We start from the raw sequence: 121,274 nt of genomic DNA on the forward strand, positions 1-121,274 counted from the left end.
TGGTGCAAACGAACACTGTCTACCATGGCCTTATGTTACTTTCACTTTTTAGTTGAGAAATATTGGAATCATATAACCCCAAGCACTGCTGGCAGCCATGTCAGCACCATGAAAGAAGTCCGCCCTCAGATGCAGCTCACATAGTGGAAGACGAGCAGAGAGAGGAAGAGAAACGAGACCTTGACATCATCAAGCCGTATCTATAGCCGAAACCATCTCTGTCTGGTCTTTTTAGGTGAAATGAGGAATTCCCTTGAGTGTTTAAGGCAGTGTAAGTTGGGTTTCCTGTTGATTTCAACAAAGACTCCTAATTCACAATATCAACACACTGATCCAGCCACCTTGAGTCACTGTTGGTTCTCTAAAATACATTTATTTTTTATTTCAAAACTAGAGGCCCGATGCATGAAATTCGTGCAAGAGTAGGCCTTCCTTCCCCCGGCTGCCGGCACCAGCTTCCCTCTGGCACCCAAGACCCGGGCTTCCCTCACAGCCCTGGCTTCGTCCAGAAGGTCGCCCGGAAGGATGTCTGGTCTAATTAGCATATTATGCTTTTATTATTGTAGATAAGCCCAAAATGAATTGAGCATAATCACCATAAAAAGCAAGATCTGGGCCCTTCTTGTTATTGCTGAAGAGCAAAATGACCATCGGTGACATCTAGGAAAGCTTTTAACAACTGAGAACATGGCAGCTGTGGAGGAGTGCCATTCCTTAAGTGTTAACTTGCAGATATATCAGTCATTTTAGGGCATCTGCCTGGATAAAGGACCGTGGGCTGCTCTCTGAGGTCCAAGCTTCTCTCAAAACTAGCTGCTGAGCAATCAGGTTGGACGCTACTGAGGAGAAACCTGGGCACCGTGTAAAGACCCTCCTCTGAGGCCTGCCGACTCCTGTATGAAAAGCACGCGGGTAGAAAAACGCCTGTTGAGTCAAAGTTGTGCTTCTAACTTCCTGATGTGGTCACATGAATGGGGAAGTGTGTGTCCGCTCGGTGTGTGCTCCGCAGCTCCAGCCAGCGTGGCTGAGTCAAGTGGAAAGCGCTTCAAGCTCACATCAAAAGGGGGAAATGGAGAAGCATCTTCAATCAGGGGAGACAGACTCCCCCCGCCCTTCGTATTATAATTCCCCCACTCTCTCGCCACATTTAAACCGCCAGAGAAGCCCCCAAGCAAAGTGATAGAACAACATTTGAAAGTTGCCAAGGGAGACCTTCCAGAAAGAGTGTGGTGAATAAAACACTTGGTCTTCTCAGTCCTACCACTTCATCTTGTCTTTGGTCACTAGATTTTTTTTTTTTTCCTCTCTCTCTCTCCTTCAGCCCTCTTGGTGTTGACAGAAACTGAGGTAGGTGTTTAAGCTTCGTAGTAATGATGGATGAAGTAGATCTATTAAACATTAACAAAAAAAATTGAAGAGTTGGCAATTTGGCAAGATGGGCCCACAATTTGATGAGCCCTTCCAATGCAAGGCTAACTTGACATACACTTTTACTTGTTGCACATCTCAGAAGAGCATTTATATTAGTTTATTTGTCACATCAGGTGTAAGTGGAAGCACTCGTGTCAGTTTTATAAATCTCCATGAAATATTAATGAAAACCATGTGCCTTTTGGGTTGTTGATGCTGCCTTGATCTCACTGAAAAAGAAAAGAAGAAAAACAGAGGGCAAGGTAAGAACATAACTATCACTTGTGTACACTGAATGAAAGAATGCAATTATAGAACAGTGGTAGAAAATAAAGTCAGCAAGTGACTCATAAGTACAAGCCCTGAAATAGCTCAGCTTTGCATATGTGCGATAGATCTGCTAACGACTAATGAAATAGAACAATGAATCACTTGGGACTAGATTTAAAAGCTCCAATGAAGTCCACCTACATTTGTAGAACCAGAAATGCCACTGACTTTCAGCAAGCCTGGCTCTCAGCATCCTGTGGAACAGGAAAGAAGGCCAGCTACTGGTGAGTTGCCGGGGTCCGACCCCAGCGGGTCCAGGGGTCCCCAAAGGTGTAGACGGAGTCAGCGAAGAAAGAATGACACGGAGACAGTGTTCAGTTGATCAGCAGCCTAGCCAGGATCTCTAGCCCGGGTCTCCAGCCAAGTTCTGGTCTGGATCTCCAGAGAGGTTCTGCTTCGGATCTCCAGCGAGGTTCTGTAGCCATGTTCCCTCGCTAGGTTCTCCAGCCAGGTTCTGTCCAGGCTCTCCAGTCAGGTTCAGTGTCCAGGTCCTGGTCAGGTTCTCTTGCCAACCTCCGCAGTCAGGTTCAGTCCAGGATCCCTGCCATGCTCTCTCGCCAGGCTCCGCCTCCAGGCTCCGAGGCCAGTCCCTGTCCAGGATCCTCCGGCATGCTCTCGCCAGCGAAGTTCTTCTGTCTCTAGAGAACGTTCTGTGTAGGTTCTGTGCCTAGGCTCTGTCTCTCTTGGTCCTGTCTTCCAAGCCCTGTGTCCTTAGTTCTGTCTTATAAGTTCTGTGTGTTTCTGTCTTGTTACAACTGTATTTATACCAGTTGATTCAATCCTATCAATCTCTATTACAAAGGTTAGGGCGTTTCTTATCTCCATTCCAGGGAGAAAAGATTATGTAGTTTAAGCATGATTGTTCGTAGTTAAAGGGATTAATTACCCACCTGGCACTTAGTTGAGGGTTTTATTCCCTCCCTAACTTCAGGGGAAAATCCCTACCTGGGGATTCAACCTTTCTCGGAGAGGTGACCTTGGTTAAAACACAGCGCCAAGAAGGTGAGCAAACATATTAAGAACCATATGCCATATATGCCAGGTCCCTTGAAACAGCAAGGATGGACCGGCTCCCGGCAGTGAGTGCCATGGCACCAGCCCCCTTCCTTTCTTCTCCCCCTGCCTGTCTGGGGAGCACAGGTGTTCAGTGGTTAAGCCTCAGGGGCCACGCCTCTGCTGAGGTAGGTCTCTCTGGTTCCTCTTCTTCTCTTCTGCTGGCCTCAGGCTGCTGAAGGCTCGTCCCTCTTTCAAGGGGACACCACCCTTTCCTCTGTGGCTTCACTTCTCCCTCCCCCGCCTAGAGATGCAGGTGTGCTTGCCTCACCTGGTCTCTGCTCCCACCTCACCTACGTACCTGTCCTCTCCACCCTGAGACCTCACTGCAGATCAGTTCCGGCAAGCAGGCAGGGAGAGAACAGCTAGTGTGGGGGAGCCTTGGGGCTCAGGAAATCTCACCAGCTTCTCACCTCCTGGGCCCTGGCTATGAGACAGGCTGGTAAGCGAGGACAGCGGAATAGGGCAACTGAGACAGGGAGCTAAACAGCAGTTTGCAGCCACCTAGTAAATCCTATCTTCCCTAAACCAGGGACGCTCAGAGTAAACGGTTTGCACTTCTCCTCCCCAACCAGAGGGTGAACAGCTTAAATCTCCCTACTCAGGGAGACAGATAGAGAAATCCAACTAGTGCCATTTGCCAACCACGCCCAAGGACGAGGAAGTGAAGAGAAAAAACCTCATTTTGGCCCATCAGCATAAAGCTGACGAATATTCTGTTGTGATCCTCCCCTAAGACCTCTCTGTCCAGCCTTTAAAACCCCTCAAAACAAAGGTCCAGTGTGCCCTCTCCCTCCCAGGAGCACACTCCTGCTTCCCCCGCTTTTCCCCACCCCCCACAGGCATGCACCTCCTAAATTCTGAGGGACCCCATGAGGCTTGCAACCAGGGCAGCCATGGGCAGTGGCAGGTCATCCCAGGCAACCCCCCCGAGCCTGTCCCCAAGGCCCCCTTTTCTCTGACTTCTTAGCCGAAGCAGCCCGGCCTGGGCTCACTTCCCAGCCCTTCCTTGTTTCACGCCCCCAGATTTAACACACGTCCTCTAAACTCACCTGGACTCCTGCTGTGAACTTTTTCCTGCACGAAGTCAAGAACCCACACACCACTGCTGGCCCTAGGCAGACCCGCTCAGGGCCGGGTCCTCTTTCCAGAAACAGCTAAAACCCCTGCCTCCCGGAAGTCCCTGGGCCTCTCTGCACACTCTGAGTTCTCTGTCCTGGATTGTCTCGTGAGCACGGAGCTCGCCTCTCCCTGGCACTTGCTTGACCACCTGTGCGGCCTTGGGCACCTCACTGAACCCCTTTGCGCCTCAGTTTTCTCAGCCCTCAGGTTGTAGTGAGGTTTCAGGAAGCTAGTCCCCTGAGCACAGTGCCGGTACATCGTGGGAATTACCATTAGGGCTCTGGCCCAAATCTGGTAGCCATGACCCAGCACCCGAAGAGGTAACGCCTGGCATGGCGGGGCCTCCTGGACTTTGCTCCATCCCTGCAGCCAGCGTCCATTCTGATTGCTCAGCACCCGTGCCTTCCTGGTTGCTAAGCATTTTTTCAACTTAATGCTGGTTGTACTATGCGCACGAGAGCAAAGTCAGAGAAGTGTGTGCCGCTGGGTCATTAAAGCACAGAAGGGGTGAGACGAGAATCCCAGCAGCAGCATGGAGGGATGGGAGGGCGGAGGATGGCAAGGTGTCGTCTGTTTGCAACATGATAGGCAAACAGGGTCTTAATGGCTTTCACCATAACAGACACTGTAAGGAAGATCGCTGTGTTGGTCTTCGGTGGTGCCATGACAATGCCACAAACGGGGCTTAAAAACAAAAGGAATTTATTTTCTCCCAATTTCAGCCCTCCCTCGGAAGGTGCTGTCAGGGCCGCGCTCCCTCTGTAAACTCTAGGAGAGAATCCCTCCTTTCCTCTTGTCTGGTGGCCCCGGGTGTTCAAGGGCTTTGGCAGCACAGCTTCAGTCCCTACCTCCCTCTTCACAAGGCCTTGCCCCTGTGGGTCTTTGTGCCTCACATTGCCCTCTGCCTTTCTCTTCCAAGAACATCTGTCGTTGGAGTTAGGGTCCATTCTAAGTTCAAGATTATATCATCTTGAGACCTTTAATTACATCTGCAAACATTTTTTTTTTTATAAAATAAGATCACATTCACAAGTTCTGGGGTTAAGACTTGCACATAGCTTTTGGGGGAACCACTCGTTTGTACTATCAGCCCAATACAATGATGTGCAAAAGCAGTGGCTGATACACAGCTTCCTAGATTTTCAGAAGGCTAATTCCACATCGAAGAGTAGAATGTAGTAGCCTTGGTTTTTACCCAAAATGCTCCTCAGCACCCTTCAGCGGCTCTTTCTCCAGGGGAGAACCTGTCTTTTCCAGCTTCTAAAACCCACTTGCATTCCTTGGGTCATGGCCTCACCTTCCTCCTATCTCTACTTCTATCATCTACTTGTAGATGATAGATGATATAATCTTGAACTTAGGAGGGACTTCTCTGACTCTGGCCTTCCTGCCTCCCTCTTATAAGGACTCTTATGATTACACGAGGCCCACCCAGATACTCCAGAATAATCTTCCCATATCAAGGCCCTTATTTTAATCACCTCTACAAAGTCTCTTTCGCTGTGTACGGCAACATAATCAGGGTCCAGGGATGAAGATGTGGACGTCTTGGGGGCTCTTACTCTGTTGACCACAGTTGGAAACTTAGGTTTTATTCTAAGAGCAAGGAAGTGAAACCAGCAGAATAAGAATCACAAATCCAAGGAAGAATCATACTGGACAGCAGAGACCCAAGGGTTAGTCATGGCCAGAGGATGTAAAAGTTAACATAGAAGACCCCTATGCAATATTTTGAAACTGATGGAATATCTGGTCATGTGTAGGGCAACTAGTATAGAATCTATTTTTTCATAGTCTGTTTTTGTTTGGTCTTTCTCAATTAATCCTTTGAGGTTTCTATGAAGCCCCAAGTCCCAGGACACCTTTGGTTATTGTTACAGGTGAAAACCTGGACGAGGTGGACCAAGGATGACTATTTTGGTCAAGATCCCATGCCCACAATGAGCAGGCCAGGGGGATTGTCATTTTAGCAGGTACAGTCCTACAACACCTTATCAAAGCATTGCCCAGAAGGGACAGATCCTAGAACCAATTCAAGAATAAGGAAATGGCCAATTGGCAATAGAAAGAAATGTCACAAAACTACCAGAAATTAAAGAATATAGACTATGTTGATTTCTGGAAAGCCTCTATTTACAACACTAAGAAGAAAGAATGTGCAGAATTGTTCATACTGATTACATTTCTGTAAGGCATAATAAGTTAGTAAAGGGGATAAGGACACATATGTAATACCTTAATCAATAAAGAAAAAATAAATAAGTTAGTAAAGATTTGAATAGCGTTTTAAGTTTTCTCTACAGTTTGTGACGTTTATTCAAACATGCTTGTGCTTCTGCCAACACCTTCCCCTCTCTGATGTAGCAGAGTTGCTCAAAACTACCCACAATGCCCTTCAGCGGCTGTCTTTGGGTTGCCTCTCCTTCTCCTGTCTTCACTGGGTTTCTAATCCCATTCCACCTGGCTTCAGCTCTCTTTACCTACCTCATTGCTCTCTTGTTTCGTTGACCCGTTATAATAAACTTCCCGAGTTCACTGGCTGCCCTACGCCGTCTGGGAGTCTTGGTTCCCCTTTCAGAGCTGTGGGTAAGAACCTCAGTGTCCCCGGCAGGCCACTCAGGGTCAGACAAGCCAGGCCAGCCCAGCAGGCCTCACCTCCAAGGAGAGGAGCAGAGAGATCCCATGATAATTCCTTTCCAGAAACACATTGCTTGAAGAAGTTACAGGTTCTTTACCAATCCGCAGGAACACTGTATTCAGTCAGAAAATTTGCACAGCAACCCAAATCTTAGAGCTGACCCTGACTCTTGGGATCCAGAAAAGTTGACACCTTAAAAGGGAAAAACAAGCTAACAAACATGCCCTTCAGGAGACTGGGAGAAAGACAGCTCGGTTCCGATGTGTAATAATCCCCTATATCAAACTATACAGTAAGGGTGAGGAAGAGGGCAGAATAGCGTAACAATTTGAAAACACAGATTCTGGACCCAGATTTTCTGGGCTCAACTCTGCCATTGATGGGCTGCTGCTTTTGGATGTGAGACCTCACAGCTCTTTATGCTCATTTCAACATCTGCTCAGTCAGGACAACAGCAGTACTTACCTTGCTGAGTCGTTTTGAATAGTGCCTGGGATGCAGCAAGCACTCAGTGTGTGTTAACTGCTAGTGTTTTCATGGAATGTTTCCAACTACATCACCAGTATTGGAAACTGCTGACATAGCCCATCTGGCTTTGTAAGCAACTGGCACCCGTGCACGGAACCTCACAGAGCAGTTAAATTGTGTCTGTTAACACAAAGCCCCACAAAAGCATCTTGGTGGTTGCTGGGTAGGAGGCTGAAGCATGTTCTCTCTGGTGCTTGGTTTGTGGGTGAGGCAAGATGCTAATGAGACCACCACTGCAGAGTTAAATCCATCATTCAATCTGTTCTATGACCCAAACTGAAGTCTTTGCTTCTCCAACTATCCCTCAGGCATGTGCCATTGGCTCTAAAAACGCGTGGCAACCATTATTGGCTATTTTTGGACTAAGGTCACTATTATTAATTGCCACAGTTCCATAGGCAACCTATGATGGGTTATTAGGATCCCCTTCCTGAATGAATAAGGATATATTTGGCCATCAACAGAATTGGATAAAGGTAAGTCAAAGAAGACAAAGAGGAGAATTCCTATAAGGACATACTAATACACAACTTCAAAGTGTACTTCCAAACAAATTACCCCATAAAAGAGGCAGAAAGAGACCTGCTTGCATAATCTTGGATAGTTGGATAAGTCTGTTTCACTTCACCAACTGAAGTTTCTGTTTCCTTATCAGAGGCGGGCGGAGGGGAGGGAAGGAGATAGTGGCCTAGATCAGCCTTATTAGAAAGCAAATCCTTTTCCACAAGGAACGCCCGGATCTCACAGTTATTAGAAGCACTGTCCTAGAGGATCTATAATGAGGCCTGGCGCATTTACGGTGCCCCCAGGGCACCAGCAGCCCACCTGGCTCGGACAAAGGCTTCCTCCTCCAGGCTCACACAGCACGGCCTCCCCTCAGCCCTTCTCTATGCCCTTGGGTCTAGAGCAGTGGTTCTCAACCTTCCTCATGCCGCGACCCTTTCATACAGTTCCTCATGTTGTGGTGACCCCCAACCAGAAAATTATTTTCGTTGCTACTTCATAACTGTAATTTTGCTACTGTTATGAATGTAAATATCTGATATGCAGGAAGTATTTTCATTGTTACACATTGAACGTAATTAAAGCATAGTGATTAATCACAAAAACAATATGTAATTATATGTGTTTTCCGATGGTCTTAGGCGACCCCTGTGAAAGGGTTGTTCGACCCCCAAAGGGGTCGCGACCCACAGGTTGAGAACCGCTGGTCTAGAGGGTATGTCCACTTATACCATTCCAATTTACAGACTCCAAGTACATATAAGAGTATGGATGTGTATGCATAAGCTTGGGGACTGAGAGAGGAGAGCCCCTCCGTGTTCCATTCAATTCTTCTGGGTTCTTTATCTTGATACAACCTGGGTGATGGTCTCTGGTGTCATTTCATGCCCCTTGTAGGTAATCTCACTGTATTCCATCTCAGGCATTTTCTTCTCTATAGAACACAGTGTGGAGGCCCCTCTACAGCGGCTGCACCATTCACCTTCCCACCAGCAATGTACAAGTGTTCCGATTTCTTCACACCCACATAAACATTTATTATTTTCTTCTTCTTCTTCTTCTTCTTTTTTTTTTTTTTTAATAATAGCCATCTTAATGAATACAAAATGCCAGCAGACGTTTTTAAGATCATTTGGGTGGGAGGGCTTGCCAACACAACCTAGTCAGACACCTGCCATTCAAGCTATTTATACTATAATCAGGGGGCATCCTGGTACTACCCCTCTACCCTCACCCCAGATATCCACCATTTATTTCTGGGACTATCGAAGCTCCTAGGCCACACATCCCAATCACCCCAGGCCACTCGGTTATCCCTCCCAAGCTCCTTCTGCTCCTGAAAGGCAGGCTCCGGCTGACTCACACATTAGTCTTTAATCACCTCTCTGATACCTTGAGAAAATGCATACACTCACTTTTTTAAAGAACATTTTTAATATCAGCTTTACTGAGGTACAATTTATACACCATAAAATTTGTCCTTTTGCCCTAACCAGTTTGGCTCAATGAGTAGAGTGTCAGCCTGCAGACTGAAGGGTTCCAGGTTCGATTCAGGTCAAGGGCATGTACCTGGGTTGCAGGCACATCCCCAGTAGCGAGTGTGCAGGAGGCAGCTGATTGATGTTTCTCTTTCATTGATGTTCCTAACTCTCTATCCCTCTCCCTTCCTCTCTGTAAAAAATCAATAAGATACATATATTTTAAAATTGTCCTTTTAAAATAACATTTTTAAGATGTATTTTTATTAATTTCAGAGAGGAAGGGAGAGGGAGAGCTAGAAACATCAATGATGAGAGAGAATCATTGATCGGCTGCCTCCTGCACACCCCACACTGGGGAATGGAGCCCGCAACCCGGGCATGTGCCCTGACTGGGAATCAAACCGTGACCTTCTGGTTCATAGGTCGATGCTCAACCACTGAGCCACACCAGCTGGGCACACATCATTTCTTTCTTCGCCATCATGATGTTATGCTTGTCAGTAGAGAGCACTGGAGAAAGATGGCACAAGACAAGGGTTTTGCTTCCTGGTTCCAGCATGTTCAATGGCAATGCGGGCCACTCCTCCAGTGTCTGGCTCTTGCAACATTGGTGCCTTCTCTAGCATCTGGGTCCTTCAGCAGCACCTAGCAGCCCGCACTTTATCAGGGCACCTCCCTCAGGTAAGCATTCTCATATACAGCTTTCCCCAGCATCCTAGAGAACGAATTCCCAGCAAGTTCCACTGGAATGGTGTGGCCGTGACTTGTCTGTCCATCAGTAAGACACAGCTGTGCCCTCTCCAACAAGGTCTGGATCTCAAATGGGGGTGGGATATGGGAGTGCCTGGCTCTCTACATCTGCTATTCCTGCTTCTTTGGAACTCTTTTTACGTCTTGCTAGCCAATCCCTTATTATTCCAATTGCCTGTTACAGTTAATAATTCTTTAGGTTAAACTTTGATCTAATGTTCAAATGACCAAGTGGCTCGCTCCTCTCTTCCTGATGAGCTCTGCAGGACACAGATGGCAAGTGAGACCAGGCTCTGATGGCATTGGGCCAGAAGCCACCTCTTCCTCTGGGCTCTTCAGTTACATAAGTCAACACTACTTTTTCTTTATTTGAGCCATTTTGAGTTGGGTTTCTACCTCTAGCAGAATCTCAATTACATAAACCACAAAAGGAGAAGGAACAATGAAGGTCTACCCATCAAAATGTCATCTACTTAGTCCTGGCCGGTTTGGCTCAGTGGAGAGCGTTGGCCTGCAGACTGAAGGGTCCTGAGTTCGATTCCGGTCAAGGGCACATGCCAGGGTTCCCAGTGGGGGGCCTGCAGGAGGCAGTGATCGGTGATTCTCTCTCATTATTGATGTTTCTGTTTCTCTCCCTCTCTGAAATCAATAAAAATACATTTTAAAAAATGTCATCTACTTTGGGGGCAGTATGAGAACTATTTACATTTCCACTGTGTGAAGGAAAAATTTGAATGTTAAGGTCAGTTTGAATCGTAGGACCATACTCTATCAAATGGAACCAATGGATGAGAAACATGATCTCAGTTCATTGTGAAAGCATGAGGAAGGACTTGCCAGCAATTCAGTGGAATGAACTGCCTTGTCCATGGCGAGGGCCCTGTCCCTAGTGGTGTTGGGGGACAAGGGGGGACAGTCACACTCAGGTATGCTATGGAAGAGATTATTGCACTGGGTGGGAAATGCAACTAAATGACCTATGAAGTTCCTCCCAGATCTAAATTCTGCTATTAGGTTTGTGAAAATTCCTTAGCCCAAACCCCATTAGAAAGTCCCAGACAAGGACTACATTGTGTATCATGTGAATCTCTCGGGACCAGAACTTTGGGTACTGCCGGATGTTATCATTCGATGCAAAGAAAAAGGACTAAGTCACCAGACAGGCGTGTTTAAATAAGACTTCTTGGCCCTGCTAAGAACACAATGTATGGCATGAAAAACAGGAAAGCAATTACTGTAAATAAAATCATTCTGAAAGTAAGTGTATTTATTATTATTATTGTTATTATTTTGGATTACAACAGCCCTCTATTTTACCCTTAGGACACCTATCCGTCCATCCCAAAGCTTTCTCAGTGTCTCTCCCTCTTCTTCCCCCTCCTACAAGTCCCCTCAGTGTTTTTACCCCTGTCCTCCCTGCAGGTCTTCTTCATCGGAGTAGAACACCCTGCTACCATCGCCCTTCACCCTTGCAGGCAGGGTCTTGGGCAAAAATAAGCATATTTAAACACTTAATTTTAATTTGGCTTAAGCATATTTACCTGACTCAGAATTAGATTGCTTAAATGGGTAGGTAAATATAAAGGGTTCCAAGATCCCAGCTTCACACAAGGTATGGAACATTAAGCTGGACGGCAGCCAACATTGATTCTGTTCCTGCTTTTAATAGTGACCTTGGGACAAGGGGGTGGGGCGAGGCGAAGAAGAAAAAGAACTTGATTTTGCTGAGCTTTGGCTTATCCCAGTACAAGAATAAAAAAAATAAAAAACAATAGTCACACCCACATCACAGAGTTTGTGAAAGTTAAACAGGAAATGCCTACAAAAATAGAAAACAATGTCTTCATTATGAACATAATAGGTATTTTTAGTCAGAATCTTTTAATGCAAAGGTTTTGGGGCATAAGTTATACTGAAAGCTGTATTATTTAGTCAGTTATTTCCCAACACCCTCTGAATTAATATAACTTTTAAAGATATCCAATCAAAAACTAGCTAGTTCTAACACATAAGTTGGTTTAACATATACCAAAAACCCCCCAAAAACATAGCAAGTGAAACTGAAACCTATAGAAAATCAGTAACAGTGGACTCAAAGGCATAATGTACTCAGGAAGTCAGAGGCAACTTTATATGGAGTAGTCCTAGACCAAACATGTCAGCAAATCAGATCATTCTTTTTCACTATCAATAATTTTTTCCTTGTCTGTCAGGGGAAAATATCCAACCACAGCTTCATCACAGGTTTTGTGGAGCAAAACTTGCTTTCAAGTTTAATCACTTGCTTTGTCCTTCTATTTGCTCTTGTTCTATTTAATTTTTTTGTATGCAGACCGCATCCTGAAGGGAAAATCATTTTCAAACCTAATTCTTACGGATATCCTCACCCCGGGAATGTTTTGTGATTGCTTATTTACTCCTTACACAGCGGGAGGAAAGGCAGGAACTGGTTAGAGGCAAGAAGGGTCCGGACGGCCCCAGAATTAAACCTTCAGTGTCTGGTCCGTTAAAATCAGTTTCTAGAGCACGTAGATCTATCCATGTTCAAGTCACTCCAAAGCCTCATGTATGATTTAGGGATCATCATCCACTGCCCAGACCATCACAGAAGAGCCTCAACACTCTGCAGCTGAAGGGAAGGGGCTTGGGAAACCACATTTGCGATATTCTCCTAAAGCCTGGAGCTGTGAAAGGAGACCAAAGATAGCATCGGTGATCACTTGCAGATGCTTTATTAGAGGAAACTAGAGGCCTGGTGCACAGATTCATACACATTGAAAGTAAATTAATTAGAAGGTGGCCGGCGGGGCAGGACTGGGAGAGATGGGCTGGACACACCCTGGAGTCAACCTCCTGCAGGCCCTCCCTGGCCGGCCGCACCTGGGAGACACCGGTACTCAAAGGGCATCTGCTGAGTGGGGTCCCTTGGCCTGGCCTGTGGGGATCAGGCCAAAACCCGCAGTCCGACATCCCCCGAGGGGTCCCAGAGTGCGAGAGGGCACTCTGCAAAGTTGCTTTTGCTTGGCAGCTCTTGCGTTGAGGGTCTGCCCCCTGGTGGTCATTGTGTGTCATAGCTACTGGTCGGACAGTCAGCTTTTATATACACACACACACACATACACACACACACACACTTTGGAGATGAGACAGAAGTGGGGTGGTTAGGCATGAGTAGAACTCAACTCCAAAGGTGGGTGCGTGCCTCCTGCAAGCCCCAGTGTGAAGGCTTGGGCCCTGTAACCTGGAGTGAAAAGATGGGAAAGGTGGAACACTCAAGAGGCAGATCTCCAGAGACCATTGCTAGAGGAGCTCTCCTCTCTGTTTAGAATAGGGAAGGTAGCAGGAACTCAGCACAGCTAACCTCTTGCACGAACCATAGAAATGTTGGCCAGTCAGGGGCATCGAGGGAGTGGAATGTGGAGGCTGACACGTTGAGCACAGCCATTTTTGTTGGCTAGCAACTCAGGAGAGTGGTGGCTGGGGGTGGTCCATAGAACATACCCTGAGAGGGAAGCCGGCATTCAAGGAAACCAAATCTCTCTGGATTGGGGTGGTGCCCCCATGGCGTTGGCAACGTGGTGGCACTGACATATGAAGAAAGGCCTCAATTATACTAAAGACTTTGAGGTCTCCATGTTGGAGGGTGGATCTGACTGAAACCTACCATTCCTTGTGCGGACCCTGGTGGCTAACTGGGCTCAAATTTTTAAAAACAGAGCCTAGCATGTATTTCTACACAGAGTCCGGTCACCCACCTTGCACTTCAGAGAAGCCTATGAACTCCCTGCCTGCACGGTGTTTCTGTCATCTGAGCCAGCCCTTATAAAACAGTTCCTGGAATCCTATTTCAACTAATAAGACTGAGGCTTTCCCCACCCAATGGGAGCTGCCCAGCTATAGGGTCCTTCAACATCTTCACCAAACAGAGCAGCTCCACTCTGACCAATCAGAAATTACCCTTTCAACCAATCAACTGCATGTATTTGGAGTCCTCATTTGCATGAGAACTGGCCAATCAGGGACCAGAGGCAGGACCTTCTGTCCATATAGGCTCCCTCCACTCTGGCTATGGGAGCACACTTTTCCTTTCCAGCGAAGGCAGAAGACTGCATTTTCCTAGCTGTGCTAACACACACCTGAGCTGTCTTCCCAGAGCGGAGCAGAGTAGACCAGCACAGTGCAAAGTGATGGGCCTGCAGTGGAGCAGAGCTGCCTAGCTGGAGAGGGGCCTGGCCCCAAAAGCATGGCTACACTTTACTACAGAAAAAGTTACATGTTTAATAATTTATTGTGCCAAATGCCATTCCTTTTGTTTTTGAACAAATTCTTTTATCTGGTACATACAGATATGATAAGAAAATTCATGTCCATTGAAGGTTCCTAATTTTTAAGAAATAACTTTCCAGTTGCCCAAGAAGTATATGTTCATTACAAGAAAAAGGTAGAGTGGTGTCCAAGTTACTTAACATATTCTCAGTCACTCACCCAACTCCTCTCCCATTCTTCCAACTCACTTCCAATATCCCTCCCAGTTCTGGGTGCATGTGTTTTTGTGTCTGGTCCTCCTTATAGGCACAAACAGTAGGATGCTTTGTTTTCAATACCTGTCTGCATGTTTACAACTCTGTAGACCTTTCTGGACAAGATAATCGATTAGGTCAAGCATCTGCAGAGATGTCCTACTTATGAGCTAAACAAATCTAAGGGCACCTAGAGATTTGCTGACACAGGCAAAATATCAACTCCCAAGTCTTTTATCTTAATTCCAAATGTTTCACTAGACCAGGAGATGTGGCTACTTTATATTCACAAACTTATTTACTAAGAACTCTGAACATTATTACATTGTTTTCACTTTAGAGCCAAAAATTAAGTCTTGACACAGGCTATCCATTCTGCCTTTGCTGGTACTGCTCCCTCAGCCAGGCCTTCCCATCTACACCCAGTCCCCAAACCCTGGCTCCTACCCAACTTTCTTGACACTTCCCACATGCCATCTCCTTTGGGAAACCTTTTTCCTCCAAAGTGGTGCTGTGCCCTCCATGCATACACCACCCAGTGACCAGCACTTCATATCTATTTCCTTTGCCTAGTTCCCTCCCACCTAATTTGTAGTTGGAATTTATGTAGCAACCATACCCTTTTAAACCTAATTTGTACCTAAAATTTATGTAGTAAATTTTTCTGAAAAAAGTTGTCCCTTGAACTCTTCAACTTGGCAATTTATTTTACCATCTCAAGAATGGTAAAGATACACGGGTTGGGCTTTGGCATTAATTAAAGTCATGTAGGTTTGACATCCAGCTCTAGTACTAATGGCTGTGTGACCTTGAACTTAACATCTCTTGAGGCAGTTTTATCATTTCAAAAATAAAGACCTACTTCTCTGTGAAGATTAATGCATAAGAGTGCAGAGCACACTACCTGTCCAACTCATGCTTGGTGTTAGCTGCTGTTGAAGTTCTCAAGAGTAATTTAATTTCATCAAAAGGAGAGATTTAACTAAAAGGAGGTAAAGAATGCTGTCAGTTGATTGGGAACTACCCAAAATATATTTTATAATAATATGCAACTTGACCTACATTGAGATTAACCTGTAATTTGTACTTAACATTTGTAATTTATTACACTCCACAGAATCAGTATCAAAATACATCTTAAATGGTTTGAAAATGTATCTGACTCCTTTAAAATGCTCTAATAAAAAAACCCAGAGATGTGAAAAATGGAAAAGAATGTTGGCACCATCTAAGTATCTTTTATGCCAGGAAATGAATAGAAGAGTAAGTGTCTCTGAATAAGATCCCATCTTAATCTCTAGGAGACTGGAAACTTCAGTTCATTCAAATCTCTACGCATCGAGTCGGATCGCGCCGCCCAGGGAGCGAGCTCGGAGCGTGTGCGCGGCGGCCACTCCCGGGCCCGGAGCCGAGAGCCAGACCCGAGCAGCGCCCGCCATGACCCACTTCAACAAGGGCCCGTCCTACGGGCTCTCGGCCGAGGTCAAGAACAAGGTGCGCGGGCCGGCGGGTGGGGTCCAAAAAGAAAAAAAAAAAAAAAATCTCTACGCATCAAATTTAAAATGGCTTAGAAAGTATTTTGAAATTATTTACTTAGTAGTAAACAGACTTCTGAGCCAGTGAAAAAATCCAGCAATCCAACAGAGTTTAAACCCTTCTTTGTAAGAACCTTAGATAAGAACCAAGATGCTTAGCAGCTGATTGCTGCCACACTGAACCTAGGAAGACCCAGACAATGCTAACAAAGGCTATCCCTAATCAACTCTTCAACCCTGGATCACTCAGAATCCCCAGGGGAAATGTGTCCCATTTCCTTGTACTTGCCTTTTGCAGATAAGCTAAAAGGTCTATAAAGCCACACATTTAAACCCAAGAATATTCTTTCAGCATCAGGATCAACGAAGAGTATACTTAGCACATATAATCACATTTCACACTCATTCAATTATACATTTATTAACCTCTACTTGCTCTAAATCAGAAGCCATTCTAGGTGCTGGGGATCCCAAGATGAACAAAACAACGTATTCTTACCCACAAGCAGCTCTCAGTTTAAGTTTTATTTGCAAAAAAAAGAAGTATTTTTAAAAAATATATTTTTATTGATTTCAGAGAAGGGAGAGGGAGATAGAAAAATCAACGAGAGAGAATCATTGATCGGCTGCCTCCTGCATGCCCCACACTGGGGTTAGAGCCCACAACCTGGGCATGTGATCTCCTGGTTCACAGTCTGATGCTCAACCACTGAGCCACACTGGCTGGGCCAAAGAAACAATAATATTTTAAGCCACAGTTGTAGTAGGCACTAAGCCATAGCTGAAACTAAAGGCTCAAGAGAGATGGGATATGGAACAGTACATGGGAGGTGTGAATGAACAGGAGACAAGACCACTGGAGACAGGAAAAGGAAACTGGGGCATAATCCTGGCCTTGGGAGTCAGGGACTCACTCAGAGTCTAGATCTGCCATTACCAGCAATGCAAACAATTTTGTTTTTGCAACTAGTGTATATTTTATATTTTAAATTTTTTCACTACCAAAAAATTCTTTATTTCATAGAGTTTTAAAGATCAAATGAGACCACTGATGAAAGTATGTAGCCCAGAGCTTATCAGTGGGAAGATCAACTAGTATACCCGTTTTTAAAAATGCAGTATTCCCTAATGAATGTTCAATATAATTGTGCTAATATACATCACATTAATACACTTTATGAATACAACTTTGTTCACGATAACACAGAATGAGAGAGAGTGAAGCAGTAGGGTTACCAAAAAAGTAAAAGCTTTCAAATCAGCCAGACCTAAAGTCGAAATAGGGTTCCAGCTCTTGACAGCCAACTGTCTTACCTTACAGAAGTCATTTCACAGGGTTGTAAAGATGAAATGTTAGGGATAAAAACCCTCAACGTAGTGACTGACACTCCCCAAGTATTAACTTCACTCTCTGGGACCCCTAAATAAATTCATTTCACACCTGTACTGACACTGAGTTCTGGCTCTCCAAATGCAAAGCCAGCACCACCTAGTCCCGCCCCCTCCCCCCAGGGTGAGGGAGGGAGGGAGGAGACATTCTTCTCTCTGCCCCCTGGTGGTGCAGCACGGCTCCACCTGACAGGGAAGGGACAGCAGACACTGTCTGGGCTGGTGGAGACAATGGCAGTGTCTGAGGCAGAATCTCAATGTTTTGGCCCCCAAGCCCCACAGTAATTTCTCATTGATTCTATAAGCTATTCACACCCATCCAATAAATTCATTTTTGCCTTAAGTAAACAGTCAGTACCTGCTGTTTATAAACAAGAACCCTGACTAGTATACTTTTGTAAAACTAATAAAAATAAATTAATATCAGTGCCATGAGATTATTTTTAGTATCTTCTTCTCCATGACTGAATATACAAAGACAATGGAAGTAATGTATTCTTCTGTTGTAAAGATGGGTGAAATATATCAAAATTTACTTGTTGAATTTTCTTTAAATATTCCTCCAGAGCAACCTGGAAAAAGAGAAAAATGGTCACTAGATCATGGGATGATTAAGTCTTTAAAATAAACTAAAGAAACAGTATCAGTATTAAAGCTATTTTTGTTTCCCTGAGGTGGTCTTTAATATACTAAGAATTTAAATGAGAATTATAAAAGGGAGAGAGAAAATAAAGACATCTTCTAAGAAGTTTCTATTAGGCCGGTGAAACAGGATCATAGAACTAGTACTGGAAATATCAAGTCAATTCTGATCATAATTTATACTGTTCTGGTCAAAATGTAAAAGATCAGAGAAATGACAGTTTACCAGGTTTTTTTACTAGACTGCAGAATATAAAAGGGATGTTTCAATCAAGGAGAATGAACACCACGCCAAAAAAAATGCATTGTATCATGAGGAAGAACTCAAGCTGTTTGTTTAAAAGATTATATTGTTAAAAAGTTGCCCTGGCCGGTTTGGCTCAATGGATAGAGTGTCAGCCTGCGGACTCAAGGGTCCCAGGTTCGATTCCGGTCAAGGGCATGTACCTCGGTTGCGGGCACATCCCCAGTGGGGAGTGTGCAGGAGGCAGCTGATCGATGTTTCTCTCTCATCGATGTTTCTAACTCTCTATCCCGCTCCCTTCCTCTCTGTAAAAAATCAATAAAATATATTAAAAAAAAAAAAGTTTAGTGGGTCTGCATGCTCTTGCAAGAAAATGATTTGCACCTAAGGAGAACACTCACAGGTCCCTACAAATGTCACCCAGGCTCCCCCATCACAGAAAACCTGACAAAACTTTCTTTGTGATGGGGGAGCAAGGTTGGAAAACACTGACAATGGCAATGTTTGTTATTTTACGGTTCTCACTTATTTCTACTAATTTATAAATTATTTACTCAGGAACTTTCTTATACAGAGAAGCCACTGGTTTTGCACTGACACTTCCAAAGGCACCACTCCCTTCTCAGCCCCGTGCGCAGCTCCCCTGGGGTTCCTCAGCACAGCCTGTGTGATCCAGAGACGATGCTTGGAGTCTCTAGTGCAGTGGTTCTCAACCTTCCTCATGCCGCGACCCTTTAACATAGCTCTTCATGTTGTGGTGACCCCCAATTTCATTGTGACAAATCAAACATAATTAAAGCAGAGTGATGAATCACAAAAACAATATGTAATTATATATGTGTTTTCCGATGGTCTTAGGTGACCCCTGTGAAAGGGTCATTCGACCCCCAAAGGGGTCGCGACCCACAGGTTGAGAACTGCTGCTCTAGAGTATACAGATGAGAAAAAGAAAACAAAAAGAATTGGATTTTCTCCTATACACTTTTATACAGATGAGTGTACATATAAATAAATTCAATATCTACTTTTAAACCCTAAACTTATACATATATGCATAACAGGAGATATGTGCATGAATGTGAACAGCTGCCTTGTGTTATATAAGCAAAACACCCAGAAATTCTTTGACAAAAAAAGATAAACTTCACACAATGAAATATTATGTTGCAGTAAAATAAATGTGCAATAGCTATATGCAATATGAGCAAATTTTAGAAACGTGTGTGTGTAACCTAGAAGACAAACAGAAATGCCCCATTTTTATAAGACTTGAAAAAAAAAGTAAGCAACATCCTGTTTAGGATTACATAAAATGGGAAAAGTTTTTTGGAAATAAAAGCAAAACCATAATAAATACAAAATTCAGAATAGCTTTTTGGAGGAAGAAGGCAGAGGCAGTGTACTTTAATGTTAACGTTCTAGTTCCTGGGTTGAGTGGTGAATTTGTGGGTGTTCATTATGTTATACGTTATCATACATACATACATACATATACAGGTATGTCATATTCATTTGTAAATATCAAATATTAAACATTTCAAAAGAGAAAGTGAACATATTTTAGTGCAGTTTCTTTTTTTTTTAAATATATTTTATTGATTTTTTACAGAGAGGAAGGGAGCGAGATAGAGAGTTAGAAACATCGATGAGAGAGAAACATCGATCAGCTGCCTTCTGCACATCTCCTACTGGGGATGTGCCCGCAACCCAGGTACATGCCCTTGACCGGAATCAAACCTGGGACCTTTCAGTCTGCAAGCCGACGCTCTATCCACTGAGCCAAACGGGTTTCGGCAGTGCAGTTTCTTTTACATTTAAAAACAGAGCTCATGTTACGCATAATGTTCTATAATCTGCTTTTTTAAATCACTTAATTAGAGGCCCAGTGCATGAAATTCGTGCACGGGTGGGGTTCCTAAGGCCTGGCCGGCGACGGGGCCTGCTGGCCAGGGGAGGAAGAGGAGGAGGGACAGTGGGAGGTTTGCCAGCCGGGAAAGGGACCAGGGAAGGTTGGCTGGCTGTGGGAGGTTGGGTATGGGAGCACACTGACCACCATGGGGCAGTTCCTGCATTGAGTGTCTGCCCCCAGGTGGTCAGTGTGCATCATAGCGACAGGTCGACTGGTCGTAAAGGTTGCTTAGGCTTTTATATATACAGATATATTGCAATCAACTTTCCATCTCTAAGAATTCTATTATGCTCATTTTAATAGTTTTTCAATACCTAACTACAAGAAATAGTTGATGAAATTAAGGTACAGGCATATAATAGGATATTATACAGCCATTAAATACTATATTTATAAATATTTTAATGATGTGGTTAAATGCTTGATAAGTAAGGTACTGAAATATAAAGTGTGATTTCAACTATACACAAAAATTCATTACAAAAAAAGAACAGAATAAACAGTGGTTTGTCTCTGTGTCCTAGAATTATAGGTGAAAGTTATTTTCTTCTAATATTATTTTTATGTTGTCCAAATCTCTAAGAATGCTATTTCTTTTATAATTAAAAAATTCTATTAAAATACAGATAAAATGTGACCTCAACTGGGCATTCACAAATTAGGATTTGGTTCAAAGGAAAGTTTGGCTAATAGTCAATAAATTGTTTGATATAACAATTTACTGGAAACTCTCAAAGACATTACAGTTTCTGAATATGGCATATTAAAGCTTTACCTATGAAGAAGAGTATATCCTATAGCCTCAGATAGTTTTTAAACAGCAAAACCTTTTCTTTGAACAAAATAATTCACAGATGCCCCACTTATAAAACAATAAGAGGAGATGTGTCCCAGCGGGAATGAGGACACAGGACATTAGCAGTCCTTCAGGAATTGCCATGTGGTCCCTCCGGTTTCTGCTGGCACAGATGAAGACAGAGCTGGGCGCCAGCCCCAGGTCTGCCGCGGGGCCCACCATCTGTATTTCAAACAAGTTCCCAGATGAGACAAATACCGCTGGTCCAGGGCCACACCGTGAGAATCACTGGTCGAAGGTAGTGGTTCTCAGGCTAGTTGCACTTCACAATTACCGGGGCAGTTTTAAAAAGTATCAGTGTCAGGATCCAAACTCTTAGATATTGTGTTTTAATTGGTTTGGGGAGGGGCCCAACATTGCTTTGGTTTTTTGGGTTGTTTTTTTACAGTTCCCCCAGTGATTCTAAAGGGCATCCAGGGTTAAGAACATTATTCACAGAAGTGAACAAAACAGACAAAGTCCTTGGCCTTCATGGGAGCTTAACTTAAAGAGTAAGTTAAAAACAGATGATGGTGCATCATCAAATATCATTAAGACCCGATAACCAAATAACCATTAAAAATGGTGACACAGAACAGTATATGTTGACAAAGAAGGAAATGCTTAACACCCCATTTATACAAAAAATACATACGTAATTATATGATCATAAAAAGTCCAGAAAGATAAACAGACTCTCTCTGGAAATGATGGAATTGTGAGAGGATTCTTATTTCTTCCTTTGCCTCCTCTAATACGATGTGAACATCTAAACTATGAATGCATTACGTTGTAATAAGCAAACCTAGTAAAGAAATAAAATGATTGGGAACACTCAGATCTGAGACCTAGAAGATCTGAAAGGGTAAAAATGAATCTTTAAGTATATTTTTGGGGAAAAGGTAGAAGATATGTTTGGTATTGTAGAAAATGCATGAGTTTTCAATTTTTAAAGATCACAAATCTTTGAACTTTGGTTTTTTCCTATAAAATGAAGTAAATCATGCATAAGGATGATTAGGAATAATGTATGAAATGACCTAATTCAGAGCCTGTCCTGTAATAGGTGCTAAATAATTGGAAGCTATTCTCATTTCTTTATATATTTTTCAACAATAATTCCCTAACTTGGCTACACATCAGAAGCATCTGGGGAACTTATTAAAATCACAGTTTCTCTCCTAGGAATTCCCCCCCTCAATCCCAAGTGTTATTTAGTAAGAACACCCCAGGAATCTGTTTGTTTTCAAAGCTTTCCCAGGTATGTGATGCGGCAGCTCAGCACTGGCCCATGAGCCACACTGCTCAGGAGCCAGTGCTACAATGTGGTCCCAGTGGAGAAAATATTGCTGGAATAATAAGTAATACTCATAGAGTGATAAGCAGCTTAACAACCCTACGAGACAGTGTCCCACATGATTCCCATTTTACCTGCGAGTGCACCGAGGGACATGGCGGTTAGGGACCTTAAACCCCCACGGCTAGTAAAAGGCAAAGCAGATTCAAACTGCTGCTCTCCTCACTGGCCTCTGGGAAATACAGGCATGGCCACTGCCTAAAGCGGAAGGCACCTAAGAAACCCACCACAAGGAAGAGAAACAAAAATAAAGCCTCCAAACTAAAGACGTGCATTTGAACCTCATAAAACAGAAAAAGCTCATATACACCTGCTTCATTCATTAAGCAGCCTTCCCTGTTAATCTACTTACCGTCTGAAGAAAGGCAGGAAATGCCTTCACAGGAACACTTTTGTGGAGGGACCTAGCCTAAGAAGGAAGACAAAAGGAAACCGGTTTGAAATATAAATATTTCTGGAAGTAAACACTCTCCCTCAGAAAGTGAACACAGAGCAACTGGTCATTTAACAACACAGCTAGGGCCTCTTTCAAAAGCAAGAAAATAGCTCTCACTCCTGCAGATTACAACTAATTTCTTAATCTTAAAGGACTCAGGAAAAAGAACTATATTAAGAATTCCATTCTCCCTTACCAGTTGGCTTTGGCATTTTCCGGCTGCCTTATAACATCCTGTAACTTTGACCCTCCAGCTCTGTGGTTAGGGGTAAAGGAAGAAAGACTTGTGTTTACAAGTCCCAGCACCTCCCAGCTTAGACGGTCATTATCTCCTGTTTAGATGAATAGAAGATCCTCCTAGCTGATCGTTCTGCCTCTGTGTTCCCAACCTTTAAATCATTCCACACAGCCAGCCAAGTGAATGTTCCTAAGTCACTGTTTTCTGTTTATTTTCTTTAACATATGTCCCTCATTGAGCAAGTCTCAACTATGCATCTTGGGATTCAGAGGCCTCCACACCTTGACTAACCTCATCTAACTCACCTCCCTACTTCTCTGGACTAGGAATCCCCGAAGCTCTCAGGCTGATGCCCACCTGCTCTCACCAAGCCCACCCGTTTCCAGGCCTTTGTGTACACTGTCAGATACCACCTCTGCTTCCCGACTCACATCTTCACCCCTCCCCTCTGTTTCACCCATCTACTAAAATTGCTCTCTTCAAAATCATCCACGCCCTACTGTTCGCCCTACCTCTTTTCTCTTCATCTCCCTGTAGCATGCACATTTTTATCACTCCCCCTTCTTGGAATTTGTTCCTGCCTTGCTTTCTAACACACTGACTCTCAGGTTCCTACTTCTTTGATCATTCTTTCCTTCTTCTTCCTAAGAAATGGCCCTTTCTCCTTCCACCTGAGGAATGGAGATGGGCCCTAGGCCCTCTTATCCAGATGTACATTCTCCTTGGGCAACGACATCCAAACTCAGAGCTTTAACCATTTCCTTCCATGTGGATGGCTCCCAAATCTCTCTCCAGTTCTCATCTCCTTTCAAAGTCACAATCCTGCATTCGTTAACAGTCCATCTCCCTAAATGTCTTCTAATCCCCTTCTATTCAATGATGTCCAGCAGCTAGTCTGTCTACTGGTCCTAGTGTACCACTGCTTTTTTACTACTATAGTCTTTGAATGGCCCCATCATCATCGCTACTTGAACTCTGTGCAGCCTTCAACTTCCCCTCTTCCTGATCCTGCCACAATCCAATGAGTTATCAAGTCTAGTTGATTCTAGCTCTGGGTTTTGTGTGTGTGTGTGTGTGTGTGTGTGTGTGTGTGTACACGTACATAAACATCCACCTTCTCTAAATCAGACACTCTTAAATGTGGCAAAAGGAGATTATTCACTAGTGATTATTATTAGAGTAGCAGGATGAAAGCCAAATTACAGCATGAACAGTGTCAGGGCGGCGAGGGCCTTGAGGTAACAATGAATGCAGACCACTTATTCAAAAAAGGTTAATTGTGAGGGAAAATAAGAAACAGGAGGGCCCACAGGATGCCGATAACCTCAGAAGGCAGCAGCAACAGCCAGAAGATAAGAGACAAGTCATCGGAGAGGCCAACTGAAAACCCCAGCGGGGACCGCTGAGCATGCAAGGTCCTGGGAAGGGAGGAGAGGCATCAGCCCTGCAAGGCATGAGGCATGAGGCACGCCGCCTGAGAGACAGAAATGGTGAGTGATGATCAGAGTGGAGCCTAATGAGGAAGCCCAGTAAAGGGGCACACATTTGCTGAAAGGGAGGAAGCGGTATTTTTGAAAAGTGGAGAAAGTTTACAATAGTCCCTGAGATATAGCCACTGGGATTTCAATGAAAGTTGGAATACAGTCTGCCAAGTAGGGAACAGTATGATCTAGGAACAGCCACACCTAGAAAGGATAGTTTCCTAAATGATTTGGGTGGGGGGGGGGGGGGGCTACTTACATGCTTCAAGTGCAAGTGCGCCTGGCTGGCAATGTCATATATCACATCTCTTACATTTTTATCTTGGTTCTTCCGTAGAAAATCCTCTTGTGAAACACCATGCTGTGTTGAAAAATATTATATTAGCAATTAAAAAGTGTACTTAAAACTAACTTAGCTCAAGAAAACAGGTGAGAGAACAGTAAGTACAATATAATGTCTATTTTGTTTTTAAAAATATATGGATGTGTACATATGTGTACGTGTGGCTGTGCATATATACACAGTCTCTCTCTCTCTCTCTCTCTCTCGGAAGAATATGCAACAGGATGATAATTAACAACAGTTGTAGTAGTAGAACAAAAATACACAAGCAAGAGCCCTAGCTGGTTTTGCTCAGTGGATAGAGCGTTAGTCCTGGGTTCGATTCCAGTCAAGGGCACATGTCCAAGTAGCAGGCTTGATCCCCAGTAGGGGGCGAGCATGAGAGAGCCAATCAATGATTCTCATCATTGATGTTTCTACCTCTCTCTCCCTCTCCCTTCCTCTCTGAAATCAATAAAAATATATCTTAAAAAAATACACAAGCAAGAAAACAAACATATAAGATGTTTTAAAAGCACAGACAATAATGACTCTCATACAGAAAATAAAAGTTCTCATAAACAATATTCTTGTCTTAAGGATGATTTCCTCCTCTAAAATAAACAACAGGCTGGTTCTGGCCAGGTAGCTCAGTAGGTTGGAGCCTCATTCCAATATGCCAAGGTTGTGGGTTTGATCCCAGGTCAGGGCACATACAAGAATCAACCAATGAATGCGTAAGTATGTGGAACAACAAACCAATGTTACTCTTTCTCTCTCTCTTCTCTCCTCAATTAAATAATAAAATAAAATAAAAAAGAACAGGCCAAGCTAACAGCAGGAATAATTACTGTCATTGCTTGGAAGGGAGTAAGCATCCACATGAAGCTACACCAAGTGAGGTTCTCCAGATTTCCTTACTCATAGCTCCACCAGAGACCGAAAATGCCTGACTGACAAAAATTCTCACTTGATAACCAAGGAGCCGAAAAGAAATATGCATTCATTTCAAAGCAGTTACTTGAATAGACAAAGCAAAGAGCCAAGAAATAACATCCTTCCCATCTTCCTGAGGTAAGTACAAGTAACAGCCTTACCAGCATACAAATGTCCATGGGAAGGAACACCCTTCTTCTGCTAGTGTGATAGGGCGTGGCTCTCAAGCAAGTGACAATGCCGTGCGCCTTTCCAATGTGACTTGCAGCGTGATCTGCATGAAGATCCTTTACACCTATGGTTTTGAAAGCAATCAACAGGACTGCTCTTTAAATGCATAAGTCAACAGAAGTACAAAGAGAAATTACCTACACATGTGAAACTAATTGTTTATCCTAATGCATTCACATCTGAAAAACAGGATTTATGAGTAAAATGGGCACAAAAACAAGCTGACTACTAAGCAGGTTTCTGAACTTGAACTTCTAAATAAGTTGTCCTCAGACTATATCCCACTAAGAGCACATTTGGAATTGTAATCAGCTATCATGGAAAAACAACACGAGTGTTTCATTTCTTCTCAGTGCAACGTCCATACGACCTCACTTTAAGTATATTCTGCTCTTTGCTCCCTCCTTTCATTGTGTTGGCAAACATGTCACCGAATGCGCAGGCAGAACAGGCCTGGGAAATTCAATATGCACAGGATAAAATAACATTTATTCCTTTAGGGTGACATAAAAATATATTACCTTCTCCAAATGGATGTTACTGTCCTTGTGCCAAGTAATTTCCTCATTACAATCCTCATTACTATAAGTCCTTCCCAGCTTAGAGGCTTAAAAAATCATCAGCCCTGGCCTGTTTGGCTCAGAGGTTGGAACGTCAGCCTGCGACCGAAAGATCTCGGGTTCGATTCCCGGTTGGGACGTGTGCAGGAGGCAACCAATTGATGCGCCTCTCTCACGTCGATTTTTTTTTTCTTTCTCTCTCTGTCTCTCCCCTTCCTTTTCCACTCTCTCTAAAAAAATCAATGGAAAAAATATTTTCGGGTGAGGATTAACTAACATAAAAAAATAAAATAAACATCAGCAATTACCAGATTATTAACTATGACATTCCCATGAAGTAGATAAAGTATTTTTTTAAAATATATTTTTATTGATTTCAGAGAGGAAGAGAGATAGAAACATTAATGATTTGAGAGAATCACTGATTGGCTGCTTCCTGCACACCCCCCACTGGGGACCGAGCCCACAACCTGGGCATGTGCCTTTGACCAGAATCAAATCCGGGACCCTTTAGTCCGCAGGCTGATGCTCTATCCACTGAGCCATACCCGACACAGCTAAAGTATTTTTATTGGAGCCTAAGTATTGTGATTAGTCTGCACTCCAAAGACAAACATATATTCCTCTTCTTGCTCAAAAAAAATACATATATAGCTGTTCCTTTACAAAAGATGCAAAGAAAAACTTCAGTGTTAAAGTGGTTAGATTGTCAAATTATGAAAGAATGAAGTCTAAAACGTGTTTTATTCAGAAAAAGAGAAGTTATGAAATTAAAAAACACACAACTTACCCAATATTTCTAGTGTTAAATAAAGAAGAGAACTCTGTGTGTTTTCGGCATAATTTTCCAGTTCCTGGATATTACGATATGCTTTGTCATCCAAATTTTTTTCCTATAATCAAACAAAGGCAAATCAAGTTGCTGAATTATCCAAATTTATAAAGACATGATTTTTTGCCTAACAGAGCTGAATAATAAAAATATTAAGTATATACTGTTTATACAAAGTAAAAGATTAAAATGAAATTAAGATATGAAAGTTCTACACAATCTTACAAATCACCCCTCAAAATAAATACCTAGGATTAATCTCAATGCACAAATCACCATGAACATAGGTTGGCTTAATTTTTAATTCCTTCGAAAGCCCAAGTTATCACGAAAAACTGACTTTACTGAGCTCTTACTTCAGCACTACACATTATCTTTTTAATCTTAGCATCCCCCCAAAGATAACAAAATAATACTTTTCCCATTTTGCAGATGAAGAAACTGAGTCATGGACACATTAAGTAATATTTCTAAGGTCACATTCTATATAATAAAACCCTAATATGCAAATCGACAACACGGTGGAATGACCGGTTGCTCTGATGCACATTGACCAGCAGGGGGCAGATGCTCAACACAGGAGCTGCCCCCTGGTGGTCAACACACTCCCACAAGGGGAGCACCACTCAGCCAGAAGCCAGGCTCGCTGTTCCTTAGTGCTGCCATGGAGGCGGGAGAGGCTCCCGCCACTACCACTGCGCCTGCCAGCCATGAGCACAGAGCGGGCGTAAGCTGGCAGGCGGACATCCCCTGAGGGGTCCTGGACTGCGAGAGGATGCAGGCCAGGCTGAGGAACACTCCTCAGTGCACGGGCCTCTAGTAGCTAATAAATGGTGGAGATAGGATTCAAGCCACACATTTTGACTGTCAAGTCCATGCTCTCAATAAGGAAAAGGTGCCTAGGAAAAGAAAGGACTTCCCATTTATTTGCTGCTATAGTCTTTACAATGATATGAGCAGTTATATGCACAGGATAAAATAACATTGGACCACTGTCAATTGAGATGGAGTAACCATTTCATCTCTTCTGCATGCATAGCTTAGACAAATGTAAAAAAAAAAAAAAAAAAAAGAAAGGAGACTCATAACTCAGTCTCTCCACCCCAAAAATAAGTCTTCTATAATAATAAGAGTGTAATATGTTAATTAGACCGAACAACCTTCTGGACGACCACGTTATGACATCCACTGGCGCCAGGCCAGCCAAGGCAGGTGAGATGCAATTGGTCGGGGGCTCGGCCATCACCTCATGATCGCCCCATAGAGGGAGGCCCAGGCTACTGACTGTCGGGCTGTGGTGGGTGGGTGGGGCCTCCCTCTGTGAAGAAAGCCCGGGTCCCGGGTGCCAGAAGGACCCAGTGCCAGCAGCTGGGGGAAGGAAGGCCTACTCTTGCACAAATTTCGTGCACTGGGCCTTTAGTGGTCAATAAAGTAACAGGATTGATGAACTGAGCACAACTCTATTCACTCTATTCAAGAAACAAAAAAATGTAAATCCTAGTAAAAGCTAGCCACTTTTATAATAATACATTAACAAAGACTCTGTTTTCAAGGTGATACACCCTTCCTCTTCTTTTTAATCAGAAAAAATTGATACCAGCAATGATTCCAGGGGAAAAGAAATATGTCCAAATCTTTTATATTTAAAAAAATGACATAACTCATATACCATAAAATTTATCTTTTTAAAATATATTAGGTCAATGGTTTTTAGTATATTGACCAAGTTACACAACTATCACCACTACCTAATTTTGGAATTTCTTTTTTGTTGTTGTTTGTTTTTTTTTCTGTAATCCTCACCTGAGGATATTTTTCCACTGATTTTTATAGAGAGACAGAGAGCGACACATCGACTGGTTGTCCCCTGCACAGGCCCCAACCAGGGCTGGGGATTGAGCCTGCAGCCAAAGTACGTGCCTTTGACTAGAATTGAACCTGGGACCCTTCAGTCTGTGGGCCGAGGTTCTATCCACTGAGCCAAACCAGCTACAGTGAATCCCGGAATGTTTTCATCACCAAAAAGAACTCCATATCCAGGAAGCAGTCACTTCCCATTTCCCTTCCCCCCATCTCCTGACAAGCCACGAATCTACCTTCTGTTCCCATGGATTTGTCTGTTCTGGACATTTTATAAAAACACAATGATACAATATGTGGCTTTTTGTATCTGGCTTCTTTTAATTAGCAGGTTACTAAGGTTCATACAAGTCTAAGCTTCTATCAGTACTTCATTCTTTTTAATTGAAGAAATTATAAACAATATTCCATTGTATGGATATACCATATTTTGTTTATTCATTCATTGATAGACTATGAGTTGTTCCCGTTTTTGGACTATGCTGCTATAAACATTGTATACAAGTTTTGTGTGGACATATATTTTCATTTCTCTTGGTATATAACCTAGGAGTAAAATGCTGGGTCTATAGTAAACTCTGTTTAATTTTTGAAAAACTGTTTTTCCAAAGCAGCTTTACCATTTTACATTCCATGAGGAATGTACGAAGGATTCCAATTTCTCCACATTCTCACCAATATCTTTTTTATTATAATCTACATAATCTACATATGAAGCAGTATCTCATTGTGTTTTTTATTTACGTTTCCCTAATGATGAACATATCTTCAGGTGCTTATTGGTCATTGGTATATCTTCTTAAAGAATGTTTACTCAGATTCTTTGCCTATTTTTTAATTGGATTATCTGTCTTTTTTAAGTGTTTAGCTCTAAGAATTCTTTACATAGTCCAGATACTAGTCTCTTATCAAATATATAACTGGCAAATACTTTTTCCCATTCTATGAGCTGTCTTTTAACTTCCTTAAATTTTTTAATTTTGATAAAGTCCAATTACCATGTATATATTTTATTTCTTGTGCTTTTGTTATCATATCTAAGAAATCACTGCCCATCCTAAAGTCACAAAAACTTATGCCTATGTTTTCTCCTAAGAGTTTTACAATTGTCTTACATTTAGGTTTTTGATCCATTTTGAGTAAGTTTTTGTATACGGTGTGAGGTAGGAGTCCAAATTCATTCTTTTGCATGTGGCTATCCAGTTTTCCCAACATTTGTTGAAACAAATATTTTCCCCACTGAATTATCTTCACACTCTTGTCAAAAATCAACTGACTATAAATATATGGGTTTATTGTTGGACTCTCAATTCTATTCTATTGATCTGTATGTCTATTCTATATCAATACCATAGTTTGATTCCTGTAATTTTGTAGTTAAGTTTCGAAATCAAGAAATATGAGTCCTCGAACTTTGTTCTCCTTTTTCAACATTGTTTTGGTGATTCTGGGTCCCTTGCATTTGCTTAAGAATTTTAGGATCAGCTTGTCAATTTCTGTAAAAAAGGCAGCTGGAATTTTTATAGGCACTGCATTGAATCTATGAGGGAGATTGAGCACAGTCCTTTACTTTTAAATATTTCTCCCTACAAATGCTAAGTGTTATTATTCCATTAAATAGGAAAGCAATCTCTGCCTTAAGTTTTCCAATTTTCTTAATGTCATAAAACCAGGACATCTGAAAAAATGATTTTCTTAGTGCTAATTAACTCTATAGGTCAACTGAGCAATTTTTTTTAATGTTGAAGCCACCATCTCATTTTGGCTAATATTATTACTAGAGGCCTGGTGCACTAATTCGTGCACAGGTGGGGTCCCTCTGGGTGGCCTGTAGGGATCAGGCCGAAACCCACAATCCAACGCCGCCTGCAGATCCTACTTGCCGCTCCCACTTATCCCAGCCCCACTGTGCCTGCCGCAGGTTTGTGCCCAATCAGTCCCGATAGGGAGAGGCTCGCAGCGCTCGCCAGCCATGAGCCCTGCGTCTGGCGTCCTCCCAAGGAGAGTGGCCTGCAGATCGGGCTGAAACCGGCTCTCCAACACTCCCTGAGGGGTCTCAGATTGCAAGAGGGCGCAGCCCAGGCTAAGGGGCCCTACCAGTGCATGAACGGGCCAGGGAAGGACAGTGGGAGGCCTCCAGGGCATGTCCGGCCCATCTCGCTTAGTCCCAATCGGCTGGACCCCAGCAGTAAGCTAACCTACCAGTTGGAGCATCTGCCGCCTGGTGGTCAGTGCACATCATAGCAACTGGTCGACCAGTTGACTGTCTGCCCCCTGGTGGTCAGTGCACGTCATAGCGACGGTCAACCAGTTGACTGTCTGCCACTTGGCGGTCAGTTCATGTCATAGTGAGTGGTTGAGTAGCCTTAGCATATCATTAGCATATTTCGCTTTGATTGGTTGTTCAGTTGTTTTGCTGTTCAGTCTATTTGCATATTACCCTTTTATTATATAGGATTACTATAGTTATGGTTATTCATAGATTATATCCACATAAAGTTAAGTAAACTTGCATTTCCATGGCAACAGTGCATTATAAACATCAGGCCAATGAGGACATTGAGCCAACAATGTATCAGAAAGATTGCACAAGTTAGCCCAGGTCATTGAGCAATTTGTGGGAACTATAATAGAACTCAGTTCTAAGAACTTAGCATAGGATTCTATTCACTAGAACCATCAAACTTTCCTTATTTCCTCTACTCTTTGGACAGAGATCCAAGAACTGGGTTGACTACTCAAATTTTGATGAAAAATTAATTTAAAGATTAAAAAGGAAGAAAAATGTAAGACTTGAGCAATTTCAACTTACTCTTTCATCAATGATTTTCATAAGCCATCTTTTAGTCAGATTATGTCTTTTGACAGCCTAAAAAAAAGAAGAGTATTATAAATTTTTAGAAAGCACTAGAAATGACTTCTGCAGACCTGAATAAAAATAAATAAACCAAATACAAAACTAGGAAAGGGAACATTTGTAATAACTCACCACCAAATAAACAGCTGTGTTAAAGCAATACCAGGAAAAAAGAAAATGTCCCTAGAAAATATTTCCAAGTCAAGATAATACAGTGGGGCCTTGACTTACAAGTGTCCCGACTAACGAGTTTTTTTGAGATACGAGCCGTCTCTCGGCCGATTTTTTGCTTTGAGTTGAAAGCTCAAAAAAATTCGGGTTACAAGCCAGCTTCAGATACCCCACCGCTAGTTGGCGCAGCAAACATCACAGTGATTTGACATATGAGTAATTTGAGCTCCATCACGGAACGAATTAAACTCGTAAGTCAAGGTCCCACTGTATATCTAAAACTTTTCCACTAGTCTGTATTTTTTAATATACTATTAGTAGTTTAATGATTCTACTTTCAAACAAACACAAGAATTAAATACCCAAGCTTCTGTTATTGATGCACCCTGATGTCTATGCTTGCTTATTACATGCAAACTTCTTTCCATAGGATAAAGATTCTAATGAATAAAAATAACCACTTATCCAAAAGGAAAAGAGTAACTAAAACTCCAAAGGGAATAATCTGCAAGGCACAGTATTACTTAAGCAAGTAAAAACACTCTAGTAGAAAAGACCATACCCTATGCCCACATCTCAGTCTCTAAAAGCATTTCTCCCAAAGAAACAGGGATCCAAAGAAATGAGCAATTTCCAGAGTTGGGCAAGGGAGAGTTAATATGATCCCTAGAGTATCGTATTGTTCCAGAAAATAGAAAATGCTCAAAAAAATTATGGGAGGCAGTTTGAAAGGGCTTCCCACTGTCCAAATCTGGGACTATTTGAACACCAAAATAAATTAAGTTTAGTAATGTACTATAAACTACTGGAAAAAAATAGAATTTCATGAGTTTATAACAATAATTAATAGACAAATAAATAAATATAGGAGAGTGAGAGATAAAAAATTGGTTACTGCCAACTGGTAAATGTGCTCAGAGTATTAGAATTGGAAAATGAGCATTTTGCAATCATAATAGTAAAGACTGAATCAGACACGAACCATCAATGAATGCTATGTTTCAGGGGAAATGAATGAGGAATAGAGTTTTTGCACTGTCTTGTAGTTGCCAGGAGAATTATAATTATACAGTGGGAAAACCAGGCAACATCCTGACTGGATGATGAGCATTAACAATGCCAACAAGGTGCAGATGTACAAAATATGCCTTCAGATGTGACACCCGAAGAAGACATCCTCTATGCAGTATTATGGCCAAGAATGCACAACATGAGAAAACATCAGATGAATCCAAAATGAGTAATGTTCTATTAAAATTGGAGGGGCTATCCTCTTTGAAAAGGTAATGTCATAGAAAAGAAAGGAAGGCTGTGGAAATGTTACAGATTAAAATAGGCTTAAGAGATAAGACAAATATTACCTGACCTTAGACTGAATCCTATACTGGAGGGAAAAAACACTACAGTGGACATTATTGGGTCAACTGACAAAACTGGAATATAAATGGAAAATTAGATAAAAAGTGTTATATCAAAGTTAAATTTACAAGTCGTAACTGTTTTGGTTATATAATAGAATGTCCCTATTCTTAGGAAATACTCACTAAAGCATTTAAGTTCTTCTATCTCATTCTGAGGGGAATCGAGATCAAGGTAAACAACAAATTATTTGTAGGAAGTTGAAAACCAGCTGAATAAAGCATTAAAACTTTGAAAACAGAAGTCGAACAGAATAAAGACCTTGGCTATAAACATAAATTTAAACTACAGAGAAATGGAGAAACACATATGAAATGTCTGAGAAATTAGATATTCAACTACTTTGTACTCTAAAAGCACCAATGAAAGAGTGCAGCAGGAACGTGCCCTCAGACAACAGTCACTGTTTCTCTACTTATCTCTTAAGGAGCCTGAGACTCTTCGAAGAACCAATGGGAGGTTTTACTGGACAGTGGTAATATAAGCATATGCTCCTGCAGAATGAGGAGGATAAAGAACATACAAGGAGGGCAAATGCTCTGAACACTACCTGCTCCTTTCAAATATTCGTATTAACCTTCAGCACTGGTCATATAAAAGAGCTGGCCAGCCCTGGCTGGTTTGGCTCAGTAGATGAAGCGTCGGCCTGCAGACCGGGGGTCCCGGGTTCGATTCCGGTCAAGGGCATGTGCCTTGGTTGCGGGCACATCCCCAGTGGGAGGTGTGCAGGGGGCAGTTGATCGATGTTTCTCTCTCATCGATGTTTCTGACTCTCTATCCCGCTCCCTTCCTCTCAGTAAAAAACCAATAAAATATATTTTTTAAAAAAAGAGCTGGCCAACATTAATCATTAAAATTTAAGCTGTTATTATAAAATTGGACAAATTGGCACAGATTTAAACATTCTGTAATTCAGATATGTCTTCTGTTTAAGAAAAGCCAAAGCAAGATAAATTTGTGTTAAAGGAATTTTGACTCTTCATGATATTTCCTGACTAAGGCCATAACTTTCAATGCAAGTCTTAGTATAAACCTCTACTGCAGTGAGGTTTGTGTATAAAATAATAAACAGCACCAGCCGGTTTGCCTGTAGATTCTGGTCAAGGGCTCATGCCCGAGTTGCTGGCTCGATCCCCAGTAGGGGGTGTGCAGGGGGCAGCCAATCAATGATTCTCTCTCATCATTGATGTTTCTATCTCTCTCTCCCTCTCCCTTCCTCTCTGAAATCAATAAATATGTATTTAAATAATAATAATAATCAACAGAAAGTTTCTGGATTTTAGAGACACTTTTCTCTAAACTGAGTCACCTAGGTTGAAGTTACTGAAGTGGGATGAATAGAGGTCAACAACTAATCTAATACTCACAGCTTCCCATCCACTTTTTCTTCTCAGTCCCTGCTGGAGGGGCCTGGCTTTCCATCCTTACTGGGGCTCTGTGAAGTCACACAATCTGGGGCCCAGAAACGGGGTCTGCCTCTGCTGGCGCACAGACCTGAGAAGAGGTGTACCACTGTCAGGTCTGTGAGTGGCTGCTGGCACAGAAACTGTCTTTCGGCACTCATCATATTACAGTGGGGACACAGATCAGTGACAAAAGCACCTAATTCCCTTCCTCTGTTCTCAATTTAGCATATTTCTAAACTGTGCATAGCTGTGTATGAATGAGGGTTCCATACAGCTGCTTTAATGTAAAACTATTATATACATCTATCTATACAAATAATACTCTAGCCCTTCGGTTTCCATTCTCTAATACCAAAAATTCATCAACAAATAGGCAATCCTATCAAACTAGAAAGGCAGTTTTAGATTTGTGTCTAGACAATACTGAGAGCACGTCTCCCTTCAGAGGTAGAACAGAAAATTTACCTGCCATTGCTTCAAATGTGTAGGGTTTAAATTCTGCAACCAAATATGTGGAAAATAACTGATAACAAAAAGTGACCAGATGCCTCTTTTTTCCTTTAATAAAGAAATACATCAAAAATCTGTGCAAATTATTCGTGTATAATTTTAAATTCTTCTCTCCAAACTAACATATATCAGAACATTACATGAGCCTAACAATCGTTTTAGGACAGACTGCCCATCACTATTATCCAAATTGTATGCATCAAAAATATGCTCAAATAAAATTCTTACAATTTTTTCTTTTTTACCTTCCACAGTTCAACGGCCACAGGCTGATGTGGTGGATTGTCACTGTATATGTCATCCACGGTTTTCTTCCAAAACTGCATTCGCATCAGTCCAATTGTCTTCTCCGAAACTGAATCCTTAATCTATAAATAGGGTTTTAAAACTTTAATAAATGCACTGTTGACAGCCTAAACAATCAATATTTATGACTGCATAATCACATAATTCAGCCAAAAACTATATGCATTTGTTTTAATTTTTCCTTAAAGTTAAACTGTTGTCATTATGAGTTTTCTAAGTAAAAGCTACAAATTACTTGGTGCTTATTCAAAAATATTTTCGAAAATAGAAGAGATTCTAGAAAACAACTGCAAGAAAAAACAAAGAGGAGGAGGAGTTTAGTTTAAAAGAAATTTAAGAACTAGATCAACCAGTCTTTACATGTAAACCTTATTGAATCCTGATTTGAAGAGAGAGAGAAATTGGAAAATCTGAACACCAGATGTTTAATGATATTAAGAAGTTACTATTAAGTTTTTAATGTATGATGATGGCATTATGGTTATTTCTAAGTGAGTTATCTTTTAGAGATACATCCTGAAATGTTGACAGATAGAAAAGTTTATCTGAAACGTACTTCAAAATAACCTGGAAGCAGAAGGATCTGCAAAACAGTATGGGTGAGGGGTGAGGTTGACTATAAAGGGAATGTTTTGGTTGCGGGGATTGTTCTCTCATGACTATGGTGGTGAGTACATGACTATGCATTTTTCAAAACCTATAGAACTGTATACCACAAAAAGTATTACTGTATGGACATTTTAAATAAACTCATTCATTCACTAAGTAATTATTTTACAGTCTCCTTCACCCACTACTAATTAAGAATGGCCTTGTGAGATTCAGGCAAGAAGCACCAATGCATGCTAAATCTAGGGGGTAAATATTTAAAACCTGAGATATAACTGATATGTAACAGTACATTAGTTTCAGGTATACAACGTGATTTGATATATGTATATATTGTGAAGTAATCACCACAATAAGTGTAGTTAACATCCATCAGTACACAGTTATAAACCTTCTTTTTCTTGTGATTAGAATGTTTAAGATCTACTCTTAGTAACTTTCAACATACAATACAGTATTACTAGCTATAGTCATCATGCTGTGCATTACATCCCCAGGACTTACTCATTTATAACAAAGCTTGTACCTTTTGACCACCCATTTCACCCATATCCCAGCCCTGTCGCTGGCAACCATCAACCTGGTCTCTGTATCTATGAGTTTGGGGGCTTTGTTTTCTTTGTCCTGCTTTAGATTCCGTATATGAGACCATACGATATTTGACTTTCTTTGTCTGACTTATTTCACTTATATTTCTTTATTGTTCAGCATTAAACACGTTATATCAACATTTTTGCAAATAATTTTAAAGGAATTTTAATACCAGCCTGAGCCAGTTCCACATTGAAGGCTCTCAGTGCAAAAGCAGAGCTTCTGGATTCTGTAGGAAGCAGCAGGGAGCATAAATAGCCTTCATAATCTCGTTTCCTGTAACAGGCAAAAAGAAAAAGACAGTTACTTTTGACTTCCAAACTGCACACAAAAAAATACTAACCAGAATTATCTGAAAATAATGAGGCTTCAATTCAAAAAAGGCCTGAAATTTCTTATATTCTACTAGGGGCCCGGTGCACGAAATTCGTGCACTGGGTGTGTGTGTGTGGGGGGGGAGTGTCCCTCAGCCCAGCCTGCCCACTCTCACATACTGGGAGCCCTCAGGCGTTGACCCCCATCACCCTCCAATCGCAGGATCGGCCCCTTGCCCAGGCCTGACGCCTCTGGCCTAGGCGTCCGGCCCAGGCAGCGGGGACCTGCAGTGGCAGCGGGGGGCGCCGCGATCGCGTGGGCTCCGCCCCTGCCCCTGCAGGATACCTCTGGCTGAGGCGTCCGGCCCAGGCAGCGGGGACCCACAGCTGCAGCGGCCCCGCGATCGTGGGCTTCGCTTTAGGCCCAGGCAAGGGACCCCTAGCTCCTGGGACTGCCAGCTTCGACCGTGTCCAGCTCCCATCGCTGGCTCCACCCCTACTTCCTGCTATCACTGGCCAGGGCGGAAAAGGCACCTGATTCTCCGATCATGGCTGGGGGGCAGGGCAAAGGCGGCCCCAGGGCCGCCTTTGCCCTGCCCCCCAGCTCTTAGCTCCCCCCTGGGTTTCCAATCACTGTCAGTGGCAGGGGGCTTCTTCCTGCTTTCCCTTTCGCCTCCCTGCATTGTGCCTACATATGCAAATTAACCACCATCTTGTTGACAGTTAACTGCCAATCTTGGCAGTTAATTTGCATACAGCCCTGATTAGCCAATGAAAAGGGTATCGTCGTATGCCAATTACCATTTTTCTCTTTTATTAGTGTTGATACCTTTTTTTCTACAGTTACTAAAAATGTATCTGCCTACAATCCCAGACCAGTTTAAAATAAGAAATAATTAATCTCCATTAATTTATTTTGCCTTATATAGTACTTATAATTTTAGTGGTTTCAGAGTCACTTTGTAAGAATTCAAATGAGCTACCAAAGTAGTTCCAGCAAGTCCTGGTATGAACTCGCAGTTTTTAATACATAGATAAATAAACAGATAAGACATAAAGACAGAAAACAATAGAGGGGTGTGGGGGTGCTCGCATGTATGCACACCCACTAGCACATGCTGTACTTGTTTCCTAGCGATATCTGCTGAGTGCGCCTAGAAGCAATGCTACTCCTCCCACCTTGGCCGCAGTATCAGCAAACACCCGACACCTAGATCTTGGTTTCTAAATACCTTTCTCCACTGAACAAACAAACAAACAAACAAACGCTAGGAATCCTTGGAGGAAAGACTGACTCCGGGACTGGGGCGGGGAAAATGCAAGATAAGCCTGAAACACCTTCTTGAGCAGAAAGAAATGTTCAAAGAATGAAGGGGTTTGTCAAAAGGACAAAGAAATGGACATGATCAAGTTCCCTTTGGCCACATCTGGGACAATCTGAATATCAAGAAATAATGACAGTTAACAGACTGTAACAGGACCCAAGAGCCTATATCAACATAAATGAAGGACTAAATAGCCCTGGCTGGTGTGGCTCAGCGGTTATGAGCATCAGCCTAGGCACAGGAGGGTTGTGGGCTCAATTCCAGGTCAAGGGCATGTACCTGGGTTGCAGGTTCCATCCCCGGTCCCAGTCAGGGCACGTGCAGGAGGCAACCAATCGATCTCTCTCCCTCTCTCTTTCTCTCTCTCTCCTCCCTCTCCCCTCCTTCCCTCCCTTTCACTCTCTCTAGAAATCAATGGAAAAAGTATCGTAGGTGAGGGTTAACAGCAACAACAAAAAAAGAAGAAATAGGAAGAGAAGGAAATACTTCACCACCAGCACAACATCAACTGATAAACCTAGAAAACATGGTATTTTTTAAAATTTTCATTTGATAACTATCAAAGTAACAACTGACTCAAGCAAAAGAAAATCAATCTAGAAATGATAAACAGATGAAAGCTGGATAGAAATGGGATACTTACACAGTACCGAACTCCTCACAAAATAGGCACTACTTACTAATTAGCATTCTTTTTAATATATATTTTATTGATTTTTTTTTTTTACAGAGAGGAAGGGAGAGGAATAGAGAGTTAGAAACATCGATGAGAGAGAAACATCGACCAGCTGCCTCCTGCACATCCCCTACTGGGGATGTGCCTGCAACCCAGGTACATGCCCTTGACCGGAATTGAACCCGGGACCTTTCAGTCCGCAGGCCGGACACTCTATCCACTGAGCCAAACCGGTTAGGGCCTAATTAGCACTTATTCATTAAACTTATAGGGGAGAAACCTGCAAGACACCTTCTCAACCAAAGAATAAAAAGTTCACATCCCAGGAATAAGATAAATCAATGTCCTGTGCTTCTTGACAGGATGCCGAGAAAAGCACAGCAGGACTCGTCTAACACACCGGCCGGAAATGCATGAATCACGAGGAAGCAGTAAGTGAACCCAAATGAGGGGTTCTATGAAGTGGCCGGCCTATGCGCTTTTAAAAACGCCAAGATCAGAGAGAAAGCCGGGAGCGGGCGGGGTGAGAGGTCACCCAAAGGCCTCGTGTGCGTGCACATCAGCATCACCCACGGACACGGGGCGGTGAGGGCTTGTCCTGGGTGCGGGAGGGGCGTCAATCGCGGTAAAAGGAGACACATGTCATACTTAAAAACAATAAAAAACAAAAATAAAATTGACAGGAACCTAAAAACAAAAACAAAGGTCAAGCTCATGAAACATAAGCAAAGGCTGAGAACCGGTCCCAGGTTGGAGAAAACGAAAGACATGTAACAACGAAAGGTAGCACATGATCCCAATGTAACGAAGGACATAATAAGAATCACCAGCAAAATCCACACCGATTCTATGGGTTAGAATCAGTGGTTCTCAACCTTCTGGCCCTTTAAATGCAGTTCCTCATGTTGACCCCCAACCATAAAATCATTTTCGCTGCTACTTCATAACTGTCATGTTGCTACTGTGATGAATCGCCATGTAAATATCTGATATGCAGGGTGGTCTTAGGCGACCCCTGTGAAAGGGTCGTTCGACCGCCAAAGGGGTCGCGACCCACAGGTTGAGAACCGCTGGTTCGATGGTCACATCGGGTCCATTGCGATGTCCTAACTTTGACAGCTGTACGGTGACCACATGGGAGAGAACCCTGTGCCGCGTAAAAGCTCCCGGTGCCTCACACCCCACGCCCCCTCCCCCCGGAGCCCCCGCGCCGCGGGACACGGGAAGGAGCGGGTCCGCCCGCCCGCCCCCCGCGGCCCGAGTGCGGCCGCCCCCGCCCGAGCGCCGCCCCGCTGCTCCCCGACCTCCCGCGGGGCAGGCCGCGCCCGCTCACCGGAGCAGCTCGAGACAGTAGCGGTCAGCGCCCGCGCCGCCGGCTCCGCTGGCTGCAGCCACGCTCCGCCCCGAGCCCGCGGGCCCCAGGGGCCGCCGCCCGCGCGCCCACACGCCGGGCCCGCCCGGCCGCAGGGGGCCCCAGGCCCAGCCCAGCATGGAGGCCGCCATGACACCGACGCCGCGTGCCCTTCGACCCCGCGCCGTCGGCCCGCGGCCACGCCAGGCCACGCCCCCTGCGACCCCGCGCGCTCCCGGCGGCGGCGGGAAGCGGCGCCGGGACGCCGTGGCTCGGAGGAGCGGCAGGGGGCGCTGTGGTTCTCTGCTCCGCGCCGCCGCCGCGCTCACTGCTGCTGCTCGGCTCCAGGAAAGCCCTGCGTCAATGCAACCGCTCCCGCCAGCTCCTTCGAAAGATGTACGTACCCAGGTAGGAGACTGGAGAATACTTGGACAGATTGCTAGCTGGATGTATAACTTTTAAACGTGCATCTCCATAGTAGGTGAGCCTCCTTAGGTACTCGCTTATCCTCAGGCCCCTCGATATTAGAGTTGGGTCTAGTTGCGGCGACCTGGCCTGGTGCAAGCCAGCAGCTGCCTGCATCTGGGTCCCCGCTGGCACCTCCTGCCTCCCGAGTTGCCTTAACTGCTCATGCTGCAGCCAGCCCGGTTCTTTCTGAAATGTGCATCCATCTGATCGTGACCCTTCCCTGTTGGACCACCATTTTCCTGCGCGTTGGATAGAGCCCCTCCATGATATACCCTCTTTAGCTTTCACTCTCAACTCTGGCTATGTATTTGCAGTTGTGCCTCCAGCGTAACGTTTCTCCTAAACTCTGTGGTCGGGGGCCCAAGAACTCTCTCCAGCCCCGGCTGGTTTGGCTCAGTGGATAGAGCGTTGGCCTGCGGACCGAAGGGTCCCAAGGTTCGAACCCGGTCAAGGACACATGCCCACTGGAGGGCGTGCAGGAGGCAGCCAATCAATAATTCTCTCTCATCATTTATGTTTCTATCTCTCTCTCCCTCTCTGAAATCAATATCTATATCAATAGATAGATAGATAGATAGATAGATAGATAGATAGATAGATCCTCTCTCCAATTCATCCTGCTTTGGTTTTGCCTCTCTTCAGCCCACGCAGGGCCTCAGTCCTTCCTGCACCATGTCCTCTTTTCCCTCTGGGCTCCTGTTCCTTAGCTCTGGCAGGCACACACTAGTGTTCTCACACCAGTTTAAACCTGCTCCTTTTAAAAAGAAAAATCACTCACCTTCATCTCCAATTCTGATCTCCCGCCTGCCTCGCTGGCCTTTTCCATCTGGACACCTTGCCATTACTTCACAGGTCACATGTCTAAAAACCAAATCAAACGGCCTCCTCTCCTGACTCTCTTTACTCATCTGGACCGTGTCCCCCTTCTCGCAACCAAGCGAAACACTTTGGAGTCGACATTACCTCTTCCTCACCTGCATGTCCAAGACGACCTACTGCGAGTTCCACATGACTGACAAAAGGGCCAGGGGCAAGACAGGAAGGAGTCCTTTGCCACTTTTGCGCCCTGACACATAGCAGTACGTGTGCTGCTGTAAGCATTAAATAATAAGGTCTAGTCTTGAGTCTAATGTCAGATTTCATAGTGGTGATGACTGTAAACAACATATTGGGTATCTGTAAAACCGTTATGTGCTGCTAGAGGCCCGGTGCACGAATTTGTGCACGGGTGGGGTCCCTCGGGGTGGCCTGCGGAGATCGGGCCCCAGCTCGCACCCACAGCCTCGCAGCTCCACAGCCCGGCCTGGCACCCTGCCTCGGCCTGGCGCCGACCCCTCACCTGCTCCACCATCCGGCCCTGCTCTTGTCCTCTTGTTGAGGCCCATCAGGGCTGGCAGTGCCTCCACTGCTGCGCACTGCCAGAACCGCATCGCCAATGCCCGCCATGTTCCACACTGCCCCCTGGTGGTCCGCACACATCAAAGCAAGCAGTTGAACTCCTGGATGAAGGGCCGCCCAAGGGGACAATTTGCATATTCGGCCTTTATTATATAGGATGAAAATGTCTGTGATTTCATTTGGTGACAAGATCACAGTTACTGCTAATACTTTATGCTTGGTTCCCTATATTCATAGTTGAAGCAAATGCTGAATTTTATTATTTTTATTTTTATTTTATATATATATATTTTATTGATTTTTTACAGAGAGGAAGGGAGAGAGATAGAGAGTCAGAAACATCGATGAGAGAGAAACATCGATCAGCTGCCTCCTGCACATCTCCCACTGGGGATGTGCCCACAACCCAGGTACATGCCCTTGACCGGAATCGAACCTGGGACCTTTCAGTCCGCAGGCCGACGCTTTATCCACTGAGCCAAACCGGTTTCGGCCAAATGCTGAATTTTAGTTAGCAGTCAGTGAAAATACAGATGTCAATTTTTCCCCTGCCGCTTGAAGGGTACAACCCAGAATTTACACATATCGCATTGGCTCATAGCCCATTGTTCAAAACTTACTCTTCTACCAAGGAAGCTGGGAAATAGTCTTTATTCCAGGCAGCCATGTGCCCAGTTAGAAATCAGGGGTCCTATTGTTATTGAAAATAAGGAGAATGGATTTTGGGAAACCACTGACCAAAAAAAAAAAGAACCAGATGCTATGAAAGAACTTAACAAGGAGTCCTGGCTGGCATGGCTCAGGTGGCGGAGCCTCAACCCATGTACCAAAAGTTGGCAGGTTCAATGCCAGGTCAGGGCACATTCCCAGGTTTCAGGCTGGATTCCCAGCAGGGGGCATGCAGGAGGCAGCCAGTTGATGTTTCTCTCTTCTTTCTCTAAAATCAATAAAAACATTTTTTTTTAAATAAAAAAGAATCTAACAAGGAGTCCTAATCCAGATTATGGGGTCAGGGAAAGTATCTCTTTCCCTGAAAGTATTTCAGATTTAACAGTTAATCTAAATCTGAAATATATTTAATAGTAACTATACCTGTTACTTAGCGTGTTTACCATGTACTAGGAATCCTTCATTCAGTTTCACAGCAACCATGTTCAGTGTGACTCGTCAGATTTTAGCACAAAAAGTCCTGCATCCCAGAAGACCCCTCAGACTGGGGCAGACCAGATGACTGTCACTCTATTGGTACTATTGCTATCACCCCCATTTTATAGAAAAAGGGTAAATAATTTGCCCAACGTTACACAGCTAGGAATTGACAGCAGCAGGTTTTACAACTAGGAAGACTGCTTCAGAATTCAGCTGCGTAACTACTGTACAGTTTGCTAGAGCAGCCATGACTTCTTTTCTCACAATTCTGAAGGCCAGATATCTGACGTAGATATTAGCAGAATTGATTTCTCCTGAGGCCTCTTGCCTGGGCTTGTAGATTGCCTTCTCCCTGTGTCCTCACATGCTCTTCCCTCGATGTGTGTTTGTGTCGTAGTGGATAAGCGCCTACCCGAATAACCTCATTTTACCTTAATTGCGTCTTTAAAGGCCCTATTTCTAAATAACAGTCATATTCTAAGGTACTGAAGGTTAGGATTTCAACATAAGAAAGGGGGTGGGGGGGAGCACAATTTAGTCCTCAACAACTACTATGTTCTGCTGCCAGGCAAAGAGTAGGATTAGTGTTCCACCAGAGGGAATGGCATGTGCAAAAGCCCTGCATCCATAAAGGGTTCAGCACATTCAAAGAACACACACACACACACACACACACACACACACCACACGCAGATCCGTTTCCTCCAGTAGCACCCAGAGAGAGAGAGATTGATCAGTTCCCTCCAGTACGCACCCTGACTGGGGATCAAACCTGCAACATAGGTATGTGCCCTGACTGGAAATCGAACCTGCAGCCTTTTGATGTATTGGACGATGCTCCAATCAACTAAGCCACCCAGTCACGGCCAGCTATAAACATTTTTGTTTAATATTTTCGAATAGGTAATATATTCCTGTGGTAGATGAAATGTGGCCACAGATAATTCTTTGCAGCCACTCTTATCAAGAGGTGGACTGTATTTCCCACTGGCCAGGAGCCGTCTTTGACATTTGCTTGGACCAATCGAAGATAACTGAAGCGACACTGAGCAAGTTCCGGAGCCTGGGCCTCAGAAACCTTGCCGCTTCCGCTTTCCCCTTTTCCATACCTCTGTGAGGCTGCCATGTAAGAAAATTGGCCTAACCACTAGAGCAGCGGTTCTCAACCTGTGGGTCGCGACCCCTTTGGGGGTCGAACGACCCTTTCACAGGGGTCGCCTAAGACCATCGGAAAACACATACATAATTACATATTGTTTTTGTGATGAATCACTATGCTTTAATGATGTTCAACTTGTAACAATGAAATTGGGGGTCACCATAACATGAGGAACTGTATTAAAGGGTCGCGGCATGAGGAAGGTTGAGAACCACTGCTCTAGAGGCTAAGAGGCCACATGGAGGAGAACCAGGCAAGAGCCAAGTCCAGCTGCTAGACATGTGAATGAAGCAATGTGGACCCGTGGGCCCACCAGGTCTCCCAACTGAATGCCACTGTGGACAGAGGCAGGTAAACAAGTGAAAGAACCAGCTAGCCAACTCACAGAACCAGGAGATGGCTTATCCTTGCTGTGATAAGCCATCAACTTTTAGGGCGGTTTATTATGCAGCAATTGATCACTTACGCAATTTCCATGGCACAAAAAAGTTTTAGATATAAAAATATGTACGTGAGGACTCAAAGAGATATTTGTACGCCCATGTTCACGGCAGCATTGTTCACAATAGCCAAGGGATAGAAGCACCAACCTACATGTTCACTGACTGATGAATGGGTCAGCAATGTGGTACATACACAAATGGATATTATTCAGCCTTAGAAAGAAAGGAAATTCTGATACATGCTACAAAATGGATGAAACTTGAGGACGTTATGTTAAGTGATATAAACCAGTCACTAAAAGACACATACTGTATGATTCCTCTTATATAAGGTAGACCTGGAGTAATCAAATTCACAGATACACAGAAATTAGAATGGTGGTTGCCGGGGTCTGAGAGGAGGGAGGAATGGGGAGTTATTGTTTAATCGGTAGAGTTTAAGTTTTGCAAAATGAAAAGAGTTCTGGTGGTGATGGTTGCACAACAATGTGAATGTACTTAATGCCACAGAACTTGTCTGACCGTGGGGCAAAGGTGTAATGGCCGTTGTAACCAAAGGGTGTCTTCAGACCAAAGACCAATACAAGCAACTCCATAGAATATAACAGAATTTTATTATAGGGTAATTTACGTGGGGGACGATTATTCTGTGCTACAGACCTGTGTTACTGTAAATTGTTAATAGTATAACAAATAGTATATGGCCAAAAGTAACTAATGATTGACAAGAGAAAGTGACAAAGAATGCAGTAGCACCAGGGGCCATACGTACCTTCTGGTGGTCTTGTGATAGATGCTTGTTTATAATCGACACGATCATCAGTTTGATACTTACCTCCATTGTCATGCTATTACTAACAAAAATAATTATGGCCACATTTTAGGGTAGACAGATAATCATCAACTAGAAGGCTTTGACATGCTTGCTAAGGATAGTAAAGTTGGTCAGAGGTCACAGCATGAAACTTAAAAATGAAATTAAACCGGGGACATGGATCTGGAGTTGATTTTGGTAACGGAACTGCACACTTAGAAATAGTTAAGATGGTAAATTTTATGTACCATTTTAGAGATACAAGTGAAAAGTTTTCTTCTACCCATTCCTCATTTGCCGATCCCTTCATTGCCCTACAAACCCTAGATAACCATCATTAGTTAGTGTGTATCTGTAGTGGTTTAAAAAATATGTTTACAAATTCTGTGATACTTCTTCCTTCAAGAGATTGGTTTTAATTCCCTTCCCCATGAGCATGAACTGGATTTGCTTCTAACAAATGGAATCTAGCAAAAGTGATGATATTCTACTTCTGAGATTAGGTTATAAAAGGTCTGCATCCCCATCTTGGTCTATCTATCTAGCAGCCGTGGGCAAACTACGGCCCGTGGGCCGGATCCGGCCCGTTTGAAATGAATAAAACTATTGAAAAAAAAGACCGTACCCTTTTATGTAATGATGTTTACTTTGAATTTATATTAGTTCACACAAACACTCCATCCATGCTTTTGTTCCGGCCCTCCGGTCCAGTTTAAGAACCCATTGTGGCCCTCGAGTCAAAAAGTTTGCCCACCCCTGACTCTATCCACCCATATCTTTCTATCTCTCTATCCCCCTGCCCCCATCACTTGCTCTGGGGAAGCCAGGGGCCATGTCATGTGAGCAGCTCTATGGAGAGGCCCACATGACAAGGAACTGAAGCCTCCTGCCACTAGTTATGTGGGTGAGATTAGAAGTGGATGTTCAAGCCCCTTAGGATGACTGCAGCCCCAGCTGATAACTTCACTGCAACTTCATGAGGAACCCTTCGCCAGAGCCACCCAGCAAACCACTTTCAGATTCCTGACCCTCAAAACCTGTATGAGATAATAAGTATAGGTGGTGTTAATCCATTAAGGTTTGGGATAATTTGTGATTTGGCCATAACTAACTAATACAGTGTCCTTTTCTTTATTTATGCATGTATACATGCAAATATAAATATAGATTCTATTCTCTCCCCCACCTTTTTACATAAAAGATAGTATATTCCAACCGGTTTGGCTCAGTGGATAGAGTGTCGGCCTGCGGACTGAAGGGTCCCAGGTTCGATTCCGGTCAAGGGCATGTACCTTGGTTACGGGCACATCCCCAGTAGGGGGTGTGCAGGAGGCAACTGATAGATGTTTCTCTCTCATCGATGTTTCTAACTCTCTATCCCTCTCCCTTCCTCTCTGTAAAAAAAAAAAAAAGTTAATAAAATATATATATATTTTTTGAAAGATAGTTTATTGTTCACATTATCCTGCACTTCGGTTTTCCTTCCTGATAATTTCCCTTATAAATATTTCCATATAAATTCATAGTGAGTTTCACCATTCTTTCTATTTTTTAGACATATATTATTTTTTAAAATACGTTTTTATTGATTTTATTTATTTTAAAATGTATTTTGTTGATTTTTTTACAGAGAGGAAGGGAGAGGGATAGAGAGTTAGAAACATCGATGAGAGAGAAACATCGATCAGCTGCCTCCTGCACACCCCCTACTGGGGATGTGCCCGAAACCAAGGTACATGCCCTTGACTGGAATCAAACCTGGAACCTTTCAGTCCACAGGCCGACCCTCTATCCACTGAGGCAAACCAAAACTAGTTAGGGCTGTTTTTATTGATTTTAGAGAGAGGAAGGGAGAGGGAGAGAGAAATAGAAACATCAATGAGAGGGAAACATCAACATGGATTGGCTGCCTCTGTATGCCCCTACGGAGGATTGAGCCAACAACCCAGCTAACCAGGATTTGAACCAGTGACCTCTTGGTTCATGGGTTGACGCTCAACCACTGAGCCACACCAGCCTGGCTCACCATTCGTTTTTTGTTTTTGTTTTTTACTAATTAATTTAACCAGTCTTCTATTGGTAGACATTGGGTTTTATTCAGTCATTTGCTCTGATAACCAGTGCTTCAGTTATCAGCTTTGTACATCATTTTTGCATGCAAATGCATAAATTCCCAGAAGAATTTCTAGGTCATAGGGCATATAAAATTATAATTTTGATAAATGCCACTAAGTTCTCTTTATATTGTTTGTGGTACTTTGCACTCCTACTTGTTATTTTGAGAGAACTTAGTTCTGCACAGTCTTGCCAAAAGGATGTGTTACCAAGTTTTGGGATTTTTGCTAATTGGATAAATAAAAATTGTATTTCCATTGTAGTTTTAATTTGTATTTCTCTTATTAAGAGTGAAGATGAGCATCTTTTCATAATTTTAGAATCATCTATGTCCTTTCCTATAAACTGTCATTTCATCAGCTTTGCCTATTTTTCTATAGGTTACAGGTCTTCCATATTCATTTCTAGAGGGAGATTAGACCTTTGTGTTATAGGTTAAAAGTTTTTCCCAGTCTGTTTTTGCTTTGACTTGTCTTGTGGAATCTTGCCATGAAGAAATTTTGTAATATATGTTTATATAGTCAAACATCAGTACTTACACTTACAGCTTCTTGGAATTTGAGTCATCATTAGAAAGGCAATCTCATTAAAAAAAATTTTTTTTTAATTTTGGTTTTCTTCTAGTACTTCTGTTTTCTTCTAGAGTACTTCTATAGTTTCAATTTTTACTTTCTTTTTTTTGAGGAGATAAATGTTACAACAAAGGCATGGATCCAACTCTTTTCTTTATATCTACCTAGTTGTCTTACCACCCTTTATTCATTAGTCTATCTTTACCCTTTTGATTTGAGATTCTTCCTTTTTCATCAAATAAATTCATATATGTATTTCGTTCTATACTGTTCTGTCTCTCAATGTTCTAGTGCTATACGCTTTTTTTATGGTTTAAAATATATTTTCATACATATATCTGGTAGTATTAGGCCTTTCTAGTTGTTTTTTCCCTCCCAGAATTTTCCTGGCCATTCTTGTTTATTTTTCCATTTGACTGTTAGGATCACTTTTTCTATTAAAAATTTTCTGACAGTATTTTCATTGGAATTATGTTAAATTATAAACTTATGGAAAATATATTTTTCTTACATTGAGCCTTCATAATATCATTTTATGATATTATAATTCATTTTATTGACAGATATGACACCATAAATTTAACTGGGCCCTAGTTATTCATCCTTATATTTTCTCCAACTTTTGATTTTATAAATAATTCTTAGATGAACCATTATAGTTGAATCTTTGTGCATAATTGATTATTGCCTGTGATGAATTCCTAAAAATAAAATCATTAGTCAAAAGCTGTGAACTTTTGAAATATCTGACATTGCCAAAATTCTTATGTACTCCCACAAACTGTGGATAAAAAAATAATAGATTTTTTTATAAAGTCTTGCTACTTTCACAGGCAAAAAGTGATTATCTCACTGTTAATTTTTATTTATTTGATTATTAGTGAGATCTCTTTGTTTGAAAATATGTTAAGACATATGTTAAAAACATATAATATAAAAAAGTAAAAGTTGTTACGCCCCCACCCCCCACCCCCAACTATCTCACTTGCTAAGGAATATTTTTACATTTAAATTTTGAAGTTTTTTATGCTGTCAAATCTATAGAACTTTTTCTTTGATAATTTTTTCCATATATTTATGCTTCGAAAGGCCTCCCCTATACAGAAATCAGAGGTGGAGGGGAGCCAGAGAAGAGTATGTAGAAACCAGCAGGTGGGCTATTGAGGTTGCCTGGGCAAGAGTTATTGTGGCTTGGACTGGGATGGTGGCATTAGAGATTAAAAAAAAAAGGATAGGTCAATATATAATTTGGAGGTTTACTTGCTGATGGATTGATGGTGTGGTGGGAAGAGGGTAATGAAAAAAGAGAGAAGTAAGTGATGGTTCCTAGATTATGGCATAAGCAACTGGTGGAATGAGGCTATCTTTTTCACATTCCTGAGCTGAGGAATGTCAAGTCTTTATAGGGCGACTGAGGATACTTTCCCAGTGATTGACATGTAATTCCCCTTTGGCAGGATCCTTCAGGACAGGCTGACACATCCCTTGCCTCTCTGTGGCTGCCCTCGGTCTTTCTTCTTTGACCTGACATGTTTCAATGTGCTTGCCGACTTCGTATGAATGTTCTTTTCATGTTGACAAAGTGTTCTTGTGTTTATCTCACGTTCACCTTGATGACTTCTTTCTGGGTACTAATGTGGGCAAGCCCCAGTCCCTGGGAGCTGAGAAGGGGTGTTTCACAAACAAGGGCAGGGAAGGGAGCTGCTCCTCGGAGCTCTCTGTGGTTATCAGATTGTTGCAATGAGGGCCCTTAGGCAGTTTCTGAGGGCTGGTGCTGCATAACTCACCACCACCTTTTATTTCAACATAGGGGTCATCAAAGGAGAACCTGGTTTACGAGTGTGTGGCCTGGAATAGCTAGTTTGGAACTAATCAGCAAAAACACAGTCAGCTGGTTCCTTGTTGATGTTGTTACTGTGCAGAACAATGCTCAGTGAAGCTTCTAGTCCTCCTGGAACTCCATTAACAGCTTCCGAGGACACCAGCTACAGCACCCTCCCTACCTACTTATAGGGAAAGAAAGAAAAGCCATTACCTCCAACCCCCACCCCCACCCCCACCATCAGTCTGATGCCTGAGTATGACAATTCTCCCTCTCTGATTTCCTGCTGAAAGGACACCCACAGAGCTGTTTTTTTCTGAGAGTTATGGTGGCTTGTGTGGCGCTATGCTATGTGCATGCTCCCCTCTGCTTTTGGCAACCAGTAGCACATGCCAACAAGGGAAAAGGTTCACTTGCGTTAGGAATGTAGTCTGTGGTCTTGGAACAGCTTTTCTGGGCAAAACTAACTGATCCTTCCAGGGAAATAAGCAGTGTAGGTCTCTCAAAAAGTACACTCTGAGTCACAATCGTATTGCATAACCCAAAGTCACACCTACAGCAAATTAAACATGTTTGTCACTAAGGGTATTTTCATTGGGCAAACAAAATACTGTAGGATTATGCCGCTCTCACTTCCTGGAATGTCCTGTGTGCTGTATCTTCAAGGAGACCATTGGGCAACACTCCCCAATCCCTGGCCTTTGACCAGCCACCTACGGCCTCCACAGACTCCCAGGAGAGCTATGTCGGGGGACAGTGCTGGCAAGTGAACACTGTTTATGATACTGTTTATACAAACCCCAGTGCTGAGCCTGTCTGGATGACCTCAAAAGCAAAGAGACAAAGAAAGACAAACCCAGTAAAAACGGTGGAACCCAAGACTAGATCAAAGTGGTGAAGCTTCAACCCAAGGCTTTCCTATGGTTGGGGGTATGGGAAGAGGCCCTGGAGCTTGTCCTGATCACCAAACGTCTTAATGCCCTGTCCCACTTCGTTAATCTTTAGGCATCTTGTGAACCCCAATTCAAATCCCTCCCCCTTTCTGAATTTTCCTTGACCACAGCCCCATGCAAGAAAAATGAATAATTCCTTCATTTGTGATCCTATAGCAATTTGTGTGTTTCTCTTTGATCGCTTTATTAGGTCTTACGGTGATAATCTGTTTATATGGCCCTCTTCCCAGACTCCAAAGGTAGACTCTGTATTGCTGCTCTTGTTATTTATTGCCAGTGCCTGGCCGAGTGCCCAACATTGGAAAGTGTTTGGTGTATTGTTCTGAAAGCCATGTTTTTTGGCACTACATACAAGGCACCTGGTTGTACAGTTTATGCTTGCACAAATGTGCCTGGCCAGGGGGAGAAGTGGGACTGGTGCGGGCTGGTTTGGGGCTGTCTCTGAGGAAGGGGAGCCTCTCTTTTCACAAAGAAGCATGAACTTGCAAGGCTGCATGAGCCAGAAGGGGCACCTCCTAATTAGCAACAAGATGCTATATAGGTTTTCAGTCTTCCTGATTGGAAGAGCAAACCAGACCCAGCAAAATGCGAAGAACTTCAAGCTCGAAAGGAATAGTTATCCTTGTGAAAAGTTTTCAGTATTCATCCAAGAGTTGTCCTTCATGTTTGTCACGAAGGGTATTTTCATTGGGCAAACAAAATACTGTAGGATTATGCCGCTCTCACTTCCTGGAATGTCCTGTGTGCTGTATCTTCAAGGAGACCATTGGGCAACACTCCCCGATCCCTGGCCTTTGACCAGCCACCTACGGCCTCCACAGAGAGAACTTATTGTTAATTATGAGTAAGAGGAACGTGAATGCATAATGCTTTTCAATATAGTGTACTTATCCCCAATTACTATTTTTTTTTTTAACATTTTTTATTGATTTTAGAGAGAGGAAGGGAGAGAAACATGGATGTGGGAGAGAAATATGGTTGTGAGAAACATCAATTGGTTGCCTCCCGCACACACCCCAACCGGATCAAACCCGCAGCCTGGGTATGTGCCCTGACTAGGAATTGAACCCACCACCTTCTGGTGTCCAAGATGATGCTCCAACCAACTAAGCCACACCAGCAAGGGCTACTATTCTTTTTTTTAAATACACACAATTATATATTTTTAGACCTAAAGGTTATCTATTGATTTTTTGAGCATTTAATACTGTGCTTGTATGGACTGGGCACTAGAAACTGTAATAAAATTGGCCAGTGTCAAATACCTAGGAAGTGGCAGGTTTTTCATTTGTTAAAAGGGTGCCCACCATGCAGTTCTGTGAGGAACAAGAAGAGGCAAATGGTCTCTATAGTTAGTGCCATTTCAGCTTTGTCCATTTCACTCTTTTGCTTCCACTGTGATCTTATATTGCCAATTTTTCAGTGCCGAAGCTATCATTTCTTTAGTTTTTTTTCTTCATATGTTCCCACTCACCTACTGAAAATAGACCATCAACCGTTCTCGGGGATATCACTACTAAATGTTCCATAGACTGGCACAAAATCATATGTGTGAGGAAGGAAGATTGATGGTGGCTCCTACACAAGACACAGCAAGACCTATCATAGTTGTCATGTGGTTATGATGGGCTGCCTCTGCATAGATTGTTTTGGATCAGAATTAAAGAACCAAAATTTGAAAATAGTTTTATATATATATACTAGAGGCCTGGTGCATGGATTCATGCACATTGAAAGTAAATAACTTAGAAGGTGGCTGGTGGGACTGGGCAAGACGGGCCGGACACGCCCTGGAGCCAACTTCCCGTGGTCCCTCCCCTCCCTGGCTGGCCTGGGGCAGCGCCAGGGCTCAAAGGGTGTCTGAGGAGTGAGCAGGGTCCCTCCAGCAGGTGGGGTCCCTCGGCCTGGCCTATGGAGATCTGGCCGAAATCGGCAGTCCAGCATCCCCTGAGGGGTCCCAGGGCGCCAGAGGGCACTCTGCAAAGTTGCTGTTGCTCGGCAGCTCCTGCGTTGAGCGTCTGCCCCCTGGTGGTCAGTGTCATAGCTATCAGCCAGTCGGCCAGTCACTTAGGCTTTTATATAGAGAGATCAGAGATGATTCCAGGTTATCCTTATGATAATGCATGGGACAAAAAGAGGTGGCATTGTAGTATTGTTCCAGAAGCTGCAAATACCTTATCTAAGCCACAGCCCCTAGTTCAAGTGCCCAGGGAGGGCATAGCATATCTGTGAACAACACCCTTTCACCCACAGTGTGTGTGATGTAGGAGGAAATGGTTAGGACCCATTGGCTTATGATGTAATTTTTTCCTCTCTCTCTCTCTCTCTCTCTCTCTCTCTCTCTCTCTCTCTCTCTCTCTTTCATCTCCTCCTGATCCTTCTCTTCGTTCCTGTTTTGGTACCTGCATTGGGATGCCACCCACAGCTGTTGGAAAATCAGTTCAATACAATTTGTATTAATGAGCATCTTTACACATGTGTTTTTTATCCCAGTGTCTGGAATGCACGCTCCTTTTTTTTGCTCCTAGCTGTCCCATTGCCAGGTGTTTCCTTATCTCTCCCCACACAATTAGACTGGGAGTGCCTCAAGGAAAAGAAACAAGTCTCAGTCGTACTTGTTATTACCCCCTGGCTTTATAATGTAGTAAGTTGGTGCTCAATACATCTTTCTTAAATGAAAATTAATGAATTAATGCATGAAAAAATCGGTTAATGAGAGGTGAAAAGAGACCTTCAACACTATCTGTGATATTCTATTTAAAAATTCTGAAACCAACATGTCAAAGATGAACATTTTCTAAGTCAGGATATATATAAGTATACATTATCCTATCCTCCATACTATGTTTCATGTCTGAAAATTTTTGCAATATTTAAAAGTCAAGATGAGTGATAGCAATATGAAAAAAAAAATCCTTCTTCAAGGATCTCATCATTTATTTAGGGAATTATTCCAAGCACACAAGATTACAGAAGTCTCTTGGACTATACATTCTCAGGAGTTGACTAGCTAGGTAAAGAAAGCAAAGAACTCTGAAACTTAGAAAAGCATGTCTAGTTTGCAGAGTGCCCTAGGAATCAGCAGGTAAGCACTTTGGGTATTTTAAATACATATCCAATCTCTATGAAATATGGTCAGGAAGAACTGGATGGGTCAAGGCAGCATGATATTGGCTAGCTAAATTCCTGGGGGTTGGTAGAAAGCCTCTAGAGAACCGTGGCAAAATATCTCTGTTTGTCCCTTCAGGTCAGATCTGCTCTTCTCCATCCTACTCTCCTGGGAGAGTGGTCTGTATGGACCACACCAGTGGATACTCATGACTTCTGGCTTCTAGTTGGTTTCAGCTAGAAGTCAAAGGGAAGGAAGAGGGAGAGCACTGTCAGATTGCTTAAGCCCCTTGTTCCTTTCTGGTCAAGCTGCACATCTACATAACTCTGTATGACTGTGTGTGTGTGTGTGTGTGTGTGTGTGTGTGTGTGTGTGTGTGTGTCTTGGGTCTAATAACCATCTCTTCTCCTCATCTCCTTGGGCATGGATATTAAGAAAGTTCATTGAAGGAGGTAAAATACCTGCACTCAGAAAACTATAAGACACTGAAGAAAGAAACTGGCCCTGGCCAGGTGGCTCAGTTGGTAGAATGTTGTCCCTTACACCAAAAGGTTCCCAGTCAGCGCATATGCCTAGGTGGCAGGTTGGGTTCCATCACTGGTTGGGGCACGTATGAGAGGCAACCCATCAGTGTTTCTTTCTTACATCCATCTCTCTCTCTCTCTCTCTCTCTCTCTCTCTCTCTCTCTCTCTCTCTCTCTCTCTGTCTCTATCTCCCCCTCTCTCCCTCGCTCCCTCCTTCCCCACTTTTCTCTCTCCCTTCCTTGCCCTCTAAAATCAATAAACATAACCTTGGCTGAGAATTTTTTTAAAAGAGAAAGAAACTGAAGAAGATACAAGTAAATGGGAAGCTGTACCATGCTTATCTGGTGTCCAGCTTTTTTTTTTTTAAGTCCCTTTCTCCTTTCCTGCCATAAAGTTATAGAAACAGAAAGGTTAAACAACTTCAAAATACTTGAAAACACATTGTCAGCACGGAATTATTACATTCATCCTTTAATAAAGCCCACATTTTGACCACTTGTGGTTACTTTGTGATCTTCATATATTAATATGTTAATATATAAAAATTTTAATTAGAGGAGGAAGAGCTAAACAGTCAATCTACCATATTATGATGAGATGGAATGTGTGTGATTTAGTTAGTTTGAAATACTGTGGAAAGCAACAATGGGAATGGTAAGTGGGACCATGTTCCTGGGCCAGGCCAGGGATGTCTGGTGATACCCAAAACACTTTCCACATACCATTCCCTCTCCTGGAATACTCCTCCTCCCTCTCCGCTCTTCATCTGGTTAATCTTCTGCTTTGATGTCACAACCTTAGATAAGTCACTGATTCCAATCTAAATTAACCCCCCACCTCCTTTCCATTTTCCCTGATAGAGCTCCATTACTTTCCTTCTTTGTAATTATCACAGTATAAAGTGTATATTTATTTGTGTGTTCATTGTCCCATGTCCATCGTACTCATGAGGGCAGTAACCAAATTTGTTTGCAATATGCAACCCCTAACACAGTGCCTGCCAACATGAGGGGCCCAATCCATAGTCATGAACTAAATGAATGCACAAAGGTCTTAGAAAGGAAGACCACTGCATTTATGAATTGCAATTTCACTTATACTACTGTTACCAAAGGTGAATTATGTGCTTGCCTTAAGTTCTTTTTTTTTTTTTTTTGACTAAAGTTTTACATATGTCTCCTTTTTCCCCGATTGACCGCCCACCCCCGCCATTTCCACCCCCAAGGGCAAGCCCCCACTGCCCCAAGTGTCTGTGTCCATTGGTTACGCTAATATGCATGCATACAAGTCCTTTTGCTTGCCTTAAGTTTAGGAGTATGCCTAAATCAGGGATATTAGATATTATTCCCTAAGTAAATGTATTACTATATATACTATAGATTTATATTTTATGAATTATATTTTATTCCAGGAAGCCGAAAGCTCAGCCAATACCTTGCCATAAATAATCTTAAAAAATAAGTGCTTTCTAAAAGTTATAAGTGATTAAACTAGCTTTGTAATTAGAGATACTAGGGGATGCCTACTGTTTTTGCCTGTACACTCCTTTCTGCCTTCCTTGGGCTACTGAGCCAATGACTATCATGTACGGCCTCTCAAGGGTTGTGTGGTGCACAACTTCAGGAGCCCCATTCACATAGACTATGACATGAATTAGAGTTCCAGAGCTGTACAACGTGTTGGCCCTGACATACGTAGTTCTTGGTAAATTTTCTTCATCCACCTCCATAATCCAACATGTGCTTTAGGTCTGCTCCCTTGCCACAGAAGTGGACATCTGATCTAAGCCAGTCAATCAGACAATTATCTCTAGAAATCACCATTGATTATTGTAGGTATAGGCACGTGACCTGAGGAAACCAACCAGCACCACTTATGGGACCTATGTGGATGGCAGGAGAAAAAGAATCTCTCCTGAGATTTCTAATACTAAGAAGCATGAAAGCCTAAAGCTACTAGGGGTCCTTTTGCTACACAACAATAAAAGCCTACCTGCAAGTAAAGTCAACATAGAGGAAAGCAAAACTAAAAGAAGCAGAAAAAGGGACAGATTCTTTTTTTTTTTCTTAAGGAAACATTTATTTATTTTTTTATTGATTTCAGAGAGGAAGGGAGAAGGAGAGAGAAATAGAGACATCAATGATGAGAGAGGATCATTGATAGGCTGCCTTCTGTACGCCCCCTCCTGGGGATGGAGCCTGCAACCCAGGCATGTGCCCTTGACCGGAATCGAACTGGGACCCTTTGCTCTATCCACTGAGCCAAACCGGCCAGGGCAGGGACAGATTCTTAATTATATGGTTGATCCCCTGCTCTGCCTAAACTACCTTGAGGATTTGGGTTACATGAGCTAACAGGTTCCCTCCCTTATTTAGGAGAGTTTCAATTGGATCTCTGTCACTTCAACCCCGAGAGTTGGCTAATAAGGATGCATGAACAAAACCATAAATCAGGAACTCAGAACTTGTTTTCCACTTAACAGATTACAACAATGGTGATGTCATTTCTCTGCCCACAGCTCTCCAGTGGCTTCTCATCTTATCCAGAGAAAAAGCTAACTGTCCACATATGGCCAGTAGGTAGGTCCCTACATTATCTGGCTTTCTCTCCTCCCACGTCCCCCCATTTGCTGACTATGTATCTGGAACCCTGACCTTGGTGATCCTTACACTTGCCATGCATACTTGCTGTTTCCTCCGCCGACTTTGTTCTCTGTCCGTAAGTCAACTTCCTCATTAACCCATCTAAGACCTTCCCTTCCCTCTCTGTACTGTTTCCTAGGGCTGCCTTAACAAAGTACCACAATATGGGTGGCTTCCACAACAGAAATGTATTGCCTCACAGTTCTAGAGGCTAGAAAAGTCTGCGATCAAGGTGTTGGCAGAGTTGGCTTGCTCTCACGGCTGTGAGGGAGAGTCTCTTCCATGCCTCTCAACAGCTTCTGGTTAGTTTTCTGGCCATTTTTGGTGTTCCTTGGCTTGTAGAGGCATCACCCAGATCTGCCTTTATCCTCACATGGTGTTGTGTGTGTGTGTGTGTGTGTGTGTGTGTGTGTGTCCAAATTTCCTCTTTTTTATAAAGACACCAGTCGTATTGGATTAGGACCCACCCCTAATGACCTCATCTTGACTTGATCACCTTCAAAGATCCTATTTTCAAGTAAGGTGACAGTCACAGGACTTCCAACATCTTTTGGGGGACACATTTAACCCATAACACTTCTCTTACGCTATTTTTCTTTGCAGTGTGTATCACCATCTGACATATAAGCTTACGTTTTTACCAACCTAATGTCTCTCCCCCAGTTAGGATGTAAGTTCCATGAACATGTGGATATAATGTTCAAATATGTGTTAAATGAGTTGAATGCTAAACAGAAAACGAGGCTCTCCTATTTTTAAATAGTAAAGTCTGAAACTTCTTTTTGCATAATCAACTATTTGAAGAAACTAAGGTTTCTCAGATGCCTATATTCAGAGTCTCAAGGCTCACTGGAGATCTATCCAGACGCTCTGTAACTCCATTCCTTTGAAAATAGAAACACCCTGAAGAAGAATGGAATTTGGGAGTGGTAGGTGGAGAAGGGGGCATGTGAGAAGTGGTGAAAGTTGAGTGAGGTTAAGAGTGGTCAAACTCTGGCAAAACCTATAAGTAGTTGTCTTGATTTCAGAGAGGAAGGGAGAGGGGGAGAGAGAGAGAAACATGCCGGTGGCCTTCAATGGAGTTACACTGTTCTCATTACCCATTAAAAAGTATTTTTAATGTGAAAACAAATTTTGCCTGCTGCAGGTATTAGAACTTACCCCTCTGGCATTTATTGAGATGTATTATCTATGTAAACTTGATCAAGTTGTATTATCATTATCTGTCTTTCATCTGATGCCCCCGTTAGAATATGAGCTGAGGGACAGGGGGGTTGTGTCTTTGCTCACCCACAGGCAGTCAAAAGACAAGCAGTAAATTAAAATATTTGGCTCTACCTGGTTTGGCTCAGTGGATAGAGCATCGGCCTGCAGACAGAAGGGTCCCGGGTTCGATTCCTAGTCAGGGCACATGCCCGGGTTTCGGGCTCGATCCCCAGTGTGGGGCATGCAGGAGGTAGTCAATCAATGATTCTTTCTCATAATTGATGTTTCTCTCTCTCTCCCTCTCCCCTCCTTTCTAAAATCAATAAAAATATTTTTTTAATTTTTTAATTAAATCTTTATTGTTCAGATTATTACATTTGTTCCTCTTCCCCCTCCCCCCACCATAACTCCTCTCCTTCCAGTTCCCACCCCACCCTCCGCCCTCACTCCCCACCCACTGTCCTCATCCATAGGTGCATGATTTTTGTCCAGTCTCTTCCCGCATCTCCCACACCTCGTTCCCCCCCAAGAATAGTCAGTCCATTCCCTTTCTATGTCCCTGATTCTATTATAATCACCAGTTCATTCTGTTCATCAGATTATTTATTCACTTGATTCTTAGATTCACTTGTTGATAGATGCATATTTGTTGTTCATAATTTGTATCTTTACCTTTTTCTTCTTCTTCCTCTTCTTAAAGGATACCTTTCAGCATTTCATATAATACTGGTTTGGTGGTGATGAACTCCTTTAGCTTTTCCTTATCTGTGAAGCTCTTTATCTGACCTTCAGTTCTGAATGATAGCTTTGCTGGATAAAGTAATCTTGGTTGTAGGTTCTTGGCATTCATCACTTTGAATATTTCTTGCCACTCCCTTCTGGCCTGCAAAGTTTCTGTTGAGAAATCAGCTGACAGTCGTATGCATACTCCCTTGTAGGTAACTGAGTTTCTTTCTCTTGCTGCTTTTAAGATTCTCTCTTTGTCTTTTGCTCTTGGCATTTTAATTATGATGTGTCTTGGTGTGGTCCTCTTTGGATTCCTTTTGTTTGGGGTTCTCTGCGCTTCCTGGAGTTGTAAGTCTATTTCTTTCACCAGGTGGGGGAAGTTTTCTGTCATTATTTCTTCAAATAGGTTTTCAATATCTTGGTCTCTCTCATCTTCTGGCACCCCTATAATTCTGATGTTGGTACACTTGAAGCTGTCCCAGAGGCTCCTTACACTATCTTCGTATTTTCGGATTCTTTTTTCATTTTGCTTTTCCGGTTGGGTGTTTTTGCTTCTTCGCATTTCAAATCTTTGACTTGATTCTTGCGCTCCTCTGGTCTGCTGTTGGGAGTCTGTATAATATTCTTTATTTCAGTCAGTGTATGCTTAATTTCTAGTTGGTTCTTTATCATAACATCGAGGGTCTCATTAGATTTCTTGTAGATCTCATTAAGTTTATCGGCAGCTTCTAGACAGTTCTTGAGAGACCTTAAAAGTGTGGTTCTGAACTCTATATCCTCCCTTGACAATTTTGTCCTGTTTCTTTGTCTCCGCATTTTTTATGCTTTCTTGGTGCACCCCCTAGTGGTCTTTGTGCGCAGTCTTGTTGTAGTTAAGCCTTGATTGTTGTAGTTAATACTGGGGGGATTTGACCTCCAGGCCAACTGGCTGTGAGAGTCAGCAGTGTCTGCAGTGGGAAAACTTCTGTCCTCTGGGGAGGTGCTAATCTAGCCTTTGCCTGAGGCTATCTGGCAAATGGCTCTGTGCAGGGCTTGGGCGGGGCGGGTCACAGGGGATCTACAGGGCAGGCAGAGGGAGCAGTTATGGCTGCTCTCAGTCCCGTCCCCAGAGGCTCTGCCTCTCAGAGTCCCAGCAACCACTGCAAACCTCGGAGAGAAAGCTGCCCTCACGTTCCGACCGATGCCAGACAGTCCCGCTTCTCCCGTCTGAGTCTGGGTCCCCAGAGACTTGCCCAGAACTGGAGCCCCGAGCCTGAGCCTCCCTCCCGACTGAAAACGACAACCATGCCCTCAGCCACCAGCCCGCTCTGCGAGCACCTCCACACCTTTGTTTACCTATGCCGCCATCTTGGTTTTCCGGTTGTCAATAAAAATATTTTTTTTTAAATTAAAATATTTGCAGCATACACACGTAAAAAAGTTAAGCTAAGGCTTTTATAAATCAACTAGAGGTCCGATGCATGAAATTCGTGCAAGAGTAGGCCTTCCTTCCCCTGGCTGCCGGCACCGGCTACCCACCAGCACCCAGTACCCGGGCTGGCTTCCCTTTGGCTCCGGCTTCATCTGGAAGGATGTCTGGTCTAATTAGCATATTATGCATATATTATTATAGATAAGATAAAGGACCCAGTGGATCAAAGGAAGTACAGATGCCATATAAACACATGAAAAGTTGATCAATCTTGGCAGTAGCCAGGGAAATGCAGATTAAAAAATAACAGAATTAAATTTTTGTTTGTCTGCTTGGCAAAAGTTGAAAAGATTGATAACTTCCAAGCTTGTGAGAGTAGAAATAATCAGACACTCTCATACTTTTGGGTGTGAGATAGTATATGGAACTATATGTTCACATTCAAAATATACTGACTTTTTGACCTAAAAGTCTCATATTTAGGAATCTATCCTACAAAAACAGGAGGGGGGGCAGCCCTCAAAATGATATATATCAATAGGGCTCCAGGATTACTATAGGAAAGACATGGGTACCCATTTGGTTTTAAACAAATCAAGAACATGGTTTTTGCCCTAACCGGTTTGGCTCAGTGGATAGAGCTTCGGCCTGCGGACTGAAGGGTCCCAGGTTCAATTCCGGTCAAGGGCATGTACCTTGGTTGCGGGAACATCCCCAGTAGAGGGTGTGCAGGAGGCAGCTGATCAATGTTTCTGACTCTCTATCCCTCTCCTTTCCTCTAAAAAAAAAAAAATCAATAAAATATATATTTTTTAAAAAAAACATGGTATTTTACAGAGTGAGAAGAACCTAGATTTTTCCTGGGGAAAGGGAGAAGTTGAAGGTCAGGGAAATACGTGAGATTTGAGGATTTCTAGGGTGAAAGGGGAGGCTCACCAAGAAATGTGATGAGTGTGAGGCTGGCATGGGGTACCTGGAGACTCTCTGCTGCTCCCCCACCATCTGCCGCCCAGCAGGAACAGCGTGGTTGGCTGGGCCTCTGCGAGCTCACAGTCCCACGCTTCCCCAGGCAGCCGCAGCCCTGACTGAGGCAGGCGGTGGGCAGGCCTAGACAGTTCCTCCAAGCTGTGCTTTGCCTTTTGTCAAGTCTGCCCGGGTTGGATGGCTCCCATGCCCAAACCTGCTTCCTTCCCCTTTGTCCTCACAGCTTTTACTCCCCCAGAAACCTTTCCCACTGCTTCCCTGCCTCAGCACCTGCTCCCCAGAGAGCCCCCCTGGCACAGCTAAAGACCCCTCACTTGCAACTACTGAAGTCTCACATGCTATAAAGTGGGACTTTCAAAAGACCCCGAAAGGAACTGTTTCTCATTTTAATTTCAAGTTCAGGAATTAAAGCCCAATAATTGCCAGTTTGTTCTCTGCCACACAGTCACAGCTTAACTTTAGCTGTTGAGTGGCTTTGTCTGGGTGGACAATCACAAATTCTCTCAGGAACATATTCTTTTCTTGTCATTACAGAGAAATGAAATAAGGGGGGGCTGCAAATATTGCTATAAGACTTCCTCATTTTTATGAGCAATCTTCATTTTAGAATAAGAAAGGATCTTGAAGTTTATTTTCATATGAGACCCTCATTTTGCATCGAGCCCTTATCCAAAGAGCCCTTGAAAATTGTCCTCTAGGTCTCCGGTTATAAAAGCAGACAAACAGAAAACGACTCTGCAGCTGTCTTAGTAAAAACAGTTAATTTTCAAGGAATTATAACTTGTATTTGACTTATTCAGAATTATTGTAGTACCCCCACTAGAGAAACTAGTATGTAAGTTATTAGGTAGAAGATAAAGTTTAATCTTTAAGATCTAATGTTGTTGTTTTTTCATTTGGATATATTTTTGTTTTCATTGTTTATTAAACTTAACCAATTGTAGTTCTTAAAAGGACAATTCAGTTTTCTTTTTCAGAAAAGCAACACAGAAGGCCACTTGGCGTTTCCGTCTATATATTGGGGAATTTGCAAGCATTTTAATTCAGTGTAGTGTTTTTGGAGGGGAAGGAGCATTCTGTGTTTTGTTAAGAAGAAACATGACTTTAAAATATATAACTTATTTTTTTAATGTATTTTTTTATTGATTTCAGAGAAGAAGGGAGAGCGAGAGAGATCAAAACAGTGATGATAGAGAATCATTGATTGGCTGCCTCCTACACCCCCCACACTGGGGATCCAGCCCACAACCCGGGCATGTGCTCTTGACCGGAATTGAACCCGGGACCCTTCAGTCTGCAGGCTGACACTCTATCCACTGAGCCAAACCAGCTAGGGCTAAAATGTATAACTTTTAAAAGAAATGTTAATAAATATTACTTGTTTAATAAGTTTTAAAATATATTAAAGTGACAGTTGACATTCAAAATTGTTTTTCTGTGTTTAGTAGGGAATAAAGTTGTCAATTCCTTTTATTCTCTAAACACTCCTTTCTCTGCCCTCTTTTTCGATCTCTGCTGAAATTACATCTGCACTTGGCTCTCTCTCCTTTATAAAAAGGAGAAGCTCAACTTCGGACCCAGGCTGCCCAACCTTCCTTCACTGATCCACTTTCCGCGCAGGCTGGCCTGGGCCAGGTGAGGTGATAGGGAGATTCCTCAGCCTTCTAGGAAGACCCCAGTCCCTGCATCTTTTTCTATCTCTGCTGCACTATCCACCCTCTTTCTCCCATGACCCACTGACCCCGCAGTTCCCAAAGCAAGATGAATGATGATCTAAGTCCAACTATCTCTGGTTTCATCGACACCATGGAACAGCCAACTCGTCTACACAAACGGGTGGTTTCAGCTACAAATTACAGGCAGATGGCTGAGCATCTCTTGTGCTACTAAAATTGAGACGGTGTGTCCAAGTCAAAGGCAATCCTTTGAATGAATGTCATTTACTTATGTAGGAGCGCATATGTATGTATGATGTGGTGGCTAACAGTGACATTGTGTTCATAAGCATGGAGCTCAGGACATTTCTACATGTATACATCTATATGCATACATATGTATCCCATGACATAAATAGAAAATTGTTTTCCTATTTAAATTGGAAAATAAACGGTTTAAATTGGAGTTACCCAAAAATATTAGTTAGCATTTTTAGTAATAGCTCAAGATAAATTTAGTTCGTTTATAAGGAGCTTGTGATTGAGAAAAAGACAGGTCAAACCAACACCTATAGAAATAGCTTAGGGAAACCTAGGCGTTAGTAGTTGGGGGAGAAACTGGCCTTAGAATCTGCCCTTTGTTGCACTTAACTCAAGCAGGGATTATTCAAAGTTCTTCTTTACACAGCAGGGGTGGCTAAGGCCTGATGATGATTATCTTTAATTCATTATGTATTACTAAATTGCAATGTCCCTCTCAATTATTAACTAAATATTCCTGCCCTATGGTGAGGGAGAGGGGGAAGTGAGAGAGAGGCCATCTGGCCTCAGCCCCATATTTATGAAGGGCTTTGAATTTATGAATGCTTTTGACATTACCTCCAAAGGAGGCAACACAAGGAGATTCCGATAGGATTGAAAGGAAACATCCCTATCCAAATTTAAAATTAAGTTCCATGGCTAAACAACACCACCTTTGGTATACTCTGGACTTTAAAATTAAATCCTTTAATTACCTTCTAACTAGCATAGCTATTTTGTGTTGTAATTTTCTTGTTGAAATGAAAACTTTCGAAACACAACAATTTTTTAAATCTCGTTTTAGGGTTAAAAAATGTTTAATATATTCTGGACACCTCAAAAATAATGGAGGCAGCCTGGATCTCTTGCCACCTTTGAGAAGCTCTGAAATTACTTGATTAGAATGCAAGTATTTCCCTGAGGTAACAGGAGCATTTTTGTAGAAGGCACTCTAGACTAAGAAATCCAGAAAAAAGGGAAATTGTAGGAAAGAATGAGTTGTATTTTCCAAATTCCTCCCCTTCCCCTACCCCCAATACTGGGTTTTAAGCACTTCAAGGAGTCTTACTATTCCAAAATGTTGATGCATATTTAAAATATGCAATATTTGTATCTTTCAAGCGTGCTTTCTCAATCTGAAGTCACTCACATGCCTTGGCAACCTGATAGAAATGGCACGTGTGTGCAGTTGCGAATGTTCGGCCAGAGTAGACTGCATGAAGAACAAGGGTTCTTGGACACCCCCGGCCTGGAGCACTAAAATAAAGCCTGATATATACAGCTTCTTTGAAAGACAAGTCTTACAGAGATGTTTTGAAAGAGAAAGGAGTGACAACCGAAGCAACAGGAAAGTCAGCTCGCATGCGTAGAAGGGAAGGTTAATTCTGGGTAGCAGGTTACAGAGGTCATTATTTGAATTATTGATACCTTGAAAAGGACCTTCTTCCTCTTGCCCAGCTCCCATACTGCATTGCCTCCTGGGGAAGCATTCATAGTTAGCCCAGCACATCCCCATACAGCATGTGGGAGACAATTATTTTGGTTCCTCTTAACAGACTGAAATATGAAGCCAGCTGTGCAATTGGGGTGGGGAAATTATAACCTTTGAGACCAATAGGATGGCCTAAGCGCAGTTAGAGCAGACTAGGGGAGAAGAGGCTACAATGGGCACCAAAGGTGAAAAGAGGGTTTGAGTCTGAATTCCATCTCTGCTAGGGGGCTAATGTATTCCTAACGATCTTAACTCAGTGCTTAAAATAAAAGAACCGTGAAGGAGGAGGGCTCGTATCATCAGTCCGCCCTAAGGAGCCCAGAGTTCCAAAAGCTACAATACTATCTACGGAGTCACGATGGCACAGTTGTAACTGCCTAGGATTCCACAGTGGCAGGTTTAAAAGCCTGCAGTGGGACTCTAGGAAGGGGAGTCATAGACACAGGAAACCGATGGCTTGTTTCATGGTGACAAGAAATATACTTCAGAGGAAACCCCCGCCAATGGTCTCTGATGTCTTTTGGTCTCTGTGTCACGTCTCAGGATGCCTTGCTCGATGAGGATCTCGCTCTCTCAGGTGAGGTTCAGGCTTGGCGGGTATAATCTCAAGTGTTCCTCGGCACATTCTATAGATAAGCCGTCTGACTTCAGAGAGATGTCAGCTCATTTGCCCAAGGTTGGGTTGGAAGTTGGACTTTAGATCCATCTGACCCTAAAACTCGTGGTATTTCTACAGTATCATTCTTTGTCTTTTTGTTGTTATTAATCCTCACCTGAGGATGTTTTTTTCCATTGCTTTTCAGAGAGAGCAGAAGGGAGGGAGGAAAGCGGGGAGAGTGCGAAAGAAATATTGATGTGAGAGAGAGACACATCAATCAGTTGCCTCCTGTACCCAGGGATCAAACCTGCAACCTAGGTACATGCCCTTGACCGGGAATCAAACCTGCAACTCTTCAGTGTTGCGGGGGCCGATACTCAAATCACTGAGCAACACTGTCCAGGTGTCTCTGTCATTCTTATTGTTATTTTAACTATTGCTTGCAAATTAACCCGACTTCCCCTTCTTTGAGAGGAATTAGCCAGGCTTAAACTTTGGAATATCTTTGACCCTCCTAATCAATCACTTCACCAATATTCATTCAGCACCTACTAAGAGCTAGACATTGGGGTTAAAGGGTGAATGAAATACAGTTCCTGCTCTTAGAGAGCATGCAGTTCATACGTGGGACCAGTTACTAAACTCTGTAGGGTTCATTTATCGTGCATCTATCCACATAGATGTCTCCTCCTGACTCAGGTCCTCACTGCCTCTTGCTTGGACAACAGTCTTATAACTGGTCTCTATCTGTTATTAGCTGGAGTCAGAGAAAAACTACTTGCAGAGTTGTGGGCAAGGTAAAGAATTTTAAAACATAGTGGGGGGACATCCAGAACCTAGCAACAGTGGGAAGCCATAACCACACCTAAGGCCAAAGTGCTCCAGAGCTGCTGTCCCTGAGGAGCTATAGCAGTGGAGGGCAGCAGCGAGGACACCCCTCTGTTCCGCCCTCTGATCTGCTGGTGACGCCCTCGGCTCACGCTCAGGGCCAGCCAGGTCTGCAGGGGTCAGCCACCCCTTGCAGAGAAGTCGGGAATTGATCAGGTGGGGGCAAATGGAGAAAAACCAGCTCTCTGCCGATTCATTCACTCAACAAACTTGGGCTGAATGTGTAGTCCATGGCAGGCACTGCTCAGCTACTCAAGTCAGATAAGGAGGTAGCACAGAAGGAGGGCCTCGCCTGGGTTAGAGTTCCCCCGATAGTACAAAGTTGGAGGTGCAGCAGAGTTTAAAGCAGAAGAGGCAGGGGCCACAGGGAGGTTCAAGGGGGCCCAGGTTCTGCAGGTGGGGGAGGAGTGGCCAGCAGGGTCAGCAGCTGGGAAGTAACATTGCTGTGTGTCACTCACACTTATCAGGGGAGCTTTAAAAAAATTATGTCTTATTTTTGTTGTTGACATTATAGATGTCCCCCATTCCCCCCTCCCCTTTTGCCCTCCACTCAGAACCCTCCTTCCCCGCCCTCTGGACCTCACCACACTGTTGTCTGTGTCCATGGGTTATGCATATATGGTCCTTGGCTAGTCCTCACTTTCTTTCATCTCGTCCCCGTTTCACCCACCCCCACCCACCCCCAACTCCCCTCTGACATTTGTCAGTCTGTACCATGTATCCATGTCTTTGGTTCTATTTTGTTCATCAGTTTTTAATTTTAAAATTTATTAAATTGATTGGAGAGCTTTTTTAAACTACAATTCCAATCACACCCCTCCCTTTGAACCCATCAATTTAAGTACAGACTGCGCTTGTATTAAAAGCCTTCCCCAGTAGGTCCCAAAGACACTGCCTGGACGTATCTCCAAAACCTTCTCTCGTGTCTTCTCTCCTTCTGTTCCTCTTGGTCTGCCAACCTAAGCCAAATCGGACCTGAATATCGCCATTGCTTTCTCACCTTTATGCCATTGCTTATGTATTTTGCTCCCTCTGGAATGCCCTCTCCATGACATAATCTCTCCTTTTCCAGTGTTCTTATGGTACTTAACGCACATCTCTGTTACAGCCCTAGTCACGTTTTGTTGTGATTTTTTTTGTTTACATTTATAGAGGGGATCTGTTTTATTCATCTACCCAACATCCCTTCTCCCATGAATTTAAAGAATTGCCCCTCCTTCACTCATTGTGGATCTGGTGTGACTCCTGAATTATGCTATAATTATGGGCACGTGACCCAAATCCAGCCAATCGGCATCTCTTCTCAGCATCGCATATGTGGGAAGTAAGAAGATCCCTCTTGCTTTGGGTCTACCCACTGAGATGATGTGAGCCAGAGGTGTCTGCGGCCAGTGTCCGCACCACGACGTCTGACCACTACCACACAGAGGAAGGCCCAGGGTAATGGGGGGAGGAGGAGACTGAAGCGGGGATCACAGTATTTGACCCGAGATCCACTTATGCCCGGTACCGCCTACCTTCCTGCACCTCACAGCTGTACCAGCCATTTCAGTGACTCTTTTGCTTAAGCCAGCACGAGCTGGTGCTGTTTACTTGTCCCTGAAGGAGTTCTCAGAGAACACACACGTCGTCTCCTCTGCGAAACTCTCAGTCCTTGGCTGTGCAGAGACTTTGCATCCCAGCATCTAGCATAACGGGTGCTCAGTACTGTGAGATAAACGCTGAAATCCGAACAGTTACTCCAGGTCCAGTTTCATTTCCTTCTATAAAAATCAGGGTCGTTCACAGAACCCTAAACAATTGCCTGTGGCTCCTGTGGCATTTCATAGATCCTGCTTCTCACTTTAGTTGTTTGTGTCCTTGGCCGTCTCTTGCTACCGGATGATAAGTAAGCAGGATGCAGGGCTTATGTCTGTGTAGTAGGTGCTCAATAAAAATTAACTGTTCCACATCGCACGCCTGTGTGCCAGTTGTGCAGAGGGGAAAAAAGTAGGTGAGGCTGAGTTTGCTCTTGAGGTATTTGCTGCACATGGACTAGTACTTTGCCTTCGCCTGCATAGACAATGAATAAAGGAGGAAGAAAGTAACTTCCATCCTCTTTGGAGAAACAACGGCGAGCAAAGGATATTTTTATCAGGAAGTTTCAGAAGAATGCGGAACAAGCTCAGAAACATTTTATAAATAGATCAGGAGCCCATAGACTGGAAATATAAAACCCCTCGTAAGTAACATCAGACACATTTGCCTGAGCACAATTTAGCAACAGTAGGAGTCACTAAATCCTCTTTTCATTGTCTCCACATTTCTTTCCAACTAAATAGGGTAAGTTAATTTGATCTTCTGCATGTGCCTAACCCCTGGGTAAACACGATGGCTGTAAAACGCCCTGTTTCTCCAGAGAACATGCATGGAGCTGTTCCCACTCTACCGTGTTCCACTCTGAGGCCCCCATTGCCACCCACCCAGGAATTTGCAATGGGCAGAAATTCTAGGAATAGCTGTTGAGTGAATGGTGAAGGACTCAAACCAAATCCCCCTGAGGGTGTGATTATATCCAACTCCATCACATTGTTTCCCCCTCAGCCCCTTTCCTAAGTTTAAGAGTCCAGTCCTGGGCAGCCGAATTGAAGCAAACATTTATGCAAGAATCCAGGAAGCTGAGTGTAATCTTCAGCAGCCTTGGGGGAATCCGGCAAAAAGCATCTGGGGAAATGTGCCCACAGTGGTTATGCCGTCTCAGCAGGAATAGCACTGTTCAGTGTCCTCGGTCCCCTGGAGGTTGCAGTTAAGATATGGACAGAGTTGTTGGCTGGCTTCTCAGGACGATGTCATCCCCAAGCAGCATTCCCAAGGGGAGGCATCAAAGGCTCAGAACTTCAACTTTCCCGGATCAGAAACTTGATGAGACCTACTCTCCTAAGATAGGTGTATTTAGTCAAGGTTTTCCAGAGAAACAGAACCAATCCTATCTAATAAAGAGGGAATATGCTAATTGACCATCATGCCCTCACAAATGGCGGTTCCCACAGCCAATAAAAGTGGGAACATGCTAATTGACTATCACACCCTCACAAGATGGCGGCGCCCAGTCCCCTCAGCCCTGCCTCACCCAGTCCCCGCAGCATCCAGCCTCAGTCCCCCAGGCCCCTCAGCCCCATCTCATCCAGCCAGAGTCCCCCAGTCCTCTCAGCCCCGCAGGGGAGAGCAGTTGGGGACCATCATGCCGGCAGGGGAGCAGTTAGGCATCATCAGGCCGGCAGGAGAGCGGTTAGGGGGCTATCAGGCAGGCAGGCGAGTGGTTAGGAGCCAGCAGTCCTGGATTGTGAGAGGGAGTCCAACTGCCTGTTTAGGCCCGATCCCTGTGGGATCGTGCATAAATTTCGTGCACCGGGCCTCTAGTAGGGTATATATATATATATATATATATATATATAGAGAGAGAGAGAGAGAGAGAGAGAGAGAGAGAGAGAGAGAGAGAGAGGTAAGAGGAGGTTCACTATAGGAATTGGCTAATGTGGCTGGGGGAGAAGTCCTACGGCCTGCAAGCTGGAGAGCCAGGAAAGCTGCTGGTGTGAACCTGCCTACGTCCAGAGGCCTGAGAATGGGGGTGGACAGCGATGACGTACGTCCCCATCTGAGTCAGAATCCTCAATATCCGAGGGCATGAAAAGATGAATGGATTCAGCTACAGTTGAGAGAGCAAATTCACTCTTCCTCCGCCTCTATATTCTAGTCAGGCCCTCAGCTGATTGGAGACGCCCACCTCATGGGGGAGGGTCTTCTTCTTTACTCAGTCTACTAGTTCCAGTGCTGATCGCTTCCAGAGACACCCTCACAGACACACCCAGAATTATGTGTTTTAAACCAAGGATCTAGGCACCCCTTATCCAATCAAGTTGATACATAAATGAACCATCACAGTAGGCGCACTCAGACTCTGGGAAACTGAATGGACTCCCCTTAAAAACACTGCCCAAGGGTCAGAGACTCAACCAACCTGAAATTCAGTCCTCCTATTCTTGTGAAATAAATACAGAAACTTTATGCACAGAAAGGTAAGAAGATATTTTTTAAAGTATATTTTTATTGCTTTTAGAGAAAAGGGGAGAGAGAGAGAGATAGAAACACCAATGAAGAGAGAGACTCACGATCAGCTGCTCCTGCACCCTTCCTCCCTCCCCCCCACACCCTCAGCCGCTAGGGATGGAGCCCACAACCCGGGCATGTGCCCTGACCAGGAATCAAACTGTGACCTCCTGGTCATGGATCAATGCTCAACTACTGAGCCACACCAGCTGGGTTTAATCCCCTCTTCTGGTAAGCACACAGAAAGATATCTCCTTACTGCCCAGCCGGCGTGTCTCAGTGGTTGAGCACTGACCTGTGAACTAGGAGGTCACGGTTCGATTCCTGGTCAGGGCACATAACGGGGTTGCAGGCTCGATCCCCAGTGCGGGGTGTGCAGGAGGCATCTGATTAGTGAGTCTCTCTCATCACTGATGTTTCTATCTCTCTCTCCCTTTTTCTCTGAAAGCAATAAAGAACATTTTTTTTAAAAAAAAAAAAAAAGAAGGGATTAGTTATAGTCATGTAGCTTGAATTTTGTTACAGGTATATTTTACTTTTATATTAAAATGTGCATTTTTAATTATTGCATCCAATAGTTCATCTGTGAGTCCAATTTTGGGTTCTATGAAGGTAAGGATCATGTTTTGTCTTGCTCTGCCACTGTGCCTCTAGCATGTCAGCCACTGTAGGTGCTGAATAAATATCCACACGAGCTCCACTTGTCAATCTATTCTAAACTAAAAGGTAGTCACCTTCATGTTAGTCAGGGACAGGCCAATTAGTTCATAGACTATCAGAGTCACAGACAGCATATAGGCCATAATTTTCCAACTTGTAAATAGTGCCTGTTAGTGGTTTGTGAAATCAATGTAGTGAGTCATGACTGGCCTTTTAAAAAATAGAATTCAGTAGGAAAGAAACCAGAGTACATTTAATAAGGGTATTGTTTCATGAAATTTCGTTTCCGTTTTGCATAAACTCTGCGGTGATGCAAAATGTATTTCTTAACTCTGGGTTGTGGTAAAAAAAAACACACAAAAAACTTTGAGAGCCACTGATCTTGTCTAATACACGTGTGCGCGACACACACACAACACACACGCAACACACACACACATACAACACACACACACCCCAGCTCTCCAGCCAGATAACAAACCACTTTCAGTTCCTCAGAACACCATGCCATTTTCTACTGTAGAGGACTTGGCACTTCCTGTTCCCTTTACCTGAAATGTACTTGCCCAGCTGTCTGCCGGGAGGGGCGGGGGGCTGGCTTACTCTTCTAGATGCTGCTCAAGTACCTGATTATGAACCCTCTGTTACCTTTCTGAGCAAAGCCAGACTTCCTCCCGTGTGCTTCCATCTCCTCTTCTACCTGATTCACTGCAGTGCTGTGCCCCGGACGGTGGTCACTTCCACAGGTGGCTGTCTCTCCTACCAGTGTGGCTCCTGAGAGCAAGGACCCCGTGGTCCTCACCTCAGTGTTGCCAGACCCCACATGATGCCACTCAATAATGACAGGGAAAAGCCTTATGATGAAGAAAGCAGCTCTTCGTCGGCCTGCAGACTGAAGGGTCCCAGGTTCGATTCCAGTCAAGGGTGCATGCCAGGTTGCAGGCTCGATCCCCAGTAGGGGAGGTGCAGGAGGCAGCCAATCAGTGATTCTCTCTCATCATTGATGTTTCTATCTCCCTCTCCCTTCCTTTCTGAAATCAATTAAAAAAAAAAATTAAAACAGCCCTGACCGGTTTGGCTCAGTGGATAGAGTGTCAGCCTGCAGACTGAAAGGTCCCAGGTTCGATTCCGGTCAAGGGCATGTACCTTGGTTGTGGGCACATCTCTAGTAGCAGGTGTGCAGGAGGCAGCTGATCGATGTTTCTCTCTCATCGATGTTTCTAACTCTCTATCCCTCTCCCTTCCTCTCTGTAAAAAAGTCAATAAAATATATTTAAAAAAATATTAAAACAAAAAGAAAGCATCTCTTTATTAATGAAGTAGAATAGCATCCAAAATTTTCAGCAATAAGTGAAAATAGCAAGGTGCAGTTCAGTAGACATAACACGCTGCCATCGTACCTGTGCGCGCTGTGCATTTGATCGTGGGGAATAGCTTTGGAAGAATACAAAGGAAACTTAACAATAGCTGCCACCCTGGGCATGCCCAGAAGAGAGACTAATATTTCACTGTCTGCCTCTTGATTTTTGTGCTATGTGCAGGGGTAACCTATCACTAAAATTAACTAGTAAATATTTCTCCAAAATATTTCTATAGGCAATGAATATAAGAAAGACAAGATTTATGGCTTCCAAATATCCCATAATGAAGAAAGACATAGTTGTTTTCTATTAACTAACTTTTTAAAATTTATTGAGAGAGAGAGATCAATTTGTTTTCTACTTCTTTATGCATTCATTGGTCAGTTCTTATACGTGCCCTGACTGGGGATCGAACCCACAACCTTGGTGTATGGGGAAAACAGTCTAACCAGCTGAACTACCTGGCCAGGGCCTATCACTGATTTTTTAGAAAAGGCCTTTATTGTCTGTGAAATTTAAAGGTAAACATAGACCTTTTCTGATTCACAGCAAAAAGGGGAAGTGGCATCTCCCTCTAACCAGGAGAGCAGCCTGGGAGTAAGAAAGGGGGTAGGGGTGGGAGTGAAATTGCAGTTTCTAAGAAATAAGCAAACCTCCAGTCTTTATGGAAAACCACAGATCATTAGGAAGGCCTGACTAATGGACCCTTGGCAGTTGTCAAAGAAGGCGGTTGTAACAAAGGATAAGCTAATTTTGTAACTGGAGAGCAAGGTTCTTCTTCCGACAGTCCTCTGGCTGGGCTCTCCAAATACTTCACTTCATTAAAATATTCTTTTATATAAGCCTAATTGTAGGAATTAAAAGAGCTGCTTATTACAGACCTGGGTTTCTATGGCAACAGTAAAATAAATGCCCAAGTGTCTGAAGCATTGAGAAAAATAATGCACATTAATAATAGGTAGCCCTGTGAATCCTTTAATAAAACAACCCGTTGAGAGTCAGCTACGCCACATGTTGTAACAAGAATGGCTGAGGAAACCTGCAAACTTCTAAAAACCCAGCAAAATGTCTCCTGTTAAAGTCGATGAAATGATTCTGGGTAAAAAAAAATATATATATATATATATATATATATATTCATGGTGACTTTAGGAATATCATGGGGATGTTCTAATCACATCTGTTAGTAAAAGAAAATACTTTCTCTTTTACGTTATATGCTCAAAATCTGTCTCTTGAATTCCCTCCCGCCTCCCCGCCTCTCTCTCTCTCTCTCCCCCCCCTTCCCTCCCTCCCTCCCCCCTCTCTTTCTTAAGTGCCTACTGAAATCCTGGCAAGGGTGATCTTGGCCCCAGCCAGGACCTGCCCTGTGGCTCCTGTGGAAGCAGGGAACTCGCCTCCTTCTGCTGCGTCTGCCAGGTTCCTCTCCTCAGAACAGGGGATGGACTCCAAACAGGGGGCCCTAAGATGGGTCCTTTCTGATTCATGTTTTCAAACGAAAGTTATTTTCCGAAATAAGTTCTTTTCTTGACTTACTGTAAAGCAAATGGCATAATCCTGTGTAGTAGTTCGCTAGAACCGCCATAACCAAGTACCACAGACTGGGCGGCTTAAACAGCAGCAGTTTATTTACTCACAGGTCTGGAGGCTGGAAGTCCAAGATCAGGCTGCTGGCAGGGTTGGTTTCTTCTGAAGCCTCCCTCTTTGGCTTGTTGATGGCCATTGTCGGGGAGGAATTAACGTCCCTCCACCCTCAAGGTTCTTTCTGCCGCTCTAATAACCAAATAGACATGAGACAGATTAGTAAGAGAAAATAACCAAATTAAACTGCATGCATATTATGGAAACGCTGCATACGGGAGAGAGTCAAAGACCCCACCTGCAGGGGAGGTTCGGAGACAAAGGGAAAATGGTGTGTGGTGGGCAGTTAGAAGGACGTGAGCAGAGCAGGAGGGTGGACCAGGTGGAGAAGGTCACCGGGGTGGAGAGCCCCGGGTGCCCAGCAAAGGACAATTGTAGGTGGGACCTCGCCCCCCGGGGGGCCTTTCCTCCCCTGGCAGATCGCTGGTCCTGCGGGTTGGAACCCCCCCACCCCCCCACCCCCCGCCTTTCCTCCCTCTAGAGCAGTGGTTCTCAGCCTTGGCTGCACGTTAGAATCACCTGGGAATCTTTTTAAAATCCTGATTTCTGGGCCTGAGGCATTTAACAAGATTCCCAGGTGATTCTAATGTGCAGCCAAGGTTGAGAACCACTGTTCTAGAGATCACATCTCGGGTCGGTTATATTTCAGCTCAGGCCCAGAAAATCAACAAAACCAGCCACAGCTGACCTCAGGACCAGCTGCACTGAAGAATGGCTCCCTGCCCCGTGCTGGCCAATCCATCATTGGGGAGCACGACCCTGACAGGACACACCTGGAAACCTGCTGAATATTCTACTGAGATCGTGCCCTGGTGCCTCCCCTGAAATCTCTGCCCTCAAAACCCTTAGGACGGAGGACCCGGTGCGCTCTCCCGCCCAGAACTCGCTGTGCCTTTCCCTTCCTCTTCTTCCTCCTCCTGTTCCAGACGAGCAGGTACAGAGGTTGCTGAACCCAGGTCCGTCTGACCCCGTGGCTCTAGCACCTGGTGCCATTCCCGACACCTCCAACAGGTGAATCAAACACCCTGAGCCAGGAACTGGGGTAACGCATCCTGGGGCTGCGGAAGGTCATTGCCCCGAGAGCACAAGTTCAGTAATTAGTAGTTTGCCCTGCCCTATAGATAGGCCAAAAAGGTTATCTCACCCTGGCCGGTTTGGCTCGGTAATTAGAGCATTGGGCCTCAGACCAAAGGGTCTCGGGTTCAATTCCTGGTCAAGGGCACGTACCTCGGTCGCAGGCGTGATGCCCGAGATCCTCAGCTGGGGTCAAGGCGAGTGTGAGAGGCAACCAATCATGTGTCTCACATCGATGCTTTCCCTCCCTTCCACTCTCTCTAAAAATCAATGGAAAAATGTCCTTGGGTGAGGATTTTTTTAAAAAAGGTTCTCTCCGATAATGTCATTATGGGCAAGGTCCCCAATTTAAGCTCGAGGGGCAAAAGTTTCTCTTGAGCCCGAAGCTAAAGCTACCTTTTCCTCCCCCTGGGTTTTCTCAGTTCTAGTTACCTTTAATCCAAAGCAATCCACGCACGTTGACATTCTGAACCCCCACACCATTTTCTCCTCCCGACAGAACTTCTGTCTTCACATTCCCTTCCCTCTGTGTATGTCAGTGTCCTAATCTCCTCCTCTTATAAAGGCACAAGTCACGCTAACTCGTTTGGTTCAGTGGATAGAGCGTCAGCCTGCGGACCGAAAGGTCCCAGGTTCGATTCCGGCCAAGGGCATGTACCTTGGTTGTGGGCACATCCCCAGTAGCAGGCGTGCAGGAGGCAGCTGACCGATGTTTCTAACTCTCTATCCCGCTCCCTTCCTCTCTGTAAAAAAACAATAAAGTATATTTAAAAAATATATAGGCACAAGTCATGTTGGATTAGGACCCACTCCAATGAACCCATTTTAACTCCACTACCTCTTTAAAGACCCTATCTCTGTATATAGCTGCCTTCGGAAGTACTAGGGGTTAGGACTTCAACATAGGGATTGGGAGGGTGGGGACGATTCGGCTCGGAACAGGAAGCAGGCTCCTGTACAATAGGACTTTGTCGTCCTTCCCAGCAAGGTGAGCACCACCCAGCATGACTGGTGCCTTTATCCGAAGAGGGGGTTAGGATTCAGACACACACAGAGGGACTACACCACGTGACCACGAAGACGGCCTATCTACAAGCCAAGGAGCCGGGAAGGGCCTGAGAAGAAACCAGTCTCACCAACACCTTGAACTTGGACTTCATAGCTATTAAGAAGAAATCTTCTCCATAACTATAAGAAGATTCCTGTTGTGTAAGCCACTCGGTCTGTGGTATTTTGTTGTGGCTGCCCGAGCAGTCTAATACACTTAGAGAGCTGGGAGAAATTATTGCAGCTACCTTTTCCCACAATCTGCCACACCCCAAGACCTTAAGTCCCTGGTGGTTTGGGGTTCTGTTGTTCTTGGGCATCTTCAGCATTCAATAAATATTGCCCGTCCTGGCCCGGTGGCTCAGTGGATTGGCACGTCTTCCAGTGCAGGAAAAGGTTGTGGGCTCCATTCCTGGTCAGGGCACATACCAAGGTGTGCCACGCCAGCACGGCCAAGGGTGAGCCTGAGGGGAGGTGGTGAAGGATTTAGAAAAGACAGACAAGGAGATTAAGCTGAGGCTCGGTGGGACGCTGCTTCTCTGATGGAGAGGCAGCGATCCAGCCTGTCAGTCGAGTCTTTATTTTATAGCCAGATTCCACGAGTTAAAAAGTAAGGGCGTGGTCAAGATGTTAACAGTGTTCTACTCCGTCCCCTGCACCTGAACTCTATCAAGCCCACATCACTCAGCCACGTGGGCCCACAGGTTCGGAACATAAGGTCAAGCTGACAACTACAGCCTTTGGCTATCATTGTGCTGGGAGGGCTTTGCCCTCCAAGCTGGGACTTGCACGTGGTTTTGCCACCAGAGGACCGGGCCCTCTCATTAGTCCGAGGCGTGAACCTGTCCGAACACTGTAGCCGCGCCCCACACCAAGGTTGTGGGTTTGATCCCTGGTCAGACGCATACAGGAGACAATCAATCAATGTTTCTCTCTCCATTCCTCTCTCTAAAGATCTATTAAAAACAACAACATATCTTCGGGTGAGAATTAAAAAAAATATTAAGGTAGTTATAAATAAATAAATAAATAAATATTGCCTGTTTTTAGCCTTGTTTTTCAAGGCAAGAGAAGAAAGAGGAGCCAGAGAAGATGGCGAAGGATCAGAGAACTATGGGAGAACCAGAGGAATGTTGATGTCACGGTGTTACCCGCGGTGTTGGCTGTGAAACTGGACTTCAGTTCTTGATTTTGGCAAAGGAAGACTTCAGAGCCAAGAACTCAAATGATAAGAGGAAGTTTATTTAGAAAGTTACAGAGGTAGTCCAGGTGAGCCAGCGGGGCTTCGTAGGCTCAGGACACGGTGACGGAAGCAGAGGAGGGCCCTTGGACGGGAAGGGGAAAGGCCACGGTGAGGTACCAGGGGAAGAAGAGGGGATGGGAAAGGTGCAGGCATGCCCCCCAGAGGCAGAGGGAGGGAGAATGTGCTGGGGGGGGGGGTGTCCTTCCTGAGGGTTTTAAAGGCTGGGGGTTTAAGGGAGGATCTCAATAGAATAGTCATCAGCTTTGGGCTGATGCACCAAAATGAGATTTATTCCCCTGACTTCACCCACTCTTGGCTGTGATTGGCACAGATGACGCTAATTGGATTATTGTTACCTATCTCCCCGAGCAGGGTGATTTACGCTATTTACCCTCTCGGTGGGGAAGAGAAGTGTAAGCCACTTACTCTTAACTGTCCTGGGTTAGGGAAGACAGGATTTTGCGATTCACTAGATGGCTGTAAACTGGCCACTAAACTATCTGTCTCAGTTTCCCTATTCTACTTGTCCCGGCTTGTTAGCTTGTCTCGATGGAAGCCACAGGAAGAGAGAAACTTGGCAAAGAGGTCTTTGGCGATCTCAGATCTTAAGGAGGACGGGGACTGAGTGTGGATTTGACAACGGTGACCGTGTGATCGACACACCCAACAGGGAGGGGCTGGGATTGGTTGCAGGGAAAGAAACAGCATTGATCAAGGAGATCTTTACATTCTTACCATATATTTCTGCTGCTTTGAAATATTTTACTGTAAGATATATCCATATGTAAAAAATGTTGTTAACATGCCCTGGCTGGGTAGCTCAGTTGTTAGAGCATCATCCTGATATGCCAAGGTTATGGATTCGATCTCCTGTCAGGGCACATACAGAGATCAACCAATGAATGTATCAATAAGTGAAACAACAAATAGATGTTTCTCTCTGTCTCTCAAATCAAGAAATAAAAATTTTTGTTAACATATAGTGATTTTTAAAGCAATACAGCCAAAGTCCTCTCTGGGCCTATCCTTGGGAAGGATGCTTCTAGGAATGTAGTGCACATCCTCATATATTGCCGGGGAATACAAAATGGCACAACCCCATTAGAGGCAATTTGGCAAAAAAAAAAAAAAACCTATCAAAATTACAAACGCAGTAAATTACATCTCAATAATGTTTTAAAAATATGACCAGTGCATTAACCCTTTTGATATATTTTCACACATGCAAAATGGCACTATATACAAGGATATTTGCTGCAGCTTCATTTGTTATAGAAAAAAATCTGGAAATAATCCAAGTGTCTCATAATTTGGGGTGGTTAAATAAACTGTGCTACAGCCACACAATGGAATCTTGTGCTGCTGTTAAAAAAAAAAAAAAAGAATGAGGAAGCTCTCCTTGTGCTTGATATGGAAAGATTTCCAAGGTAGATTAAGCGAAACAAACAAAGTACAGAGCAGTTGTATGCTCCGTCTACGTAAACAAGGAAGCAAAAAAAAAAAACACACTGATATATATATAAGTATAATATATATATATATATATACATATATATATAGTGTGTATATATATGTATATATATATTTAATTTGCTTATATTTGTATAAAGAAACTGGAGGGTTAAGAAACAAAATTGGTTATCTGGAGAGCAGGGTGTAGAGAGGGTGGGCTTAGTCTAGGTTTTTATTTACTCATATATACAGTGTCATTAGATCCCATAGCAAATGTGAGGCCAGTGTTCTTTTCCCCATTATACAGATGAAGATCAGAAAGATGAAGTCATCGACTGCCCCGTTTACCAGGTTACACAGCTGGTAAATATGGAGCCAGAGTCCAGCCTCGCTCTGCCTAACTCCAAAGTCTACCCGGTAGCATCATTCGAACTGTCCCCTGGGTAAATACCAGGGGCCCTGGTCTTCAGATTTATGGTCTGAAATAAATAGCATCCAAGGCAGAATCATCAAAAAGTCATGGTCAAATATTTAAGGTGTTTATACAAATACAAGGGGCGAGAGACTGGGAGGTATTTTTTAGCCAAATGGGCTGGCTTCACTGGCCGTTCGTGTGTATTTGTTCCTTTGTTGACTTGCTGGCTTTTTAGATGTCTGTTTTGGAAGAAATGAGTGGAGGAGGGGAAAGATGATCCACTTTATGAGGTACATACCGTTCTCTTAGGCAAGTAATTATTTTATGGAGCTTTGGAAGTTTAGAGTTTATGCTGTTTAGCTCCCAGCCATGTTGTCCAAGAAAGTGACTGGAGAGAGAGGAAGGGAAATGAAAGGTGAAGGGGAGTCCCTTGCTGGAGAGGCTTCTGCTGTCCCCGCTGCCAAGTCTCCCGGCCGGGCGGGAGGACTTGCTGTCTGAGCAGGAACGGAAGAATCTGGAGTTCATCCACTGCGTGAAGGCGCTGGCAGCCGGTTCAATTACACTGTGTGTTCTAGATCTTTTCTGAACTAATTGTGTTTTTCCCTGTCATGAGGAAATCTCTCTTAAGCCGGATTTATTTTCTAAGTGGAAATATCCAGGCCTGGGATGAAGAAGTAGCTCTTGCGCTGAGCATTCCAGATCCTAACATCCATCAGTCACGTGGTTGTCACTTCTGTGTCCTTCAGAGGGGTTCTAATGAGAGGTCTATGGATGGCAAGGATTTTTTTTTTTTAACATGTTATTTATTTATTTTAATATATTGTTATTGACTTCAGAGAGGAAGGGAGAGGGAGAGAGGAGATAGAAACACCAATGATGAGAGAGAATCGTTGATCGGCTGCCTCCTGCATGCCCCACACTGGGGATCGAGCCTGCAACCCGAGGATGTGCCCTTGACCGGAATTGAACCCGATACCCTTCAGTCCGCAGGCCGATGCTCTATCTACTGAGCCAAACCAGCTAGGGCGGATTTTTTTTTTTTTTTTAAGTTTAATGAAAGGGAGTGTCATAATATTCTATCATGTGGATAGCTCAGAGTAGAAAGTAGAGAGTTCTCTCTTTGGATGGCTCTCCCCTTTCATTGCAGCTGCAGTGGCAGTAGTTTGCCATGATGCCAACGTGGGCCAAAGTCACAAGTCCTTTCCCAGGACTTTTTCCAAATGGAAAACTAGAGAGTGGTTGCTTCTTCCCCAGGCTGGTGACTCCTGTCCCCATCACAGTAACTTACAATGCCAGGACCACACAAAATTGTTGCCCTAGTTTCCAAGCGCCTTATGAATGCTTTGCCTTTGTCTCGCAGCAAAGCTGACCTCCCAGCTTGCCCCACGGGCCCTCGGTGCTCCCGGCACGACCAGGCCAGACTTCATGATGCTTTTGTTCTGGAGACCAACCCCCTCCTCGGCTCATCACAACTTACAGAAAACGCAGCGGACGTTAGCCACGGCACTGAGAACGTCAATACAGAGTTAAACTTTTCCTCTTTGTGCTCTGACGGAGAAATAAGAACCATTGTGATCTGCAACACTTCAAAAAGAATTAGCCCTCCCTGGGTAATAGAATAAGTAAGTAAAATGCCCAGGTCCCCAGTCACTGTTAGCATCAAAGCAAGACTTGGCTGTGTTGGCTGGTAAAATGGTTTATTGGCTGAGTGAAGGGGTCTCATCATTTTCCTTGGTTGGCCCGCAGTTCATTAGTGTCACCACTTACCCATTCATCATCCATTCACACTTACTGAGGGCAGGCATTGTATGAAGCACTGGGATTACAAGAGAACAAGACAGAATCCCTGGCCTCAAGGAGCTGTTGACAGTCCAGCTGTGTTCCCTCCCCTCATCATTCTCATGGCCTTTTAGATGCTCCCTCTTATCTGACCTTCATGCACAAAGCTGTAAGCAGCGTTGCTTCCCTGGTCTCTATAAATGCCAGTTATCACTGGAGAACTCTTAGTACATCAGCTTCCAATGTAGGCAAGTAATGGAATCTAAAAATAATCATCATAGTATGGTTTGAAATGCATCTTTTATTTGAAAAACAACTTAATTGAAAGTCACATCATATCTGAGCTGGGAAGAAACTAGTTTACTGGTTTTGTTTTTTGTTTTTTGTTTTGTTTTTTAAATATATTTTATTGATTTTTTTCAGAGAGGAAGGGAGAGGAATAGAGAGTTAGAAACATCGACAAGAGAGAAACATCAATCAGCTGCCTCCTGCACACTCCCCACTGGGGATGTGCCCGCAACCAAGGTACATACCCCTGACCAGAATCGAACCTGGGACCCTTCAGTCTGCAGGCTGTCACTGAGCCAAACCGGTTAGGGCTAGTTTTTTGTTTTTGATAACAGCTTTTTTGAGATATAATTCAATCACCCTACAACTTACCATTTAAAGTGTACAAGTCAGTGGTGTTTAGTATATTCACAGAGTTGTGAGTATAGCCATACCACAATCAATTTTAGAACATTATCATCACCCGAGAGAGAAACCCCGGCCATACTCATTAGCTAACCTATCAATCTACTTTCAGTCCTTACAGATTTAGCTAATCTGTATATTTCACATAAAATGAAATCATAACATATATGACCTTTTGTGTTGGGCTTCTTTCATTTAGCATAACATTTTTATGGCTTATCCATGTTGTAGCATGTGTCAGTACTTCATTTCTCTTTATGGTTGAATAATATTCTATTATGTGGTATTTTAGATCTTAATTACCCATTTATTAGTCAATGGTATATTTCAATTTACATGGGAAAGAAGTGAAGCAAATAAATGGCTGGTTCGAGACCATTCAAGGCCAAGCGCTCATCCCATTAAATCCATTAGGTCCCATAACTTAAAAGTACAAGTTCATTTCTACGTTCAAAACACATACCTAAGAGAGTCTGCAATAGGGAATGAAGCTAAGAAATGCAACATAGATTCTAAGACACTCTCCTCGTTATTTTCTATTGTTATTTATGGGTGTGTTTTTTTTCTCACTTTTTAGGGAAAAAGGAATTTTGAGGGTGAAACAAGTCAATAAAAACTGGTTCTTTGTAGAACATAACTCACCATTATCCCTGCCCCTTTCTCTGATTCGATGTCTCTCTTCTCTGCTGTTGTCTGTGTACCAGCCATAGGTGATTAGAATGGGCCAGTCACCCAGGGAATTACGAAGATTATGAGAGGTCTGTGTCAGGAACCAGGGGCAGAGACTAAGATGTATTTTCTGTTACCTCACAGTGTCCCACCATCATGTCTGAAAGCAACTAGAAGCAACATATCGAGGCATGTTAATAAAGAACTGGAGAGAACTGCACCCCAGATATGGGAGGGGGTGGGTGACCAAGGTTACCTGTAAGGGTGAATGAACCAAAAATTACCGATAAAAGTTGCAGAATTCTACAGGAAGTATGACTGCATGGGCTTAACATTTTAAAGCTATATGTCTCCAGGGATATATTCATATTTAGACAAACCATAAAGAAAGTTATGGGAATGGTAAACATTAAATCCTAGATTGTTGCTAATTCTGGGTGACAGAGAAGCAATGCATTCAGGGAGAGACACAAGGGAATTCAACCATGCTAGGAGTTTTCTTTCCGAAGCAGAGTGATGAGAAATGAGTGTCGCACTGTCTGCTCACAGCAGTGTTTTCTAAAGCATTTTCTTTAAATGTATTTTTATTGGTTTCAGAGAGGAAGGGAGAGGGAGAGAGAGACAGAAACATCAATAAGAATCATTGATCAACTGTCTCCTGCACGCCACCCCCCACTGGAGATTGAGCCCGAAACCTGGGCATGTGCCCTGATGGGGAATCAAACCGTGACCTCCTGGTTCATAGGTCGACGCTCAACCACTGAGAAACACCAGTTGTTTCCAACAATGTTTTCTTTTTTAGTTTATCAGTTTTAATGAATGACCAATAAAGTAAACATTGGTAGATATAATCCACAGTTTGTTTCCTATGCCCACTTAGTTTTTTAGTTTTTTAATGTGGTAACATAAAATAGACCATATTTGTGAACCCTAAGGGAAAAGCTGGAAACCCCACAGAAGTACCTCTCTTCAGTGGATAGAGCGGCTGACTTAGTGGCTTCAAGAACCTGTACACTGACTACATTAAGCAACCTGCGGAAGGTGAGAGTGCAAATGAGACGTAATGAAGACACTTCTTACGTTTAAGAAAGCTACCGCTAGATTTTATTTTACATGTACTCTCTATGTATACTTGTGTTTTTTTTCCTCTAAATATTTAATTTAAAAAATTAAGAAAAGGCTACACAGGAGAAATAATTTTATTTTCTTTGCTGCTTTCTGGGCTGATGCTAATCCAGAAATTTAGCAGATCACAATGACTTACACGGTAAGGGAAATGTATTTCACGTTAACAGAAAGCTCCAGTCACGGGTGGCATTTGTGGCGTTGCATAATGACGCCTTCAAAGACTGGCTGGCCTTCCTCTTCCTCCTCTGCCCTCCTCAGCTTGTGTCCTCATGGTCACAGCATGGCTGTCATAGCCCCAAAGCTCCGGCTCTCATACAACTGTGCTCAAAGGCAAAAAGAAGTTCGAGTGTTTTTTTAAATTTTATTTTAGGTAGAACACTCTTTCCGGAAGTGCCTGTGGACTCCCTTTGGCCAGCGTGGGCTCACACCGCCCTGTGTTAGATGCAAGAGAGGCTGGTGAGTGGCCGTCTGACATCCCCTGCCACTGGAGAGAGGCCCCTCTTCCAGCCAGGGACGCACATGGGGAATGGCCCTGGGCCTGGCCCCCAGCTCACCAGCCCAGGCAGCAGGTCACCAGACAGGTCTGTCCAGACAGACCCTATGCCTTCAACCTCTGCTCCATGACGTCACCTTTAAGATTCTCCCAGCTCTTACATTGCCTTTCCTTCACAAACCATATAATGTCACCACACCTCAAACTCACCCTATACCTTCCTGCCTCCCGTCTTTTACGTGCAGTTCCCGCAGCCTGGGGTTCGGTCCCCTTCCACATCTGCTTTCAGCCATGGCGTTCACTCTCAAAGATGCCACACAAACACCACTGTCTCAACAAAGCCTTCCAAAAAACTGGCCAAACTTTGCAGCTCCTCCCTCTGGTCTCCCATAGCACTAGGAAACTCCCCCGCCCAGGGTCTGTCTCAAAGGCTCAACAAGTGTGGGGAATTAAACTGAACTGTTTTTGCCTTTGGGCTGCAGAATAAAGTGTAATAGAAAGCAGGTTTCCCTTCCTGTAGGATAGTATTTTGGAGGGATTTGAGGGCAGTACACTACAGAGCGACTTCAAAGGTTAATACTGTCCTTTAACTGTTCCACACTGTGCTTTCATTTTTAGAAGATTTTTTTTTTGTCTTGCCCAAATCATTTAAGAAGTTTACCTAATTTATTTTCCTCTCCCAAATTATTTGAATGACTGTTTTAACCCTTTCAAATTATTTAACTTCTAAGCACTGGTCTCCATGGATTTTTAACCTGCTTCTTAAAATTACTAAAATGTTAATAATTGCTGAATCTGGGTGATAGATACATAGGAATTCATTACACTACTTTTGTGCATGTTGACAATTTCCATAAATAAAATTAAAATTGTTTCTCCATGTTTAAGAACCTTTGAAGTCCATGGCTATGTATTTAGGAGAAAGTATAGTGGACATCAAATGTCGCACATGGGGAATTGGTTTCCAGGCCATCAGTTCAGATACAAAGTCTGCCGGCCTTTTGGTTGAGTTCCTTCTTTGCATTACCAGATTTAATGTGTCATGAAGTTTTATTCTTCTGTGTACTGCTGGGGGAAAAATAAAAGTGCCAATGTAAATGGACATGGACAACAGGGGGATGGGAGCATGAGTTTGTGTGTGGGGGGGGAGGTTGGGGGTTAATGGGGGGGATGAGGACACATTTGTAATACCTTAACTAATAAAAAAAAAAAAGTGCCAATGTAGTGTGTGGACATCTACCAGCTCATTGGTGTATTAAAGCTTTTTTTTTTAAAAAAAATTTATCTTTATTGTTGGGAGTATTACAGATATCCTCCATTTCCCCCCATTACCTCTCTCCACCTGGGTCCTGTCCCACCCCAGGCCATCACATACCATTGTCTGTGTCCATGGCCTATGCATATATGCCTATACATTGAGTGGCCAGATTATTATGGCCACCTGACATTTGTAGGCAAATTAGCCGTACACTGCATCGTATGGGATATGGAAGCCGAAGGCCTGTTCGAACACCTTTGCTGTCTGCAGTTACCAAGATAAAACGTCTCCAATTCGCACAGGGACACAAGGATTGGACAGTCGAGCATTGGAAAAAAGTCATGTGGTCCGATGAATCACATTTCCAGTTGCATCATGCAGATGCATGAGGCAGGGGGTCCCGCGGGGGTGAGGCCGACGGAGTCCTAACGAAGCATGCCCGACTCCGGAGACCGGTTCAAGATGCAGATCTGACTTTATTGTGTAAGTGCAGTGACATATATAACATTCCAGACCAATCAGAAGTTTACACCATCCTTAGGGCAACCAATGGTAGGAAAGATCAGGGTACTATGTAGGGGCTCTAGGGGGCTTACTCAGGCGGGCGCTGCCACTTCCCAGTGTGCCGAGGAAGCTTGTATAGGCGGAGTGCGCTCACACTATTGCATCTGCCACTGCACTGAGATAAATCTCCTGAGCTCTTCCCACAATGGCAGAGTGAGAATTTGGTGGAAACAGCATGAAAACATGCACCCCACATGCATGAGTACAACCCTTCAAGCTGGTGGGGGAAGTGTTATGGTTTGGGGCATGTTTTCCTGGCATAATATGGGCCCTTTAATTCGTGTGGAACAACGTCTGAATAGCACAACATACCCAAGTATCGTTGCTGATCAAGTTCATCCTATCATGTTGATGGCATATCCCAATGGAGATGGCTTCTTCCAACAAGACAATACGCCACGCCACGGTGCTCATATTGTGCAGGAGTGGTTTCAAGAACATGAGGGAGACTTTACCTTGCTTAGGTGGCCCCCATAATCACCAGATCTCAATCCAATTGAGCATTTGTGGGATGAAGTTAAAAAAGCCATCAGGCAGCGGGTTCCACAACCATCAAATCTCACAGAACTGGACAGTGCTATTCATCAGGCATGGTGTCAGAGTCCTCGCATCACCTTTCAACATTTCGTGGAGTCAACGCCAAGAAGAATCGCCACAGTATTGAAGGCAAAAGGTGGCCCAACAAAGTACTGATGGGATGGTCATAATAATCTGGCCACTCAGATTATTATATATCCCACGTTCAAAGGCTGTTAAATCGCGTTGTTTACCCATATCTGCAGAAAAAAATCGCTTCTACTGTCATGGTAAACAACCTGCTTCCCTATTTATAATGGTCTGGCCCTCTAGCAACTTCAGCACGAAATTATAGCTAATTTGCCTACAAATGTCAGGTGGTCATAATAATCTGGCCACTCAGTGTAATGGCCAGTATTATGATAGGGAAAAAATCCTAGACTAGAATTCAAATCATGTATTTTTAAAAAAATACTTTTTAGTGATCTTTTAGAGAGAGAGGAAGGGAGAGGGAGAAAGAGAAACACTGATGTGACACATTGGTCGGCTGTCTTGTGCACGCCCCTCCCCCCCCCCGCACCAGGGATGGGAGCCTACAACCCAGGCATGTGCCCTGACTAGGAATCGAACCAGCAGCTGTTCGTTGCATGGGACGGAGGCTAACCAACTGAGTGACACCAGCCAGGGCCAAATCGTGTATTTTTTCAATACTAGTTTTATTACTTGCTAGCCAGAAGAACTTAGTTTTCTGATTTCTAAAATGGAATATTAATGGTTGCCCTGACTTTATTCAGTGAATTGCTGTGAGGACCAATTTAAATAATGTAGATAGAAAATGTAAGTCATTGGTCCTGGCCAGTGTGGCTCAGTTGAGGTCGTCCCGTGCACCAAAAGGTTGCTGGTTCAGTTCCCAGTCAGGGCACATGCCCAGGTTGCGGGTTTGGTCCCTGACTTGGGGTGTATATAGGAGGCAAACCATAGGTATTTCTCTTTCTCTCTCTCGCTCTTTCTCTTCCTCTCCCTTCCTCTCTCTCTAACGTCAAATAAAAAACATTTTAATAATGTAAGTCATTGGACAATTGCACTGCTTTTAAAATTGTAAAAGTTCCCATTGAATAAATGAAAAGGTGGCTGGTGCTAGGGAAGGAAAAGTTCTGTATGAGGTGACTCCTGGAGTTCAGAGACAAAATAAAACTTAAGAGGAGTGTGATGGTTAATTTCATGTGTTGATGGAGAACCCTGACTAATACAGAGAGGAAATTTTCTCACTGGGACTGAATGCTTTATTTTACTGTGCTCCTCTGTATTGTAGGCCAGCATTTCAGAAAAGATATCCTCTTGGCATAGTTTCCAGTGTTTGGGGATGATTGTATATAATCAATACAAGACTAAAAAATGTGCTGTATGTGTTGGCCTCTTAGCATCTTGATGTCTTTCATAAGACATTTTCTGGACATAATAATGATAAAGGAAACTTGCAGTAGTCTTGTCACAGCTATGTACTGACGCATTCAGCAGAGTGCAAAATGTCTGGGAAAAGCAAAAGTACCCATGAAAGATATGAAGAGATCAAAATGTTACGACAGTACCGGACAAAAATAGAAATGGAAACCACAGACTTTCAAAATACACTGTTATCAAAAACAAATGTTTGTAGCAGCACTAGTGGTGCCTGCTACAGGTGGTTTCCATGAGAGGAAGGAGGACATACGTGGTTTCAAAACAAACACTTCAGAAGATAATGAAATGGAGCATTTAGGGGGAGGGTTGGTCAGAAGACGTGAAACAACAAATGGAAGGGATTTGGTGTTCTGCCATTTGGATTAAAAACACTGAGACACCGCCCGGCTGGTGTGGTTCAGGGGTTGAGTGTCAGCCCGTGAACCAGGAGGTCACGGTTCGATTCCCAGTCAGGGCACATGCCTGGGTTGCGGGCTCCGTCGTCAGTAGGGGGCATGCGTGTGTGTGTGTGTGTGTGTGTTTAAAACAATACTTAAAAAAATACTGAGACACCATTGTCTGAGTACCAAGTCGAGTGTCCATCCCTCCCTGTAGTAAAACCTGCTCTCTCAATTCTGTGTTCATTCATTCCATAGAGTCACCCACGTAACAGGCACTGAGAGGTTTTCACCGGTGAACTTGGGCAGTTCATCTGCTGCTCCTAGGCACCAGAAAAGTCGCAGTCAGGTCTGCACGGGCCTTCAGATAACCTTGTCAGGTTTGGAAATGGCCATGACTGAAATAGAGCCATTCTGACGCTAGGAAATTGACCTGTCTACTCAAGTGAAAACCAGTGTTGGGGAGGTGTTTAAAACTCTATGAATACACTAAAAACCAATGAATGGTACACTTTAAATGGGATTGGATGGTATGTGAATTATATCTCAATAAAGCTGTTACCAAAAAAAAAAAAAAAAAAAAAAAGGAAGGAGAAGGAGGCAGGGTTTGCAGGCAAAGACCCCATGACTCAGAGGCTGTGGGGCAGCTAGGAGGTTGTGTCTGTCCGTTAAATTCGTCTGTACAAAATGTGAAGCCAAGGTTTATTGATTGATTTGTTTAACATCTGGGCTCCAACACGCAAGCGCTATGATAAGAGAGTTTGTAGAAGCAAAATTGTGAAGCCATAAAGCCACGTGTGCCTTGGCGCTGGGGAAAGAGGTTAGCAATCCACATATGAGAAGTCTGAACCTGGCGGTGACCGGAAGCCAAGCGCCGTTCAAATAAACAGGCCAATGCTGGGTTTCAGATTCAGAACGTGAACCCCTTTCGGACTGGGCTTCTTGAGGGTGTGTCTGTCCATCCCTCAGTCACACAGAGCCTCATCCATGTCCCTTCCTTCCTCTTCCATGAACCCACGACCTCCGTCCCTCACCTTTCCCGAGGAGCCCTGAGTGCCGGGGGGAGGGGGGGGGTAGGCCTCCAGGACGGCTGTAATTCCGCATGTGAACACGTGTCCTCTGCGCCCTTCCCGAGGAGTTGTTACCGTTATTTCTGCTCCCAAGGACAGGTATTGAGATGTAGTTGGTGGGATAGAGGCTCAGAGTGAGAATTTCCGGGTCAAACGCAAGCCCCACCACTCACCAGTTGGTGACCCCTGTAAGTCATTTAAGCCCTCTTGGTCCCAGCCTCTCTCATGTATTTGAGGACTTGGCTACTGTAAGGACCTCTCTCTCTCCTGCAGCCACAGTTTTAGCTTCTCTACATGCCGTCCTCACCAGTAACATCAGCAGCTGAAGTTTCTTGCCCAGTAAATATTAAGACTAAAGACAAAACCTGCCTGTCTCCCCATTCACCTCTAGTTCCACCGCAATCCTTTGTTCCCCTCACAGCAAAGTTCCCAACAAAGAATTGCTTAGTGTTATGGGCTGAATTTTGTCCCTCCAACATTCATGTATTGAAGCCCTAATCCCTAGTACCTCAGAGAATGTGATTGTAGTTGAAGACAGGGCTCTTAAGGGAGCGATTAAGCTAAACTGAGGCAGTTTGAGTGGGCCCTAATTCTTCCCAGAAGAGAAAATTAGAACACAGACAGCACAGACCAGGTGAGGCACAGAGAAAGGGCAGCCATCTGCAAGCCAAGGAGAGGCCTGAGGAGAAACCAACCCTGCTGACACCTTGATCTTGAACGTCCAGCCAACCCAAGTACATGCCCTTGACCGGGAATTGAACCCAGGACCCTTCAGTATGCAGGCTGGTGTTCTAAGCACTGAACACACCAGCCAGGGCTTAAATGCTATTCTTGATTATGAACAATACTAGAGGCCCAGTGCATGAATTTGTGCACAGGTGGGGTGGGGCCAGCCAGGGAAGGGGCCACGGGCAGTTGGCCAGCCACCCTGCACCCTGGTCAAACTCCCGGGTGGAACCCCCTGTGAAGGGGACAATTTGCATATTATCCTTTTGTTATATAGAATGGCTTCTAGGAGTTTACTTTTCAGGGCTTATTTTCCAAACTCTGACTTTAAACATTTAGATAATACAAAATGCAGATAAGCCCTGGCCGGTGTTATTCAGTGGTTAGAGCATTGGCCTGCACACCAGAGGGTCTCCGGTTCAATTCCCAGTCAAGGCCAAGTACCTGGGTTGCAGGTTCTCTCCCTGTCCCCGGTCAGAGCACGATTGGGGCACGTGCAAGAGGCAACCAGTTGATGTATGTCACATCGATGTTTCTCTCTCTCTCTCTCTCTCTCTCCCCCCTTTCTCTGAAAAAGCAGTGGAGGAAATATCCTTGGGTGAGGATTAACAAAAAATAAAAATGCAAATGAGCTAAGGACAGATTTAAACTTGGATCTATATCACCTCTGTGGTTCTTGCTTATTTAGACTTTAATGATGGGAGACCTTAAGCTTGTTGTGTGTTTTGTGGCTCAAGTCGCAGAAGTTATTGAATCTTTTAAGCTTTAGTGCGTGTTTTTCTTTTCTTTTCTTTTTTTTTTAAAAATCCTATTTCCCACATATAAAACCCTTTAACAAGTTCTGTGTTCTGGTAAGAACAAAGTCTTATCAAACATCTACGTGTCCCAGGGACTTTCTGCTTTTCCGGTCTCTCCGAGTTGGTACTACTTTCCCTCCTTCACAGTTGAGGAAGCTGAGGCACTCAGGAGAAGTGACTGTCCCTGTTCTAGAGCAGGACTCTGGAATAGCCTGTTTCTTCCTTCCCAGGCAGCACAGGCTCCAAAGCGGGTTTGCCTTCCCACCATGCAGCACAACTGGTTACCTGAGACCCAAACTGTGGGCCCTCTTCTCAGGGCTCTGAAATTCAGTTCCATGATATAATGATAAACACCAAAAGTTACTTCTCAGGGACCTACATGCCTTTCTGGAAGTGCTGCAAAAACCCAAAAGAGAGCACAGGAATTCCCAGTTCTGTGGCGGGTCTTCTTCAACCTGTAGACCTGTGGTTCTGCTCAAGTAACCAGCAGCCACCACATCACACCGAACGCTCGGTGGCACTGCTTAGCACGAGAGCAGTGCTAACCCTTGAGCACAAGGGCTCTTCTGCCTCTGGCCTTGGCACCGGCTCTTCCGGCTGCCTCTTCCCTCCCTCACGCCCTTCCATGCTTGCTGCGCAAGCGCCACCTCCTCAGCGAAGTCCTCCTGACCACCCTACCTCCTCACCAGCCTCTCTCTAACCCTTTACCCAGCTTTGTTTCTCTGCACAATACTTACTACTTTATATATTCACTAGAGGCTGAGGAGGCGCCCCACAGGGGGCCGGGACCCGCGCCTGACTCGCAGCATCCCCCCGCCCCTCTGGCTCTGTCTCGGCTCGGGGCCTCACCTGCTCACGCAACCTCCTCCTGTCTGTTCCAGCATCCTGGCCTAATTTGCATATTATATATATATATATTTGCTTATTATATTTCCTGCCTGGATTAGAGTAGGTGCTCATTAAGTCATTATTGAATGAGTGGATGGATGCTGTGAACACAGAAGGCCTGAAGGAATAAGTGGCTGATGTTCAACCTTTATGGGGCTATGCTATTGGTACCCTCCCGCTGTCTGATTATAACGGGAAAGAAATGAGAACTCCTACCAAAGAGGAGGACAGCAGGAGAGGCCCTGAAAGAACAGAAACCAAAACCTCCGACCTCAGATTATCAACAGGCTTAGGTCTGGCTTTGCCAAAGCCATGAAAAACCTGGACATTTAAGAACACAAATTAATCTTGCAAGATGTAATGGATATTTAAGGTGGTTAATTCCAGGCAGAACAATAAACAAGTTTTCCTTACACGGGCAGACTATGTCAGCACTGTGGCGCTTACGTGAGTAACAATCATATTGTCAGCGTCATCCTTTTGAGAACGCCAGAAAGACACGTTCTCCTCAGCCTGTCCCCATCATAGAACAATTTATGTTGCAGCCCCCATCTGCGGCTGCTTCTGGCACCTGAGACTGTGGGCAGTGACCCAGAGTGGCCGTGTGAGTGAAGAGGTAGCTTTGGCAGCAGGAGCTATAAAGGACCTTTGCTCACACACCTGTGATAACACTGCAACTGCCATAGGACCGGCTGGCCTGCCCCAGACGGCGCGTCTCTGCAAGCTTCAAGGCTCCCTGGGGCTGGGGGTGGCACATGCCCGGTATCTGGGCCACACCCATCCAGGGTGACTTGCTTTCTGCTCTGCTGTAAGGATGGGTTTTAATACACTTTTAAATAATTGGATACTTATTGTGCATCCGCCTAGAAACTGAACGGCCTTTAAAGTCAGGATGTTACAGAAACTGGAGAAAGCACTCAGTCTGTGGACCTCGAGGGTCACTCATCACCCAGCCTCCGCTACCGCAGCTCTGAGGCCTCCCATCCCTACACCCTGGCTGCCGCGTGAGGGGGTCCATCCCCCTTCTCCTTCCTGGTGCCCCCGCCGGCACACGGAGCCTTCTCGTTTTCAGGTTGTATTTCTCATCGCCATGTGGCACGGGGCTAAAGAAACTAAAATGTGGGCCTAGAGAGGTCCCAGGATCTTCAAAAGCGGTCATACGTATACCCTTCTTCCAGAGATGGTAACAGGCAGCCCACTTAGATTTCTGTTGTATTTCAGAAAGTGGAGTTCACAAACCTCTTGCTTCCTTCTGCTCCAGGCTCTCCGGAGACCAAGACGCACCTTTTCCCCTTTCTTAGGACAATAGGTTTTGCTGGAACACCAAGGATTGTTCTCCCAAAATGCAATTCTAATAAAAAACTATTCTATCCTTTCCAGACACTTGACAACATGCTGACTAGATGGTAGCAGCTCAGAAGGCCGTAGTTATTGACCGATTCAAAACAGACTGGATGACTTGTTCGTTGTCCCAGGGTTGCGCTGAGTCGCCACCCTATGGGGTCCCCACCTGCAGCTTGGTAGGAAACAACGTTCTCTAGCAGCCTTCATGCAACTGGCAGGGCAACGGCCACAGCCTGCCTTCCTGAGCAGAGGCGGGGGCGTTCACTGTATTGTTTCTGGGTGTTGGCATCAATGTGGTCCTGCCCTGTGGTCCTTCAGAACAAAAAGGGTTGAATCCCTTTTGTTGGGTTAGACGAGGGAGTGCATTGAGCCCCATGGAAAACAGACGGGAGGACTCTGACAGATGGGGAAGGGTCACTCCCCACAGCAGGGGGTGGGCTGGAAGTGGGTACTATAGCAACCCACTGAGCATGAGCCTTTGCATGAAAGGATGGTTGGATTCCCCGGGTCTGCCCGGGCAGGGAACCTGGCTGGGTCTTTGTCAACCAACGGATGAGAGGCTGGCTTGCAGCTGTGCAGTGTGACAGTTGGGTTGTGTTCAGACAGATCTCTCCGGTGGAGATGGCATCACTCCTGGGTTTCGCTTTTGCTGCATGTGTGTCTGTAAACCAGTGGCAGGCCAAAAGGGATGCAGTGGCAACGACCGACCCCAGGTACGGCAATAAGCAGTGAATTTCTGTGTGTGTGTGTGTGTGTGTGTGTGTAGAGAACTTTAAAATGGACTAAAAGTCCGTTTGTTTTTTATTATATTCATGCTCAAACTGTTCCCAGAAAGTATCAGTGATAAAATACTCATCCCTCACAGGGGCAGACTTCTCCCAGCCGGCCCCCCCCGCCCCCCCCCGCCCCCCCCCCCCCCCCCTCGTACATCACTGGGATAAACAAGCACCCGGTGAGAAAATTCTAAGTCAGTCAGAGAGTACGCCGAAAGCAAATGATGCCTAAGATAAGATAAAAAACGTTTTTATCCCTGAAGCTCCCCTTTGTGCTAGGAGTCTTTCTGCTGTTCGGCTTTGTGTTTCCGTGACCTATTGCTACTTTCAAAGCCACCCCAGTATCGAGTGCCTGACAGCAACACTCCCTTATCTGCTGACAGTCCTGCCTCCGGGAGGACGCCTCATCTCTCCCATGCGAGGGCTGCCACGTCCTGGGGGGCTTTGTCGCTCAAACGCCCAGGGTCTCGGCTGGAACGGGCTCTCTCCAGGGGCTGCCCGCCCAGTTTGCTTTTGCCACCGGCCTCCCCACGGAGCTTGGGCTTCCGCACGGCATGGCGGTCTCTGCGCATGTGGCAGCCGGCTTCTCCCAGAATGCCAAGCGGCTGTCGGGCTTGCTTCGTGCCTGGCCTCGAAGTCCACGTTCTATTGGTTAAATCGGCCAGGGGGCCAAACGCAGACTCCAGGGGAGGAAAAGTAGCCTCGGCTCCCGGATGCAGGAGATACTGTGTGACCATCTGGGAAACATTGTCTGCCTCGTGCTCTCACGTTTTGCCTTACTGGCGATAGAACTTACCAAGTTGGAAAAGATGAGTCTAGATTTGACTTTTAAAAATTAGACCCTTATAACGATCATGTCTTGGTTCGGAATGGAAAGAGGATCTCTTCATAGATTCCTAGGGAACAAGAGATTCTAGGACTCCCGACATAGAAAAATATTAGGATGAGCCTGATTTGCCAAAACCTAAAACCCAAAAGCATGCTCAATGCCGTGAGACTGTCCAGTCCACAAGCCACAGGCTTGGTCTGCCTCCCGAGAAAAAGTCATATGGCCACCACATTTTGGTTATTATTTCTGGGTGTCAGATAATCCCCTTTAAAACCAGTATTGTTGGAAGTGCACTGAACATGGGATTCCTGTGCGCGTCTTTCATAGACTGCAGTGTACGCTATACCTGCTGCAGGGTGCTGCTACGAGTCCCACCCTGGGTCAGAGAATTGCACCTCAGTCCGCACAGGATCCACAGGAGAACAGGTGTGCATGCACATGGCTCCCTTGCCTTTGCCAGACACGTGCACGTCCAGAGCTTTGGTTTGGAAAGCATTTCCAAGCCCACTGACTCCTTTTCTTCTCACTCTGAATCATCAGGGGAGCAGGCAGGCCACAGGGGGACTGCCCACAGTTCGCAGGTCTAATGGTGGAATAGAGGTGTCACCTCCCTGGTCACTGGAGAGCTTAGATGCAGAGCCTGGGGGGGGGGGGGGGGCGGGGGATCAGGTCTCCTAACCCTCCTTCCTCCAGCGTTTCCGGGGGTTCCTGTCTCCACCTCCAGGGCCTGGTCTGAGGCCTCCTCTGCCTCGCCCTCCCCCAGGCTGAATGCTGAGCCCGCAGGCAAGTTGTCAGCAGCCGGTATCAATGACCTCAGCCAGGTGGGGCCCGGTCCCTACCTTCAAAGGGTGGCCCGCACCCTCTGTCTCTGGAGCCAGACTTTCCTCCCAAGAAGTGGGCCTGCCCAACCTGCCACATTTCCGGGTTTGTTTAAAAAAAACAACACATATTTTTATAGATTTCAGAGAGGAAGGGAGAGCGAAAGAGAGAGAGAGAGGAACATCAATGCTGAGAGAGCATCATTGATCGGCTGCCTCCTGGGGCCTGAGCCCAATCGAACCCGGGACCCTGCAGTCAGCAGGCAGGCCGCGCTCTACCCACTGAGCCACACCATCTGGGGCCGCAGCTCCGGTTTCCGGCTCCAGGGGCCTGGAGGGGCCTTCTGGGGTCTTCAGGCTCCAACACTCTCCATGCCCTTCATTTTCATCTCGCAGCAACAACAACAAAGGACTTGAATCCACAACCCACGGGCCCAAGGCGCTCTGCCGCCTCCGCGTTCGCCCCGCCCGCGGCGGGGTCCCCGGGCTGCACCCCAGCCCCCCTCGCCGCCCGCGCGGCCCGCCGGGCCACCACGCCCCGAGCCGCCCGCTTTGTTGCCCGGGCTTGTTTCTCACCCGGAGCGTCGCCGGCCCGGCGCCAGGTCACGTGCGTTGGCGACAGCCTCTCGCAGGGCGGCCCCCGCGGCCCCCGCGGCCCCGATTGGCGGAGGGGCCGGCGCGCCGGGCGGGGCGGAGGATCAGCTGTTCCCGGCGCCGCACAACAACAAAAGGCGCAGGCGGCCGGCGGGGCAGCGGCAGCACCGAGGCCGGCGCCGCGCAGTCCCCGAGCCGCCGCCACCTCCGCCCGCGCCGCCCGGTTCCGCGGGGCGAGGCGCTGCTGCTCCGCCGCCGGTCGGGCCCACGTAAGTGCGGGGCGGGGGGCTGGGGTGGGGGCCGCGTCCGCTCCCCGGCCGCCCCGACGGCGCTGCCCGACCCGCGCGCCCGGCCCGTGCGCTCCCCGGACTCCGGCTTCCTCCCCGCCCTCGGCGGGCCCGCGGCCCAGGTGCGGCGGAGGCGACCACGCGGACCTGGCCGGGCCGGGCCGGCGCAGGGTGGCGGTTGGTGTTTGGTTTCTGCCTCCTCCCCCGAGCGCGCCCAGCTTTCTGGGCCGCGGCCGGACCTCCTCCGCCTCCTCGCTCCCCATCACCTCCTCCTGCGCTCGGCCGTTGGGCTGGGGCTGGGGCTGGGGCTGGGGCTGCCCGCCGGGGGCTCCTGGGCGCCGCCCTGGTGCGTCGTCCCGGTCCCTGCGCCCCGCGCGCCCCCTCCGCCTGCCCGCCCGGCCGGGTCGCCCTCGGGGCACCGTGGGCCCGGCGGCTCCCGGAACCCGCAGCCGCCGCTGTAGCGTTCGAAGCGCCCGCCCACCTCTCCGCGGCGGGTTCGTGGCCCTGCGGGTTCCGCGCATCACGTTTGAGGTTGCACCTGTGCAGAGAGCGCTTACCCATCGGGATTAAAATCCTGATCGTTTTCATCCGCGCTGGTTGCGGGTGTGCGAGGCGCCCTACATGCTGGGTGCTTTATAATGTCATTTTATGGATAGGAAACCCGAGGCCCAGAGAGATGAACTTACACAAGGCCCATTAAAAGGACAGTGTTTTCTCTTTCAGAGATGGAGATGAATTTAAGGGAGGCTTTCTTGTTTTCATTGGTATTACCCAATTATGTCTGCTCATTATCTCCTGTTAATTCCAGTTTAAAGTAGATTAAGGAAGAACCCCTTTCCATCTGCAACTTGGCAGGACTTGCGCATATGTTGCTAAAAGTAACACTTTTCTGAATACAAAGTAGTTTTGGGGAAAGGGTGGGGGGAAGTGGCCTGTGGGGGTCAGTGAAGGGAAGTGATAAGGATCCTGACATTGCTCGGTAATTGAAATACGTTTTTCATTGCAGATGTGAACAGCGCTGGGGAAGCTTTTGATTTTAAGTTGTGGCCACTGTAATTCTGAACTGGCAGCATGATTTTCAAAGGTCCCGCCTGGAACAGGGTCTTCCTAATTTCTGTGACCAAGGTCTCTCTCTCTTTTTTTTCCCTTTTCATTCTATCTTTTGTTCTTTTCTGTGAGTGCTCCTTTATATTTCTTTAGGGAATGGCCCTACTTTCAAAGTTCAAGGTTAACAGGCCATGATTTACCACCTATGGCTGTCTTTGTCCACTGTCATTCAGGCTCCAGGTCAACACCGATGGGTCCCTCGGAGACTACCCCCCTGTAGCTAGAGGAATAAGGGTCAAAGTGGGACAAGCAACGACAACTTTCTTGCTTGAATTTCCTGAAGTTTAACATGGATTTTAAATTACTCAAATCAGCATGTTTATTTTTCTAAACTAGTGAGGGGGACGGGATGTAAAGGGAAAGATAATTTTGAGGCCGCTTTTCAATGAGGATATGTTTAGTTTAGCCACCTGGTATTTCGAAACTGTCAAGAAGCCGCATCTGTACACAGAAGTTAGATCATCAAAGTTGTGGGATTTTTATTTTTTAATGTTGTTTTTGGAGCCGCCTACTGGCAGCCAAACCCAACTGAAAAGTGCTGTTCTCAAGTTCACAGAGCCAGAGTTGAGGCTGGGAGGAGCCTGAGAGCCTGTGCAGTGAAAAGCAATGTCGGCTGTAATGCCAGCTCCACCCCTCATCGGCTCTGTCACTTTTGAGCAAGTTACCTAATTTCTGAGCCTCAGTTTTCTTAGTACTACATTGAGACACGGAAGTACCTCAAGTCCCTTTCACATACCATCAGCACCCAGTAAATTGTAGCTCAGATTATTATATAAACATTTTGCAGCTAAAGACACTCAGACCCAAAGATGCTCACAGTCAACAACTGACATGAACTTGTTAATATTTACCAGATACCTCCTATGTGCCAGGTGCCATTTTAAGTGGTTTACACTTAATCCTTACTAATCCCCATTTTGGAGGTAAGAAAACTCAGGCATAAAAAGTTACTAAATATCCTAAATTCAGGCAAGATGCAAGTAGCAGAGCCAAGATCAAACACAGCAGGCTGACACCAGAGCCAGGCTGCCTGTAGGTTGGTGCCTTCAAGCTAACAAGCTCCTTCAAGATTAGCAACCCCTTTCTCAAACTAGAATGCTCTTCCCTAGAAGTATCAACTCAGCCACCTTTCTCTGCTCACAGAGCATTTCTACTCGTGTAATATGCAAAACATTGATGATGAAATGTTAAGTAACAGGATACAAAATTGCTTTCACTAGACTATCACTAATGATAAAAAGAAACGTGTAGAAGGAAAGGCTAGAGCAAAATGTACCCTACGCTAACAAAGGCTGCAACAAGACATGGAATAATAACTCTTTTCTAAACTTTCTATAATGCTATTTCATTCAGTTTATAATGAAAAGGACATTTTTTTAAAGGGAGGTGTTTTGAGCCAGGGTTACAGGGACAAAGCTGCCTTGAAATGCTGGGGCCCCAACAGACACTTCGTCTTCTTTCTCCACTGGGGTGAGCCTGCTCAGTTGAGGCTGGTTAAGGCTGAAGGCTTGCAGGTGCCCCCCAAAAAGCAGCGCCACCCGCCTAGGCCTCGACTGAATTCGGAGCTGTATTTGTAAACCTGTCCTCTTGGGGATTTTCACTGTAGCTTTATCATTGCCCTAGAGTCGTGAACATCAGAAAGTCAGAGACATGTGGTGAGGAGTGAAGTCCCTCCTGCTTTGCTCTTTAGCTCCAGCCGGGTGGAGAGCACTGTTCTGGTGGGAGCCAAGGCCCAGAGTGGCAGTGACTGGGTAGAGAGTCCCTGGGTCACCGGGAGGGTAGGCAAGACTCCGTTCTGTATCCTTCCCCTGGGATCCAACAGGTGTGTCACTGAAAAACCAGCAGTGACTAGAGAGATGAGGATGAGCCTCGTGCCTGGCTGTGCTCCTGAACATGGCGCACGCCAGCTTGAGTGCCCTTGCAGGGCCTGGGACACTTGGCGGCCGCCTCTGACTGCAGGAAAACAAAAGATGGGCGTGTGCCTCCCCATGGAAAAGCTCCTCCGGACACAGACCCCTTTCCTGGGACAGGGTGGTGTGTGTTCAGGACAAGCTGGCTTCCATCGCGTGGGTTTGGAGCTGTAGCCAGAGGGGCAGTTTGCAGTTTGGGAACCCACAGCTGCCCAACCACAGTGACCCCAGCAGTGTTTTCTGTCTTACAGCTGCCATTTGTCTGGTCTGGGCCCCATGTAGCATCACAGTTGGGGGACACGGAGTTCCCTTAGGATAAGCAAGGGTTCTCCTGTGGGTGTGTCCCCTGCCACCCCACCCCCTAACCTCCATATGTAAGAGAAATGGAGCAGAGATGTTTAAAATAACTTTTCCCCTTCTAGTTTATAATGCAAAACCTTTACTTACACCAGAGCTTGTGATTGTCCATCTTTGGGATATGTGTCACACCACAGAAGGCCAGGCGAACTACATATCCCACTCTTCTCCTAACTTGTACATGGAACGGAAAGCTGAATTTGCATTCTCAAGACTAGAGCTCCAGCCCTTACGATTTGACCACATTGCTTTCCAGAAGGGTTTCGGGAAGACTGTTACGCAAGTGACACTTCCTGTTTACCTGTTTTCATATTTAATGGCTTAGGGGGATGGGTTGTGACCGCAAAAGTATTCAAATGTCATTGATTTGAAGACACATTCGTAGTACTACATAGTCATAATAGCATGCCAAACAATTGTAACAGCCCAATTTGGATGTAAAAAACGTGAACCAGGAATCTCATGAGCTACAGATTCTAACTCATTTACAGCTAATGGTGATTGCTTTGGAAGTGAAGTGTCAGCCCTGGCTGGTGTTTCTCAGTGGTTAGAGTGCCGTGGGTTCAATTCCCAGTCAGGGCACATGCGTGAGGCAACCGATCAGTGTTTCTCACATGTTTCTCTCTACCCCATCCCTTCCTCTCTCTCTAGAATCAGTGAAAAACATCCTCTGGTGAGGATTTTTTTTTTCCAAAGTAAAATGTCAAAAGTCTGAAGTTATGGATTCAAGGCTCATGCTCATGAGAAAAAGAAGTGTCATTTAGTGAGGCACCTTTCATCCTCCTTGGTGGTCCCATCCACTCTTATGGTTTCTGTCACCCACTCTGCGTTGACAACTCCCAAGTCTGTGCCCCCAGCCGAGGCTTTGCTCTTGAGTTCCAAAGCCCTATGTTCAGTTGCCTACTAGACACCGCCAGGTGCATGCCGTGAGGTTTCCCAAATTCAGCCTGTCCAGAATGCGCAACCTGCACCCTATGCAGTATTCCTGTTCCGGTGAATGGTCTCACGATCCTCCAGTTGGCCAAACCGGGGTCATCCTTGACTTTCTCCTCCCTTTAATTGTGTCGCCCCATCCAGCCTGTGCTCAACTGTCCACCTGAATCCTAGACAGACTGAAGGTGCCTCCTCACTCAGTGGCAGGTTTCCTTCTCCCCTTCCTCCATTCTCGATCGTCTCAGCCACTCAAGATTAAAGTCACTGTGGAAGGGGTTCTTCTTTCCCTGACCTCCGCCTGCGTATATCTGAGGGACAACCAGTACCTCTCCCATGGCATATATCACGCCGATTGTTACACTCGCCATGGAGGGCTTTATTTACTACTGTCTTCCCTGCATGTAACACTACGTCTGATGCCTACTAAGTGCTCAATAAGTATTTGTAGAATAGTCGATGTTGACTGAGAACTTTGTGCCAAATGCCTTGCCAAGAGGTTGCCTGCATTATCTCATTTCATTTTTTTGTATATATATTTTCTTACTGATTTCAGGAAGGGAGAGGGAAACATCAATGATGAGAAGGAACCATTGATTGGCTGCCTCCTAAATGTGCACCCCCTACTGGGGATCAAGCCCGCAAACCTGGCAATGCGCCCTGACCTTGAATCAAACCTTGAATTAAACCGTGACCTCCTGGTTCATAGGTTGATGCTCAACCACAGAACCTCACTGGCCAGGCCGTTGTCTCATTTTACTGGAGAAGGATCAGGGATCTCACCTTGGAGGTGGTGACTGGCAGAGTGGGGGGGGACACCAGGAAGGTTGTCTTCAACTAGGATGAGAGTGGTGGAGGGAAGTAGGTGGGTTGAGCCACACACAGGCAGCTGGAGTCAAGAGCACTTGCTGACAGTTGGGAGGAGTGGAGGGATGGGGAGCAGGGCGGCGGCCAGGCGTAAAGGAAGCCAAGGGTAACCGCGGGCTGCTGCTGCTGCTCACTGCATGGGAAGAAGGGCGGTGCCTACGTTTGTGGGGAAAATTAAAAGTTCTCTTTGGTGTTAGCTTTGATATGCTCTTCAGGTAACCAGGGAGACATGAACACATAAACCTGGAATAAGATCAGACAAGGCTGGAGTTCCTCGGTTAGAACTCACCAGAACTCCCTGAGGTGGACTGCTGCCAGTGGCAACAGTGTTAACTTCCCAACTCACAGGACGGAAGCCGCAGAGCCAGCACTGAGCCGGGCACACGGACCTCTGCTGCCCCTGCACAGTGAATGGCTGTTTCCACCTTCGTTTCTACAGTGTCAGTTTTTCCATGCCAGCTGTAGGAATTGTGAAGCCTAACGTGTGCAGTACTTGCCGATTTTACATGCAGTTAGGTATGCTTATAGTCACACACCAGAAATACAGAGCCAAGAGGAAATGAGCCAGGGGACGATGAGGGCCTGGCATAGGGGGGCACTATCGCTGGGTTCATTCGGCAGCTCCTGGGCAATTGACTATCATATTGCAAGACTGTTAATATCTAGTTTTTGCTCCTCTACTTACAGAAAAGCAGTATTGCAGCTTGAAATTATTTAAATGTATAAATTTATAATGAAATAAATTCCAATTTATCCCTTATGGTAAAAGCAAAGGTGTGAAAAAGAACCAAGTCCTTCCCTCCTTTTTTTTTTTTTTTTTGCAAGTCTCCATTAGTATTTTTACTCACAATGCTCTTACCTTATTAAAAAAATGAATTCTAGAATGAATTACCATTTTATTTACAAGAAACCGTTCCTGATTCATATGATAAACAGTTAAATTTCCGTTTTGGATTTGATGCTGCACTAAGAGCTGAGGCAACAAAAATGAATGGCAGTGTCCCTGCCCTGAAGAAGCTGTCACTCTAGCCACAGAGGTCCACGTCCTGTGGGTGAGACAGTGCTCGCCACAGCAGGACGGGCTGGGAGCGGGCGGCGGCTTGGGACCCTTCCAGCCAGAGGCACAGCCTGAACTGGGCTGTGAAAGTAAATTCTACAAGCACTGAATCCATTCATGTTTGAACATTGTTTATCTTTTAATTACAGTTTACATTCCGTATAGTTTCAGGTGTACATCAGAGTGGTTAGACAGTCATGTACTTTACAAAGTCTCCCCCACGTAATTCAGGTACCAACCCGGTACTATACGTGGTTATGACAACATCATTGACTATATTCCCGACGCTGTACTTTACATCCCCATGACTTTTGTAGCTACCAAGTTGTACTTCTAAAACCCTTCAACTTTTTTACCCAGTCCCCCAACCCTCCTCCCCTCTGGCAACCATCGGTCTATTTTCTGTATCTATGCCAACTCTTTGCTTTTTATTTCACATTTTAAGACATTGAAAGGTTGTGTTTGAGCACTCATTTATGTTTTGTAAATAATGGCTATTGCAGTTCTTATGTTTGGCTCTTGCAGGAAAGGAACAGCTGTAACTGAAGGCTAAGGCATGTGCTTTCTTCTAAGGGTGTATGTGTGCACTTTTATGTAATTTTCTTAATCCTCACCCAGGGATGTTTGGTTTTTGTGGGTTTTTTTAAAAATATTTTATTGATTTTTTTTTTTTACAGAGAGGAAGGAAGTGGAAGAGAGTTAGAAACATTGATGAGAGAGAAACATCGATCAGCTGCCTCCTGCACACCCCCTACTGGGGATGTGCCTGCAACCAAGGTACATGCCCTTGACCGGAATCGAACCTGGGACCCTTCAGTCCGTAGGCCGACGCTCTGTCCACTGAGCCAAACTGGTTAGGGCGTGTTAGGTTTTTTAATTGATTTTTACAGAGAGAGAGAGAGAGAGGGAGGGAGTGAGGGAGGGAAGAAGGGAGGAAGCGAGAGAGAGAAGAGAGAGAGAGAGAGAGAAATGAATTGAAACATGAATCAGTTGCCTCCCATACGCTCCCAGACTGGGGATGGAACCCACAACCTGGGTATGTGCCCTGACTGGAAGTTTAACCTGTAACCTTTTGGTGCATGGGACAATGCTCCAACCAACTGAACCACCTGGTTAACCCTGTGTGTGCACTTCTGAAACGACATACACATATTATATAAAGAGATGCTGATTTGAAATAACCTTATTTTTCTGTTTTATTTTAGGGATAATGACTCTCCTCCCCGCCGAAACTGAAGAAGCACCTTGTGCACTTTAATCTCCTGTCAGTGCATCAGGCTGACTAAAGACGGTTTTGAAATTTCAGCTATAAAGACATCCAGCCAAAGTCTCAATCTTGCCTTAACAATGTTCCAGAGACTGAACAAAATGTTTTTGGGTGAAGGCAATACTTCCAACCAAGAACCAGAATTTAGTGAGAAGGAAGATGATGAATGGATTCTTGTCGACTTCATAGGTAAGGTATCTTCTGCCATTAATCATCCAGCAAAAGTGGAAACACTTGCATCTTAGTTTTTGCATAAGAAAATCAATAACTTTGAAGGTTCTTAAGACTTAAAAGTAAATAAACAAAAATTTGTATTAAAAAATTGCAGAAACAGCCCAGCCATTGTGGCTCAGTAGTTGAGTGTTGACCTATGAACCAGGAGGTCATAGTTCGATTCCTGGTCAGGGTACATGCCTGGGTTTCAGGCTTGATCCCCAGTAGGAGGTGTGCAAAAGGCAGCCGATCAATGATTCTCTCTCATCATTGATGTTTCTCTCTCTCTCTCCCTCTCCCTTCCTCTCTGAAATCAATAAAAACATATATATTTTTTAGGTTGCAGAAATATCCTGTGCTAGGTGATCACTTAATGAAATTGATTGACATTAGATGTTCCAGTTTTGCAATTCTTATACCCTGATCAAATCAGGGGCACTTAAAAAAATGTTTTTATTTATTTTCGAGAGAGAGGAAGGAAAGGTGATAGAAAAATCAGTGCTACGTGCCCCCAACTGGGGCCTGGGCCAGCAACCTGGGCATGTGCCCTAGCCAGGAATCGAACCTATAATCTCTTGGTTCATGGTTGAAACTCAACCATTGAGCCACACTGGCTGGGCAAATCAGGAGCACTTTAATAGAAAACCCTCAGGCTAGATAAGCAAAAACCATTTGGCTGGTTACATGTTTACTCAGTAGAACAGAAATAGTCTGAAAACCTTCCTGCAAAGCCAACATAATCCACCCCATACAGTGATACACCACACATACACAGTGCTCAGAAATTATTTTATAGTCTATGAGTGAACAGAAATGATTTTGTTTCTGACCTAAATAAAGGAAGGAAGCCTGGTTGGTGTGGCTCAGTTGGTTGAGCATCGTCCCATGCACCAAGAGGTTGCAGGTTTGATTCCTGGTCAGGGCACATGCCTGGGTTTCGAGCTTGATCCCCAGGGCAGGGTGGGGGTGGTGAGGGTGTGTGCAAGAGGCAGCCCATTGATGTTTCTCTCTGATTGATGTTTCTATTTCTCACTCCCTCTTCCTCTCTAAAATCAATAAAAACATATTTTTTAAAAAAGAAAAGAATGTGCCCTGGCCGGCATAGCTCATTTGGTTAGGCAGCGGTTCTCAACCTGTGGGTCACGACCATCGGAAAACACATATAGCATATCAGATATTTACATGACGATTCATAACAGTAGCAACATTACAGTGATGAAGTAGCAATGAAAATAATTTTATGGTTGGGGGTCACCACAACATGAGGAACTGTATTGAAGGGTCTCGGCATTAGGAAGGTTGAGAACCACTGGGTTAGAGCATCATCCCAATATGCCGTTGTTGCAGGTTCGGTCCCTCATCAGGGCACATACAAGAATCAACCAATGCATGCATAAATAAGTGGAACAACTAATTGATGTTTCTCTCTCTCCCTGTCTTTCTAAAATCAAAAATTAATTTTAAAAAATTAAACGAAGGAATGTGAGCATCAGCTAATAGAATCGCTCTCCTTTTTCTGTTCTCTGACGTGATATCGTTGTGACACTCATCCTCCTGTGGGATTTCAACGGCATGTGGATTCCGGTCTAGACACTTGTACTGGGTTGTCGGCAGCAGAAGACGAGGATGAAGACATCATTGAAGAGTCACCTACCGAACATCCTTCAGTCTTTTCCTGTCTACCTGCATCTCTTGAGTGCTTGGCTGATACAAGTGATTCCTGCTTCCTCCAGTTTGAGCCCTGTCCGATGGAAGAGAGCTGGTTCATCACCCCTCCGCCGTGTTTCACCGCCGGAGGATTGACCACTCTCAAGGTGGAAACCAGCCCGATGGAGAACCTACTCATCGAACACCCCAGCATGTCTGTGTACGCCGTGCATAACTCCTGCCCTGGTCTCCACGAGGCCAGCTGTGGGGCTGACGAACTTCACAACGCCAGCGGCCCCAGGTACGTCGTAAGTATTTGCTTCTCTCCACAGGCATTCTGGCTAGCATGTATTTTATTTATTTTTACTACAATCCAAAGCTAAGTTTTTAGAAAGCGCAAGAGTAATTTTGTTAGAGATTTATGGAAGTATGTGCATAGTGCACAAGGCAGCTGATGGTATAAAAAACTTGTTCAATTTAGATTTTTTTTTAAAGTTATATCTCCTCTTAATCTGTTTGTTCATTGTCTTCAATGCACATGTTAACATTTCTGACCTAAATAAACATGTATTTATTTTGCAGAAAGCTGACATGCTGAGTAATTTTCAGTAGTAAGCACTTAAGGGAAGAGGATGATTTTGTATGAATGACATTCAAATATAAGATATCATGGGGGAAAAAGAAAAATATAGCATGCTCCAGTTATATAATGGAGAACCTTTCCATTTATATTTGGCTAATGCATGGAAAGAAAAGAGTGGCATTTCTGCTTAGAATCTAACCCTGGTACTGTACAGCGGATTGAGAGTAGCAAATTTGACAAGAATAGTATGTCTTAAAATAAAACTCTTCTCCTCCTCCAAGTAGTCCTAGCAAGGTCACTTCAAATGGCTCTTAACCTTGAAAACCTGAGATATCGTAGGCATGAAGTAAAATGGTTGTTTTACTAAAACATTTTGCTCAGAGTTGTTTTCTGCCTCAGAGAGGAAAGATTTCATCCCCAGTGTTTGTTGAGACATGGGTGGGAAGCCCTGTGGTCTGACAGGCTGTTTCAGTGCCAGGTGGGTTGAGGGCCTAGAGAGGTTCAAGGAGAGTGCCTGGTCAGTGACGTTTGCTATGTTCCAGAGCAAACTTAGAGACATTTTGTGGCCTTTATCCAGGGGATATATTCAAGATTGCTCCTCCCATAAAATAAAGTTCATGGCAGCTAATTAGCTCCAAGTCTGGCTTGTCCATGATGGACACGAGTGGAAGGTTCCCTGTGGTGTTAAGTACTGCGAGGACGCTGCACTGCCTTAATGCCTTTAACACCTGGCAAGGGCAGGTGAACTTGATTCTTTGGAGCAGTTCAGAATATTCCTGTGGTTGGTGTTGTCCTCCTAAGGGCCTCTTTTTGGATCGTCCAAGTTCTGACTCTGCAAACTAGACCATTGTGTATATCTTCTATTTCCTGTTTGCCAAATATAAACAAAGCCCAGACAGCTCATTAATTTGTTAACTTTACCAGAGTTTGCTGTACTCTTAAGTCTCGATATTGTAGATTATCTTGAAGGAAGATAAATATATGCTTGTACCAGATTGAAAAACAATTTGCTTATATAGTTATCCAGGCTTTCTACTAGGTAAGATCTTTGACGGGAAATGTGACTTTAATTAGCACTTTATTCAGCGCCATAAGTTTATTAAGAGGTCAGTGTTTCAGGCATTCCAACAAAAATTTACAATATAATTTTTTTTGGGGGGGTGATACTGATTTAACTGTGTCATACTTAATTCAAATTAATTTCTTCAGTTCTTAAAAATTCTTCCTGATTCTGATCTCACCTTTGAGAAATTCCATTCAAGAATTTAGCATGATTAATAGTCATTTTAAACTTACTGTCATTTGTATATATACTCTTCAGTATTTTAAAGTATATGTGTCTGTATGCATGAGTATATATATATTATATATAAGTATATATATATATGTATATTCAGCAGCTTTGGAAATAACATTATCACAGAAGCAGTACATATGTATTGCAGAAAATAGAAAATGCCAATGTGCAGAAACTGGAAATGACACTCGTCCTACCCCGAGATGAATAGTGCTGTGATCCCAGGGCATAGCCTTCCAGATTGTTTTTCCTGTATGTCCTTGTGCGCCCGTGTGCACACACATATACCCCATTTTTAACCTACATGGGATCAAGCTGCATATGCTGTTTTATAATCTGCTTCTTCAGGCAGTGATCTCCACCTATTTTTTTTTTTTAGTAAAATTTCATTGCATCTGCTACAAAAACCATGCTCAGATTTCCTCATGGAGCCCAGAGCATTTCATCCAGTTTGTACAAAGCAGCATCCAGTGCAGCCTTGCACTGCATTTGGTTGTATGTTTGTAGTTCTGCAGCAGTGAGACTGTCATTTCTTCTATCTTGTTTTTGTATCTTTTTATACTTTAATAATGACACATAGGGAAGTTAAGTATGTACCTTTCCATATGTAACAGTTCAAAAAAACACATTTAACTTTATATGAATTCTTTCCGAACATGAAGTACTGCAAGTTATTATAATAACTAAAATATTTCTTAATATCCTTATTTTTGGATTTGAAATTCTTTTAAGGCCTACTAAATCAAGATAGAAATTAGGTGTTACCAAAATTAGGAAAATGGCTTATGTAGTAATTGTATTTTCTGAACAGGAAATAAATCATGTTTTTCAAAAGTTAGATCATTTTCATTCTATTTATCCTTGAAAATATTAGTACAAAGCACATAAAAGCAAGGTGCTTTATAAGTACAGATGAGCTTCAGCTTGTGTGTTTTATTGTGTTTTAACCTTTACAAATACTATAATCTTAAGTAATATATGTGCCTTTCATGACCCATAGTAAATCAGTTAAAATATAGAAAAGTTGACTACATTCTAATAGTAAAATTAAATAGTATTTGAAATCTTACTAGTGATTTAATAGCTCACCATTTAACATTGTAGGGCCAGGAAAAGCTGCTTATAAGACTCACTGGCACAGAGTAAGTATATTCGCTTTGAGCCTGTGTGATACGTGTTATCAAGTCTGAGCAGGGAGGTTAAGAACTCAAGGTGCCACCTTTTAAGAACCAGTCTTCATTTTAACTTCTCTTTATTAGTTTCTTAATGGGACCTGCTTCCATTATGTTTTTTAAAAAACTATATTAAAAAAAGAAGTGTTTTCCTCTAGTTATTACGAACAGTATACTATAACTGCCTTTCCTGTGTAAAATATCCCTTAAAAATCTTAAAACTCTCCAATGTAGTTTAGATATATACTATTTCATTAGCTTTTAATATAGAAAACATAATAATCATATGGTTTGTAGCCAAGGATCTTTATAATACTGTTATGCAAATATTGTTCTAGTAATGAGTGGCTGGCTGCTCCTTACTAGAAAGGTGTTGAGTAGATTTTCCTTGTGCATATTTCTGTTAAATACAGTGTAAACCTTGTTTCCCAGAACATTGTACTTATAGACAGAAAACGCTGTGAAGGCGCTTTGCCACAGGACCTCAGTATTCATCTGCTTCGTAACCATGTCCTCCACAGTGAAATCTGTGTTAGAATCCTGGTTAGTTAATCATTGTGACCTTAACACATCTCAGTGCCTTGGATTTCTGTTCAATAAAACATAGAAATTAAAATATTTTCCTATTAAGATCATGGCAAGAATTAAAATACAGAATATTTGCAAAATAGTTGGTAAATGCAGATATTCAGTAAATGTTAGTTTCCTTCCTAGAAAAGCATATGCAAATACGTTTGCTTTGCAATTGAAATTTATTCAAAGTGTACAGCACTTTTTATTTTTAAAAAAATCTACCTAATTAACCACCTGTCAATTATATGGCATATTTCTATTAAAAGTTGGCTGCTTTCTACCAGTGTCAGTCAGAATGATCACAAAATATAAACTTGTCTGTCAGCCATGAGACACTAAGTTCTCATTCAACCATAAATTAGTGTGGCAAATTGAATTGCTGACATACTCTGTTATATAATCCATGCCCATTTGTTTCTGTTTCAGAGTGGAAGCTCAAAATGAAGTGGGGCAGCACATTCACTGCTATGTTGCAGCTGTTGCTGCTCATGCAGCTTTTCTGGAACAACCCAAGAGTTTTCGCCCCTCCCAGTGGATAAAAGAACACAGTGAAAGACAGGCTCTGAACAGAAATAGCCTTCGTCGCCAAAATCTTACCAGGGATTGCCACTCCCGGCAAGTCAAGCACAGTGGCTGGGCTGTCCACCAGCCCTGCCCACGTCAGTACAATTACTAAGAATTTCAAGTGTGGTTGGTTGGCTTCTCTTGGTTTGTACATATTTGTGTGGATGTGTGTGTTTGGATGTGAAGTCTCTATAGCCACTTGGTGACCAATCACATAGTCGTTTTATTAGTGCGTTTAGACACTATCTTGAAAACCAGATTTACATGCTGTGTATCACATAATGCCTTGCTCTTAACATTTACTTTTTGGTAAATTTTTTCAGAATATTTTTGGAAACATATCAATACAATGACAGTGTTTGGTGATGTCTTTAAATCTATTAAAATGTACATGAATTAGCATTTTAAAGACATTTCTTCTCAAGTATGAGAATAGGCATCTTTCGATTTCATTTTATTTTGTATTACTTAATCTATCTTTTGAGTAAGCAAAAATTTATTCTCAGGGTCAGCCATACACTTTATTGACCAGTACTTGATAATCTTTTCTGTATATAATGAATACATTTTTACACACTAACATGAGCATTAACAGGTTATAGTTGCCATAGTTATAATGGAATTATGGCTGAATTGTCTTTTGAAAGAAAACTTGATATATTTCTCTGTGTGTGGTGTTTTGTTGTTTTTTCCAGATTAGCCATGCAGTTCATTTTGGAATTCAGGTACATTAAGTGTCAGTGAACAGTGCATTCAGTAATTCCGGCGTGACTGTGACGTGGTACAGACATTGACAGGTATCGTGGGACGAGAGCACTTGTCTCACCTGCAGAGGGATTAGAGTAGACCTGTGAAGTTGCAATTGGAAAATGTGTGTCCGTAACTAACCTGTAACTGCACTATTTAAATTGTTTGGATTCTTTCCTGCCAGCTCTGCCCACTCACCACCTCACATCAGCTGTAAATTCAGAAGTCCTTGTCCAGGCACTTGAGTGATTTCATAGTTATACCTGCCCACGGCGACAGTGATAGGCTTTGTATTCCTGGTGCAGTGGCAGGCGAGGGAAGGGGGGTTCTTGGGGTATCTTCTCATGGTGTTCAAATGAAGAGCAACAGGTTGGCTTTCTTCAGTTTTCATCTTTTGTTTTAAGTCTGGCTTCAGGCAGAATCTTTAACCACTTTGGCTTGTTTCCTCCACCAAAAGGGGAGCAGGCAGTTACCTCCCCGGCAGTTGAAGTGGGGTTGTACAGACCGGTCTTGTGTGAGATCCCAAGGGCCTCTCTACTGAATCTAGTGATGGGGTGGGGCCCGTGCTGTTTTTCTGCCACAGCTGTTCTTGAGAGTGTTGGTGCTGATGAGGCCGAGTGCAGCGCTTGATGCCCAGGGAGGCCAGTTAACTCAACGCCGAGATCTGTTTCTTACCGCTAGCCAGTCACTTCATTTCTCAGCAGCTGTGGTGGGTTCTGCTGAGCCATCCGCACTCACTGATTTCTTCTGAAATAAAGTTAAGCACATACTTACAATCCAGAGCACATTCTGCTGACAGACAGGAGTATCGCCTTCAAAATTAAATAGCTCCTTTTCCCATCTCTTCTGCAAACCTAATTAAATAAGTACACGTCTCTACAATGTTCTGAGGAAAAAGCAGCATATAGTTATGTGAAGTATTACTCTATTTCTCAGGAACCCTGCAGCGCTCACTGCGGGGAGCCATGGGAGCTTTTTCTCCAGTGAAGAGCTGTGCTCTTTTCTGACCAGACTGGGACTGTGGGGTCAGAAACGGTCAAGTAGTGCAGCAGATGGTGGCGTGAGGTGGTTCTTCCACTGGCGTTGATGAAGGGCCAGGAATGTCTCTAGAGCAAGAATCTAGAGCCCCTTCTCTCCTTTCCCCTTTCCATTTCAACGACCCCTTTATTTATTTGTTTTCTAATAGGGGCCAAGTCTGTCAAGTTTTGTCAAACTGAGCTAGAAGTTATTTGTTACTATTTGTGTTTACCTGAGTTGGGAGATAAGGTAGAGTTTTCATGAGGGTGTGTATGTTTTCACATCATGTCTGTTATAGGGCAATATATTGGTAACTTGAAAATAGACCAGCTAAATGTTTTCTTGATGTAAGCCTCTGACTACGTGGGCATCTCTTCATATATTACATGCAAGTTGTTAGTACCTCGCGAGCTATAGAAGTTCAGCCTTGAGAATTTATTTGGTAGCATGAACAGATTTCTATATAAAACTGAGTGGCCCTTTATTTTTTCAGATTTCCTGATACCTTAAACACATTTACATCTCTATCAGTTACTGCCTTTTTGTTTTCCTTATCTGGACCTTTTTGTTATGCTTTGTTCCTGGAAGACAAATGATTTTAGTCTTTGGGATATTTTTTCAGGGTAAGGGCTACCACACCATCTGTGATATATTGTGGTTTTTGTCTAAAATTGGCACATATAAGAATTGAAGAAACTAGCTACATCATTCAGTTGAGGTTCTTGGTCATTAGATGTTTGTTAGGCATCTATTATGTACAAGATACACCAGTAAAGACGTTGACAAGTTAAGTATTCTTTGAAACATGGCCAAAATACAATTTATTATAAATAAATTACTATTTTTGCTGTTGTAAATATTAGTGGTTTACAATGTGCTTTAATGCATATTTCTTAAAAATTCACACAGTGAGAAATAAGACACCGTTGAATTGAGTGCTCTGACTGTTTATAAACTGATAATATAGAATGTTACTTGGAAAAAGTCTGGAATATGTGGTATACACAGCAGTGCTTATGAATGAGTTACTTAGTTTTTATAACCACGTTTCTCAAAGTTTGTGTTTTTGTTAATAAAACGTTTTACAATGTATATCCTATGTTTATTACTTCTTCCTTAGCTAATTGGATTACGTACTGTACTGAAAGTTGAAAATCAGCCATTATCTTCTGTGGCAATGCATTTATATTGCTGGCTGAATGGGGAATTTTTTACAGAAGGTGCAAAGTGTTTGAATTTCTGACTTCCTATTCCTTTTTTTTAAACATTAATTTTCAGTTCATTTTTCCAGTTTCCATGCAAACTGCTTCTTTTTACATGCCTTCTCTGTTGTGTCAGTACTTTGATTCCAGTAAGAAGACAATTTACTTAAAACTTGAGAGGGCCATTCAGCATTGCCTGTTTTTACTTCTCAGATCTGTGTAGCACACTGGTTGGTAACCTTTACATCTTCATTGAATCTGTCTTTGCTATTTCTCTTCCTCCTCAAGGACATGTATTGTCTTTTATGTTTTTAGGAGAAAAGAGCAAAGAAGGGTATCTTATCCTCATTTTCTTTGAGTTGGAAACAAACAAAAATGAAGGACTCCAACTAGAAGATAGACAAACTTAAATAGATGAATGGAGACAGTTTAAGCGTTTCCAAGTATTAGTTTTTTTGTTTTTAGAATCAGTTAAGAGACTGCTCCTTGTACTGGAGATACTAGCATATGTTTGTAATGTTACCTTAAAGTTATCTTAAAGCTATCTTATTTTATACGGCCCACACACAGATTAAATTCTTTTAAAAGGGGGGCTACTATCATGGATGTTTCACTGCCAGGTTGATGCGTTATAAGTGGCATCCGTATCTACTTATTGTAATGCTTAAAGTTTTATTTAAAATGCTTTATTTAGAAAACCAACATAATGTTTGGTGTCAGCCTTGCCATGTACCAGTTTCACTTGAAATTTGACACCAATCACAGTGGTTTAGGGTGGAGAAAGGTACTGGAAAGCAAACCGATAAGGATATATTTTTCTATTTGCAACAGTACCCTTTATGTGGGAGAAGTTACTGTTCAGAGGAAGGCAGCTTACATAGATAATGTTTTGTATATTATTGAGAATTTTCCTTACTTTTTAAAAGTGTGTAATTGTTAAATGCCCAGTTTTGCTCTATATTTGCCTGAAGTTTTAGTATTCGTTTTCTGGATGGACTTCTGAAAAACAGTACTTGGGAAGATTAGATGTGTATGTTTCCAGGTTTGTTGTGTGTGAGTGGTTTTGCTTGCTTTTTGGTTGTATTCCTCCAGAGGTTTGGAACTTTAATCAATAATTCTGTGTATGTTATTTAAAGAAAGTGGCTTTGTTTTTTTATTTCTCAAGTAAAATTGTGAACACATTTGCTTTTCAAGGGCAGGGCATCAGTTGTAGAAACTGAAGAGTATTGTAGATTGCACTATGTGCCTTCTTGATGTGTTTCTGGACACACAACTTTTTCAACAACTTGAAATCTAAAAAAGGGACATTTGGTTAGGTTGTATACTGTACATCAATCTATGCATAAATGGCAGCTTGTTTTCTTGAGCCACTGTCTAAATTTTTCTGTTTTTATAGAAATTTTTTATACTGATTAGTTCATAGCTGGTCAGTTTTATACACAGACTAAACAATACAGCACTTTGCCAAAAATAAGTGTAGCATTGCTTAAAAATTGTGTATTAACACCAGTTCTTTGTAATTGGGTTCAATGGTGCATTTTGCACCACCTGGAGTTATGGTTCTTAATCTGTCAGTAAATAAAATGTCCTTTAACTTCACATTTGTCAGATTTTCTGTGTGTTTTTTTTTTCTTTATGGTTGTTAGTCTTAAAACTAGGTATATCTTAAAATATTTGCTGTTGAGTTTTACTTGTCCAAAAGATGTGTTTAATATACACTCTAAAAACATGTGTAAAATAGTATATTATACTAAAATTAGTATATTAAAATAACCACTGAGTATGAATTTGAAGGTAACTCCCAGCCAGTACTTTTTCCCTCCAACCAATCTATGAAAAAACAAACAAAAACAACACACCCACAAATATAGGGCTTAATACATTGGTTTTTAGACTTTTCCAAGCTAGCTTAGTGAATTCTCAATGGCTCTTTTCCAACAGAAAGGCAGACACAATCTTTAAAAACATTTTAGGGGCAGTGTGGACAGACCCCAGGTCCATTAATGCCCCCTATTGTGTGGCTCTACTTTAATCAGGCCAGTAAACATGAAAATGGTTGACTAGGAAGCTCAAAGAATAAGTTCTGTGTTAAGGAGTCCCTGGGGGAAGATCAGCACTCTAGAACCATAACCTACTTCAAGGGAGATTTCCTATCATCTCTCTGCTGAGATAACAATAATATACGGGCAGAAAGGAGGATGGGTTCACCCCAAAGATGAAAATAAGGTCATGGAGGTTGACTTGGGGTCTGCATGGCTGGTTCCGCTCTAGACAGCTAAAGCAGATTGCCCCTGTACGAGGTAGAGAACAAGGTAAGCAGACTCCTTTCTCATCTGAATCGGTGCCAGATTGAGTATTTACTTAGTGTATTAAGATTCTGTTTAACTCAGAAAGCCAGAAAATTGCCAGGAGAAACCTGGGATGGTGTCTTCAGAAAATCTGACACATGATCAAAGCAAATTATAAGTGACAGAGAGCACCTGTACAGTAGGTTGCACACCCTGATCCGTGTTGAGCCTCACAGTCAGCCAGCCTGGGGGTCAATATCCCACCCACGAATGGGCTAACAGCATCAAGGCCCAGTTACAACAGAAAGGCCCACAAAACCCACACAAGGGACATCCCTAGAGAACCCAGCTCAGGAGATCAAGGAGACGGCAGACCGGGTCCCACAGGGCACCTGCTACACAAGGCCACGAAGACTGGGAATCATAGCAGTTCTATCTAATACATAAAAACAAACACAAAGAGACAGGCCCCAAATGAAAGAACAGGAGAAATCTCTAGAAAAAGAGCTAAATGAAATGGAGGCAAGCAATTTATTGGATACAGAGTTCAAAGTAATGGTTCTAAGGATGCTCAAAGATCTTAGTACTATAACAGCATGAAAAACAACGTAGAAACCATGAAAAAGAACCAGTTGGAAATGACGAATACCCTATCTGACATCAAGAATATACTGGCAGGGCCTGGCTGGTGTTGCTCAGTGGTTGAGCATCGACCCATGAACCAGGAGGTCATGGTTCGATTCCCAGTCAGGGCACATGTCCTGGTTCTAGGCTCAATCCCCAGTAGGGGGCGTGCAGGAGGCAGCCAATCGATGATTCTCATCATTGATGTTTCTATCTCTCTCCCTTCCTCTCTGAAATCAATTTAAAAAATATAAAAAAGTAGGTTGGATGAAGCAGAGGATCAATCACCGATTTGGAAGACAAGGTAGAAAAAAAAAGAGTAGTGAAAAGAAAAGAGAATTAAAAAGAATGAGGATAGAATAAGGTAACTTTGGGGCAACATGAAATGTAACATCTGCATCATAGGGGTACCAGAAGGAGAAGAGAGAGAGCAAAGATTGAGAACCTATGTGAATAATGACCCAAACTTCCCTAACTTGGTGAAGGAAAAAACTTAAGTCCAGAAAGTTCAGAGAGTCCCAACCAAACAAGATGCACCCAAAGAGGCCCACACCAAGACATAGCATAATTAAAATGTCAAAGGTTAAAGATAAAGAGAATCCTAAAAGCCACAAGAGAAAAGCAGTTAATTACCTGTAAGGGAGTTTGCATAGACTGTCAGCTGATGTAGCAACAGAAAGATTTCAGGTCGTAAGGTGGACACCCTCCGAGGGGTCCCAGACGGCAAGAGGGCATAGGCCGGGCTGAGGGACACCCCCCTCGCCCCCGAACAAATTTTTGTGCACCAGGCCTCTAGTTCAGAAATAAGAGTTGTAACTCAACACCCAACCAAAAGCACTGGAGGAAAACCATCCAGGCAAAGGCACCGTCAGACGAAAGTCTGAAAAGGAGCAGCAACACTCCCCTGCAGATGACAAAAACTCACCAGAGAAATGTGGCCACAAAGCAGAAGGACATTTTAACACAACATCCTATTGTAAACTTAAAAAATATATACCGAGGCAGTGGCGGCTGCGCAGGAAGCTGACAAAGCAGAACCAAAGAACTCAAGGAAGCAATGGTCAGGCAACACAAGCGGACAGGGAACAGGGCGCGGAACAGGAACGGGGAGGTTTAGAAAATAAGTATAAAAAAATACAGAAACAACAACAAATAACAGAACACAAGAGAGGAGACACGACTGTAAGGGACTCTGGAATATATAAAGAACAGAAATAAACGTGAAGGAGATAAAAATTAATAAAAATCATTAGGGAGTGAGGGAGAAGATGAGCAGAGGAAATTGTACGAATGTAAAGTTAGTGTCCCTGAAGAAAAAACCCAAAGCAATGAAACAGAACAAGTATTTTAAAATATAGCTCCATTTTAAGTAGGGTTGGCAATCCCAGTTTGCAATCTCCTACTCACAATTGAGGTAGGAGAGCTTGGCCGCGATCACAGACCTAAGTTCAGGAACGAGGTGGGGAAGGAAGGCAGGGCTGAGGTCACCGAGAGTAGGTCAGAGGTGCTGTCTGCCCCAGCCTCCTCCCGGGGTGTCTAAGGACCTTCCCCTGAGCTGTGGCAGCCACAGGGAGGCTCAGAAGTGAGGGTTCGTCCCAGGCTCCATTGCCTACAGAAGTGGGGGCCAGAGGCCAAGTGAATAAATGAAATAAACAGACAAGTTTGCAACCAGAGAACCAAAAACTTCAGAGAGTTATACAATGAACATGCGTCCACCAACCAACTTGAGAATTTTTTCCTTAAGTGTGAGAATCTTAACATTTCACCATATTTGCTTCAGATGCTTTTAAGGAAATACAACTTTCCTGATACAGTTGAAGCCCACTGTGAATCCCTCAGATCCCATTCATCTCCCCCCCCACCTGAAGCTACCACTATCCTGGAATTGACCTTTTTGTTTGTTTGTTACTCCTCCTCTGAGGACATTTTCCCATTGATTTTTAGAAAGAGTGGAAGGGAAGGGGAGAGCCACTCCTCCTTGCATCTGCCCCGTTCCAGGGAGGGACACCGGGCATCCAGCTGCTCACCTCGGAGTGGTCCCTGTCCCATACGTCTCATCCATCAGCGCACCTTCAGCTCTGCCTTCAACATACACGCTGAACGCAGCCACTTCTCACCAGCCCCAGCCCCCCATCCTGTCCAGGCTCCCTGGGTCCCACGGGTCTACCAACTGCTCTCCACACAGCCACACGATGATCGATCTCGATCATCGATCGATTGGTTAAAGCGCTCCCTCCCGGCCTCTTCTACTCTCTTCCGTTCACCACATTCCAGCCACACTGACCTCTTTGTTCATCAGATACGCCAAGGCCCCCTGGACTGGCCCTTCCCCGCCTGGAATGCTCTTCCTCCTGTGAACCTGTGTGGCCTGCCCCGCTGCACAGCTCTCTGCTCAGATGTCAGGGGAGGGGCGTCCCTGCACTCCATGTAGGCCAGCACCTCCCAGCACAGCCCCAAGCTGCTTTCCTGTGTCCTCTTCCTTCTTATCACTAGCCTCCACCACCTGTATGTCTCCTGTGCCTCGGCCACTAGAATCAAGGTCTGAGGGGCAGGAATCTTTGCTCCACGGGGTGCTCTGGTGTGTGTGAAATGACTAAGTGAACGAAATAAAATGCCACCTCCGTGAGTCCTCCCAGCCCTTTGCAGCTAAAGCAGCGCCCTCCACCACTTGACCTTCCTATCTCTCCACAGCGCCTCGGGAGGGGACAGTGATGTGAAACACATTTATTCTCCGGCCCCCACCTCATGGTCTGGTGGACACGCCCGTCTCTGCCCGGCCCAGGGCAGGCTGACCCACCGGGCGCCCTCCTGTCTACTTCAGGGCCTCTACCCAGGGCCTCGGGATTTCCAGAACCGCCCTGTCATCCCTGCTCTTTCTCCACACGGTGCAGTACCACAAACCCTGAGGGAGCCGGGCCGGCCAGGGCCAGGGCCAGGGCCTGCTCTAACGCTCACACCCAAGATGCCCGCCATGGGACCCGCCTCCCGCCCCTCCCTCCTGGCCATGAGCAGCCCTGGCAGGCTGGGCACTCCCTGCTAGACTCCAGGGAGTCCAGAGGCCGGGACCTGCTCTGACTCCAGGGGGGGGACTCAGCTGGGACCTGCTGAGCCCTCTGCAAAGCTGGTGCCAGCTGCCAAGCTCCTCCAGGAAGTGTTCCCTGGAGTCAGTGAGCACGCCCCCGCCTGGTAAGGGCAGGGGTAGAGGCTGTGTGGTGGGGGAGGGAGCTGTGGGGGAGGAAGGCGTAGAAGGAAGAGCCCCATGCCAGGGCAGGGCAGGGCTGCTCTCTAGAGGAGGTGGTGTTAGTTGAGTGTTCATGGAGAGATAGGAGTCGGCTGTGGGGAGCCTGCGAGGCGCAGGTGCAAAGGTCCCCGAGAGAAGGGCAGGTGTGTGGAAACTGCATGCAGGTGGACTTCCTGGGTGCCAGGGCTTGTGGGTTAGGGGTTTGGCCTCTAACCCAAGGTGACCCATAGCAGGGCAGTGGCCGCGGGACAGGTTTGCGCTTTAGAAATTCCAGCGGGCCCTGGCAATACATTTCATCGGGAGGCAGATTAGAGGGGGCGACACGGGTCAGGAAAGCCAGTTAGGAGCTGACTGCACTACCGGAAGGAAGCCTGGAGACCTGAACGAAGGCAGAGGGGAAAGAGGGTTCATCTGGAGATAACACGGTGACGGGAGGAGGCTACTGGGCTGCCGTAGTCAGGCTCCACCATGGGTCTTGGGCAGGTTATGCCTCAGCTTCCTCATCTGTAAAGTGGGGTGACAGTACCAGCACCTGTCTCGGTGTTGGTGGATTATAGAAGGTACAAGCTTCGAGTAGAGCTTAGCACGACACCTTACTCAGGACGTGCTAGCTATAATTATGGAGCTCAGAAAAAAGAAGGGAACCAGTTGTTCAGTGGTTAGAGTGTCAGCCTGGGGACTGGGGTCATGGGTTCAATTCCTAGTCAAGGGCAGGTACCTCCTTTGGAGGGCACGTGCAGGAGGCAACCAATTGATGTCTCTCTCAAGTCAATGTTTCTTTCTCCCTCTCCCTCCCTTCTATTCCCTCTAAAAATCAATGGGGAAAAGATACCCTCAGGTAAGGATTAAAAAAAAAAGGACTAAGATGACTTCCAGCATTCTAGTTTGGAAACTAGATCTACCATTCTCAGAAGTGTGGACCTCTGGGGATCCCAAAGACTCTTTCAGGGCAACACAAAGTCAAAACTATTTTCACAATAAAATTAAGACAACTGTTCTTTTTCACTGTGTTGACGTTGCTGTGATCATGCAAATGCAACCACTGGTGCCCTAGCATAAACCAAGGTGGTGGCTGCACACTCTACCAGTAGCCACTGTACCACCACTGACCATTAAGAAAAAAAAAAAAGCCAGTTTACTGAAAAATGTTTCTGATGAGTCCAGTGTTAAAATTTGGAAGAACCTTTTTTATAGAACTATTTTGGCTTAAGATGGATAATAAGCAAGTGTAATCAAATTTCTAAACATCTCCCATGCAGAAGAATTCCAAATAAATTCTGTAGCTACTTCACCCTAGAGGAGGCGCGAACTCCCCACTCCATGGGTGTGGGCTGCACTGTGACTTCCTTCCAAAGAGTAGAGCCTGGAGAGAGGCGGGAGCAACCTCACCATGGAGAAGCCTGGCAAACACTACCAGGTGGCCAAGGCCAGCACCCACAGTCATAAACCATGCTGAGAGTC

At 44.2% G+C, this 121,274-nt stretch overlaps 2 protein-coding genes, 1 long non-coding RNA gene and 1 other non-coding gene across 16 annotated transcripts; 2 read left to right on the plus strand and 2 right to left on the minus strand.

Annotated features, from left to right (window-relative positions):
- Nucleotides 1-1,405: 1,405 nt before the first annotated feature.
- Nucleotides 1,406-3,520, minus strand: LOC132219709 (uncharacterized). The gene is made up of 2 exons (XR_009449571.1): nt 3,095-3,520; nt 1,406-1,640 (listed from the first exon to the last, which is right to left on the minus strand). It is a non-coding gene; the product is annotated as an uncharacterized LOC132219709 (long non-coding RNA).
- Nucleotides 3,521-11,678: 8,158 nt separating this feature from the next.
- NDUFAF6 (NADH:ubiquinone oxidoreductase complex assembly factor 6) lies at nt 11,679-74,987 on the minus strand. Of its 6 annotated transcripts, none has more exons than XM_059672213.1 (9): nt 74,852-74,987; nt 37,189-37,288; nt 35,752-35,874; nt 31,956-32,012; nt 27,242-27,344; nt 25,822-25,955; nt 24,662-24,763; nt 22,600-22,656; nt 11,679-17,832 (listed from the first exon to the last, which is right to left on the minus strand). In XM_059672213.1, the coding sequence occupies exons 1-9, from the start codon at nt 74,935-74,937 to the stop codon at nt 17,704-17,706; spliced, it is 891 nt and encodes a 296-aa protein (XP_059528196.1). In that variant the 5' UTR covers nt 74,938-74,987; the 3' UTR covers nt 11,679-17,703. The 6 variants fall into 6 exon arrangements, with proteins under 6 accessions (XP_059528196.1, XP_059528199.1, XP_059528195.1 ...); XM_059672216.1 differs by having other exon boundaries at nt 37,185-37,288; nt 74,852-74,950; XM_059672212.1 differs by lacking the exon at nt 74,852-74,987 and adding an exon at nt 40,661-40,866.
- On the plus strand, nt 28,199-28,333 carry LOC132220192 (small nucleolar RNA SNORA20). Its single transcript, XR_009449709.1, has one exon. It is a non-coding gene; the product is annotated as a small nucleolar RNA SNORA20 (small nucleolar RNA).
- Nucleotides 74,988-96,978: 21,991 nt separating the features above from the next.
- On the plus strand, nt 96,979-119,036 carry TP53INP1 (tumor protein p53 inducible nuclear protein 1). 8 transcript variants are annotated; one of them, XM_059672207.1, is made up of 6 exons: nt 96,979-97,132; nt 104,584-104,834; nt 106,337-106,813; nt 109,490-109,527; nt 110,557-110,789; nt 118,517-118,812. In XM_059672207.1, exons 3-6 carry the CDS (start codon nt 106,607-106,609, stop codon nt 118,795-118,797), a joined length of 759 nt encoding a protein of 252 aa, XP_059528190.1. In that variant the 5' UTR covers nt 96,979-97,132; nt 104,584-104,834; nt 106,337-106,606; the 3' UTR covers nt 118,798-118,812. The 8 variants fall into 8 exon arrangements, with proteins under 8 accessions (XP_059528190.1, XP_059528186.1, XP_059528188.1 ...); XM_059672203.1 differs by having other exon boundaries at nt 96,982-97,132; nt 106,449-106,813; XM_059672206.1 differs by lacking the exon at nt 118,517-118,812 and adding an exon at nt 113,579-115,259 and having other exon boundaries at nt 96,985-97,132; nt 106,449-106,813.
- Nucleotides 119,037-121,274: the final 2,238 nt, after the last annotated feature.

Source organism: Myotis daubentonii, chromosome 17 (genome assembly GCF_963259705.1).
Source record: "Myotis daubentonii chromosome 17, mMyoDau2.1, whole genome shotgun sequence".
Lineage (NCBI taxonomy): Eukaryota > Metazoa > Chordata > Mammalia > Chiroptera > Vespertilionidae > Myotis > Myotis daubentonii.

What these genes read in the sequence shown, in the direction of transcription:
- TP53INP1 (XM_059672203.1), top strand. Translation starts at nt 104,726, where the DNA reads ATGTTCCAGAGACTGAACAAAATGTTTTTGGGTGAAGGCAATACTTCC. An exon ending in CCAGCGGCCCCAGGTACGTC is followed by an intron (nt 106,814 to 109,489) that starts GTAAGTATTTGC and finishes TTAACATTGTAG; the next exon opens with GGCCAGGAAAAGCTGCTTAT. An exon ending in TGTCCACCAGCCCTGCCCAC is followed by an intron (nt 110,790 to 118,516) that starts GTCAGTACAATT and finishes ATTGATTTTTAG; the next exon opens with AAAGAGTGGAAGGGAAGGGG.
- NDUFAF6 (XM_059672212.1), bottom strand. Translation starts at nt 40,830, where the DNA reads ATGGCGGCCTCCATGCTGGGCTGGGCCTGGGGCCCCCTGCGGCCGGGC. An exon ending in TCAATGTGGAACTGGCTCAG is followed by an intron (nt 35,875 to 37,188) that starts GCTGGTATTAAA and finishes CCCTATTTATAG; the next exon opens with ATTAAGGATTCAGTTTCGGA. An exon ending in CGCACTTGCACTTGAAGCAT is followed by an intron (nt 22,657 to 24,661) that starts GTAAGTAGCCCC and finishes CTTCCTTCTTAG; the next exon opens with GCTAGGTCCCTCCACAAAAG.